A 144,179-nucleotide genomic window follows, 5' to 3' on the forward strand; every position below is an offset into this window, starting at 1 on the left:
ACGGGGAGAACGTGCAGACTCCGCACATACAGTGACCCAGCAGGGAATCGAACCTGGGACCCTGGCCCTGTGAAGCCACAGTGCTATCCACTTGTGCTACCGTGCTGGAGTTTGTACACTCTCCCCGTGTCTACATGGGTTTCTTCCGGGTGCTCCGGTTTCCTCCCACAGTCCAAAGCTGTGCAGACTAGGTGGATTGACCATGCTAAAATTCCCCTTAGATGGGTTACGGGGATAGGGTGGGGGTGTGGGCCTGGGTGGGGTGTTCCTTCATAGGCGCAGCGCATACCCGATGGGCCGAATGGCCCCCTTCTGCACTGGAGGGATTCTATGATTAACGGTTTTTTAAAGTTTGTTTACATTTGTTTTAGCTTCTGTCAATCTTATCATAATCATTAATTTTACTATCTGAATATTTGAGTGAAACGTGAAAGGTCTCAGTGTTGGTACACACCTAGCGATCACCTTGACTTGGCGCCACAGTTTAAACTGCCATCGAGAAAGGAGAAATTTGTGCCACAGGGTCGATCTTTGTGGGTACTTTTCTTCAATGTCAGGTATACATCGCTGCTTCACTGCTGACTACAAAATCTATCTTAATGTTGAATAAAGAATGCATTAGCATTACATTTTATCATCTATTTATCAACATAAACCTAACAGAAACGGAATTTTTAAAAAGAGGCCAATAAAAATTGGAAGTATCATGGGTGGCTGAGCTGTAATCACCAATTTCCATGTATTTTTGTAAATACCTCAAACATTGGTGGCTTTAATAAATAGCACTGTAGGTCTTTGTGCTTCAATTTACAGCTGGGACTCATTTGGTAAAAAAATCCATAAATTAATGTCTTCCAGAGAAATATAACTGCTGTTCATCAGCAAAAAACTACTTTGGAGATAAAATGAAAGATCATTGCTCCAATGCTAGCCCACTCCTTTGAGTCATAGGAATTTGCGCTCTCAAGTTGAGTACGCAGAGATGGCAATCCCCATGCCCCATCCATGCCAATTTATGCCACCTATGGCTCAACCTACCCCCATGCCACCACATATGTTTCATGCCAACATATGCTCCTCTACCCAACTCCATGGACCTCCTCTACCCAACTCCATGGACCCTTATTGCTTCGATGCCACCTTAGGACCACGTTATGTCAATGACACCCCATTCATTCTCGTGGTCCTTTAAAACTCCTATTCCAACTTAATGCCAACCATTCTCCCTCCCATCCTTTGCCCTTACACCCTCTCTGCGAATACACCCAGTATCCACCACAGGCAGACATCAGGAGCCATGTTGAGCTGAAAAAAATAAAGTTCTCAGTACCTATTATAGACTTCACTATTAAAAAAAATGTTAATTGATAAAAGCCCTTTCAATACATTTAAATCCTTTCAGGTACTTAATCCCTTATTAAGCCTGTTTATCCCTGTTTGTCAAGCAAGAATCTACAGGCTGTACCAGAGTTGGGTTTTTCTCAAATGCCTTTGAATTGGCCAGGGACTGTGCTTCAAATCTCTACTGTGTTTTTGTGTGAAAGATATAATGCCCATGTTATTGAATCATGTCCAGTGGCAAACGCTTTCTGGTGACCATAAAAGGAGATGGTTGCATAGTGATAACGTCACTGGACTAGTAATGCAGATGCTGAGGATAATAGTGGATGTGGGGGACAAATCCCACCACAGCAGCTGGTGGAATTTAAATTTAGTCAATAACAAATTTGAAATGCAAAGCCAATCTAGCAATGGCAACTGTGGAACGTGATTGTTGTAAAAACCCACTTGGTTCAGTAATGCCCTCGAGAAGGAAATCTGCCATCCTTACCTGCTCTGGCCTACGTGGGACTCCAGATCCAAAGCAATGCGGTTGGCTCTTAACTGCCCTTTGAAATGGCCCAGCAAGTCACTCAGCTCAAGGGCAATTAGTAATTGGCAAGTACTGGCCTTGCCAGTGACACCCAATCCCATTAAGGAAAAAGAAATTCTATAAAATGCCTGAATTACATCGGAATTCAGAAAACAAACTCTAATGGCATGGTGGCACAGTGGCTAGCACGGCAGCCTCACAGCGCCAGGGACCTGCGTTCAAATCTAGCTTTGGGTGGCTGCATGTGTGGAGTTTGTACGTTCGCCCAGTGTCTGCGTGGGTTCCCCACGTGTGTTCCGGTTTGCTCCCAAAGCACAAATATTTGAAGGTTAGGTGGATTGACCACGATCAATGCATGGGGTATGGAGATAGGGTGGGGGAGTGAATCTGGGTACGGTGCTCTTTTAGGTCGAATGACCTCCTTCTGCACTATATGGATTCGATGGATTCACTGCATCTCTTCCATGCACCCAATATCTTTCTTCTAATGGGTTAGTCATAACTGAACATAATATTCCAAATATGGCAGGACTGATTCAAATTTACTTTCTTACCTTTAATATTCAAAATCTTAGAATTTAATTTGTCTCATATCCTTTCCTACCCACAGTCCTGACCACTATTTGCCACCTCATCCACCCCCCCAGCCAATGCTTGTTTTTTGGACTGGAGCTATATAAAGTGCTGGATATCTTGGCCTTGCCAGGGCCAAGATTAGAGACAGGGATGGTGAAAATTAGCCCTGCCAGCTGGAAAGAGGTGGGACATAGGGATATAACCAGGCTATTGATACCCTCAAGCCTCGTCTGCCATTCAGTTAGATCATGGCTCGATTGAGTGGACTCGATGGGCCGAATGGCCTTACTTCCGCTCCTATGTCTTATGTCTTATGGCCAGAATTCTCCAGCCATTGGGATTCTCGGTTCCCACCAGCAGCGCACCCCCTCCCACGGGTCTCCCAGCGGCATGGGGTGGCTTCAATGGAATCCTGCCACCAGCAAATGGCGCACCGCCAGCTGCCGCTGAGGAACACGTGGGTGGGAGGCCGGAGAATCCCTCCTGTCTGATCTGCTGATTTCACTCCAGGTACTCATCTTGATTTTATAACCCGAACAAACTCATCAACCTCTGCTTTGACATCTTCAAACTAATAGAACTTGCTGTAGCAGTATTCCAGACTTCCACTACCCTTCCAAAATCACCCTAAATGTCCTAGCTCTAAATTTAAGGTCAAGCTCCCTAAATTCTGGCAATTTTGCATGTTCAATCCACCTACCTTGCACATCTTTGGGTTGTGGGGGTGAAACCCACGCAAACACGGGGAAAATGTGCAAACTCCACACAGACAGTGACCCAGAGCCGGGATCGAACCTGGGACCTCGGCGCCGTGAGGCAGCAGTGCTGACACTGCGCCACCGTGTTGCCCTAATTTCTCCCAAGAGGAAACAGTTTGGCTCCATCTATCCCATCAAATCCTTTGGACTTTTTAAAAACACCTCATATTGGTCACCTCTTAATCTCCTGGCTTCAAGGGAAACCAAGGTAGTCTATGGAACCCATTCTAATAATTTCACTCTTTCAGCCCCAGTCTCTTTCCAAACGGTTGAATAACATTTGATTTTCAATTAACGAAAGGAAGCTGTTGAATTAAATAATATGTTTTATTGTTGTAAAAAAAAACAGCACATTACAAGGACAATGTCAAACAGTACCTTTGTCATTAGTTTGGCTGTCACGAATATTGCAAAGAAATGTACATTATGTTCTTGTTTGTGGAGGTGCCGATTAAAGCAGCATTTTAAAGGAAAAATAATTACAATTATTACATTTCAAAAATTTGGTGCAACGAGCATGCCCTATATTAAGGATTTATCATCAGACATACATACACATCCAGTGGAATTACAATAGTTAATTATGAAGTTTGAATATTTATCCACCTGATTCCCAATATAATAGTTATATTCGGTGTGAAGCCTGTGCTCATGTCATTGCTTTGTACACCAAGATGTGACACCTTTACATTACTATTGAAGCATTTCTTGTGTGATGTGAAAGGCATATTTTCTGCTAATTCCAACCCATTCAAGCAAAAGGTGGAAAACGCAGTTTTTCCCTCACATGTACCATTTGGTCTTTGGGCTCAAATCGTCTCCAACATGTATTGGTGTGAGAAAGTATATATGTACGGCTTGTTCATTCTAAGATATTGTTCTCCTTTCATTTATCATTCTGCAACATATGTCCCCATCTGTATTTAGCACCGTCTATAATTAGCACTGTCTATTCTCCCAATCTTCAGGCGTGCTCCTTTTGAAAGACTACTGGCAGAATGATCTCCTTTCGGGATCGCAAGTGTCGAAACACAGATTTATTTTCTTCTTTGAAGGTTAAGCATGTTCAAATTCCCAGATGGATTAACAATCGCAGAAAAATGGAGCAGAGAGCAATTTGTCTGGGTTAAATGTCCATATCAGAACATCACTTGTTTCGAAACCCACAGAGAAAGGAAGACAGGAATAGATGCTGCTTTAACATTCGACCCACCTTTGGCTATTATTTAATCATTAGTCGATTTAACATAAACTGGTTAATGATTCCTGGAATAGTGAGTGGTTGTCCCCAACGTACACAAAGCAAGTTGCATCACTAAACAACAAATGTTTTACCGTGACTGTGTCAGTTTTCTTTTTCAAAATTAAGAAACATGGGTCCCTCCCTCAAGTTAGCCTGACAGTCACTTCTGGTCACAAGGCAGATTTAACATTTATCAATAATAAAAAAATAATCACATTTTCACCAGACCACTATTGAGCAATCCTATTCCTATCTCTGACATTCTGGCACTATGGTCTTTGCTTCTCTTCCTCATTGCCACACAAATACATTAAAGTAACTCTGTATGGTCTGGAACATAATTCTGTGCTCTGGAAAATGTAGCCCCTTACTGAACAAGATGTGATCTGTTGGAAAATACCTCCTATCAGTACTGACCTACAGCACTGGTACAGAATGGAAAAAAAATAATGAAAATCGCTTATTGTCACGAGTAGGCTTCAATGAAGTTACTGTGAAAAGCCCCTAGTCGCCACATTCCGGCGCCTGTCCGGGGAGGCTGGTACAGGAATAACCCCAATGCTACTTTATGCAGGAGATGCCCATTGAAACATAAAACAAACTCTCCCCTTGTAGATTAAACATCGTCTTTACATTTGGCCAACCTACTCTGCATGAAGAACATGTCTGAATAACTCTTTCATACCACGGAGAAGAAAATACAATACAAAATTCCACATCTCAAAAGGCATTGAGCTCTTTTAAAAAAAAAATTTAGAGTACCCAATTCATTTTTTCCAATTAAAAGGCAATTTAGCTTGTTCAATCCACCTACCTTGCACATCTTTGTGTTGGGGGCGAAACCCACGCAAACACGGGGAGAATGTGCAAACTCCACACGGACAGTGACCCAGAGGCATTGAGCTCTTTGACGTACAACAGGAAATATTGCGAGAAATAACTTTTCACTTAAGTTGAGTGATAAGCCCGATGGCCACGTATGCTGTGTGGATAGATTCAGTTTTGCAATTTCGATACATCTTGCAGTCCACAGTTTTTATTTTGGTCTAAATTAGTCAGGATTTTAAGGGAAGGCAACAGAAGGAGGGCTGATTGTACATTCTTGTACAAATAACACTGGCTGTCGTAATTTTTTTGGAAAGAAAATGTTTGTTTTATTATGCAGAGCTCCTCTATCTATCCATCCCTCCTCTAATTAAGTTCATGTTGAACGTGCAAACACAAAAGGTCAGGATTAGACCATACCCGGAAGCACAGGCAGTGGCTTTTGCTAATGAGACCTCATACATCAGGCCTCAAAAGTGAAATACAGCACATTGCTAGCATAATGCTACATTCCTGACTTGTTCAATTCTTGGTTTGAACATTCACAGTTTATAGTAGAGACGGGGTTACTTCACTAGCCTATACCGTTACTTGCTTCTGGGATTTCCTTACATTATTACATCAGTGACAAAAAAAATAAAGTGACAGTTTGTGTGCATGCTACATGTGCCACAAAGGTGCTCTTTACCTCCGACCACCCACCATCACTGCACCACTACCCACCCCCCTCGTCCCCACCCTGCTAGGGATTCCTATGCTCCTCATGCCTGGTGATACTGAATTAACTCAAAATCTATGCGTCCATTCAGATTCCAAACATCTGAATGTGCCTGGTCCCACAACGCCCAGCTGAGTATCAAGGCAATGTTAATTTTTAAAAATAAAAATGTGTCTTGAGACTGTGTGTCTTGCACAGTCTCAAGAACTTTGCAATGTGTGTGCACACGATTGGGGGAAGGGAGCCATGAGTGGATAATCACGATGAATGTCAAATTGCTTTAACAACAATGCTGATATGTTTCTGGAATATTCTTCAGGAAATGATTACATTCTCGTCCCTGACAAAAAACCTTTCAAAAATACAATAAATAAGGAAAGAAAATCACTTATTCCCTAAACCCAAAGACACCAAATTTGAGCGCTAATGCTCTACGTGTCATTATTTAACTGCTGCGCAACACATTCAAATGTACAGATTTACCAGGGGATTTGCATAAGGTGTCCTGTAGCTCACAGAACAACGTTACTGATCGTTGCATGAATTTTAGTCTCCACCGGCACTTCACCTTGGCATTTTCCTCCAATTCAACCAAGCGTCACAAGCTCAGCATTGCACAATTACAAGCTGAAAAAAAGGTCAGACCCTATAATTGAACTAAAATGATGAGAACCAAAGGGGAACTGTCTACTGTACAAAACATGGAACACTATTATTGTATACCTTCAAAGGAAATGAAGAAAGCGTACCTATTAACAATTTGGCAAGTTTACTGGCAATTTTGCTCATCGATTCCACCCCCCCCCAGAAATAATTAATGAATTGATTATTTTTAAACTGCTGTTAAAGGCAGCACTTAATTTCCATTTCCGACAAGAATAAAGCCCAAGTATAAAATGTTCTTCTATAGGGTTGTGGTGGAGTCAAGATAGTTGGAGACATGCTGGAACAAAAGAATTCTCTCCAGTTGCACTGTGAAGAGAGGCTCCTTTCACTAAATAGCTGAGTTAGACTCAAATAATGCAAACTTTTTATTTACTTAAAGGAGCAGTGCCGAAGAAAAGTTTTTTTAAAAACCACTGAGGAATGATACCTAGCTGCCAACAAACCCGAGAAAACCCAACAGTATTGGGTGAATGCAAGATTGTCGCTTCAAAAGCAGGAAAACAGTCTACAGCTTGCTTTCTGATACAAATCTTTCCACGTTGCCGAGATCAACCATCACAAAACTTATCTTTCATTAGTAAATAAATAATGAGATGCAGAATTCATAGGTTTGATTAGCAAAACTGCAGTGGTTTTCACCAGGTCTTTTCATACCAATCTCTCAGCTCTATCACCAAGCTTAAGAGGGCACTATTTCCCCAGAAAAGTACTGGACTTTTCTCCTTAGACCATGTGCTCTATTCCAGGCCACCCGCTCTATTTTACACCAGGCTGATGCCCAATAAAAAGTTAATTGCCCTAAGTAATGAAAGCCTGCAGAGCATTCAGCCATGTGGAACTCTGAGCAGCGAACAAATGCAGTGCTCGGTGTAGCTAGTTCAAGCCAGCGTACTTGCAGTCCCGTATACGTTAAGCACTCAGAAAATCCCGCAACGTTGTGAAAGGCTCCTCAAATTTGAACTGTTTGTGCACTGCCGCTCGCTCAATTTCAATGTTTTTGTCCAACTGTCGACACAGTGTGTAGGAGGCCATTAGCACCAGCTCCTCGGAATCAGGGCTGTTCTGTTCAGACTCTGACTGCTCCTCCTCAGACTCGGTTATGGGTTTTGGTACCTCTAGCTTCGAAGAAAGCCACGGGTGGTCTACGCACTGTTCTGCTTTTGCCCGTTTCCTTTAATAACAAAGCAGAGAATTATTACCAATACTGGTACACTCCGAATATTTAATTATTTACAACTATGCTCTTTAATCTGGAGCCATGATGTTCACCAGAAATATAAATGATTTGCAAATTTAATTTGGAGCGAGATAGATTTTTAATTGATAAAGGAATCAAGGGTATTGGGGATAAGGTGGAAGGTGGAGTGGATTATCATTTCAGATCAGGCATGATCTCACTGAATGGCGGAGCAGACTTGATGGGCCGAATGACCTACTTCTGCTCCTGCATCTTATGGTGTTAACCCATACATGGCAGACACTTTGCAAATGTAAATCTCAAAAAGTTGATGCAAGATGATTACATGGTGGCACTGTGGTTATCACTGCTGCCTCACAGCTCCAGGTTCAATTCCGGCCTTGGGTGCCTGCCTGTGTGGAGTTTGCACTTTCTCGCCGTGTCTGCATGGGTTTCTTCCGGGTGCTCCAGTTTCCTCCCACAGTTCATAGATGTGCAGTTTAGGTGGATTGGCCACGCTAAATTGCCCCCCCAAGAGTCTAAAAGGTTAGGTGGGGTTACTGTATTACAGGGATAGGGTGGAGGTGTGGGCTTAAGTAGGGTGCTCTTTCCAAGGGCCAGTTCATACTCGACGGGCCGAATTGCCTCCTTCTGCACTGTAAAATCCAAGATACAACATGAATACCTCATGTGTACGACATCTCTTTGTTATTTGAAAGGAGGCATTCCTCTGAATAAGAAGTGATGAAGGAATTGTAACACTCACAGCATAGTGTTTATTTGAAAGAGATATTTGTTTTTTTAACTAAGTTAAGTAGACTCCTGTTAAAATGTGGAGCAGATTTTTATTGCATTGTTTTGATCTGGGGAAATAGCAGTGGAAGAAATTTCTTCCAATGAGACACCAAAAAGTAATAACACCCCCAAATTGCTTACGTTCCCGAATCAGGACAGTGTGCGTGTTGGAGGGAAACTTGCAGGTGGTGGTGTTCCCATCCATCCGATACCTGCAGCCTCCGGGTAAAGGTCAGGGATTTGGGAAGTACTGTCCAAGAGGTTATCATAGATATCATAGAATTTACAGTGCAGAAGGAGGCCATTCGGCCCATCGAGTCTGCACCGGCTCTTGCAAAGAGCACCCTACCCAAGGTCAACACCTCCACCCTATCCCCATAACCCAGTAACCCCACCCAACACTAAGGGCAATTTTGGACACTAAGGGCAATTTATCATGGCCAATCCACCTAACCTGCACATCTTTGGACTGTGGGAGGAAACCGGAGCACCCGGAGGAAACCCACGCACACACGGGGAGGATGTGCAGACTCCACACAGACAGTGACCCAAGCCGGAATCGAACCTGGGACCCTGGAGCTGTGAAGCGATTGTGCTAACCACAATGCTACCGTGCTGAGGGCAGCACGGTAGCATTGTGCTGCCTTGCCAATAGTAGTGGGTGCAAAGTCTCTATCTAGACATGTTGCCTGGTGACACTAAAGTAAATTCTCAGTTTGTTAATAATAATGAAAGGAGGAATGTATCTTTCACATGTATTTCTTTTTTTGTTGCACTGCAGGTCCTACTTTCTTCCCTTCTTTGGCCTCGGTATCTAAAAAGTGTGATTTGTAACAAATCCCAAGTACTGATAGTGATAGAACCCCCAGAGAATCTGATACTTTGCTGATTGGGATCTTTTGTTTCTGTGTCTTTTTAACCAATAATAGCAGTTAGTAACTCAAATGGTTAGTCACAGGTGTACTAAAAGCATACCTGGGGTCTTTAATAAGGAGAGTCTGAATGAAATCTATAGCCAAATTGGAGATGCCTTCAAAGATGTCTTCTGAGTAGTCAATGTCCACTTTGGAAATATTGAGATACGTGGTTTGCTTATCATCCCCAAGGAAAGGCGAAATTCCCGTCAACATGACGTAAACCAATACTCCGATACTCCTGAACAAAAGATCAAAAGAAAACAGCATTGTGGCATTGTTATTCTTCATTTGAATGTGAGCCAAGCCTCAATGATAATGCCAAGAACCACATTATTCCTCTTGTTTCCAATCCAGGAGCAGGGTGAATAAATAAATCAGCATAATTGTTGACACTTCTAAAGGATGCATTCACACTACAGGTTTTGGTGTGAAGTGATTTCCAATTGACTCCAATGTTAAATACGTTAAGAGCCCATGGTGTTAAGGGTAAGATCATGGCATGGATAGAGGATTGGCTGACTGGCAGAAAGCAGAGAGTGGGGATAAAGGGGTCTTTTTCAGGATGGCAGCCGGTGACTAGTGGTGTGCCTCAGGGTTGGTGCTGGGACCACAACTTTTCCCAATATACATTAACGATCTGGAAGAAGGAACTGAAGGCACTGTTGCTACGTTTGCAGATGATACAAAGATCTGTAGAGGGACAGGCAGTACTGAGAAAGCAGACGGGCTGCAGAAGGATTTGGACAGGCTAGGAGAGTGGGCAAAGAAGTGGCAGATGGAATACAGTGTGGAGAGGGGCTGGTTTAGCACAGAGGGCTAATCAGCTGGCTTGTAATGCAGACAAGGCCAGCAATGTGGATTCGATTCCCATACTGGCCTCCCCGAACAGGCACTGGAATATGGTGACTAGGGGCTTTTCACAGTAACTTCATTGAAGCCTACTTGTGACAATAAGCGGTTATTATTATGCACTTTGGAAGGAGAAATGGAGACATCGACTATTTTCTAAATGGGGAATTGTTTCGGAAATCAGAAACACAAATGGACTTGGGAGTCCTTGTTCACGATTCTCTTAAGTTTAACGTTCAGATTCAGTTGGCAGTTAGGACGGCAAATGCAATGTTAGCATTCATGTCGAGAGGGCTAGAATACAAGACCAGGTATGTACTTCTGAGGCTATATAAGGCTCTGGTCAGACCCCATATGGAGTATTGCGAGTAGTTTTGGGCATCGTATCTAAGGAAGATTGTGCTGGCCTTGGAAAGGGTTGCATTCAAGGTGGCAACTCACCACCACCTTTGAGGGGCAATTAGAGATAAGCAAAGATTACCATTGACACCAAGTCCAGTGAATATTTAAATAAAAACATTATAACTTTGCATTTTTGGTGAGAAGTCGCATCCATTGGTAATTCTTATCAGGAACTAGGTTCAATGTGCTTGTTGAACAGAAAATTATTCCTAAAACCTACTCACTGCTACTCCAAAAATGCACACTTACCACATATCTGTCGCTGTTGTGATTGCCTCATAATTTAATATTTCAGGAGCTAAGGGAATTTAAATAAAATACAATTAGATATCTTGACATTTGAGTATTGCTGCTTGTGCACAGACTACTAACCATTTAACAACACTAAGTAGCTTCACTCTCTGCACAACATGATTTTGCTAGAAGCAATTTCATTCTCATATTTTAAGCATTCAAGTCACCGTGAATTCAGGTTTATCACACTTTTAGCAGTCATGTGTCATTGTTATATTGGTTCCTAACTGGAACAGTCAAAGGAAGATGATGCTGATGAAAGCTGACACTTACCTACGTACTCTGGAGTGCCCATAATTTCCCTGATCTCTTCGATGCTGTCCACTCTTCTCGACAGCCCGAAGTCAACAATCCGGATATTGCCCAATGGATTGCAGCTGGTCAGCAAAATGTTCTGTGGCTGAGAGAAGGGAATGTAAATAGAGTTTAAGTACATGTTCACTGTTTTTCAGGCTGGGAGCCCAAATACTGTCAAGAACACAGAATGCAGGCTTCCTAAAAGCCCTAATGCTTTGCCAGAATATTGCACTGTGTAAAACACAGTGCATGCTGATATGGAGTACCATAATCAAGACTTTACATTTTGAGTTTAAAAATATAGCTTGCAAGTAATTAAAAACCCGCATAACTTATAAACCAGACTGCATTTATTAGAAACACACCTGACTGCATTTATGAGAAATCAGTTTCTTCTTTATTTGCTCTCAGGATGTAGATAACATGAGTAAAGTCGCATTTATTGCCCATCCCTAGTTACTCTGGAGTTGTTGAAGCAACTGCATAACTTTTTAGACAATTTCAGAAGGCATCCAGAGTCAATCAGAAACTATGGGCTGGAGTTGCATGTAGATCTCGGTTGTTGGTCCAGTATTATAACCCTTACAGCATCAAGGGCATCTGAACAAAAGAGCTTCAGTTCAAAGTGATTTTATAACTGCAAATAGGACAATGAAAGAAGCTAGACGCTGACTGAACTGGATTGCATGAGAGCAATTATGACAGGGGGCATTGTGGACTAGAAACTTCATGTGCACGGACAATTTATTATGTTTAAAAGGGGCACGTTGTTCACAAACAAAACATCTGAAAATTATTTTTTGTTTACAATATGATGCAAACTTTGCCGCAAATGAAAGATTGTGCCAATTATGTTATGCTTACCCATAGAAACCCTACAGTGCAGAAGGAGACTTTTTGGCCTGTTGAGTTTGCACCAACCCTCTGAAAAGCACCCCACTCACACCCATTTCCCCCACCCTAATCCCATAACCCTACCTAACCTGCACATCCTTGAACTGTGGGAGGAAACCGGAGCACCTGGAGGAAACTCACGTAGACACGGAGAGAACATGTAAACTCCACACAGACATTCACCCAAGGCCTAAATTGAACCCGGGTCTTTGGAGCTGTGAAGCAGGAATGCTAAGCACAGCACCACCCCAATCACACCCCAGCACTTTTGGATTTTTTCCCTCCTGTAATAAACAAACTCAATATTTTGGGCACATTTAATTCAATAGGCGGTGATGAGAATAAATCGCTCGAGTACCCAATGTAGCCATCTGGGATGGCCACTTACAACCAGGAACAGGGAAGGTCGCAAAACATAGCGGGAAAAATGGACAATGTGAGATTCAGGCAGGCTCAGAGCCTGGAAACGTATATTTGCGAGTGAGGAATCCAGACGGTATCGAAACGCCAACCGATTAGCATTTGATGGCCCATCTCCACCAGACAAAGGACTGGTACTCGAGCGACCGGTACAATCCCAGACATTTTGGCGCCACTCCCTGTACTCGGGAAGCATAAACAACAGGGTCAATGACCGCTTGGGACACGTCCAGCCATCAAGGCACGCGCCCATTTATTGGTTCGATTCGAACATAGTGATCAGGGATCACCCAATTAGTGGGGTCCAAACTGAAGGACCACCCAAAAGAGCGTGAAAACCCCAAGCATAAGAAGAGAATCCACCATTCATTCGGCCACTCTTGGACCTGGCACCCCAGCTACATCTGCTTCTAAGTGCAGCACCACCAGAAGCAAGTTCAAGTTCAACGCGCGCTACCAGATGGATGAGCCTAGCTGAGCAGCAGTTACTTCTCCAAACCCGATAGACCCAGAATCGAACAATGGCCACTGTTCCTCTGACCTAAGCCGGATGCCTGAAGTTAAGTACAGGTTGTCTTAGTCGATAGGTGTAGTTTAACTAGTAGTGTTTATGTTGCATGACTAATTGTGTGTGTAAATAAAGTACTCTTGACCATGAACTAACTAACTGGTGTTTGGCTCTTTGATCGATAGCCGGTTGAACCTTGTGGTGGTATCATTTGCTACCTGGTGACTCTGAGCAATAGAATATTGATATCCAAAGGGAGGAGGGCAACCTCACTGACTGCCATATTTACAGTAGGTAAAAAAGGGCAACACCAGCATAGTGGCTTCACAAAATGGAGAAATGCACGCAAGTTATGAGATCAGCTCCCCAAAGTCACTGACAACTTCTTGCACCTTCCTGCTTTGCACAAGTGCAGTTCTACCAGAGGCAAACGTTTGTCTCATCTGTGTTGACTAGATTCCCTCTTCTCATCTGAGGCAATGGTGCTGCAGACAAAATATATGTGGTACTAGTTCAAAGTGGATTAATCAGAACCAGTCAGAGCTGACAGTTTCTGCCATTTGCCTATTAATTTTGTAAATGTTCAACAAATTAACTGTGTAGTTTTATTTCCACAGGGATCATTGCCTGCTTCACTGCAGCGAGCTTCTGAACATCGAGATCGTAAAACAGAGAATCCATTAGATAGGTCCAGAGAACATTAGATCGGTTTGCATTTGACTTTCTTACTAAATTGCGAACTTCTTTTTTATTTTGGCACTTCCATATTTATTTTTATGTCAAAAATACTGGGCGTTACACCAGTTGTATCCTTCAAATACAATTCCCACATATCACACAGTGGTATCTCCATAGTAACTTATAGCTTGCAATACTCAACATACATCAAGTTCAATATTAGGATGCATCAAAAATGGTCAGAGACCATTTTAAACTTAATGGGTTAAAATAATTCATTATTTCAATTAAAATTTAATTAACGTTTCACAATACGTATAAGAGCGGCACAGTGGTTAGCGCTGCTGCATCACAGTGACAGTTTCCTCCCACAGTCCAAAGATGTGCAGGTTAGGTGGATTGGCCATGATAAATTGTCCCTCAATGTCCAAAGGTTAGGTGGGGGTTTTAGGGATGGGGGGGGGGGGGGGGGGGGGGGGGGGGGGACTAGGTAGGGTGCTCTTTCAGAGGGTATGTGCAGACTCGATGGGCCAAATGGCCTCCTTCTGCGCTGTAGGGATGTTATAATTAGATCACTTGGATGTAACTGCTGCTTTTTATAATTTCCCTCTTTAATATGGTGAGGACGTAATATTTGCGATGAATGCAGGACTTTAGATATATTGGACTTTAAATGTGGCAATTTAAGGGGTTAAAAGCCTTGAGTCCACAAGTAAAGCCATTGACAATTCAAAGTATACCTGTTTGCATGTGTTCTTAATAGACTTAAACTAACCTGTGATACAGTATGAAAGATCTGTAGAACCGATACAACATCAGCTCTGATTTGACAGGATTGCTGTCTATTTGTATCATTACATCTGTGGCTAAGTGGATGGTGGTTTTCGCAGAGTTTCCTTGGTACACTTGCCATATATTAATTATCTGCCAGTAAAGCCATTTGCTCTCACAGTAGGATAGTTAAAACCTTTAATAGTGTTTAAAGCAGTGTAGATGTGTCAGAGGACAAGGGGAAAGCTGAAACAAACTAATTCAAACAGCTTTTTGAAGATATCCAGGAAGAGTCTGCAGGGGTTCAAACAGGATCCAAATCTATTCTGGAAATCAAGTATTACTCTGTGCCATTGGTATGTAGGATGGATTGAGAGCTGTATGTTTTCTTCCTTGTTTAATTGGGAATGGAGTAGTATTGTTTCAGGGATAATTGTAAGCTATTTTCAGGTGTGAGGTTTAAGATTTTGATACTGTATACTATGAATTCTTGCTTAAGACACATGGTGTGAAGTTCTAAGCTGACATCCAAATGCTAAAGTTTTCTTTTACAATACCAAATCCCTATTTCTTTGTGCAATCATTCCTGGAGTGAAGCATTCTTTCCACACAGTCTTACAAAGTGAAATAAAATATTGGGGTTTAGATCCAGTATCATAGCCATTGTTGGTGTCTGGTCTGGGATTGTAATATTTCCCAAACAATTTCCCAATGGCCCAAGCATAGTTATCCAATGATTAACTGAGCCGTACAGCCAGGAAAGTCTCATGTTTGATCTCTAATCTATGCTAAGTTAAGGTGATTGAAGGTAGAGCAGTGATTGATCTTAACGCCTTTGGGCTACATTCACTTCCAAGCATTTAAATGCCATTACAACATGCCTGTCCATTTACATCAGGCACGCTACTTGTTAGCTGTCACGGTCAGCAGCAAGCGAGACGTTGGTTTGTTTTTTTAAAAAAAAGAGATGTGCTCCTTCTAGTTCATTTTCAGGAAACAGTCTATTTCTAAACATGTGGGCTGAATTTGACCCTCGTTCCTTCGACGCAAGTGAAGCAGATATATACAGGCTTGAACTTTCACCCATTCCAGTCCTATACTATTTGTTCTAAAGATAAATTTATTTCTGTTCTCATCCCATTATTGGTTAGATCAGCATTATAAAAATTACTCTCGCATAGTGAGTTTCCTAATTTAAATTAAGGCAGTCATTTTTTCCCCCCAAATTAATAAAAAGCAATTATTAATTGCAGTGTTACGAATGGCATCCTGTAGTGAGCTGAGTGACAAAAAAAGACAATGGTCTATTATTGACTCTTAACCAGTCAAGACTTGCACCTTTCCTATCTGTTGCTAAACAGTTGCCACCAAAAACGAAGGAATCAGCAGATAATTAATATATGGCAAGTGTACTGAGGAAACTCTGTGAAAACCACCATCTACTTAGCCACAAACGTAATGATACAAGTAGACAGCAATCCTGTCAAATCAGAGCTGATGTTGTATCGGTTCTACAGATCTTTCATACTGTATCACTGGGTAGTTTAAGTCTATTGAGAACATGTGCAAACAGGTATACTTTGAATTGTCAATTAAGACCAGAAGGAATCCAATACATGGTGTGAAGTTCGAAGCTGACATCCAAATGGTGATATTAGGAATATAAGGAAAAGCCACCAATGTCACCTTGTGACAGATCTACCCATTTTGTGTGTAAAGTATCATTCCCATTAGTGGAAAGTATATAGGAAAATCCAGTGGGAAAGATTATGCACATGCACATCTTTGCTTGAAAAGCAAGGCTATTGCAACGTGGCTTAATGTATATCAAACCCTCTACTCCTTCTGTGTGAAGACGAAGCTTCCTGCTGGGGCATTTTGGTGCCTTTGTCACCCAGTGACTAGGGTCACACAGGAGTTTAAACCCTTGACTAACTGGATGAGAGCAAGTGGTCTTCCTGTTTGATTCAGTATGCAGTATCACCATGTCCAGAGAGCAATAGAAGCCGTCAAACCAAGTTTTGGGTGCAGATCAATAAGCCAATAAGAGACGTCCTTAACATTGCCTTAATCTGAGTAACCCATGGTGCAGGGACAACACCTTTATTCAAACCACAGACTTTGTGCTTGTGTTTTCTGGTTATGCAGAATTGGCAGGAACGAACCCAAAACATCAAACTATTCTGAGTTTAATGTGCGAAAGAATAACCTTACCTTTAGGTCTAGATGCACTATATTATTCCCATGCAAATAGGAAACTCCATCCAGGATCTGACACACAAGGCGGATGACATCTTTCTCCTTGAAGGCCTCGTCCTTGTCAGCAACACACTGGTTAAAGATTTCGCCACCTGCAGCACTAAAGTGTGAAAAAGTAATGAACATCAAACTTACTGGATGAACAAAGCAAGATTGAAAGTCTTGAAAATGTCAAGAATATTTTTGTAACCGTTTCCTCCACCTCATAAGGGATTCAAAATTCCCATGTAACAAATTTTGAAATGCTTTGATGTCAACTTATGTTTATCATTTGTCTGGATACTCGCTTAATGAGCAAAGTATCATGGTAAACTTGGCAAAGGAGTGTTTGTAACTCCTCCTCGGTTTGGGCAGGAACTTGACCTCTGGGTTGACTTTCATAATCAGTTGTAACTTCAACAAAAGACCGACTGTGAGATGAGCTGGAAGCTTCCGACTGGAAGCTACTGTCACAAACTGCAAATGCTGGGCTTAGAGGCTTCAGTGAATGAAACAGTGAGGTAGATCATCAAGGTGTGCGACACTTCACCAATGGAAAACAAGTCACACCCTGCATTTTTAAACAACTGTTGATATGGAAAAAGACTACCGTCACAGATTGCATTCTCCATGATTGTTAGCCCTTCCATTTAAGGAAAAGATGTGTCATTCATCAACCACCCGGTGTTACCGGATCGGGCAAGATTAGATTTATAAAATATTGAAAGCTGTTTCGCCATTAGGGCATTACTTAACAGTGACTTGGCGTAGAATTACTTTCCATCGAAGTATTAAACAGGTGGAATGGTGAAATATACTTTTCCAGTCAACGATCGTAGCTAGTACCCCTCCCTCAGAACAACTGACCAACTTTGGATAAAAACTGAAGTACATTATTTTCTGAAAGCCAGGATCTGATTGACTCACTGGTAAGAATGTGCAAACAATATGGCTGAATAGCAAGTTTCATGCACTACTATTAGTAACTGATGTTATTCAGTTTATTGGTGCTGTCCTGTAGTCGTGTCTTGAGCTGCTGTCCAATATGCTGCTTTGCTTGACTTACCAACTATTGTGAAAAAATACATATTTGTAGATTTGTTGCTTTCTCTTATGAACTCCCTTTGCTTTCGCTCGACAGAACCTGCCCCTAACACAATGAACGAAGGAGATTTTCAGGGATTTTGATCACTCCTTGGCCAACAGGTTAAGATGAAAACTATGTTGCCGAAGGCCAAATGGACGGCGGCTAAGCATTCAAAAATATTTCCAGAAAAGTTAAGAAGAAATTTTCATGGAAACATCAAAATAGGAAAAAAAAAAGTTGTTTTTGTTTTGATTACAGAGTCGATTACGACCTAAAGGAATTGCTTGGCAACCAACAGAGAAATTTTAAAAGTTTTCCAAGATTAGTGTAATAATCGGTAATTATATGCATGCCATGGTCAAAAAAGGCAATGTTCCACTTTATTAGTGAAGTATAACCCATTATATTTTTCTAGTGGGGGAAATATAGTTTCCACCTTTAAACCGTCCTCTCAGATACAAGTCCAACGGCAGGACCTGGGAGTCTTACAGCAGCTTAGACATGCTGAAGGTTAATAACAGTGATAGACAGCTGAACAATACTCTGTGTTAGTGGTGGGGCATATTTCAAATTTCAGTCGGTTCCTTGGATATTCAATAGCTTGCAAGCTAAGCGAATACAGAATATCAGATCACCTGACAGGTGAAAGTGCAGAACTTCCCCTCCCCCCCAGCCCCAATAATGAACGTTTATTTGTTATGTTGTGCATTAAACAGGATCAATCCAATCCTGCAAAAATAGACAAGCTTATTTAACTAGTGCTTATATATTGTCTATGCAATTGAGTTTTAACAATTTCTTTAAGATTGACCGCAGTCAATGAAGTCAACCCAATTACCTGCAAAAGCTCATTTAGACATCAACAGGAAGTGAACCGGGTGGGTTCTGATTTGATAAGATAAGCCCCAACAAGAGACAGACACCTTCCACAGAAATGCGGTCTGGCATCTTCACCTTGCAAACAGGTATACACACCCAAACAGGGTTCAGACCACATCAATTGTGTCAGCCTTTTCTCGGTCAGTACCACTCTCGCTTTGGAGTCAGAAGCTTCTGGATTACGTCTCCACGCTCTACAACTTAAGAACAAAAAGCAAGTACAGTACTGAGAGAGAGAGCTGCACCATTGGAGTTGCCTTCTTTAGGGTTTGAGGCTACATTTGTCCCTTCCTCCCCCGGTAAAAGGACACTTGGCACTATATTCAATGAGGATCATGGGAGTTATCCACAGTGTCCAGGCCAATTTCTATCCTGCAATCAACAGCACAAAAACATATTATATGACCATTATTACATGGCTGTTTATGGGAGCTTGCTGACATGCGCAAGCTGCCAACATTACAAAAGCACTTAATTGGCTTTAAAGTGCTTTGGGACATTGTGTGTTCATAAAAGGCACCAAATAAATGGAAGTCTATCCTTATTTCAACTCGCAACATTCAAGTGGCTCAGGCTGGCCAATTGGCATCTCAGAAACTGGGCACTCATGCCTTATCCAGTGTGAATCGGCAACTAACGTGCCTCAGCTGTTCTGACCTCAGTGGTTGATTATTTTGTTGACAATTAGTGAAAAATGGTAACTTTGATGTAGCTGCCCACGGGTCAGTGCACGAGAAAAGCAGCGGGGGGGGGGGGGGGGGGGGGGGGGGGGGGGGTGGAAAAGAGCATTGAAGCAACAAATGCTGCTGCAAATCGAAGATACGTCAACGGTTTGAAAGAGTAATTAGAAAACTTTGCAGCAAAAAACAAAAAAAAAAGTGTTTGATGTCTGTCGCGCATGCATTTTAACAATGTCCCCATTTATTTGCTCTCATTTGCCCTCCATGCATTGCAGCGATTTACTTAACTCATTTCGGTCTAAAAAATAAACTACCACAAACAGGATGCAAGAAAAGCCCACGGTCAGGCAGGCAGACCTGCATTCATATAGCCCCCTTTCACAACCACAGGGCTAAAGAAGAAGTACTTTTAAAATGTAACCTCTGTTGTAGTGCAAGAAAAGCAGCAGCCAATTTATGGACAGAAATCTCCCCTGAATAGCAGTGACCAATCTGTTTTTTGTGGATTTGATAGAGGGATAAATAATGGTGGATTCCTTGTTGTTCGCAAGGTCACATTTCATACAGCTAAACTTTTGATAAGGCATTTGATTATGAAAGGTGCCTCCTGCTGCCGCTGCTCTCTCGTCTGCTTTTCATGATCCCAGTGGCAAGGTGGACCCAAGACATCTGGATATGTTGGCAGCTGCATTGGATAGCCAGCACAAGGTGCTTCTCTGCGTTTGCCCTTTACCACAGTTCATGGTTGCAAAGAGTGGCTTATGCTATGATATCACTATAAGGCAAGGGGAGTAGGTATAAACTCCAATAACTACTTAGCCAGTACAGGAATTGAACCCGTGCTGTTGCCGTATTCCACTTTCTTAACCAGTTCACATAACTGACCCACCAAGGGATAAGTATTGGCCAGGAAGCCAAAGGTAACTTCCCTATTTTCTTCAAAATGGTGGCAAGGATTTTTTTTACATTCACCCAAGAGGTCAAATGGCACTTCCAACAGCACAGCGCTCTCTCAGTGCTGTACTAGAGTGTCAGTCTTGATTTTTGAGCTCAGATCCTTGAACTCACAACTCTGACTCAGAGGTGAATGTGCTACCTATTGAATCGCAGCTGGCGTAACTCTACTCAACATTCCTCTGAAAGCTCCTCTAGTTGCATACTCAAAATGCCCCCCCCCCCCCCCTTTCTCCTAGAATATTGAGTTCTTTCGAACCTAAACCCAACATTCACTGATCAGTACTGTCTAATTTACCTCGACTTTGACTATTGCTAGTTTGGTGATGCCCTTCCTGCCATTTGAACTTGGTTGCCTAATGTATAAAAACATAGTTTTGTTATCTGTCCATTCCCTTGAAGGCAGGGGGGGTATCTCTTTGTCTGATATTTCCTGATGTGGAGATGCCGGCGTTGGACTGGGGTGGGCAGAGAGAGAGGTCTTACAACACTAGGTTAAAGTCCAACAGGTTTATTTGGAAATGTGAGCTTTTGGAGCACAGCTCCTTCATCAGGTGAGTGAAAAGGTAGGTTACACAAACACAGCATATATATTCAAAGCCAATGATGCAAGATATTACTTTGAATGTGAGTCTTTGCAGGTAATTAAGTCTTTACAGACTGGAGAGGGGTAACCACCTGTTAAAGAGGGGTGAATTGTCTCAAGCCAGAATAGTTGGTAGGATTTTACAAGCCCAGGCCAGATGGTGGAGGCTTAAATGTAGTGAGACATTTCCTGACCATTGACTAAGATATGTATCTTAGCACTGCATGGTGCAGTGCACTAGTAACCCAACTTGGAATTCGACCAGACCAACTCTCATCTACTTTTCAGTTCCAAATTCTTCAGGTAAAAGGGAGCTACTCCCTCGGGAAAAATGCCTAAATTGAAGAAAAATACCACAAAGTGGTTGTATTGAGGAACGCTAACAAACATAAAGGGGGGGAAAAATGTTGACTATAGTTCAAGAAAACAACTTACATAAAATATTTTAATAGGATAAAGTTGCAAGCAATCTAAAACTAGATTGCCTGCCACTGAAAAATCTAAAACATCGCACTTCTTTAGTTGTAATTGTTCTTGGCTGTGCTTTCTGCTCAGATATAGCTTATCCTGAAATACAGGCTCTTGTCTGCATAGGGTATTAAAGATTATTACTCTGCCATCAAGCTGATTTAAGTACGATGTTTACCCAAGGCAGAATTCCTTGAACATTTCGTTGGTTGACATGTTGCCATATTTGTTGACTCAGGAATGTGCCTTCTGTAGCATCACAGGCATTCATTCTCAGATTTTAACTTCAGTTCCAATCACTTTTGTGTTCAGAAGGTCTCTCGATGTCTTGGTGGCCACTGGCAAAGGTTTCACGGGGGTCTGTAACTATACAGCAATTTTGCTTTTCCAGAGGTCTTTCTCCAAGGGAGAGGCACACTGGTGCAACTTTCAAAAGGCTGCAAGGAAGCTGTGAGCTGTTGGAATGCAGTTTGTGTCAAGAGGAAACAGACTGGAGATTTCTCTTTTACCTACTCCGCAGGAAACAAATCTTGGTTCCAAAAGGCAACTGAAATCATCCTGTGCGATTACCAATAATGGGCATTAATGCCAAGTGCTTCTTTCTGCTCTTTAGTGGAGGCACTCAGTCATTCATTTTAAATAGATTAACACTTTCACCAAATGGCAGAGGGAGACTGGATCTTCCGGCGAACATGTTGTACAATTTTTACATGGTGCAATAAAGGCATGAGGAAAACAGCTTCGAAGACTAGAATGTCTCCAAGATAAATACAGGCCTTTCGGCCCATGTCAGCTTATCCATCCAGAAAAATTGATTAATTAATTGGTGTCTTCCCTCTCATTGGATTATTTAATCGAATTGGAAAGAAGAGTTTTGTCTTTGTTACTCAATCTGGAGGAAGTTTCTGAATCTCGATCGCTCTTTGCAGAAAGTGGTTTCCCTTGGCATCTGCCCTATATGCTACTCAACACAGGTTTACTCTGCAAGTAGTTAGGCCAGTGACAACCACACAAAATTTCAGGAAAAGGTTAGCCACTAGAAGTAACTATGAAAAGTAAGGACTCCGCATTGAAGGAGCTCCAAATGGTACTGGTCTGATAATACAGGTACTGCAATGCACTATGGCTTCTGTAGGCAAAGATTTATAAATACAAGTCTGAAACAAAAAGAAGGAGACATCTTGAGGCCCTTATAATCCAGATTCTCCATCAGGCCACAATCTGACAATTTTTTTTAAACCTTCATGCCAAAATATCAATGTTTGGGGAACTTTCACCGAATCCGATACCTGAACTTCATTCTGACCAAGCAAGTTTTCTGAAGAGTCTCCCTTTGCCAAAATTTACAATCGGACCCCAGTCAGCCTTGTAATTCCATCATGGAACAACTATCCAAGTACAAGGCTACAAAAATACAGGGGTTAGAAAATAAAACCCATGCAATCGTTGAAAGCCAAAACAGATGCCTTCTGGGCCAAACTGCGGTCATTTTTAACCATGTTGTAGACAATAGGAAATGTCACATAGGTCTGGCAAGTGCTATCTGTTCAATTAAAAATCATTAGCCCCAAGTGCTCTCCCTCTCTTGGAATTACATTTCTTGGGACAATGTTAACGATTGAGATGTCACTACACTAAAGACTTCTGAACATGGACATATGTGAATGCTGACTGAGTTTGCAAAACTAATGATCTTAACATGTGATCAATTTGAGTAATTACCAAGATAAGACCAGTGAGGGGGAATCTGCAAATAGAAATCAAATAGTCACATGCTACAGACCGGCTGAATTTGGTCTAGTTCACTTCCTCATATACACTAACGTATCTCTAATTACAGACACTTCTTCCTTTGTAATCAAAGGGGAAACAAAGTATCTCACTAATGGTCCTTTGAAAGACAAGCTATCTATTTAAGAAATGTTATGTTATTGAAACGCTCCCACCAGTAGAAAAGGAGGCTGTGATCTTTATACCCCAAGCGAGTAAAATTGGTCTCTTGGTTCAGTAGTATCAATTTTATCACTCATTCAGAAAGGTAATTCTTCAGGCTCCACTCCAAGATGCAGTGCATAAACTGGGCTGATACTATGCAGTGCTATGTGCTGCATTGTCAGGGGAGATGTTTTTCAGGTGACACGTTAACCCAAGGTGTCACCTGCTTGCTCAGGTGAAGGTAATAAAAGTTGCACGGCTAAAGTAGAGCAAAAGGAGTTGCCCCAATGTCTTGACCAACGTTTATCCCTCAACCAACACGAAGAGAGCGCTTAAGTTTGCCATTTAACTCATTGCTATTTGAGACCCTGCTGTGTGAAAATTGGCTGTCACTCTTCCAACATTAATAATGATTATGCTTCAAAGTGATTTTCCTATTACTTAAAAATTCAATTTTGAGACGCGCCCATTGTTGACAAATTGATTTCCATCCCTAATTGCCCTTCAGAAGATTGTGGTGAGCAGCCTCCTTGAACCAGTACTAAGTCCATGTAGTGTACACCCACAGTGCTACCAGGGAGGGACTTCCAAGATTTTGATCCGGCAGCGGTGAAGGAACGGCAACATAACTGTAAGTCAGGATGGTGAATAACTCAAAGAACGGAATTTGCAGGTGGTGGTGTTCCCAGTCATCTGATGTTCTTGCCTTGCAAGATGGTACAGGTTGCTGGTTTGGGAGCTGGTGCTGAAAGAGGCTTGATGAGTTGCTGCAGTGTGTCTCGCATATGGCACAAACTGATGCCACTTTGGCAAGGGCAGTGAATATTAATTAAGCAGGCTGCATTGTCTTGGTTAGTGTTGAGCTCCTTCGGTGTTATAGGTCCCATACTCATCAAGCAAAGCATATTTCAGCAGATTACATAACTTCATCTAATTACTAAGAAAGCACTGCAGCACACATAAAGCACTAAATAATCAGAGGGCAACTCTCCTGCCACATTGAGATTTTAATACAAGGAAATCAGGGTACAGCATAATGTGAACGTAACGCTCCACTAAACGCTAAATCAAGGAGATCCGCTGTCCCATGGTAGTTGGCACTGCACCTTATCTGCCGTTATTGAAATGGTGGAGCAGGCCGCAAGTTAGCAAGATGCAGTCAACATACAAACCTCGTTACTACAGGTCACTGTAGTTTAGGTGTTTAATAATGGACCCATTTTGATCAATCACACGTCAGGTATAAACAAAGTGCCTTTTATATGGTGAGAAACTACCATGACATTTTATTCTGTGTTAAAAACTGACAACATTATCTTTCAAGTGCTTTGTAATTATACCTGTTCTTGCAGGATACCTGACACGTTTAGTTGCAGGCTCAACAATCCTGTTTTAGAAGTTTTCATTGTGTTTTGTTTTAAATGGCAGCTATTGTATTTTGCCAGATATTGTAAAACCTGTTCTGGTATATCTGATACCTCTTTTTTGGAAGTATAAATGTTGCCAAACGTTGTAGAGATCCTTCAATTGTGGAGCTGCATTAATGCAGTGAGCATGTCCTTGAGTTTGTAGCAATGGTTCAGTATAGCAAGTACATTTAGAGTAGTGTGAATTAACTCTAGACATGCCACTGACTTAGGGCGGAATTCACCGCTCCCCACGCGGCCTGGGAGAAACGCGGGAGGGCCTCCCGCCATTTTTTACACCCCCCTGGCGCCCCCACGATTCGCCCCCCCCTCGGAAAAATCGGCGCTCGCCGTTTTTCACGGCGTACGGCGATTCTCCGAGCCCGATGGGCCGAGCGGTCGGCCCTTCACGCCCGTTTCACCACGGCAGCAACCACACCTGGTCGCTGCATTCGTGAAACGGGCGCCAGATGCGCGTTTGGGGCATCTAGGGGCTCGATTTGGACGGGAGCACCGCGACTGTGCTCGGAAGGGGACAGGCCCGCGATCGGTGCCCACCGATCGTCGGGCCAGCGACCAAAACGGACGCACGCTTTCCCCTCCGCCGCCCGGCAAGATCAAGCCACCACGTCTTGTCGGGCAGCGGTGGAGAAAGACGGCACCGCGCATGCGCGGGTTCGTGCCATCTGCACGGTGATGTCATCTGCGCATGCGTGGGTTGGAACCGGCAACCCGCGCATGCGCGGACTACATCATGAAAAGCGCCGTTCGCGCGTCATTTCTGGCGGCCGAGGTCACGGTCGGGAATGACGGGGGTCCGCTCCTAGCCCCCTGGGTGGGGGTGAATTAGGTGTGGGGAGCGGGCCCCGAGGCCGTCGTGAACCACAGCCGAGTTCACGACGGCCTCCGCGATTTTTGGCCTTAGTGGAGAATACCGCCCTTAATATTTGGTGCACGGTTCAACTAAATGGGAACAAAGTCCCCTAGCGAGCGCATTTAGCTCGCAGCGCTGAGAAACACATGGCTATACAATGCCACTCGCATTAAGGGGCCTCAGCGGGGAACGCACAGTCGAGGCTGCACAAAGCCCCGTTTTCTACACCGAGGAGCACCGTTCACCAGAACTCCTCAATGTAGCGAGAGATCGGGACACCATTTTTAAATGTTCCCGATCGCCAAAGCCCCCAACGCAACTCCCAACTCCCCCCAGGCCCCAACACACTATGGGAGGATCCCCGTTTCCCTCTGCACCCCGCCCCCCCCATCTGTGCAGGGCTCCCAGAACCCAATTGCCAGCATACAACAGTGCCAACCTAGTACCCTGGCAGTGCCTGCAAGCTGCAGTAGGGTCCCTGTTTGTGGGGACCAGTGCTGAACAGCACTCCCCCAAGGTCTCCCACGGCAAAGGGGATAGATCCCATGTCTCAGGTACCACAGGAATCTGCACATTAAAATGAGGCTAGCTGTCTCGCTCTAATATGCAGATTTGCTAAAAAGTGATCCCGGCCACAATTGGCGTGATTTACATCGCAACATCTTGCGAGGTCACGTTGGACCTCGCAAGGCATCGCAAGCCGGGTAGATCCCGGGAACGGGGTTTCCTGGCTTTTATCAGCCATGCTGCGTCGCAGTAAACTGCTTTCTGGGCGCAGCGCGGCCGTTGGTTTGTGCCCTTATGCTAAAGGCAGGGTAAACCCACTAACCAAAAGGGTTAGTGCTAACCTCCAGAACTTTGCGAGGTAAAACACCAGCACCAACTGTTGGATAGCCTGCGAATATTCAGGTGGCCCATAGCAATTTTAGCCAATTAAGTACTTTTGAAGCAAAAACAGAAATGCTTAACAGTTCAGTCAATATCACTCAAGGGAGAAACAAGTGTTCATGATTCAGGTTGTTTACCTTCGATCAGAACTGGGGCAAAAAATTAAACAGCCAGACTTTTCTGTATCTTTTTCCAACTCTGAATAGATAGAAAGAATTGGTATAAATATCCTTAAATGAGCTTTAGAAGAAAGGTACACGTTTTATAAAATAGTCAGATTAACAATACTACACTTCTTCTCCATTCCTACATTGCAACTGTGGCTACAATTCAATTTAATTGGCTATAAAGGGTTTTGAGAAATCCAGGGCGGGATTATCCAATCCTGCAGCAGAGTGTCCACGCCATCATAAATGACGTTGCGTTTCACGACAGCGTGAACGGGCCGCTCCCACGTCTAATTCTGGCCCCTACAGGCGCCGGCCCCGACGCAAATGGCGCAGGGCTACAGGGGCCGGTGTGTAGGAAAGGAGGCTCCCAGCCACAGAGGTCGGCCCAACGATCGGTGGGTCCCGATCGCAGGCCAGGCCACATCAGAGGTCCTCCCCAGGGTTGGACACTCCCTCCGCCCCCCTACAGGCCGCCACCCGACCCTTACACGCCGACGTCCCGCCAGCCCAGAGCAGGTTAGAACGGCGCCGGCGGGACTCGGCTCTTTTCTTACGCCCGTTCAGCCCATCCGGGCCGGAGAATCGGCGGGCCGGCCGTGTAGAGCGGCCCACGGCCGGCGCCGCGCCAACCACACCGGCGCCAATTCTCCGCACTGCGAAGAATCGCGTGCGCCATCGGGGCGGCATGGCCCGTTCACAGGGCTTCTCTGGCCCGGCGCAGGGCTGGGAGAACCCCACCCCGGTGCTTGTGAAAAATGTTATATAAATGCAAATATTTTCTTTCTTCATTTACTTGCGACAACAGGCCAAAAAAAAAACTATAGACGATTTATCTCAACCTTTGAAGCCGTAGAGACAATTACCAGTCTCCCAAGTGAAATGTGTTTCCTGAATCTTGCAGGTGTTAGCTTTCACCCTTCAATCAAAAAGGCTATTTTCAGTCCTTCGCAGGCAATCAGTTCCTTCGTGGTTATCAGCCAGCAAGGGTGTATCAGGTATCACTGTGAATGTAGCAACTTGTGTGCTCTTGACACTTGGCTAACAGGTAATTACCGAGCTGAAATGCCAGTGAAAGAAATGGTATCTACCTGCTGCCAAAAACGTTTTCCCTGATCAGCGGATAATGCACAGACTGGAGTGTGCAGCTACCCTTGGTTTATGGACTTCAAGAGTGAATTAAGCAATTTGCTGATGAGAATAGGTTTATGCATGTTATGGTGATGGTGGTGGTATGCGAGCTGAACCACAATCATTTCTGGATGTATTTCAATGCACATTACAAAGACTAATGTGCCTCATGTAATTTTTTATTATTATTCTTTGAATAAAGAAGATGTGGGCAGCACTGACAGGATCAGTGTTTGAAGGTCCTTTAAGTGATTGGCGGGATTTGAACCCATATTCCCATATGGGTCGAATGGCCTCCTTCTGCACTGTAGGGATTCGATGATTCCCAGAGCATTAGCCTGGGCACCTGGGTTACTCGTCCAGTGAAACTGGCAGTGGATCACCTTCTCCCAGTCATGAGGATACGCTCCAATAGGCAGGACAGTAAAAATACAGGATTATTCATGAATGGACAAAGAAGCCGTAAACAGTAAAATATATATCGTTTACGTATGAAGGATTTTTTTCTTTTTAAAACAAGCTCTTAAGAATTAGCAACCTTTGCATGAAAGTAAAAGATTGCGGATGCTGGAGATATGAAATTAAAACAGAAAGATGTGGAGAGATGTGGTGAGTTAACGTTTCAGAACCAAAGAGTCAGATCGGACTCGAAACATTAACTCTGTTTCTCTCTCAACATGTGCTGCCAGGCTGACGTGAGTTTGTTTCACAGCACTTTAGTAGCAATCTTAACATCCTAACTGACCCTTAACCGCTTCCAACCCCAAATCCTCTACATCACCATGACTGCCAGATGATACCTTTGTTCTCCTGGACATCTCCACTTCTGCCTCAGTTCAGCTGCTGTTGACATCCTCAATCATGCCTTTTTTACCTCTAGACTTCAATATTCCAATGCTCTCCCGTTGACCTCCTACTTGGCACCCTCCGCAAACATGCATTCGCCCAAAATTCTGCAGCCATTTTGCTAATGTGCGACCATTTCTCATTTCTATTAAGCCCGCTCACTGATTTACATTAACTCTGGGTCTGGCAACACCTCAATTTTTAAAATTCTCATCCTTGGAGACATCTGTGCTTCTCCAATTTTGGGCCTTCTGCACATCCCTGACTTTTGATCGTTCCACCATTGGTGGCTGAGCCTTTACCTAATCATGTAAACTCTGGAATCTCACCACCCACCCACCCGCCCCGTCTCTGACTGTCCCTGCCTTAACATCTCTGCCAGTCTAACTCTCTAACCTCCTTGATGACACTCCTTGTATAATAAGTGTGAGGCCTCGATTGAAGGCAAAGCTGACAATAGTTAGGGGACGGAAGGAGGCTGGAGCATGAAGGTTTATTGGCAGAGAGTGGGCGACTGCCTGGTTATTAAAAGGGGCAGAGGTAGGATAGTGAGGTTTGGATCAGGTGAATCTGGAACCCTACATAAGCCCATTTTAATACAATTTCTCCAAGAATACAAAGAAAAACAGTCCACAATGGCTCTTACTAAAACTTGTTTTGTTAAAGGGGTCTGTTCATAACCTTTTAATTTCTTTTCCATTTAAATTCAGATCACTTCACTGTTTGGCAGGCAACTGAACGTTTATAAAATTGAGAACATTTTAGCGGAAATGTTGAATTCGGAGGAAGTGGTGAAGGATGTGTGTCAATTCTCATTATTGGAGCACATTTTCTAGAATGATACTTGCTGTGGTACCAAGTGAAACCACCAGCCGATAAGTTACGTGTGAAGGTAGAACTTGTGCTCGATCAGAATGAATGTCTGGCAGACCACATCACCGGCCACCTCCTCATCCACTGCTTGCGTCTCTCTTTTATACAAGTCATCGTGATAAGTGCTAACTTAGTTATTCTCAAATTTTTAGTTAACATTCTCAAATCTTAAGAGCAGGGTTGAAAGATGCAATTTTAATTTTAATGTTCTACCTACCAATACAAAAGATAAGTGATGGATTACTGGGACAATATCAACATTTTGAATGGGAAATGTAAAGCTTTAATTTATTTCTCAAGCTAATAAGAGGAAATCACCTTCGGAAGGCAATCCTAATCAAGTGTAACACTGCACATTTTCCAATTGAAGCACGTCAGTCTAGTTAGATCACACCAATCTATTCTTTCTAACTTTAGCTCAGCTTGGTTTGTGGGACAGCACAGGTAAACAGAAGGTTTTAACAATAATACATCGGAGACACACAATGTTGAGGGGCCTCACTTCATGTGGGCAGCACGGTAGCATGGTGGTTAGCATAAATGCTTCACAGCTCCAGGGTCCCAGGTTCGGTTCCCGGCTGGGTCACTGTCTGTGCGGAGTCTGCACGTCCTCCCCGTGTGTCCGTGGGTTTCCTCCGGGTGCTTCGGTTTCCTCCCACAGTCCAAAGATGTGCGGGTTAGGTGGGTTGGCCATGCTAAATTGCCCTTAGTGTCCTTAAAAGTAAGGGGGGGGGGTTTGTTGGGTTACGGGTATAGGGTTGATACGTGGGTTTGAGTAGGGTGATCATTGCTCGGCACAACATCGAGGGCCGAAGGGCCTGTTCTGTGCTGTACTGTTCTATGTTCTATGTGGTTAGGTTGTGGGGTTAAGGGGATAGGGCAGGTGGGCATGGACATGTGTGGGGTGCCCTTTCGAGAGGTCAGTGTGGACTCTGAGTCGAGTGGCCTCCTTCTGCAGGAATTCTATGATTCTATGTGGGGAGCGTGCAATCTGGATGCTGCAGCTACGAACTATAGAATAAATCCTACACAACAGAAAAGTTTCAGTAATTTGGAGAATATAAAACTTAAAATAAGGCAAGAAGCCATATTAACAAACGATCCTGAAAAGGAAAATCCTTCAACTCCCCTGAGGCATCAGTTCACAAGTGTGCTGCCTAATGTGGGCAAAGCAATATATACCAGGAATGTTCTGAGGTGAATTCTTGATCTGCATAGTATCAAAATAACTTCAGGTAGTAAGGGTCCGATAGTGGGTCAAAGTGCCAATCTTGGACAGCTATCATGGGATTCCTTTTGGAAGCTGTGTATATGCTTAGACTGGGCGAGGGTATGGTTAGGTTTAGCTATAATCTCTCAAGGCCAGTCAAATTGTCTATCACTCTCCCACTAAGATCATGCACTTGGCTGAGGAAGTGCAAAGAAGTCAGTATCTGTGGAACTGTACCCTTGAATGTGCCTTCAGGGGAGAAGGATGACAATTAAGAGCATAAATTTTAAAAAATACTTCAATACAGCAACTGAACATGAGAAAACCACACCTAATTTTTACATCACAGCTATAGGATTATAATAAAGCAGCCACTTTCATTCCTATATTTAAATTATACTGAATTCTGTATATTGAGAGAGATGCTGTGGATACTGGGACAGTTAGCAAATTTAAGAAGTTAGGCACATTTTTAATTGGTAATGGGTTGAAGGGTTATGGAGAACAGGCAGGATGGTGGAGTTAAGGCTAGGATGAGATCAGACATGATTGAATGTTGGAGCAGACTTGATGGGCCTATTGGCCTAATTCTGCTCCTATATCTTATGAACTTATCGGTAAATCTACCTCATACATTTCAGGATTAAATACATTCAGTTCCAGATTACTGTGTGATTAGAGTTATTTCACATACAGAATTTCACTTTCCCATCCGCACCTGTATTGCCCTGGCTCTGTATCGCAGAGGACCACCCTGGTCTCATACCATCTAACTCTGGCCCACACCTTCTGCTCCTCTCCAAATTCTTGCTCAACTTCCACCCATCCTCATTCTGCTATCAGGCACCAATATTACCTCCATCGTGCCCTCCAAAGGATCACTACAGTGCAGGAGGAGGCCATTTGGCCCATCAAGTCTGCACCAACCCTCCGAAAGAGCACTACTTAGGCTCACTCCTTTGCTCTATCCCGTGACCCCACGCATTGATCATGGCCAATCCACCTAACCTGCACATCATTGGACTGTGGGTGGAAACCGGAGCACCCAGAGGAAATCCACACAGACAAAACCGTGCAAACTCCACACAGTCACCCAAGGCCAAAATCGAACCCAGGTCCCTGGTGCTGAATATACTTTTGAAAACTCCCTCACTTTGTGTTGCATGTTTTGTCTGGCTTGCTTTATGTTGCAAGCAAATGCATGGTGTGATCACAGGGTGCAAGTTTCCATATTAATTCAACTGTAACAGCAATAAAGAACAGATGCAATGTTAATTACCTCCTGTATCTACTTGTGTACTGATTGATCTCGAAAAGTTGCAGGACCAAAAACATAGCATCCATCACTTAAAAAATATATCTCTTTGACACAGCCTTTCTGAAGCTTGCTTTTGGCTTCACCCATTGCTTTATTTCACCTTGATGTCCCTGTCTTTTCCTTGTAGCAGGAAAGATGTTGCAATGAAAATATTCCTCAAGATGTAAAGTGCTCACTAAGCCTTGTGAGTGGCATAAAGTCTCAACCAGACATTGGTGTGTTCATGTTTAAGGGATGCTAATCTTCAACATTGGCACGACGACATAGGGATGATTGAGCTTCCTCCCCAATTCGGTGGCAAATAGTACACATTCTGTTTCCACCATTAAACTGCCGGTGAACAGTGGTGCTTGATTTCCACGTGGTTTGGTTTCACGTTTTAATCTATGTACAATGGTGAAGTGGTGTTCACAAATATCAGCTGGTTGCTTTTAACATTGCCCAGCTCAGTCGTAGCCGTCAAATGTGCAGAATTGTTCTTTCAGACATGCTGGAGGAACCTAAAGTGTAAAGTCCTGGTTTATGGACCAACATAGAATTATGATTTATGATCACTTTACATAACCATATATGGACAACATTCTGTATCATTTGCAGCCTATCTTCTGACAGTTACGGGAGATATTTGGTTGTGTGGAGGATGTGGCTTTACAAGTTTGTCTGCTTTTGTAACAGGAAGTGCGTGCGAGTTACAGCTGTTTCACATAATTAATATGCAAGTTCTCATAAGTCTCAATTCTATATTTCAGTATTTCAACAAATTCAAGTCTCGGTGAAGTAGAAAAAAAGTACCTCTTCGAAGGTGCCCCTAAAGTTTAGAAAAAGAGGCCATTCGGCCCAACGTGTCGGCACCCACCCTCGGAAAGAGCACCCTATCCAGGACTATTCCCCCATCTTATCCCTGTAACCCTACCTATCCTACACATTCCTGGGCACTAAGGGCAATTTATCATGGCCAATCCACCTAAGGTGCACATCTTTGGACCGTGGGAGGAAACTGGAGCACCCTGAGGAAACCCACGCAGTCACGCAGGGAACGTGCAAACTCCAGTCAGTCAGCCAAGGCAGGAATTGAACCCAGGTTCCTGGCGCTGTGAGGCATCAGTGCTAACCACTTTTCTAATCTTACTACATTGGAATTAGGCTGGGATTTAACTAAAAAGGAACAAACTCCCAAGCGAGCGCAGTTCTGTACACCGAGGAACTCCGCTCGCCGGAACGCCTCAGTGTAGCGAGAGATTGGGAAGCCATTTTTAACTGGCGTCCTGATCTCTGGAGCCCCAAAGCACTCCCTGAACCCCCCCCCCCCCCCCGCCAAGACCCCAAGCATTATGGAAGGGTCCCCAGAAGCCGCCAACCCCCCACAAACACATTGGCAGTGCCAGGGTGCCAGTAAGGGGCATGAGGTTTAGAGGGGATGCGAGGAAAAACCTTTTCACCCAGAGGGCGGTAGGAGTCTGGAACTCCCTGCCTGAAAGGGTGGTGGAAGCAGAGACCCTCATAATATTTAAGAAGTATTTGGATAGGCTATGGGTCAAGTATTGGAAAATAGGATTAGAATCAGGTGGTTGATTACAATTAGGTGGTTTATTTTGTAGGTGCAGACGTGATGGTCCAAAGGCCTTTCCTGCGCTATAGACCTCTATGACTATAACATGCACTGACAAAGTAGCCATTCCTTAAATACTGTCAAACATGTCACTAGGAGATACCATAATGACCACCAGTCTTTAGATATGTTATTCTTCATCCCCCTCAAGCAACTTGTTCAGTCCTGAATATGATCGATTTGCATAGATTTCACTGTTCATGTGAAAAACTCTAGAGTATAAGCAAATCAGGCGAGAATCATTTTATAGTTAAAGAATTAAAGAGCTCATCTATAAATCCTCATGCTATCTCAAAGTATTTTTCTTTATTCTTTCATGGCGAATGGGTGTCGCTTGTTTTACAGGTGAATATCCATTAACCGAATTAGGGAAAAAAAAAGACATCCCGAAAATACACAATTGTTTTATTGTGATCTATAGTTCAGTACAAACACTGGTTTCCGCTCTTCCGTTCTGGTTCCTGTCCCTGGGCTCCTTTTCCGTTTTTAGCAGGTCGGAACGGTGGAGGGGCTGGAGTATTGAGCCGATGTCCCAAAACTGCAATTCCGCCAGCGGGATTTTCCTGATCGATTGTCCCCATCCCCTGCTAGTTACATAATGGGCCATGCAATGACGGGAACCCCATTTTAATACATTCAAATAGAATTACTGGGTCTCCCCGCTGTAACATCCCCCCCCACGATGGAAAGTCTCTTCCCCAACTCCCGGCGAATGATGTCACGCCAACCTAGTTCAGGACAGGTTTTGGAAAACGGAGAACTAGCCAACAGAACCTGCCGGGGGCGCAGAGGCAAGCAAAGCCCCTGGGGGGGGGGGGGGGGTCATTCCTGAGTAGCACCCTGGCACTGTCCAAGTTGCTGGCTCATTCAGACCTCACCCTGCTAGCATAATGTCGTGGGACCCACCTCCTTTATTTTGGGCAGAATTCTCCGCTCCCGGGAAAAATCGGGAAGGCCGTCGTTAACTCGGCCGAGTTTCACGACGGCCTCAGAGGCCGCTCCTCTCGCGCCGAGAATGACGCGGCCGGCGCGCCTAAGTGACGTCAGCCGCGCGTGCGCAGGTTGGCCGGCTCCAACCCGCGCATGCGCGGGCTGACGTCACGATGGCTGACGGCTCAAACCCGTGCATGCGTGGTGGCCGTCTTCCCCTCCGCTGCCCCGCAAGACGTGGCGGCTTGATCTTGCGGGGCGGTGGAGGGGAAAGAGTGCGTCACTTTGAGATGCAGGCCCGACGATCTGTGGGCACTGATCGCGGGCCAGTCCCCTCCCGAGCACGGCCGTGGTGCTCACTCCCCTCTCCGCCCCCCACAAGCTTCAAATGGGCCTTTGGCGTCCATGTTCACGACGGCAGTGACCAGGTGTGGTTGCCGTCGTCGTGAAACGGTCGCAAACCTCGGGCCGCTCGGCCCATCGGGGTTGGAGAATCGCGCAGTCGCCGTGAAAAATGGCGGGCGGCGATTCTTCCGAGCGGGGGGTGGGAGAATCGCGGGGGGCGCCAGGGGGGCGTGAAATGAGTCGCCCTGCCCTCCCGCAATTCTCCCACCCGGCGTGGGGAGCGGAGAATCGCGCCCTTTACATCAGCAGGAAAAGCTGCCAGCGCCGTCCGTGAGCTACACACTGCTTTTTCTGCCCTAGTTGACACTTTGAAATGAATTTGGAAAATTCATTGGAAAATTCAACCCCGGTCTAGAAGCCTTACCCCAACTTGGAAAAAAAACCAACGTTCAAGTACAAGCTTCAATGAGCACCACTTGCTCTCAATGCACTCAGAAGCAAGACCTGCTCTACTCTTAGAGGGAGCTGCATTTCTAACAGTCCGCATTGCTGGCATAGCCAGCATTCGTCACCCATCCCCAATTGTCCTTCAGACTTTGTTGAGGATCCATTTTCTCGAACCACTGCAGTCCATGTGGTGTAGGTACACCCACAGTGCTGTCAGGAAGGGAGTTCCTGGTTTCTGACCCAGCAACAGCACCAGATTTCCAAGTCAAGATGATGCGTGACTTGGAGGGGAACTTTCAAGGTGGTGATGTTCCCCAGTGTGCGCTTCCCTGGTCCTTCAACTGGTAGCATTTGTGGATTTGGAAGGTGCTGTCAAAGGGGGGTTGGCACATTTAGCATCTAATAAATTACTTTTGAAGTTCAGGCACTTTTGTTACATTGGTAACAGTGGCAAATAATGAGATAAATGACCAGCCAATTTGTTTAGGGCGAAGAATCAATATGGTCTGGGCAATGGGAGAATTCCTTGCTGCTATTTAATAGGTGGAATGGGCCTTGGCTTAACAGCTCATCCAAATGGCAGCACTTAGGACAATGTTTCATTACCGTTATCACTCAACTGAACTCTCAGCTTTGATTAAGTGGTTAAGCCCTGGAGTAAGAACATAAACCCACAACCCATATGATTCTCAAGAGGATATAGAGTTTCCAAAGCATATGCAAGATGGTTGATTAACGACTCCTGTGGTTCTGGTTGCTTTTCACACTTCAAGCCACCCATCCAATTTTGCTCCCCTAAGCATTTTAACAGCCTTGTGGAATTGTTGAGCTAATAGATTCTTCGAAGAAAAGCACAAAGGGTATTTCCCTCCCATATTCATCAACTGATCACCTTTTTCAGAAATGTGCGTCATGTATTCACTGACAAAATGTCCCCGAGTTACTGGTGACACTAAAATTAAGAAGGTGGGTCAGCTACTCACTGTCCTGACAAAAAGGTTTTACATTTGTGTTCTTGTGGAAACTGCCTTATACGGTTATAGACAAAACCTTGAGTACTTACCATAAGACATAGGAGCAAAAGTAGGCCATTCGGCACATCAGGTCTGCTCTGTCATTCAATGAGATCATGACTGATCGGATACGATAATCATCAATTCTACTTTCCTGCCTTATCCCCATAACCCTTGATTCCCTTACTGATTAAAAATCTGTCTATCTCAGCCTTGAACATACTTAATGACCCAGCCCCGACCGCCTTCTGCGATAATAACCACAGATACCCTTAGAGAAGATAGTGTAGTTCCTCCTCAACTACATCTTAAATGGGCAACCCTATACTCTTGAGATCATGCCCTCTGGTCGGTCCAAGGCTCTCCATTCAAACAGGAGTTCCACACAGCACATTAAATGTCAAGATCTGACTTCTTCTGCATTCAGGTTGAGCATATCATTGAAAAGACTCAAACATTCTGCACTGGCAGACAAGGAGAATATATCAACATCCTACTTACTATTCCAGCACCAGGATGATTTCTGAAGTCGTCTCGTACACTTCGTGCAAGTCCACCACATGAGAGTTGCTTTTTGCTATCTCAAGGATTGCAATCTCGTTAATAATATCCATGCGGCAATCCTGTCCCTTCCTTCGTTTCCGTAAGAACTTGGCAGCATACTCCTTTCCAGAGGCATTTTCCATGCATTTCTTGACAACTGCAAACTTTCCCCTGTGAGCAAAAGAAAGTATCCACATCATTAGATGGTGCCTTTAGGTAAAGAATAGTGTTCAACATAGGAAGAAGACATTCAGACTTAGAACGATAAGTCTTCACTCTCAAGTTGGATCATGATTTCTGAACATTCAGCTGCTCCAGCCGATATCAACAATATGCAACTGGGTAGTAAGGCTGCAGACTTGCACATCATACTTATTCAATGTGTATTGTAGGAAATAGTCAATCTTGTATTGCTGCATGTTTTACAATTTTTAAACTATTACCAAGCTAGTCTAAAATCTCACCTGTTCATTCTAACTTGCTCTAACTTGGGATTAATGGTAGTATGAATGACTGAACATTCCAAAGTGCCAGACTTCATGATTACAGTAGTGAACACTACCCGTACCGGCTGAGGTTATTCATGGAGGCCCCGCCTTGCCAACCCTGCCCCTCGCCTGAGCTGTGGTAATCCTCAGGTTAAATCACCACCAGTTAGCTCTCCCCTCAAAGGGGAAAGCAGCCTATAGTCATCTTGGATTATGGCGACTTTACTTTTTAAACTTACTAGTGAACACTGAAGTTCTAAAGTGAAAGCATATGACATCGTCTCTGACACTACCATGCCAAGGATATGAATCATGACTGCAGAACTATTGTATGTCTACACCATATAATCGGGACAGCTCACATTCCCCCATGTTGAAGATTGGGTAAATGAGATCCAATCTGGCCACAAAGTCAGGACAGCACACAATTTGGCTGGAGATTGAATCAAAATAGAGGCAAAAGATATATCCAACCACTGGGAAAGGTAAAGAATTGCTCCTGTTCCTCTTTTTAAGTGCAGCCCATGATTTGTGGCTCCAAATTGTGGATTTTCCTTGCGTGCATCCAACCCAAGTCAGTGGTTGTGCCTGCAGACCAAAACCTCAGGAATGACGAGCAGAGAAGCAGATTTGTTTTCATTTTGTAAAGAGGTCAGAAATCACTGAACAGTTAGACGGAATCTTTTCACATTTACATTAAAGGCTATTTCACCGACCTGGAAACTCCCAACAACCATGCATACGAGACCTTGGACATTACCAAGAAGTTTGGGATGCTTGTGATTTTTTGATGCCATTAGTTTCTGATTTTATATGTTGGTTTAAATTTTTTTAAAAAGGCAAACGGCACTTTAAGGATGTACACAGATCGTTAACAGTGTAATTCACCGCAGCAATAATATTGCAATGAATGCAATAGTTTCTCCCAATTAAAGTATTTCCACCTAAAATACTTGGTCCTGTATTTCACGTCTCTATGAAGTATTGCATATGAGCTACAGTGGAATGCAAGAAACTCCCTGGAGTCCCCACATCTTTTCCCTCGAATCACTTATAATTTTTTTTTTTTAAAAAGTCAATAAAATGTGGTGGTTTGGAACCTTTCCAAATATCTTGAATCTTGCAGCATGGATGGAGAGGGAGTAACAAAACATTGCTGTTCTGTTCTGAAGACAGAGGAGATTATGTTGCATACAGTTCAGACATCAGATTTAATGTTTACTGATATCTCCCACCCCTCACTCCCAAATTTTCTCCCAAACCGTTCCAACCATCCATCATGTTTCAATCCGGTGGGGCCTAGGAGGGAGGCTTTTTTCCCTCCAGGTTTACAACTTTGGAAACATTTTGGTAGCCAAGTGATACAATTGGCTAGCAGAAGGTCATTGGGCTTTGTTAAGTATTGAAGGAGTGTATTTCTCCACTGAGATCCAGCATAACCTTTTCCATTCTAATGGTGTAAATGCTGCTGTATTTTCTAACAGGCAATGTCAACCACGAGGCTAAAAGCACAGCCAGGAGCTCAACCTTTCACGTAACCAGTCTTCAATCTAACGGTTCAAGATGAGTCAGTCAAATGTGGCCAGCTGATCAGGCACAATGGAACACGCAAAGCTAGTGCCAGATAGTAATCACTTCCTCCATTTGGTACTCCACATAGACGCCAACCAAAGAAAGTATTTAGCAGGCAATAACAACTTTAGAAATGAGAAGTGGCAGCACTGACCATGGTGGCAAGAATGCCCAACCTACTTAATACTTTTACTGAAGATAAATGGTTGCTAAATCAATGTCTTCAGCAATGAAGTATTTTGACTCAGTTAAAATGTTATAATTAATTACTTGCTGCTCAGCGCATGCCAAACAATTTAATCCTTATACCCAAGGGTTTAATTATTTCACTTAGTTTAAAATTTTAAATCTTCCAGTTTTATACAGTCATTCTAACCTGTAGAGATATGCGGGTTTCAACACTTATCAGGCCTAAGAGCTGAGTTTGAATCAAGGTGCATATTGGTCTCGAAGGTTGCTGCCTTGATGTGAATGCTAGCTGCATAAAATATCAGGCTAGACAAGCAACAGGATGTGGGGATCCACTTATAGTCAGTGTTGCTGCTGCTGAGAGCAGAGCTTGTCTGAATCTCATACTTTGGTTTCCTTCATTTTAAATGGGTGGTTTTTGACACAAGTGATGTGCCCAGCTTAGCTAATGGCTGTTATTGACAGGATGACCCAAAAGAGCTGAAGAGTTAATTATAATAATAATAATAGCTTATTGTCACAAGTAGGCTTTAATGAAAAGCTCCTAGTTGCCACATTCAGGCGCCTGTTCGGGGAGGCCGGTACAGGAATTGAACCCACGCTGCTGGCCTTGTTCTGCATTACAAGCCAGCTGTTTAGCCCACGGTGCTAAACCAGCCCCAGTATCTTGAATGGAACAGGAAGGAATATGCTTGACAATAGAGAAGGAAAAGGGAAAAGAGTCAAAGGATGGGCAGAGATAATCAGAAAGCGAAAGACAGGATTACCAAAGTGCTCCCGAGTAGACATACAGGCGACATGGACAAAATGAGAGCTATTCACAGTACTGTGCAATCAGAAACCTATTTGTGTGTCTGCCTGTAGTAATCCTACTTAAAATGGTACAAAAGGACTGGATATATTCACACATTCTATATTGGTCACTGCCTGTAATGATCAAGCATTTAAGACAATTAAAATCTCCTTTCCAAAACTAGAACCCATCTTTCATAGTCAGGAGTGCCGTTTGGACGTTCTGAACACCTTAATGGCAGGTTTTCAATTGAACGTCCCAGTTGTGACATTGCTAATCTGCACCCAAAGTATTATTAATAGACAGGTAAATTTTCCTTGGTGAGATTTAACAGGTTTACTCGCACTTTGAATAGCACAGCAATGCTGTGCAGTTTTTAGTCGAGGGAAATAAATGTCATGAAATGTCAACAAGTCCCGAAAAAAGCATTACCATTCTTTTGATAGCACATTATGTTCTGATCAGGTGAGAAGCTTGTGCACCAATTTATTCAGCTACAGGAGAGCAAGCCTCAGCAATGCAGCGTGTATTGTGGGACCAGAACTACACCAACAGCACGGTAGCATTGTGGATAGCACAAATGCTTCACAGCTCCAGGGTCCCAGGTTCGATACCGGCTTGGATCACTGTCTGTGTGGAGTCTGCACATCCTCCCCGTGTGTGCGTGGGTTTCCTCCGGGTGCTCCGGTTTCCTCCCACAGTCCAAAGATGTGCAGGTTAGGTGGATTGGCCATAATAAATTGCCCTTAGTGTTGGATTGGGTTGCTGGGTTATGGGGATAGGGTGGAGGTGTTGACCTTGGGTGGGGTGCTCTTTCCAGGAGCCAGTGTGGACTCGATGGACCGGGTGGCCTCCTTCTGCCCTGTAAATTCTATGAAAAACAAATTACTCCTCATTTGGGCAATTTGATTCCACTTGGTTCCATACATGATGCTGAATGGTTAAAGAATACGGAGTATTTACCGCGCCAAACAATGTATTCACTTCATAAACTGGATGCAACGATCATTATTCAAATATAATAATTGAATACACATGGATAGAATCTCTTGAGGGGCATATAGGTACAGGGATTTTTATTTTTAAAAAGGTTGCTTGAATAATTAGCTATATATTACAATAGACAGATGCAGATATTCCATTCTTGAATCAGGTTTAGCTGCCACCACCCGTTTTTACCCGTTTTATAGGTGGGTAAAGGCTGTTTCTCCAAAACAGAACTGAGTGGCCACATTTCTTCAAATGTTAAACTTTGAGGCACGTGTTGCATTTTTTAAAAATGAGGAGCAAGTTAGATGAGGCCCTCACTAGAGCAATAGGTTTTGATTTCTAGTTTTGATGTACCAAATTGGCATTCATCGGATTCTCACATCAATTTGTGGCGCGAAACGGGCACTGGGACGACCGATTCTGTATCCCACAGGGGGTCAGCACGGCGCTGGAGCGGTTCATGCCATTCCAGCCTCACTTCCCGGCGCCAAATGGGCGCCGCATCAACCCGCGCATGCGCAGTTGGGCCGCTCCAACTTCCGCATGCAAGGGGGACATCTTCAGCATGCCGGACCCAACGCAACATGGCTTGGGGATTCAGGGGGCGGCCACGCAACAAAGTAGGCCCGGGGGGGGGGGGGGGGGGGGGGAAGAGAAAGAGTCCGGCCCGCCGATCGGTGGGCCCCGATCGTGGGCCCATCGGAGGCCCCCCCCCCCCCCCCCCCCCCCCCCCGTGAAGGAGTACTTTTCCCCTCCCCACAGGCCGCCCCCCCACCCCTTCGTGCAGAGTTCCCGCCGGCAGCAAGCAGGGGTGAACGGTGCCGGTGGGACTCTCATATCTGCGCAGCCGCTGGGCTCATCCAGGACGGAGAATCGGCGGCCCGCCAATTCCAGCGGCCTGCGCCGATTCACCGCACCTCGGAGAATCGCGCGCCGGCATCGGGGCGTCGTGGTGTGGTTGCGGCGATTCTCTGGCCCGGCGTGGGGCTTGGAGAATTACCTCCATTGTATTTCACATCTTTGTCTCGGAGTAGGACTGACATTGAGTTATCATTGTACCGCAAACTAATCAAGTAAATAACTAGCCACACTAAACAATATAACTTTGAGTGTTTCATTCAAACTTGTTCTTTACTTCATTTGAAGTAGACTAGGGTGGCACTGAAGCACAGTAGTTAGCACTGTTGCTTCACAGCGCCAGGAACCCGGGTTTGAATCCTGGCTTGGGCCACTGTCTGTACAGAGTCTGCACGTTCACCCCATGTCTGCGTGGGTTTCTTCCGGGTACTCCGGTTTCCTCCCACAAGTCCCGAAAGACGTGCTTATTAGGAGAATTGGACATTCTGAATTCTCCCTCAGTGTACCTGAACAGGAGCTAGTGTGTGACGACTAGGGGATTTTCACAGTAACTTCATTGCAGTGTTAATGTAAGCCTACTTTTTTTATTTTAATCATAGAATTTACAGTGCATAAGGAGGCCAATCGGCCCATCGTGTCTGCACCGGCTCTTAGAAAAGAGCACCCTACTTAAGCCTACACTTCCACCCCATCCCCGTAATCCAGTAACCCCACCGAACCTTTTGGACACCAAGTGGCAAGTTGGCATAGCCAGTCCGCTCGCCGGAACTCCTCAGTGCAGTGAAAGATCTAGATGCCATTTATAAAAGGCATCCCAATCTCTGGAGCCCCCAAAGCAGCCCTGAACCCCATTCCACCCCCAAAGCCCCAACATACTATGGAAGGGTCCACCTGCCCTCCCATCTTTGTCCCTTTCCAGAACTACATTAAATCCTACTGAGTTATGGCCACTATCACCAAAATGCTCCCTCACTGAAACTTCTACAACTTGCCTGGCTTCATTCCCCAAGACTACATTCAGCACCACTCTCTCTGTCATAGGACTTTGTACGTGCTGGCATAAAAAGTTCTCCTGGATACATTTTAAGAATTCTGCCCCCTCTAAGCCTTTTACACTTTGACTTTCCAAGCTCGTGCTGGGGAAGCTGAAATCCCCTATATTGTTACTGTATTATTCTTACATTTCTCAGAGATTTGTCTACATATCCACCCTTCTATCTGTCCCTGAGGTTATGTGTCCATTTTATTTTACAAGGCTGATAAAATGGAGGAGAGCTGTCGCGTGTAAGATGCGTTGGATGTCTTTGAATTTCTGATGATTGGTTTCTCTGAACATGAAAGGACCTGGCACCTGAATCATTGATTTGATGTTATCTGGATTTTTGGAAACCTCACTGCTTGAGCGAAGAAGGGCCCAAGGCCAACTTGAGTTCTATTTTTAAACTATTTGTTCAAAACCCAATGAAAGTTTGCTTATTGTCAACTTTGCAGCTAACCATAAAAAGTTAAAGGAAAATGAGTGAAAATTGGATCAACAGCTATTGACATTACTCTTTGCATCTGGAGAAGCAACCACCATTTTGGTATCTGACACGTAGGGAAAAAGAGACATTTTACTTTTTGGTGCGATTAGCAAGTTGGGCATGTGGGGGAGGAGTTGGCCTATGTCACATCTGCCTGTTGCTGCTTCTACACCAGAATTGTCAGTTTTCATCGCTTATATGGGTGGCAGATTCCTTGTAAATCAAGCATTTGACAAATTCAACAATTTTCATTTACTTCGGACCTTTAACATAGGCAAAACATCTCCAGACACTTCACAGCGGTTCACAGAAAGATGAGCCAAAGGGAGAGGTGAACAAGGCCTGAATTTTTGCAATGATAGGAAGAATCCCCGGCTTAGCCAAAATGCCCAAGACCTAAATCTCCTCTAAACTAGGCACCTACCATTTCCCTGGGGGGGGGGGGGGGGGGGGTTGTTTCCAGGTGAATGAGGGCAGGTTGCACTTTACACATCTGTGGTTCATGAAGGCAATTGCACACATAAAAGTGCAACGGTCTTCGGTTAAATCTAATTTTAGTCAGTGGCAGCTGAATAGATGGTCTTCAAATTAGTGACAAAGAATCAATGAGCTCTTGTACTTTTGAGTTAGTAGTTGATGGTTAAACCAGCAATATGGGAATACAAATTAGCAAGAGTTACTTTGGAGACTTCCTGTTAACGTCCCGGAAACTAAGGATGAGCAATTAATTCAAGTGGACACACCCTTTAAATTGATACTCTAACCATACAAGTGATTTGGCAGTACACAAGGTTTGTAAACAGGAGGAAGACATGACGATGCACAATAATGGGACAATTATGTGGTGGTGCTATCCTTTGCCAACTTAAAATTTCAAAAAAATTCCAAAACAATTATATTTCATATCTAGCGGTGGAGCAGCTGTCAAGTTGCACCAGTACGTTATAGACGGACACTCCATCTAGGTAGCCTTGCTGACACCGCTCGAGTGCCCATCTAAGGACAAGTGGCAGACACTGCCATTATCCAACACCTTTATTCCAAATTTCCAGAAGGATAATTTGTGCTGTTCTTACCCGAAATAGATTAAACGAATCAAAAGGTGTTGATAAATAAGGGCAGTATGAAATTGTAGACTGTTACAGGGGAAGAAATAGGTGGAGCTGCTTTTTGCCTTACGAAACGTGCAGTGTCAGGCCTCATCTGCACAAAGGTGGCAACTGTAGGTGCCAGGTGGGTGTTCCAATGTAGCTCACCAGGCAGGGCCATGGGAATTTTGATTGTGTCAGATGCCAAGCCAGCCCCTCAAGCACGTCCTGGAAGGCCAGGTAGCGGAAGAAAAATCCAAACAGTGTCAGGCCCAGAGGACGGCCTCCCTGCTCCACAAAAATGAAAGAAAGGCCATTCTTATCTTTTTCTTGACCGTTTCCAGCTGTTCCTTTAAAGAACAAACGGACCAACCATATAGATCACCAGCTCTGCCTAGCTGATGACCAATTTCGAACGGGGCCCTATCAGAGAGGTTCTGATTCTAAATTTGCATATTCTGGGCATCTAACATCCGATTTGGGAGCCGACACACCCCCAGGGAAAATCAGGTCCAGTGAGATCACACCCCGAAACAATCCCTCCAGCCTCAATTTCTTTTGTCTAAAGTGACCGAGGGACAGGATTGAATTTTGTTACCAAAGCGGTCAAGTCTATCCCAAGGTTATTCCAAGAGGCCTTTGACAGCACCAGCCCCCTGCCTGACATCCCTTTAGTTGCATCTTAATGGCATTTCTAGTTAAACTCCATGTCTGTCGGCTCAAAGCAAGCACTACATTTCATCTGTCAGTATTACTTATTCTGAAGCTCTGACAAAATGAATAAAGCTTTGCACACAGCAGAATTTATGTGGAATTCCTGGCGACAAGCCAAAATTTCTCCACCTTTTGGCAGTAAAATTCCACTGATGACCAATGATGACATTTGTTTGTTGCGACTGCCACCTATAACCTGCACTCTCCCTCTATTCATGAACACAGGCTTGGGCAGGCACTCGCTGTCACTGTTTGTTACACACACACACACACACACACACACACACAATCACACTGTGTTATGAGAAATACAAAATATTAAAGCAAACTCTGCATGATAGGGCAGGACTGGAGTACAAAGAGAAATTCCGGACTGGAGTTCAAAGAGAAATTCAGCAAGTCTTGCAACATTTCTTTAATGTCAGTTATTAGAAAGGATGAAGGTTCCACTGAGGAAGGACGGTTCTCACACAATCAAGGAAAATCAGGGGCTGGTTTAGCTCACTGGGCTAAATCGCTGGCTTTCAAAGCTGACCAAGCAGGCCAGCAGCACGGTTCGATTCCCGTACCAGCCTCCCCGGACAGGCACCGGAATGTGGCGACTAGGGGCTTTTCACAGTAACTTCATTGAAGCCTACTCGTGACAATAAGTGATTTTCATTTCAAAATCGCAATTCAGATCACAATGGGGACCGCAGTACTTGCTACTGGCCGAATATAATGTTTCCTCAATTTAGATGTATTTTACTGAAAAAACAAACCAAACTCCTACGCCCTCAATAGTGTAAACTTTGCACAAGGTCTGGTCCAGATCTGGTCCATTTTCTTGAATAGGATGCCGCCTGTATCTCTGATGGACAGGAATACACCTGGGGCTGTGCAGGGTAATGTGTCATATCTCTCCCTCCTCACTTCATAGAAGGAAGAGACAGTTGTACAAGCAGGTTTTAATAGCTGACCATGACCGATTTGATACTTTGACCCAAAACAGGTTTTTTGGGTGCTCCCTCCCAGAAGAGTTGTACCTTTATTAGCAATTCCAGTGAAGCCCAACAGAAACAGGACGAGCCACAGCCTAGCTCTGGCTTCACACAATAAAAGACTAAAGTACGTCTAGTGCTTTATAGGCCCCCATAAGATGGCATATGAAGGACATGGGGAATATTAATTTGCAGCAAACACATGCTGGGATTACTTTATAACCTTGCTAACATTATTCCCAGCAAGCATTTAGATTCATTCTCAGTGAACCCTCTTTAACAGAAACTCAGGTTTGCTGCTGTGGTTAATGTTTGATATTTGCTGAATGTTTGCAGAGCTCAGTTAGCGTGTGTGTAAAGCTCACATGGCGTTTACCTGTTTAAAATGCAGCAAGGTGGAGAAATCTTTCCTAATGAACAAAACTAAAATGTGTCCTGAAGGTCTAAAGGAGAATGAATATGATCCGCAAGGTACTTGGTTCAATGGGTAAGAAGGTCTATGTTAGGCCCTTCCAATCTCAATATTATCTCTTCAAACATATCTTGTTGCATTAAACCTTCTGAAATAAGTGGAGTTGCTTACTGGTTGCTCACTAATATTGAAATCATCTATGTGGCACACCGCTTGACATCATTCATTTTTTGAGTGGATTTTAACATCAAAATTAAGTTCTTTAGGAGTCGATTAAGTTCTTTAGAAGTCGATCATCCTGAATCATATAACTGTTGCATTGTGAAGGGCTCGTGTCCTGATGGATTTTGGGTTACTGTGAAGTCGCTGTATGAGTCAACTGTCTCCCAATCGATGTTTCATGTGGTTTCACATGGCTCAGCACATGCTAACAACATCAGAGCTATGGACAGATGAAAACGAAAAATAGAAACGTTTCAATTGGCCCACCATACCAGTCACCTCATGAATAATGCGATTGATGCGGAGAATGCTATTGTTTTGTACAGTCTGAACTTGAGGAACTGCTTTGCACATTGAAACAAAATTAGAAAACTCTGGAAAATCTCAGCAGGTCTGGCAGCGTTTGAGGAGCGTGAAGAGAGCCAAGGTTTCAAGTCTGGATGATGCTTCATTAAAGCTGACAATGAGTTATCCAGACTCGAAACGTTGGCTTGCTTCTCTCTGCACAGGTGCTGTCAGACCTGTTGAGATTTTCCAATATTTTCTGGTTTTGTTTCAGATTCCAGCATCCGCAGTAATGAGCTTTTACTTTAAGTGGTGTACGTTGAAGCTGGTTTCATGTCCCTACCTCCTCTTCCCAAGCTTTCCCGTTACAGTTTGTATATTTTATTATCATTGAGAAATATCAGCATTTTCAGTGCCTTTGGAACTCCATTCTGGTGCTCAAACTGCAAATGGTGCTCAATGAGGAACTGCTGATATGTGTGGCCTTTTTTTGTACTGAATCACATTTCTTGCCCCTGATGCTACTCGAATGTCTTCAATTATCAGTTCAGCTGCAATCAACAAATCTTCTACTGAACTGCCACATAATCAGAAGAAAAAGATTTGTATTTATAATGGTGCCTTTCATGAATACAGAAATGTCCCAAAGCACTTTACTGCCAATTAACAACTTTTGAAGGGCCATCCCTGTTGCATTGTGGAAATTGCTACAGTTTGCCCACAGCAAGCTCCCACTAATAGCAATGTGACAATAGCCCACATCTTCAATGCAGAGCAATCATCGTCAGATTTCCACGCGGTCAAATTTTTCTACACCCGGATGGAGCTCAGGATTCCTTGCTGGCTTTTCCAGAAATGTGGAGCACAGCGTTCCTCGGAGAGCTCTGATGCAGCACTCTTGGTAAGAAGGCAAGACATTTTCCTCCTGACACGCATGCCAACAGCTGAACCACAGGTAACATGAATAGGATAAGATATATCTACAAGATCCAGGTGGTAGACTGAAGGGACATAAAAAAAATACATGTTTTTTTTCATTTGACAGAAGCTCAAGTTACTGAGTCACAGAATATTCTATTTTACGGGACATTCCTTTCGGTGACACTTTACTTTCTGCAGTGGCCTTTGGAGCCACTTGAGGAATGTTCCATCCATCAGGTTGCTGGCTCATCATTTTCCACCCCAGCCAATTTCGCTGAAAAGTCCTATGTGTATGGTGGGATATCGCTTAAATCTAAGCAAATACAAAATACTTTCTGGCAATGGCATGAAATGAAAAATGAAATGAAAATCGCTTATTGTCACGAGTAGGCTTCAATGAAGTTACTGTGAAAAGCCCCTTGTCGCCACATTCCGGCGCCTGTCCGGGGAGGCAGGTACGGGAATCGAACCGTGCTGCTGGCCTGCTTGGTCTGCTTTAAAAGCCAGCGATTTAGCCTGGTGAGCTAAACCAGCCCCTAAACCAGACAAAACAGCATCATTGATACTAATGTGTGTAGTGAGTGGTGTAAAACCAAAAGGCACTGGAAGTACTCAGTACGTCTGGCAGCATTTGTGGAGAAAGAAACAGTGTTGTTTTGAGTCCCCAATATGACTTTTCTTCATAACCATACTTAGTTTCGCTCATGACAGCTGAGACGAGACCCAAGTATTTCTAGATTTTTCTGTTTTTATTTTAGACTTCCGACATCCACAGAATTTTGCTTTTATTTTTGTGTACTGAATTGACCAATCAATGAAAGCCAACTTTGAATTAAATGGCTACAACTGCCCCAAGTTGCAACTGTGCGTTAAACCAGTCAAAAGAGTGCGATACTAATGTCATCCTGAATTCTCTAGAACCCAGCATTAGATGACACTGTTGAATGTAAACTTGGTCTGCACCACCTGGGACCTTATGATCAATAGTGACAAAACTTCCATTCAAGAGGAGGTTTAAGAGGAAGATTCCGTAAACAATTTGTTTCCCTCTATGTTGGTGCCGCAGGTCCCATCGTTGGGAGTTCTTTAAAAGTCTGAAAATGGGAATTTACCTTCAACAGATTACTGGCCAGTTCATGCGAAAACATTCTTATAGCATTACACTGTTGTAACAATCAAAGATTAATGTTGTGTTATCTAAATGTAAAATGATAACAGACAATGGAAAATTAAGCCCAGTATTCAAATGGCACTTTGGAAGCTGGTTGATCTTTGGCCTCATTGTGAACCAGAACCCTTTGATGAGCTACCATATCACAAATGTAGGAACAGGAGCAGGCCATTCAGGCCATCAAACCAGTTCTATTAGATTGTGGATGATCTGGTGCCTCAACTCCATCTACCTACCTTTTCCAATTCTACTATATGGAATCATCCCCTTCACCCATACTCTCATTTGCATCGCGCTTCCACATTTGAGGAAAGATTTAGAGGCTGAAATTTGCTAGGTGCGAAGTGGCCCAGTTGAAAATCATGAACTGGTTTTTCCTCGCACCAATTACTAACTAAAAGTAACCAGGAAATGAGTCACTCAAGAAAGTGGGGCAGCACGGTAGCATTGTGGGTAGCACAATTGCTTCACAGCTCCAGGGTCCCAGGTTCGATTCCGGCTTGGGTCACTGTCTGTGCGGAGTCTGCACATCCTCGCCTTGTGTGCGTGGGTTTCCTCCGGGAACTCCGGTTTCCTCCCACAGTCCAAAGATGTGCAGGTTAGGTGGATTGGCCATGATAAATTGCCCTTAGTGTCCAAAATCGCCCTTAGTGTTGGGTGGGGTTACTGGGTTATGGGGATTGGGTGGAGATGTTGACCTTGGGTAGGGTGCTCTTTCCAAGAGCTGGTGCAGGCTCGATGGGCCGAGTGGCCTTCTTCTGCACTGTGAATTCTATGAAAGTATGAACTACCATTTGGTGAACTTTAATGGAAAGAAGATGCGGTTTTGCTCAGGAGGTGTAGACCAATTATACCTCCTTAAAATACAAAAAAAGCATGAACATTTTGGGGGGGGATTTAACAATAGACCAAGAGGTCAGGTTTTTCTGTGCCAGCGGGCACTATGGATATTTAATCACCTGTGAACAAAACAAGAGGAAAGTCAGCCACAAAGAATTGCCAGTTCATCAGGAAATCTGCCTGGTTAGCCATCCAAAGGACAGCATCTCTGATGATACAACACTTGGGGCTTAAAGGGTGATGATCATGATTTCTCAGAAATCTGACTTAGTCCTTACAAGCTTGTGAAATTGTTTTCTTTCCCCAAGCAAAATGTTTTAGATAATTAAATTTAATGCAGATTGAAGTTTGGAATTATAATTGGACTATTCATGCAGTGCTTCAGTGAAGAGAGACTCGACGCCTCCTGTACATCTGCTTAATAAATTGAGCATATCATCAGTCTTCATTGCAGTAGCAGGGCCATTAAAGTATTTAAATTAATGACATAGAGATGGATGGTCAGAATGGAAATGCTGACATGGAATGAAGAGAGGCCTCGATGGAAATACAGGGAAACAGCCACAAACAATGTTTTATAAACATTAGCGTCAACACTGCGCCAGCCTGGTAAAATTACCTTCATGGAAAAACCGAGGAGGTTGAAGGAGTGAGCAGTTTTTTAAAGCGCTCTTGTATGGAATTGGCTGATTTTGCTGGGCAGAAATGAGGAAATCAAACTCCCCTTATTGTCCCTGGGTGATAAAACGAGGGCAAATGGAGAAAAAAATAATTCCTGAGCCTTTCAGTAATTTTAGTGATCTTTGTCACATTCTCTATAATCCTCCTCTCCAGTCAAGGCTGTTGGGATTATCAGCGCTCGATCTAGCTTTCCACTCTGAAGGTGACAATGGGAAAAGAGGATTCGGATTCCTTTTTTCCATATCTAGCAATGCTAAAAGCACAAGGGAGAAGGAGGTGTGGCAGCCACATTGGCACAGGGAATTTGTACAGCTCGTGTTGGCCATGATATCATTCCATTTCCCTTGACGTCCATTCAGAATGAATAGCTACTTAAGATGACATGATTGTACAAGTTCTCCTCTGACCAACACCTTTGGATAACAGGTTTGCATTTGCTTTTGAAAGTTAGTCACTCACGCGCTAAGAAAAATGATTTAATATTTCCATTTTATCTAAAGTGTGTATCGTATGTCAACAATAGTTGGAATGATGTAATGTACAATAAAATACTTTGTTTCTGATTAATCCAGACATTCCTCATTTGTAAATGGACTTCTGCGGCTGAAATTAAAGTTATTTCACTTAACCCTGCTTTCAGTTAAATTAGCAGTTTGTAGTTTTTAATTTTTTAGTACTTTGTGTCATTTATATCACAGATAAGGTCAAGTCAGAGGATTTATGCAATATATGCAACAGCCATTGGAAGTAGGGAGGAAGATGCGGTTGACAATCAGGAACAAGGATAGGGACACTTACTTAAACGGAGATCAGACCTCAACATAAGACATGCTCGGGTTGAGAAGCCAATCCCACATGGCACAGGTCAAACGGAAGCCTATGATCTCAATGTCTTGCTTTTACGCATTTACGTTTATTCTGATGCAAAGCTTATCAGAGGCCAAAGATATGTAATTGGGAAAAGGAAATGGAAATCAGCTGTGTATTTAACAGAACACCCAAAGTAGGATCCATCGAAACATGCACCTCCAGGGCCACCAGGACTTCCAAGGTCTTGGACTCTACAATAAGGGGTACCACCAGGCAGTGTGGCACATTCATTGATTGTGGGAATATCATCAGACTGCCATCAAAAGCACCACCATGTAAAAGTAATTCTAGTGAGCATATCCATCCCAAAAAGAAAAGGTGTGCGTTATTTATCAGATCATCACATTTTGTACAGCAAAGCTTTGAGAGGAAGCTCATACAACATGCATAAAGTTACTCAATGTATCCACATTTCATTGCTTAATATTTCTTTGAAAAAGGATTGGTAAAAACCGTTACCTCACCAGTAAACAATTATTGATGCTTTGTGATCGTCAGTTGTATAGAGAAAATGGAGAACAGAGCCCAGCTTTAGACCTTTCAGCATTAAAATACTTTTTAATGACCAAACTAGCTAAGATAATTTTACAGGGACAGGAATCCTTGATCCCATGTTCACACACATACACAGCAACCAATAAAATATAAAAATACTGCTGAGATATGGTGAGCTACTCGACCCTTCCCCCAGCAGCATTTTGACAGCGTGCACACTGAAACTACTCAACTAATTGACAAGTGGCTCCTCAATGCTTTTTGTGTAGGCGGCTCTTAGACACAGATCAAAAATCTTTACTAACGAGAGCAAGAAAGATTGAATCTTTCCACATTTGCAGTGCGGAATTGCTTCTTTTCTGATTACATTGCAGTCCCTCACGTGAACAGTTGTTTCAAGACGCTGCCTTTGACTATTTCTCCAGGAGCCCCTTACCTTCCCCAATGAACGGAGATGGTCCTTTCACTTGTTACATAGCTTCGCCAGTCAGGATTCAACTGGTGTGAAATTTGGAAAACATTGCACCACTGGGACAAGTTAAAATACAATCATCAGGAATTGATATAATACGGGGCCTGACTGAAGGAGGCTCTCTATCTCACTCAATGCCAATAGTGAGACCATACAACATCCATCCGGGAGCATGGCTAGAATCATAGAAATGACAGCACAAAAGAAGGCCATTCGCCCATCTTGCCTGCACAAGCTCTTCGAAAGAGTCATCTAAACTACACCTATTCTCCTGCCTTTTCCATGTGGTGCTGCAAAGGTTAATTGATTTTGTCTTTGGAACCTATAAAAAAATATTTTTACTGATATGCATTGTAAAAGTTTCCGCTGAAGTACAAGAAACGACTGCATCATTTAGTGGACTTTGAACTCAGGTCATGAGGTTGGCTTGTTCGAGGTTGTTCCATGGACTTAATCCATTGGAAAATATCCCAGTCTGGTGAAAACATAACTTGCATCTTCAGACTGACAAACTGTTTTACTGAACCTACTAAATTAAGTACCATTCCAAGTTACACATTATAAGGGGACGATTGCTGTTAAAATGAATGCAAGCTCTCTCTTCCACAACTGATCCGTGGTGGTTGCTTGGAACTAAGTATGCAAGGCAAGTACGAGCCAGAAAGCTGGATGGGGAAAGCACAAGGTCATCTTGCACTTGCTGAAGGAAGGTCAGGAGGTTAATGAGGGAAACTGGTCGGCGGTACTTAGTGTAACTTTAGCTGCTTTCATATTGTCCTTTAGCCGCTGGCTCAGATAGCCTAGGCCTCGGACAGCAGGTGGCCAAGAATATCCACTTTTTAAAAAAACGCTTGGGTCCTAGTGCCTGCCAGCACCCTTGACTGTGCCTCATAAAATCACTGCACTGGTGATATTATTAGACACACTGAGTGCCTAACATTATACCACTCATCGATGTGCCCCAGTTCCATATTTGACTTGTGCACGGTGATGCCACTGGCTGACAATGTTACATTGAAGAGGCACAGCAATCAATTGGTCGCAGCCATGCTGCACACGTGCTTCTCTTTTGCTGCTGGCACACTGGGGCACTAACAATGCATTTGAAAAGGGAAGACTCAGAATAGCTGCATTCTTCGGCCACTTGCCCTTTGATGTACCTTCAGGATAAAAGGCCCTTTTGAGAGCTGCAGGCAGCAAGTCTGACAATTGCTTGGATGTGGACTGATCTGAACAATAAAGGAATTGAACCATGTGTAATAAATAGTAAATAAGACAGTCAACTTTCCATAACTCCAGAATACCATGCTCTTTTGATAGAATTTCAATTCTCACTTAAATTGAGCTCCATTATGTTTTCTACAGACAGGCTTTCCACAGAGATTCTCCTGATCTTCATCTATAATTCTAATGGGAATTATCGCTGAAACCTTGAGGAAATGGTGCAAACAAAGGGGGATTAGCCCTGCTGGAAATGAAATGAAAATCGCTTATTGTCACAAGTAGACTTCAAATGAAGTTACTGTGAAAAGCCCCTCGTCGCCACATTCTGGCGCCTGTTCAGGGAGGCTGGTACGGGAATTGAATCGTGCTGCTGTCCTGCCTGGGTCTGCTTTAAAAGACAGCTATTTAGCCCAGTGTGCTAATCCAGCCCCTATGAAAATCGCTTATTGTCACAAGTAGGCTTCAAATGAAGTTACTGTGAAAAGCCCCTAGTCGCCACATTCTGGCGCCTGTTCAGGGAGGCTGGTACGGGAATTGAATCGTGCTGCTGTCCTGCCTTGGTCTGCTTTAAAAGCCAGCGATTTAGCCCAGTGTGCTAAATTAACCCCAGTGCTAAACCAGCGGTGTCATTCGTAACGTGTGCACTATTTAACATTGTCAGCATCAACCGGCCCACAGATATTAGAATTGGGCTAAAACAATGGGAATGCCATGCCATGCAGATCTAAAAGGACTAAAATTGAAATATTTCACTGGCAACCAATCTGTGGCCATATCTGTCAACTGATTAACCAAAGAATCATGGCATTATCATTGACACATTCTGCAAATAATTTATTTGGAGTGAAGGGTTAATTATTGTTTCTGGGCCTCAGATAGTTTCAGTTTGGTTTAGCTCAGTTGGCTGGACAGCTGGCTTGTTAAGCAGATTGAGGCCATCAGCGCGGGTTCAATTCCCGTACTGGCTGAGGTTATTCACGAAGGCCCCGCCTTCTCAACCTTGCCCTTCACCTGAGGTGTGGTGTCCCTCAGGCTAAATTCTCTCTCTCTCTCTCTCTCTCTCTCTCTCTCTCAAAGGTGAAAGCAGCCTGTGGTCATCTGGGACTTTACCTTATGGGCTTCAGAAAAGAAATAAGACACCAAAGCCAATTAATGTAACAATCTAATCTTTTTCTTCCGGTCATGGACTCTCCCCAAGCTAGCCTGAGCATTGGGTGAGACTTAATTCAGGGTAAGCATTTCCTCAAAGGCTCTGCACACCTCCACAGCAAACCAGGAGAGCAAACAAACACTGACCGTCGAGTGCCTTCAAGATATTCTCAATGCAGGTGGCTGGGAGAGGGACAAAGAGCAGGGACGGTAATGCTTTAAAGACTCGAATGTGCAGATTAGCCTTGAACAGGCTGTTTACAGTTTAATTTCCCTCAACAGGAAACTGGCTAAGTGACTGACTCAATCATGTGTGCAAGGCTCAGTAACTGCAGTTTTGCAATGAGTATGAGCTATGCATTGCTAAAGCACTTGCTATTTCATTCTCAACCTGAAATGTGCCAGGGGCAGACCTCACGCTATCAGAGTGAATGATCAAATGATGCTGCATGTGGCACGAAGGAGTATGAGGAAGGAAATCTGTTTTACAATCCATATAACCTAAATTGTAAAAGAAAAGCCTTCAGGTGAAAACTTGGAAAATTCTATGCAGGTTTGATCATATCAAGTGCATGATGGTAACACTCAATGCACAGTGTCTTTGGTAATCACATGGTATTTCCATTAGAATTAAATACAGCAATAAATATACAGGTGCACTAGACAATTCACTAGCTTCCCAACAGTCTGCCAGGCAATGGCACTGCTCGAGAGGTGATTGAATCCTGAAGTTAAATTTTACTCCCTTTGTCTCCGATTGGTTAACTAGCCAGGTTAGCAGAGGAGCTCTCCCATCAGTCTCGGTGGCACCCTACAGGGGAAGTGAGAAATGGTCAGGCTTCCAGTTCCTAACCATTAATCAATTGTGTGTGAGTGGATATCAAATGATTGGTGATGTGCCTCATGCAACAGCCTGCCATCATTCATTCTCTATAGTGACAAGTGAAGAATGAATGCTTTGGAAGAGATGTCGAGAGTTGATAAGCTGAAATGCAATTCAAAGGAGCTGTTAGCATCTGAGGAGTGAAAAGGTGGGGTTTAAATGAAAGCACGTTGGGAAAGTACTGATATGAGAGTAGACAGAAGTTATCAGAGGACAGGCACACTGCTTCCTGCCATCAGTTAGAATCAGAGAATTTGCAGTGCAGAAGTTCTAGGACACGAGCTGCCTCAGGAAGCAAGTCTATCTGCAAAAGGCCCAGCCTAACTACAATGCGCTTCAAATTCCAACATCTTTCAAACCACTTCTCTGGGGCGTTTTGTTAATGTCTCTATAATTTTTTCTGCGTAGCTCTGAAGAATGCTTTTGACAGAAGATTTCAATCGTCTTGCCCAAGGTAAATATTCAGCTCACCTGACCCAACTCCCACATTAACTGTAGCCCCAGTGAAGAGTGCACTCAATTCGAAACGTCAACATGTTACAATGAACGAGATCTCCCAGGGTACAGACATAGATCTCCTTGGATTCTGTTTGTGCAACAAGGAAGTGTTGAATGATCTGCCTGCTAGTGTGTTGAGCAGAGCAGAACGTAGCTGACGATTTGTATCTGCCCTGTGCATCGGTCTGGTGTCAGCATATCAATTTCTCCCTTCAAAGCCCGCAGACGGTGGTTAATAAATTCTAGTCTGAACTCACACACTAAAGTGAACACCATTTATAGAAGAAACTTTAACCTGACTAATTGTGCATCTTGGGCACATCTCTTTGCACCAACTCTCCCTAAATCCATCTTAATTGGAATTTTGCAATAAATCCTGTGTCTTTTAAAAATCTTAATTAAAGTTTCTGTTCATTGAGTTGTAAAACAGCTAGCAGGTTTCCTGTTGACTTTGACGTGCTTGTACCTGGTTGTTGCAAGCGCCTATTCTACTGTGGGTAGTTTTGAGGCTTTGCAGGTATATTTGATGTTGGCATGACTTCCTCCCTCCATTCCATTGACCCTATGCTGAGTTTGCTGTTATTTTCCAATTTTTTCCCCCAACAGTGTCTGAGGCCTGCACAGAAACCTGCTGAAGAAATTAGCTTTAGGTAGGGGATGGAGTGGGGCGGGCGGGGGGGGGGGGGGGGGGGGGGGGGGGGGGGGAAGAGAAGGCAAACAAGTATTTTGAAAGTTTTTTTTCACAAGGTCGTTGTGCATGAGTGATGCAATGCATTATGCACAATGTTTTTGTTATATTTTAAAATGCCTTTTCAAACCTTTAAGTGGTTTCCTCGGCCACGTCAGAGAGGAAATTTGACTCACTAGCGTAGACGGGCGGATGTAAAAATAAAATGGACAGCCCGTGCAGACGGTATCTGCATTTTCTGATGCATGGGATTCACTAATGGCTTCATGCGCCTTTGCACCCTGCTCCTGCCCATCATTACATCTCGGCGAACGAGGTCCTTCGGATCTTGAGCCATTCAGGGTTCAAAGCTGTGCTGCATCATTCAGCATCCCAAAAAGGATGGTGGATTTCCCAAGCAATCCTACATCCTTTTACAATACCAAGCACAGCACTAGACTTCAATGCAAATTAATCTCTACTGCACGTCCCTATATGAAGCGACAATGGGGCAGAACATTCAGAATCAGTTTCTGTCTACCATGTGGGTGTGTGGCAGCAGCAGCAAAGTTCAAGACTGATGCAAATTTGCAACGGTGGGAGCCCTTTCAATTTTTTTTCCCCTCCCTCTGCAAACCTTCAGGGGCCTATCTCCTGTTATGCCCCACTAGCCAGAGTGTGGCAATGAGCATGATTAAAACATTATTGTTTGAATAAAAAGCAAGAGACTGTGCATACTCAGTACAATCCAATCCAGCTCACATCTTCACGAAAGCATTCCTTAGTTCCTAGACAGAGGGCAACTTTTTAAAAAACACAAACGTCAAGTTCTTTGGAAAATTAATCAACTAATAGCAGCAGAAAATCAAATTTCCTGCTATAGAGAGCTAATAAAAATACATGTTGGAGCAAGTAACCATCAACCACTGGATGGGTGATAATATTACAGCTTTGTACTTAACTTTATAAGCTACTTGTTTTAATCTCTACAAAGTTGGAATAAAGGGCTACCAATTCTATTTTAATTAGATTAATTAGATTTACATCTTCACCCGCAGGGATCTGCCTTTGCACTCAGAGGAAGGAAGATACAGGAGCTGTTTTGGCATAGTGCCCAGGTCAGACTAGGAAATCTGTGGCTGATCTTAAGCCGACAGCTGGCAGTGTCACCACAGATTCCAGTCTGGGGAATGCTCCAACAGAGAGAACTTGTGTACAGGATAATGCAGATCATGGGATGGGAAGGAATCCTGGAGTTATACAATGTTAGATTGCTCAAGGCTTGCCACCATGAGGAGGCTACGTCTCCCAGAAATAAAACTGGCTTTCCCTCTTCAGCAGATTAATCATCCTCACCAGACATTTGGCCCAAATTTTACAAATAACTGGGGCTTCCCGCTCGTGGGTTCAGGCGCAAAGCTCGAGTTAGTTTTGTGGAAGATTGTCCATAATTTTGCGGAAAAATTTGAATTACAATAAAGGTCTTCTGAAAGATTCTCTCGGGTTTATTCAGCAAACGTATGAAAAGCAGTAAAAAAAATGTAATGTTTATAATCCCGATTTACACTTTAGATGTAGACAACCTCTGCAGATTTTCTATTAAATCAGTCGGATCACAAGTAAAGGGGATCGTCAGTGAACTGGAGAGGGATTCTTTTTGTTTTAAAGTTTGGACAGAAAATGGGGAGGGGGGGGCTTTTAGTCTTTTCATATGCCCATTGTTTTAAAGGATGCGAAAGTGAACAATAATGTCAGCATTTCTGAAACTTTCCAAAAACATTATTACTGATGCTTCTGAAACGTGCCATGCTGGATAACCCCGGCTAAGCAATTCCATTCCTGCGACATACATTGCCTTTGCTACCTCCAAAGTACTGTAGCTCAGGAAGTTACCATTGTCACACTTTTGCTGAAGATACTTCTAAATTGGTGAATCCTACTAGGCAACATTGGTAAAATATTAACATTTTTGAGAGATGTGCAGACAGACCATCTCTTGTAGTGACAATTATTGGTCTTTTCAACTGTAGAGATATTTCCACCGGGTTCATCACGAGGCAGTCCAAGACGGGTCCAGGGTACTTAGAAAAATTTCTGATTCTGATACTCAACTAAACTGACTGGGAATTATGAGATGAGAACACACCAGTGTGGATATTTGGTGTCAGTGAGGATGGGAATAACCTCAGCCGCTATTGCCTTTCACAGTAAACTGGTTCACCAACACTCACTGCTTAGGCTAAGAGGTGAAGAACAGCCATGTTATTGAGGTACTGGGTAGCTGCTTGAACATCATACATGGAACCATCCAGGGCAGCACGGTGGCGCAGTGGGTTAGCCCTGCAGCCTCACGGCGCCGAGGTCCCAGGTTCGATCCCGGCTCTGGGTCACTGTCCGTGTGGATTTTGCACATTCTCTCAGTGTATGTGTGGGTTCCCCCCCACAACTCAAAGATGTGCAGGGTAGGTGGATTGGCCACGCTAAATTGCCCCTTAATTGAAAAAAATGAATTGGGTACTCTAAATTTATTAATTTAAAAAGAAAATGCATGGAACCATCTCCCAGCAAGATTCGGGACCTTCAGGGAATTTGAAGAGAAAACAGAGATGGCGGGGGGGGGGGGGGGGGGGGGGGGGGGGGGGGAGAGCTCCAGTAAAGAATAGATATGTTTAGCATGAATACTATATTGTGATAGGTTCAAATACAAATAGCTCATAGAATCCTTACAATGCTGAAGGAGGCCATTCAGCCCATTGAGTCTATAGACCCTCTGAAAGAACATGCCACCCAAACTCACTCCCCCGCTCTATCCCAGTAGTCCCTTACCCTAATCTATACAATCTTTGGACACTAAAGGGCAATTTAGCATGGTCAACCCATCTTATCTGCACATCTTTGGACTTTGGGAGGAAACCAGAGCACCCGGAGGAAACCCACGCAGACACCATTCAAAAGAGAAAGTGCAAACTCTATACAGTCAACCAAGGCCGGGTCCTTAGCGGTGTGAGGCAGCAGTGCTACCGTGCTACCATAGAACCAGAGTCTCTACAGTGCAGGAGGAGGCCACTCAGCCCATCAAATCTGCACTGGCATCCAAGTTTCAGATGTATAAATGGGAAACTGACACTAATCCTCAGAATAGGGCTGCACAACAATCCATCATTTATCTTATCTAATTTACACAATTCCTGGTGTGATCAATAATTCATTAAATGTCTACAGTACGGAGGGGGGGGGGATTTTAGCCCATTGGTCTGCACCAACCCTCTGGTTCAGCACTCTATCTAGGCCCAATCCCCCACCCTATCCCCATAACCCCACCTAACCTGCACATCTTTGGACTATGGGAGAAAACTGGAGCACCTGGAGGAAACCCACGCAGACACGGGGAGAACATGTTATCTCCATGCAGACAGTCACCCAAAGCCAGAATTGAACCCGGGACCCAGGCACTGAGAAGCAGAGGTGCTAACCATTGTGCCACCGTGCTGCCCCTATGTGAATGAATACAGACTATAGAAATAACGTATCCCATTGAATCTTCAGAACGTGTTGGTTACTTCTTATTGAACTGCATCCCCACATTGTATACACATAATAATGGGCGGCACGGTTGCACAGTGGTTAACACTGCTGCCTCACAGTGGCAAGGATCCAGGCTCGATTCCAACCTTGGGTGACTGGAGTTTGCCCATTCTCCCCGTGTCTGCATGGGTTTCCGCTGGGTGTTCCAGTTTCCTCCCACAGTACAAAGATGTGCAGGTTAGTTGGATTAGCCATGCTAATTTGCCCCTAAGGTGACCAAAAAAGGTTGGGGGGGGGGGGGGGGGGGTTACAAGGACAGGGTGGGGCATAGGTTGGGTGCTCTTTCGAAGGTTTAGTGCAGACTTGATGGGCTGAATGGCCTCCTTCTGCACTGTAGTGATTCTATGAATAGTCAAAATCATTGCTCTCTAATTCATTAACAAATTGTGAGAGAAAGAGAAATCTATACACCATCTTCCTAACCACCCTGACTCTTAACAGAGTTAACCACAAGACACTTCTTAATCTATTTATAATCCCCTTTATCGATAACTATAAAAGTTAGAAAACTTCCACAAAGGCAATTGATTGATGGTACACACTGGTTAACGTTGCTTTGCTAATTTACAGGGGCCTGGGGACTGGCAAGGGAGACCCATTGGACAGAATGAGGTTTTCTCAGGCCACAGTGCTTCTTCAAGAAAGTCTACCAATTATTTATGATACTCTGCAATAAAGCCATGTTTTGGAGTCACATCCAAATAGGGATCCACAAATGCCTATATTTTCAAACTGTCCTTTGACGTTCCGAAATCATGGCTCAGGTTGCCTGATCTACTGGAGAAACCTAGCAATCAATCAAGGTCCTTGAAGCCGCAATGACACCTCAGACTGTCTGCAAATAAATCTATCTGTGCTGAGTGAATTCAGAAATATCCCACAGAGAACTTCAATCAGTTGGAACTCAGAAATGACTTTGGCAGTCACCTAGTGCAATCAGATGTGCACAAAACAACACCTGAGCAAATATCTGCAGGAAATAGGAATTGCAACTGAATCCATAAGGTTCATTCCCTCAAAATGTCTGAGGAAAATTTGACAGTCATCGGACTCGAAACGTTAGCTGTTTTCTCTCCCTACAGATGCTGCCAGACTTGCTGAGATTTTCCAGCATTTTCTCTTTCATACTGTATCAATTTCCCCCATATAAGAGCTCTTAAATGGGCAAACCTAATGAAAAGAATATTGTACTGACAGACAGCACCAGTTTTAAATTGTCACTGGCATCCTTCCGAATAGGTGTCCTTTCCTGGCTGGAATGACCAGTGCAAAGGGCAAAAATGTTACACTTTCATTAAAAAAAACCTGAAGCCTAACGATACCAGGGACTGTTATATAAAAAGTTATTTACAAATAGTGAATTCATAAATAATTCATTCTGGCCTAAAGTGACCCGAGTCTCTCTGTTTTTTCCTAAAGCACCAATCAGGTAATTTCAAAGTATGATGAAATGTATCTGTGGCACTTAACTTCTTTTTTTAAAAAAAGCATTCATTACCTACGGCTGTGCTAAACGTTAAACAGCAATTAAGACATTGAACTGGTAATTATATATGCTATACATTTAACAAAGCAAACCCGTGCAAACTTCTCCAGACTCGGCATAATCCCTTTAACCCTTTGAACACCAAAACAAAAACTCAAATTTGCCCTCGTCACATCTTCAATTGAGAAACTTTCTGTCTCTCCTCCATGCCCTCGTTAAATATTGAAGGACATTGATGCCCCAAACTCCTAGATACAAACTTTCTGCATTCGCCCCCTCCCCAATATGATTATCAATGCACCATGTAATCCCCGATGAAGCTGTTTATTGACATCCCCGATCGATGAGCGGAATTCCCGAGCCCATGGGAATATTACTTAAATGACTAAGTGCCAGTGCTGGACGGATCCCTGTTCACAGACACTTACCTCCCTAACTCCTTTCCCAGGAGAGAGTAATTGCTGCTGAAGGAGTCGCTCCGTATTCGGGACAAAATCTTGGCCACCATCCCTTTGCGATTCATGCCTGCAGTTTCGGGCATTCACTCAGAGATAGACACAAAGAAACTCTGGCTTATCACACGGGGCAGAGCAGTCACAAGAGAGTCCAGCTTGTTGCACAGTGTCTCGGGGAAGCAAGGTGGGAAGTTCAGCTTTCCGCTGTGTGTGTGTGTGTGTGTGTGTGTGCAGCAGTAGATTCCAGTAAGTGGTGCTGACAATTCTCTCTCGCCTGTCTTCTGCTTAATGATGAGCTGATTCTTTCTGTTGCGAAGTTCAGGCGATGGGGGAAAGCGGCAAAGGGATGGGGGAGCCGGCAAGCAGGCAGGAGCTGGGATCTCTCAGAGCGCACAAGTGGTGGGCAGACATCAAAACACTCCGAGGAGCTGAGGTCCAAACGACATCATCATGTGCGGCAGAGCCAATCGCAGCCAATACGGAAGCAGCTTCAAAACTGGGTGAAATGAAGCGACACCTTCAGCTCTTGTGTCTCAATTTGAAACTGCATCACGCAAGCTCCACTCCTGGCACCTCAAAGCTCCAACAATGAAGTTACCCTGGTTTAAACATTACCAAACACACCGTGGGATCGAGGCTTGAGGGACTTGACTTTCCATCAGCTAAAAGTAAATTGAAAACATAGAACATACAGTGCAGAAGGAGGCCATTTGGCCCATCGAGTCTCAACCGACCCACTTAAGCCCTCACTTCCACCCTATCCCCATAACCCAATAACCCCTTTTTTGTTGGTCACTAAGGGCAATTTATCACGGCCAATCCACCTAACCTGCACATCTTTGGACTGTGGGAGGAAACTGGAGCACCCAGAGGAAACCCACGCAGACACGGGGAGAACGTGCAGACTCCGCACAGACAGTGACCCAAGCTGGGAATCGAACCTGGGACCCTGGCGCTGTGAAGCCACAGTGCTATCCACTTGTGCTGCCCAAACCTTTGTGGGGTGGGGGAGGGAACAGAAGGATACATTAGCTGCATTTTTAATCGGGTGTCTGCAGTCTGAAGCAGGGCTGAAACCTGGATTGTAAAGCTGGGACTGTCGGCGGTGGAACCCTTGTTGGGATTTTCCAGGGTGCCATTTCTGGAAGCCTGTCCAATTGAGGATGGCAGCAGGGTACCCGAGCCTGGAAGGCCATTCTGAGATACCCCTCAGCCTCCCCCCCCCCCCCCGCCCCATCCTGCATCCCCTCCCACCATCAGAGGGGGATGGCTGCTATCTTCAAGCACCATCATCGGCAACAAATATGGAGAAATAAGAGCCATAAGTATGAGGGTTTTCAGTCAGGAGAGGCTCTATTGAATGGAGCCCCTGGTTCTGAAGGTGACCTAGTCTGAGGCTGGGAGGCTGTGACCGTTGTGACGGAAGCGCCCTGACTCCATGGTGAGGGGGTGAGAACAGGAAGAGTTATCCACCGCAGAGACCGGTGGGCATTCGCACCATAGGGAATGACACTGGCCTAATTAATGATGCAGTTGTTTCCCAACATTGTGTGTGGCGGGGAGGGCTGGATGGCTCGCTCGCGCCTCGCCATCATATCATAGAATCCCTACAGTGCAGAAGGTTGGGCCATCACCTGCATCCCATTAACAGTTTGCAAAATGGTTTCATGCCGGCCCCTGGCGGGAATTGTAACTGACCGTGACAGGCAGAAGTGCACCATCATTTTACACCAGCGAGAAAGCAACTTTTTGGCTCCCACCACATTGTCCCACCCCCACCCGCCATTAAACCTGTCGTGAGGGGTCTGGAAAATCCCACCCTGGGAGTAAGATCAGTCAGTGTGTGAAACAGTTGTTTCACCCAATCAAGCCAGACTCCCAGGCGGGTTGGTTAAAATGAGGCTATGCTGCGCTCACACTGACCCACTACCAGCATCAGATAATAAATCCACTATCCATGATTTTCCTCTGCACGTCTGTGGTGAATGAGACACCTCACGCTATTGTCACAACTAGTAAACTACAAATAGCAGGCAGCGCAATCTAATGTAGATAAACAGCTTAGACTTCATTCTTGGAGTTTGTCATACAGATATTTACCAGGTATCCACTGTTTATTTAATAGAGTAGTTTGACTTCGATCTTTGGAGTCCTAATGCATGGTCAATTCCAATTTAGTCCCACACCCTACAAATTAGCACAAATACCTTTTGAATTCCTATAGATTCTGATTCCACGATTTTAATGCATTATCATAGAATTTACAGTGCAGAAGGAGGCCATTCAGCCCATCGAGTCTGCACCGGCTCTTGGAAAGAGCACCCTACCCAAGGTCAACACCTCCACCCTATCCCCATAACCCAGTAACCCCACCCAACACTAAGGGCAATTTTGGACACATGGGGCAATTTATCATGGCCAATCCACCTAACCTGCACATCTTTGGACTGTAGGAGGAAACCGGAGCTCCCGGAGGAAACCCACGCACACACGGGGAGGATGTGCTGACTCCGCACAGACAGTGACCCAAGCCGGAATCGAACCTGGGACCCTGGAGCTGTGAAGCAATTGTTCTATCCATAATGCTACCGTGCTGCCCTTATCTAAGTTCCAGTTCTCAACCATACTGTATGTGAAGGAATTTCCCCACATTTTCCCTTTATGACCCTCTTATTGACTGACCTCATTAACACTACACCCTGTATGCTTCAACCAATGCCAATGCTTATGTAGTTACATTGTATATCTTGTGTTGCCCTATTATGTATTCTCATGTATTTTCTTGAATTTTGTTTAATTCCCTTTTCTTCCATGTACTGAATGATCTGTTGAGCTGCTTGCAGAAAAATACTTTTCACTGTACCTCGGTACACGTGACAATAAACAAATCAAATCAAATCAAATTTAGTTCATTTGTCCCTTATGTTAAATCTGTGACATGCGATTATTGACCTCCTTGTCCTGTCAAAACCCTTCATGATTTTCAATATGCTTATAAGGTTTCCCCTTATTCTTTGCTGAGGAGAACAATCTCAGCTTGACCAATCTCTCCACATAACAGGGTCCCTTCATTCTTGGCATCGTCTTCAGAATCCTCCTCTCTACCATCTCAAAAACTATTCTTCCAAAAGCACGATATATTGAAGGAATATAAATCGTCCTACTTTGAGAGTGTGAAAGAGCTCTTACTCTTAAGAGTGCAAATTCACAAATCTTTGAATGTACACAATACTCCAACTGAGGTCTGACACAGTAGCTAGCACTGTTGCTTCACAGTGTCAGGAACCCGGGTTCGATTCCCAGCTTGGGTCACTGGCTGTGCCGAGTCTGCACGTTCTCCCCGTGTCTGCGTAGGTTTCCACCGGGTGCTCCGGTTTCCTCCCACAAGTCCCAAAAGACCTGCTGTTAGAGGAATTGGACATTCTGAATTCTCCCTCTGTGTACCCGAACAGGCGCCGGAATGAGGCGACTGGCAAACCTTCACAGTAACTTCCTTGCAGTGTTAATGTAAGCCTGCTTGTGACACTAATAAAGATTATTATTATTACCAGTGATTTGAAAAAGGTTTAACACGACTTCCTTGTTTTTTAAGTCAGTGCCCTTACCTAACAGGCAAATATCTCGCACCAGTTCTTAAATGTCACGTCAGCATTTCCTGCCTCATTCAAAGATTTGTGAATTTGCACTCTTAAGGTCCCTCTGCTCTTTCACACTCTCAAAGTAGGACGATTTATCTTCCTTCAATATATCTCTTTGATCATCTGTCTGGATGTCTTTTTAAAAATTCTGTGCCTTTTTTTGTCCTGTGACGCACCTTGGGTACTTTTACTCTTAAAGGTGCTATATAAATGCAAATTGTTTTTGACATTAAAAACTGGCAGCTAGCAAAACCAATTGCCTTTGATGAACTTGGGATATTGTATATTATATAATATTTCATCATAGCACAGCCAATGCTCAGATCATTTGGTATTTCAACACTGGTAAACTCAAAAGAGCCTTTTCAAGGGCAATTAAAATTGAATTCACTACATGGCAGCTGACTTCAGTCAAAATGATGTCCTTAACGGGGCTTGTCACATATTCAGTGACGTGAGAGCACAGCTCCCCAGTGTCAAGCTTTATCCAGAGACGATTGTTCAGTTCTTATGTCTCCTATACTTGCTGCAACCTAAGCGGGTCAGAGGTTGTCCACCGATTGAGGAGAGGGTTTAACACAGCGCAAGTGTTTTTGGAGGATGAGGAAATGGCCTGAGCCATGTAATTTTCTGGAGCTAACCGTGGGTTGTGGCTAAAGGTTGCATATATCAAGACCACATCTGATAAAACCATAAACTTTCATTGCTGGTCAAGCTGCATTGTGCAATGTATGGGCTGGCCCAATTGATTACTCTCATGGTCAACTGGATATCTCCGTAAGAACAGTTATTTTGTCCTTAAGAATTTTTGCTTCTGTTTACACTACTGGAGGTTAATATAGTTAACCAATTTACAGGATGCTGCTGCACAATGTACCTTTTTACTGTGCTTTTGTCTTGACTCCCAGAGCACTCACATCCCTTTGTGATACCATCTTGTAGCAAGGGCACAGGTGGGCATGGCTTTGCCTAAGTTGGAGATTTCAAAATGTTGCAAAGAAAATCTATATATTATTAAGGACCTTCCCTGGAGAATACATTTCTCGTCTACAAACCTCACTTCCTCGTGTCACAATCTTTGGTCAGGCTTTTTTGCCAACATTCAGCATTGTAATTTGTTACATTCACCATTTAATTATATAATGTTAACTGTCACAATGTAGTTGCAAGGTCTAGCCACCCTGAAACAAGATCCTACAGTGTTATCCAACATCACTGTCGTTACCAAAAATTCATCAACTGACTGGGGGCATATGCCCAAAGCAATTTACTAGTAAACCCCAAATAGCAGGCAGCATAATCTAATGTCGGGTTCAGATAGATAGCTTACATTTCATTCTTGGAGTTTGTCATTCAGATATTTCTTAGGTATCCACTGTTCATTTAATAGGTGTGATGAACAGTATTAATAACTGCCATAAACTGTACCTGACCTTTAATACCTTGCCCCGTTAAGATGCTTGGAACCCTGGGGGACTCCGCCTCTGGCTACACCCGCAGGAAACGGTATATAGGATAAGGCTCCATGTGGTGAGCACACTTCTCTCGGATGCTGTTCAGTTCTCTGTAGATTAAAGCCTTTTGATTACCGACCTCGCTCTCGCTTCGTAATTGAGGGTGCCTCAATAGGGTAGTTTGACTTAGATCTTTAGAGTCCTAGATCAGGTACTTACGAAACATTTAGCTTCATGATTTTCTTTTTCCTGATGCCAGAACCAATTATTTTCCCAATAATGAGATTTTCTGCTATTTAAGGAATGCCTAAATGTTACTGTTTGAGAATACTGATAGGCTTTGCCAATAATTTACTCAGTTGAAAACGAGGGTCCCTTTTTAAACAATATGGTTTTCTGCCCTTCCCCTTTCTCTCGGCTTCCCTGTTTCACAAACTACCTGTGGTTCGATGGAGGACAGAGAAGTTAGTTGCTCTGAGGCTTCTGCCAGCGTAACTGAGAAACCAACTTACTGGGGAAGTGCTTTCGCATGGCGCAGAGTGACTCACTCATTGATTGGGCAATTGATTAAATCTACTGGTCATCTCCTCACGACGGCATCGCTGGAGAGAGTCAATCATCAGGCAGGGTGATCTCTCAGGAGTCTGATCATGCTTCTCTCTGCGTTTGTGTGAGTGTTTATTTCCATGGGTTTCATTTATTTTATTGGGACGTTTCAACAAAGTTTTTTGGCCTCTTGCCCTTTGGTGTTGGAAATTAGTTTGGTGGTTGTTTGGTCTCCTTGAAGGGACTTCACTGAGAACTTAACGAGGTGATGGCTGCAGCCAGTCAAGTCCCAAACCAGGGGGTATCTAACACTGTTAAGGTGGAGGTGAAAGACAGCGAAGGAGATACACCCACTAACCATGCCGTCTTCATTAACAGAATCCTTCTCAATTCCTGTAGGTTTGAAGCTGCTGATGTTTACTGCCTGCAGGACTTTCCCAGTGCTGGATACTTTGATGTCACTTTGAAGAATGCTGCTGCCTGCATCAAGTTCCTGAAAATGTTCGAGGAGTAGAGAGAATCCTCAAAGCAGAGCCTCTTTACTCTGCCCGTTCAACAGGATGGGGGTGGTGACTGTGCACCTCTACAACCCCCATGTTCCGGTGGTAAATCTGCTCACCTTCCTCTCCTGGTATGTCAACAAGGTTGGCAACTGCTCTGTGGTGAAGGATGCCTTCGGAATCTGGACCAGCAAACACCAGGTCAAGCTGACACTCAAGACTGATGGTAAAGGAATAATCCTCCACCCTCCCTCTAGAGTCATGCCCGGGGGAATCCGTGGCTATCTCATAATTGCTCGCCAGACCAAACGGTGTCGCTCCTGCAAAAAACCTGACCAGGTGGCGGCCAACTGCAATGCCCTCATCTGCAAGAATTGCAAGTGGGATGGACATTAGGCAAAGGACTGCAAGCAGACAAAGTGCTTCAACCTGTGTGGTGGAGCAAATCATCTCTACAAGACCTGACCTAAATGTGACCTTTCTTACGGACAGGCAGCAAAAACCAAGGAGGTCAACGGAACAGCCAGCCTGACTACTGCCAAGGAGAAGTGCAAACCTCCAGCCAGCGAAGCCTCCAGCCAGCAGAATGAGACAAAGGAGGACAAAGCGGAAGATAAGGAAAGAGGGAGGCAGCAGATGGCCAAACAACGTCATCGCTCCCGGCACCCTCCACCTCTCAGCAAACCAATGGAGGAGAAACTGTCAGAGGGCCAGGCAGTGAGGGCTTGGCAGCTGGTGAGGAGGGGCAGGAAGAAGAGGGAATAGGACAAAGCCAACCCCCACCCCAAAGTGAGTAGCAAAGGACCATTCTCATCTGATACAGACGATGGGAGTGGCTGCACTTCAGACCAGAATGAAAACGGGCATCCACAGAAGAAGCAGCGAAACACTAGGGAGATAGAGGAGGAGATAAGTGCTTTCATTTCCACTTTTTCTCAGCAGAAAGGACTTAATTGCTTTTGATGTGGTGACAGCCTGGAAATCATAGCTAGATGTTGATAAACATTGTGGTTAGATTCACAGCAGGGTACTTCAGATGCATTCAAGCATGAAGGGAAATGATAATAAACAATCCAAACACCTGACTGTCTGGAAGCTATTACCCTATCAATTACAGCCCATTAAAAGCTATTTCTCTTTGAAAGTGAATAGAAGCTTTGCAGATCAAAGGATCCAAGGGGATTTAAAGCCTTGTGACATGTTTTGGCTTTCTATGAAGTAACCGCTGCTGCTTTCTACACTTCTGTCTGAAGCAAACAGCAGCTGTAAGGACAGGTAAGTGAAAAAGCCGTGATGTTTCACTGTTTCTGCCTGGACTGCTCTTTAGCTTCCAGGCAGGGGTGACTGATGGCAGGGGGAGGGGGAGCAGGGGATCTCTGATTTCGGATCTGATATGGGAGGCCTCTCATGGGGGACTGATTGGGGGGGGGGTGTTGTGGTTAGGTCAGGTCACCCTCATGCGTGTGTGCTGTGAGTGTGGGGGGGGGGCAGTAGTTGCTGTGGTGATGCGGGTGAAAAATGCCCCTACTTTACAGTGGGGGTGGGTAGGGGCAGGGCTGGTGTTGTGGGGGACCTCGCTGCTCGTTCAGAAATGGCAGCTTAGCAGTGGGATTCGGAGCGGGATTCCAGGAGCTCCTCACTATGCATAATTTAGCTTGGCAAGGGAAAGTGATTCACTCCTGCGTACCACTCCTGGCACTAGCGCAAACCAGGAATGATTCTACTCCCGTGGGAGTCTCTCAAATTGAGAGTCCTGCCCTCAGTCATTTTTTGGGAAAATTCCACCCAGAATTTGTTGTTTCTTTAACCAATCCTGTTGGTTGTGGATCACTTTTAATTTGCAGAACATTTGGGTTACAGTTTTGATTTCTGTAAGAGACACATCTGGGGTAGGATTCTCCGTCGGCTGATGCTGGGATCGCAAAATGCGATTGAGCAGAGAATTGGTTCTGCTGCTGAAATCGTGGAGGGTGCCGAAAATCACAATTTTCTGTTGCCTCGACAGCAGCGTCAATGCATTCCAGAACGCTTGACACCCTTGGCATATCATTAGCGTGCCTGACCCGGTATTCTCTGCCTCCGATGGGCTGAATTCTCAATAGCAATGTTCACTTGTGCTTTTAACAATCATAAAACAGACACCAGGAAAGAAAGTGTCCAACATCGCCACAATTTGCTGACAGTTGTGCCAATGACCGGGGCTGATGCTCGGGCATGGGAGTGTAGCAGTGGGCTTCTGACAGGAGGTTGTCTGTGGGGTTGGGGTGAATGGGCATGGAATACCATTGCCATGGCCTGCAAGGCAGCCATGCAGCTGCGCACACCACTGACTGCCCACTGTAAACCTAGGGCCACAGGCCATATGGGTATCTCCCTAGGGCACCCTCCTAAGTGCCCTCTGGCTTCAGCTAATCCATCAGTGAAATGGGCGCACTCCACCACAAGCAGTGCCATTTTGTTGGCTGTGATGATTGTAATGTGTACACGCAGCTGCAGTTTGTCAGCCTCCCGAGAGTCAATCACAGACCTGGCGAATCCTGCACCGTTTCTCATTAGAATGGAATATGTTCCTCGTGGCCCAGATTCTAGCCCCTCCATAGTTGATGAATTGGTCCAGGCTCGGCGCCAGTTTTTCTGTCGTGGAACTCCATGAATCCTGCACCGGCATCAACACGTAGTCTCAGGAACAGAGAATCCCTCCACAGATCTGGATGCTAAACTTGAAAAATTCTTTCATAGAATTTACAGTGCAGAAGGAGGCCATTTGGCCCATCGAGCCCGCACCAGCCCCCGGAAAGTGCACCCCACCCAAGATGAACACCTCCACCCTATCCCCATAACCCAGCAACCCCACCCAACACTAAGGGCAATTTTGGACACTAAGGGCAATTTATCATGGCCAATCCACCTAGCCTGCACATCTTTGGACCGTGGGAGGAAACCGAAGCACCCAGAGGAAACCCACGCACACACGGGGAGGATGTGCAGACTCCGCACAGACAGTGACCCAAGCCGGAATCGAACCTGGGACCCTGGAGCTGTGAAGCAATTGTGCTAACCACAATGCTGCCGTGCTGCCCCAACTGCCCCTTTCATTGCGGCTTAGCATATAATATTCAAACCTAAACTGGTTACTTTTTCCTTTGTGGAGAAAGGTCATAATGAACTGAATTGTCACAAAATACTACAAAAGCAGTCAATGCATTAGTTTATCATCAGATCTCAAGTGATAAATAAGTATGCATCAGTTTGAAACTTAACTGATTCAAACAATACCCTCTGTGGGAGTATGAGAAATGCTGACAATAGATGTTAGAAAACTATCCCAAAGATTATTGTTGCACTTTGGACAGGTTTTATAGGGACATTACAGTCCATAGCAGTTGATAGAATTTGTTAACAATATTTAAGATCATTCCAATGTCCTCTCACCTATCATCTTTTGTAATATCCCAAATTTCTACTGTCCATATCCAAACTTTCACTAAGTCTCACTCACCATCACCCTGTGATCACTGATCTACGTCACACCCTGATCAGGCAATGCCCTGGTGTTAAAAATCCCTCCCTGGTGTTCAAATCCCTCCATGGCTGTGTCCGTCCCTACCTCTTTAACCTCCTCCAATCCACAGTGCTCTGAGATCTCTGCACACCTCCAATTCTGACATTTTCCACATTCCCATGTTCGTCACTGATGGCTGGCCTTCAGCTGTGCAGGCTCCGAATTTGGGAAATCCCTCCCTAAACCTTCCTGTCGCGACTTAAACCTCCCTGTCCAAATGTGGCTCGATGTCACATTTTGTTCGATAACATTTCTGTGATGTGCGTTGGCATATTTTTACTACAGTAAAGGTGCTACACAAATGCAAGTCATTTTGGTTGGTGGAACATTTATACAAAGGTCAATTATTTTCTGTTGTATAATATTAAGTTTCTGGATTATAGAGCTAAAGCTTTCTGCTGCGGAGCACGATTCTCAGTTCACCCACATTCGTGGGCATGGCTAGGATTTAATCCAGATTCAATTTGTGCAGCTGAAACTCTTCTGTAAAATATGGCATCTCTGAAACAGAAGACTAGGGAGGTTATGCTGCAATTGTATAAGGTGTTCCCAGGTCAATCAGCTCCCCCACCAGCGCCGTCTAGCGGTGTTGAAGCTGCCACAGAGATCGAAACCATGCTCCCGGAGTCACAGACGCCCGAACCTCCACCGGCGTCACCACCGAAGCTTCAACAATCACACAGGACAACCAGGGCCCCCGATCGACTGATTGCTTCACTGTAACATGTATATAGTTAATTCGGAAATTGTAAAATATTTTGTAAATAGTTATGATTATAAGTCAAAACGCTGTACGGAGGTATTACGGTACCTCCATAACCATAAATCCTACCATGTTGCAAAAGTTGTAATACCAAGCCACCACCCTCGCCGGACTCTTTTTTGAACAGGGGGTGAATGTGGTCGTCTGGTTAGAGGTATTACGGTACCTAGCAATGCTGGAACACCATTGGTGGATAATGCATGATGGCTATTGGTCGAGACTGTATGGTAGCTCCGCCCTGCAAGGCGGGGTATAAGAGCCCGTGCAACCCCAGCAGCTTCCTTTCTGTACCTGAGCTGCTGGGGGAAACATCTAGCTTATTAAAGCCTTCAGTTGTACTACAACCTCGCTTATTAGTCATTGATTGTGTATCACACTGCCCTTAGCGGCTCATTCGCCTTTGGTTTAGGCCTCCACGCCCTATGAGCCTGATCCAGTTCGTACCAAGAGATATCTTCCCCCTCCCCCAATAGCTCCTCCAACATCCTGGCAAAATACTCGTCACCCTTGGGCCCTCCACCCCTTCAAGTAGGCCCACGATCCTCAGATTTTGCGCCTAGATCTGTTTTCCAGGTCCTCCACTTTGACTCGCAGACACTTGTTGGCCTCCACCACCCTCTGCAGCTCCTCACCCATCAAGGTGAGCTGATCATTGTGTTGTGACAAGGCCTCCTCCACTCCCTTCAATTTCTCACCCTGCTGCCACACCTCGTCACGTCCTCGAAACCACCGCCTTCACCGGGGCAATCGCCTCTTCCACCACCACATTCAATGCCGCCATCATCTTCTTTCTCATCACCTCCATGTGCTTTGCGAACTGTTTTTCAAGTTCCACAACCATCAACTTGGTCATCTTTTCTGCTGTGAACAATGTGGCCCCACCCAGCGCCCCAGCCTCCGCCATCTTTCCAGTTGCCGAGCCGGCCCTTCCACTCGATGGCGAATCTTCATTCGCCCTCTTCTTCACGGCGGCTTTCCTTTGGGTTTTGGACATTCTTCTTCCTTATGTCTTCCTGCACTTATTTAACCAAAATTTGCCCCTGGGACCGGGCATTAAATTCTAAAAAATCAAGCCTCGAGCAGGAGCCCTCCAATGTGCAAATTCCTCGTACATGCTGCCACCTGAAGTCCTACTGGAACCAATGTTAAATAAGCTTTTAACAGCACAATAAATTATTCAGTTTGCAACTGAAGTTTTTCCCATTCCACTTTTCCCTCTGTATGGCCTGTAGACGTTCACAAATGGATCTCGTCTAACTTCACCAAGTAAGCAGAGCTTCTGAAGTCTACATATAAAAGAATCGCTTGTCTACACAGCATGAGCGCGGGAGATGGTCCAGAATTTACACTGATTTTACAACACTTGATTATACCGTTAATCACAGAGGGTGCTACACTCAGTGAAGGTCACGACCTGACAAACACTACGGGGCTTCCTGTCTCAAGGAAACAGCTTCATATCACAGTGCACGTCACTGGCCTGGGTTGATTGGGAGGTGGTGGTGGGTTGGGGGAGATAGTTAAATAATGAACAACTTCATCGGAAATTGCTTGAAAAATCATTACTTGTTCAAACGATCAACCCTCCGGTCATATGATTGTGCCCCGATGAAACAATAACACACTTTCTCATAATTCATTTTATTTGTAATGGCAACATTACACAACAACAAATTATGCACCAAAATGATCAGGAAAACGTTAAAAAAAATTTGGGGTAATGTTGATATCTACTTCAAAACACAACACAGAGGACAAGCACAATTTGGTGCTCAGTTAAGTCCAAGTCAATGACCACCAATTCTGAGCAGGCAAACATGTTTAATAAAGGATTATTTTACAAGTTATAACCCGTTTTAATGTTTTCTTACTTCCTCCAGATGGGTGATTGGAAGGATATGGGTGTGCACTTCTGCATAGTTATTCTCGATATTGCTTATAATTGGTTGACTTCAAATATAGTTCTGTGGGAACTGGACTTGCCAAAACTTCCTCCGTGAAGTGGCAAACCTAAAGAGTTTGGTGAGAATTAGCAAGCTATTGTGTTCTAATGACACTGTAGGTTGTGATTGGAACTCGGATGCTGAACATGGGAGTCCACTGCCAAAATTGCTGGTGTTCCAGCCTCTGTTCAAGGGGATCCTTGGATTCCCTTTACACTGATTGCGAGGAGAATCTCATTTTACACAGAAATCAGAAGTGAGCTAAGGACAGGCCAACATGTGCCAGAATTCGCTAATGAAAACATTGGGCAAGAATTTTCTTTGAACTGCCCCTGCTCTGATCCTCACATGTGCCAAAGGTGTGGTGGAAATCCCATTTATGTTGTCGATGTGATGTCTGCCCTACTTCCAGCTCAGCTATGGTGATGGGACAGGTGCAGATGTTAGAAAATCGCCGGTCATTGAGTAAGTTAGAAATCAGGCTCATTGAACTATTGAGGCCCCAAAACAGGTGTAAGAATTTGCCCCGTTTGATGTCTGGTCTGTGCTGAATTCAGCCAACGTGGTGACAAGAACATTACTGTTGGCCTTCGCAGCCCTGGGTGAAGAAGATTAAATGACCCAGCGCTCTCCTTTGGAATTATGGCCAACCACCTACGGCATGGGTCTCTCATGGTCCCACCCGTCGGGAACTCGGCATGGCGGCTGCAGACTCAGTCCGCGGCCGCCCTGGTGGGTGGGGGGATCCTTCACCGAGAGGGGGGCCTCACAGATGGCCAGGCTATCGATCAGGGGTCACCGATCCGTGGGCCACCAATCAGCGGGCACGTGCGATCCCGCGGGGGGGTCTCTCTTTTTGGTGCCAGTCCACGGTGTGGGTCCGCCATGACGCGCGGGGTAGCTGACGAAGGCCACCGCCTTGCACATGTGCGGACCCCCGACCGGAAGTGCAGGGCCCCGTATCGGCAGCTGGAGATGCGAGGATTAATCTGGGGCCTGGCTAGCCCCCTTCAGGTAGGAGAATCACTCTGGACTTTCTTCAGGAAAGTCCAGAGTGATCCGCCCGTGTTTTGACGCTGGAGTGGGGCCATAGCCCCATTATTGGAGAATCCCGCCCCCTAATAAACAGTTGCTGATTCCACCATTGCACCTAGAGTTAACATTATTATTGCAGATAGTGACACAGAAGAGGGTCATCCAGCCTCGTGTGGTAAGCTCTTTTGCGTGCTGTAATGTATCTATAATGCCATTGTTGACTTAATATTAAAGGGAGACAACGGAATTATCAACACGTTGAAGATTTAGAGAAATGTCTTCTTAATCAATTATTCCCCACCCCACTTCCCCCACCATAGCCGATCACTGTGTGAAAATCTAGGGCAGTGCCGAATGCTCCTCGCTGGAAGAAGCAAAATCCCAAAGGAAATTAAGGAAAACAGAGCACAAATCAATCTGGGTTGTTCCTCTGCATTTCCTCATGTTGGTTATAAAGCAGGCGAAGGCCTTGGTGAAATTGATGCATGACATAGCTGAACAAACAGGAGACAAAGGCAATTTAAAACTGTGCCTCCAAACAGCCTATAGCTAAGTGTGTGTATGCATGTGTGCATCCGTACAGGAGACTGGAAATCTACACCCAAACTTTAGACCTGTACATCTAAAAGATATAAGATTGAATATTTTAATGAGCATGGTGGCACAGTGGTTAGCACTGCTGCCTCACAGCCCCAGGGCCCCGGGTTCAAATCCGTCCTCGGGTGACTGTCTGTGTGGAATTTGCACTTTCTCCCCGTGTCTCCGTGGGTTTCCTCCAGGTGCTCCGGTTTCCTCCCACAATCCAGAGATGTGCGAGCTAGGTGTATTGGTCATGATAAATTGCCCGTAGTGTCCAAAAGGTTAGTTGGGGATAGGGTGGCTGAGTGGGCTTTGGTGGGGTGCTCGTTCAGAGGATAGGTGTTGACTCGATGGGCTGAATGGCCTCCTTCTGCACTGTAGGGATTCTATGAAATTCTTCTCCAATGGAGATGTTAATTATTTGAATTAAATTATTTAATACCTCCTTCAAAATAGGGAAGTGTCATGTGAGAGTACCTTTAAGAAATGGGTGTTTAAGAAATGTACCTTTAAGAAATGAGTGTTTATCAGTGATGTCAGAGTGTGGGTGGAGCTGGGCTGTCTGTCAGCTTTTTACTTTCATTTTAGGCTGTTTGCTGCAGGGTGTGTTCTAGTTTCGTTTTCAGTGTTGGAGCTGAAGCCAGATAAAGCAGGTGTACTGTTGTTCTCTCTACCATCAAAAGACTATCTCTTGATCATTTGGTGAATTCAGAATTATAAATGTTCTCAGTAGTGAATGTAAACCTGACGTGCTTCTGTTAAAAAGGTGTTTCTTTTGTCTTCTGTATGTTGTTTGGAAAGATATTAAGGATTACTTAGTGTTGTATTTGAATTGATGGTTGCTAAGATGTTCACTGTATGTTTTAAAAAGGTTAACTTGAGTTCATATTTACAGGGGCTGTTTAGCACACTGGGCTAAATCGCTGGCTTTGAAAGCAGACCAAGCAGGCCAGCAGCACGGTTCAATTCCCGTAACAGCCTCCCTGAACAGGCGCCGGAATGTGGCGACTAGGGGCTTTTCACAGTAACTTCATTCAAGTCTACTCGTGACAATAAGCGATTTTTCATTTTCATTTCATTTCATAGAATAAACATCGTTTTGCTTTAAAAAATACTTTTCCATTTCTGCTGTACCCTGTAGAGTGGGCCATGTGCTCCCCAGACTTCTAGTAAAAGTTGTAGGTCATGTGAACTCCATGATACACTTTGAGGTTCTCTCAACCCTGGCCCATAACAGAAGGAAGGAATTTGATATAAATATGCTAAGTATTTATATAGTTACGTTGCTCACAGCAACTTCTGAATCTTAGTATTCCAAATGTGGCATCTGATCTGAGGCCCAGACCTCTTGTTGCGCTGAAGCCTGAATACAATGATCTTGATCGGTGCCCGGTATTGCTTTGGGTCCTTCCACCTCATTGTACCTAGGCCAGCACTCAATCACTTGCAAACAAATTTTGAGAAATATGACTTAAAATCAGATGGGTCCTGGACAGGAAACCCGATTATTTGATCCCTCCCTGGTTAGTTATTCTCAAAGAGGGATTGTCCAAAGGATTAAACTGGGGGGAAAATAAGAGGTTTGGACAGATTGAAAGAACTGATAATGACAATGTTAATGTGACTCAAGAAAATGACCTGACATGACCCGACAGTTGGCGGTGGCTCTCATCTCTTGAGAAAAAGGTTAAAGGTCTAAGCGTTGACCCCTGACGAGCGCCTTGAGTTCACTCCCTGGGACATTTCTCTGAGGTTTAGGACTGGGCTTCTGCACAGACTTGCTCAGGTTAAGTATATGTCACACATAACGTAGCAACAATTCTTCCAAAAACAGTTCCGTATAAAGCTTGTTTCTTATTGATAAGTATGAGGAACAGCAACTGAGCTTAATCGGACCAAAAGATAATATTGCGATATTTTTAAAACACATTTCTTGAAATCTAGTCTTGTGCCCAGGCTGTTGTTATTCTTCCTGGGGTCACCGCTTCCTGCGGTGCCCCTTTTATTCAAATGTAATCAGTATAAAAATCTCAACCCCCCCCCCCTGCTGAGCCAAGAGCTCTCACTACATCCCCAACAGCTAGAAAATGTTAGGTATTTACATCTCGACTTAAACATTTAAGAGCAGAAATTCAGGCGAGAAGGACTCTTGAGGCCGTGCTACCTGACAGAAGGTAATAATTAGGACATGCAAGGTCTTTGGCAAGATGTTAACTGCTGGAGTATAATAATATTTTACATTTATCCATGTATATTTTTTCTAATTTATTACTCTCTGAGATGGTATGAAAGGATGCATCCAGTTAGAATCATAGAATTGCAGCAGTGCAGAGGGAGGCCATTCAGCCCATCGAGTCTGCGGCAACCCTCTGAAAGAGCTCCCTTAATAGGCCCACTTCCCCACCCTAACCCCGTAATGCCACCTCACCTTTGGACACTATGGGGAAATTTATCATGGCCGACCCACCTAACCAGCGCATCTTTGGACTGCGGGAGGAAACCGGAGCACCCGGAGGAAACCCACGCAGAAACGGGGAGAAAGTGCAAACTCTGCACAGTCACCCGAGGTCAGAAATGAAACTGGGTTCCTGGTGCTGTGAGGCAGCAATGCTAACCACTGTGCCGCCATGCTTGGAAAGAATAAATCCACAGAGCAATGGGGAAGGAGCAGGGAAGCAGAACTAATTGAAGAGCTCTATCAAAGAGCTGGCATTGACACAATGGGCTGAATGGTTTGCTTCTATGATGTGTTATTCTTGAATTTCCTGAGTGTTCTTTGTGTGCATCAACTGGATACTATTACTAGCTGGATCTAATGTTTGGGATTGTGATGTTGCTATGTTACTGTTCCATACACTTAAGATGTGAAAGGTTGAGGGCTGGATTTTCATACAGTAAGATTGGCTCTGGAGGCATTTAAACTTGGGGGATGGGACCTAATTGTTGAGGCACCATTTCTATCAGATTCCATTTTCTGTTAGCAGGGGAAGGAGGAGGGTGTGAATCACACAGACGGGAAACCCAAACTCAACAAGCCATTTTAAATTAGTGCTGAGTTCATATAGACTCTATTTCACTGTTCCAGGGGCCCTTCACAGCGGCAGGTTGTGTTTGCTGCTTGCTCCTGCTGATGGCTGCAAATGCCTGGAGGCTGCTATTGCTGCTTTGCTGTTCCCTTCCTTTTACTGTAGCCGGAATGGAGGACAATTTTTTCTGAGATACCCAAGTCCTGTAACATCGGGCTCAGGGGGATGCATGAGTCCAGCAGACAAACTGGTTTGAAGCAAGAAGACGCTGCAGGACCTGGTATGCAACATTGATCCAAATGGACCACCTGATGACACCGTTGAAGAAATGCTTTTGCAGTTTGCTGATGCTTTTGTTGCTGGTGTGGTGAGTGCTGCATGTAACTGGCACGTCACCACGGGTTAAACAAGCTGGAAGTCAAAGATGTTCAACTGCACGTTGAGTGCAAAGGGAATGTGTGGATGCCAGGATTTGGTTCCAGTGAGATTGGGCCATGTGGGAGGGGCCTGCACAGCTGTGGCTCCTGGTTGGAGATTGGCACTGATACGTTGGACAAGTCCCACATTGATGGACATGATAACACATTCTCAGGCGCATCCTCCATTTCTGTTGAGGAACTTTGCGGGATGATATTATGTGTTGTTTTTTCTTTGTGAAAATGAGCTGATCTGGCTTTGTATTGGTACCAAAATGGAATGGCGACATTTCCATATTGTTTAATGATTAGTGTGATATGTGCAATGTTATGTAGTTGATTTTCAAATCTTTGATACTGTTGACTGTTCAATAAACAAAATATTCTCAAGTGGATTCTCGTGGATACAAATGCCTTGACTCAGATGATGACAATTGCATCGCATTTCAATCAAACTTTGAAGCCTCAACAGTCCACCTGAACTCTAGAAGCATCAGCACCATAGAGTCAGCAGCCAACAATCAAACACTCAAGAGCTGGGCTTCAGAACTGGGGATATTCTCGTGATCACAGGGTAAGTGTGTGAATCAGGGGAGGGCCCTTGAGCACAGTCTCCCTTATGTTCTCGGCAAGGGTCAGAGGTCGGGGGTCCAGAGGCTCCTGCTGTGGCCGGGGTGAGTGTGCAGAGCGAGAGTTCTCCAGCATAACTGGCTTGGTGGATGGCACTCTGAGAGAAGGCGGGACACATAAGAATTGCAGAGGCTGGGGGATTTGAGGGCCCGGAGTGGAAGTCCTAACTGATTGTCGGTCTCTCTCTTTCTCACAGATATACAAAACATGGCTGGTAACGTCGGTCCCACAGACACTGCCTAGGCAGCCAGAAGCCAGAGAAGGCAGCAGCGACAGCGCAGACTGAAGATGGCACGCCTTGAGCAGGGGACTGCCACACACCCTGAAGATCGAGCTGCCCATCAGTCGAGGAGGAACCCAGAGGGGACTCCAGCGACACTCCAGGACAAAAGGTTGGTCTTTTGAGGAGATGGATTCCGTCTCAACAAAGAGACAGTGCGGCACCTGTACAAGTCCACGTGCAGGAGGAGGACATCTTCTCCCGGTGGCCGTGAAGGTCACCGCAACCCTGAACGTCTACGGAACCAGTTCATTCCAGGAAGCGGAGACTTGTGCGGCATTCCCCAAGCAACAGCCCACAAGTGCATCCATAAGGTCACAAATGCCCTGTATGCCCAGGCATCAGACTCTACCAACTTTCAGCTTGACCAGGCCCACCCAGGCTGCAGGATTCCGAACCATCGGACAGGTCCAGGGGGGAATAGCACATCTATGTGCCTTCCACGTATCAAGGAGTGCCCTTCATTAATGGGAAAGGGTTCCATTCCTGAATGTTCAACTCATGTGTGAACATTGTCTCCGGATCATTCAGGTTCCTGCACGTTTCCCAGGGAGAGTACGTGACAGCTACACCCTGGGACACTCGGAGATCCCTGGCATCTTCGAGGACCATCCCGTGATGGATTGACTCTTGGGAGATAAGGGGTACCCACTGAGGTCCTGGCTGATGATGCCAGTGAGGAGGCCGGAGACCGAGGTGGAGACCTGATATAACGAGTTCCACGTTGTCAACCGTGCTGTCATTGAACAGTGCATCAGACTGCTCAAAATGCAATTTTGATGCCTGGACTGCTCTGATGATGCACACGCCAGAGGGTCTCCCGCTTTGTGGTGGTCTACTGTGCCCTCCACAACCTGGCACAACGCATGTTTGTGGGAGCCTGATGTGCAGAAATAGGCTCGCTGCAACGTTGTCTCCACATCAAAAATATTTACTTGCTGTGATGTACTTTGGGACATGCTGTGGCCAGGAAAGGCACTTTATAAATGGGAGTCTCTTCATTCCCTCCTGGTGACACAGGATTGCTGTCCTGAGAATTTGCTGGAATTACATCTCCTGCTCTTCACTTCAAAACTAAGTCCTGTCAGGTGATATGTTAACCTCATCCAAAACGCAGACGGACTGGAGGGCAATACAATCTACACTGCATTTAGAATTTTCATTCATATAGTACATATATATGTATAAAATGCAGATAAACAGCACATGTGTCGGGATGGTAAAATGTACGGGTGCAGTGTGCTGAACCAGTGTTGTCGCGCCCACAATTCTCTGCATCGTTAGATCCTGGCTTCCCCAATGAATGGAGACATTGTAGCTTTCTGAATGGAGGAATCTGGGGTGGGATTCTCCCCTACCCGGCGTGACGGAGGGTCCCGGCGTAGGGGAGTGGCGCCAACCACTCAGGGGTCGGGCCTCCCCAAAGGTGGGGAATTCTCCCCAACTTTGGGGGCCAGCCCCGCGCCGGAGCGGTTGGCACCAGAAGACTGGCGCAAAAAACCGGCGCCCCCGGCAGCGGGGCTGGCCGAAAGGCTTTCGCCGGTCGGCCCATGCGCCGGCAGTGACGTCAGCGGCAGCTGGCCGCTGACGTCACTGCCGGCGCATGCGCAATGTGGGGTTCTCTTCCGCTTCCGCCATGGCAGAGGCCGTGGTGGCCGCGAAAGGAGAAAGAGTGCACCCAGGGCACTGGCCCGGAGTCTGAGCGGGGGGCCCCGATCGCGGGCCAGGCCACCGTGGGGGCTCGATCGCCCCCCGCCCCCCCCCCCCCCCCCCCAGGACCCCAGGGCCTGCTCGCGCCGATGATCCCACCGTTCCAGAGGTGGTTCAAACCTCGGCGGCGGGAGAGGCCTCCCAGCGGCGGGACCTCGGCCCATCCGGGCCAGAGAATCACCGCAGGGGCCTCTCCGATCGGAGTGGCGAGATTCCCGCCACCGCCTCTTCCCGGGTGGCGGAGAATCTCTGCCACGGCGGGGGCGGGGGCGGGACTTTCGGCGGCCCCAGGCAGGGTCGGAGAATTTCGCCCCAGAATAGTAGCAGATGAGCTGACATGCGGTGTACTATACAGTTTAAATATTCATCCTGATCTGAAAATCCCTCCACAGCTGTGACTGATCCATCGGCATTTCACTATGACCAGCTCTACCTCCCCTCCTCCATCCTCAAGTCCTCCTGTGCTTCACCCCCTCCCTCCATCCCACTTTCATTCACAAAGACTTTAGCTGACTCAGTCATGCACTATGGACCTCCTAGCCAGATTCTGACCCCTTCCCTCTATGTTTAAAAAACCTTCTCAAAAGGCATCTCTCTGACCAAGCAATCTCCCTCCTTAACCACCCAGAAAGACTGACTGCCTCGTCCTTTAACCCTCCATGGAAGCCACTTGCTTTGAGGGCTTATATTGGCAAGCTGAAAACATTCTAATCATAGCATGGGACCACTGAGTTTGGTCAAAGGGGACAGTAGCACAATACACCAGTGTACAGACTGGGTGATTATTATGATCAGGCAGGTTGTAAACGTTATGCGATCCAATAATGGGCTCAAGCGCTCGCACCGTCGTGAACGCCGTCGCGTTTCACAACGGCGCGAACTGGGTCCAGTTACATCCGATTCTGTTCCCCACAGGGGGCCAGCATGGCGCTGGAGTGGTTCACGCCGCTCCAGCCTCCTTTGACGGCGCCAAATGGGCGCCGCGCAAACCCACGCATGCGCAGTTGGGCCAGCTCCATCCTGCGCATGCACAGTTGGGCCGCGCCATCCTGCGCATGCGCGGGGGACATCTTTAGCGCGCCGGCCCCAAGTCAAGATGGAGTCGGTGTTCAGGGGCTGGCCGCGCGAGGAAGTAGGCCCGGTGGGGGAGGCTGGCCCGCCGATCGGTGGGCCCCGATCGTGGGCCAGACCTCATCGGAGGCTCCCCTGGTGAAGGAGCCTCCCTCCCCCCCTCTCAGGCCACCCCCCGACCATTCCCGCAGAGTTCCTGCCAGGGGTGAACGGCGCCAGATGGACTCTGTCGTATTGGCGCAGCCACTCAGCCCATTCGGGCTGGAGAATCGGCGGCTCCGCTGATTCCCACGGCCGGTGCTGCGCCAAACACGCCGGCGCAAATGCCGCCGATTCACTGCACCTCGGAGAATCTACCGCCGGCGTCCTGGCGCGGTTGCGGCGATTCTCCAGCCCAGCGCGCGGCTTGGAGAATCGCCCCCCACATTTGGATGTTTTGAACATTAATTCAAAACATTTATCAACAAAAGAAACCTTAAACACATGAGATTACACTTTCACGGTTAACAGTAGCCCTACAGAACATTTCCCCAAAAAGGTCTCCTACTTGGTTAGACTCATAAGTACCCCTTTGGTCGGCAGTCCTTATAGCTATTTAATCTATAAAATACCCAATAATATTATCACAAGAAGGTATTTCACAGAACGTCTCTCTCTCTCCTACTTGGTTGGGGTAATTCAAGACTTTAAGACTCCTACTTTCTCTAACAACTAGAAACTTCTAGGGTGGCTGAAGGCTGCTCACTTCACTTCTTCACAATTCTGTCCCAACACAGAGCATTCTCTTCAGGAAATCTTACATGGCCACACCCAGCGCTGGTCCCAACCTCTCTTTAAATATGTTTGTGCCTTTCGTCTTTTCCCATTGTCCTTATCCTTCTTTGAAATTTACCTTTTCCAGAACACAAAATCTTTTATGTTCTACTTACGGCCACCACTTACAGGTAAAGTAAAATTCAATAACTAGGCCTTATTAATTGATGACCATTTTCCAGCTGTAATTGTTTTACTACCCTTTAAAACTTAACAACTGAACGCTTACAAACCTTCCTGGTTCAAATTTTTACCTATGTCTTATTTACCTGTGGAACATCCAACTCGGCCCTATTCACTTCAAATGTCCGTCTTTCACAACCCCCCCCCCCCCCCCCCCAACCTTGATGTCCTCAACTTTGTAGACACTCACTCCCCAGATTAAATAAATTAGTCATAAGCACACATCTCGTACAATCTTGTTTTACAAAGTACCTCAGAAATATTTTTTTTAAATAACATTTCCTTCACAGTGATCAAGTTTCAGCTTTGGCTGATATACACTCAGGTGTGTCTCCCCGACAAGGCAAGATCTTGAACAACAGAATTGACAGAGTCAAGATGGCAGCCAATAATAATGAGTGGGAGTTTCAAACCACGTCTACATGGGCATTCTCTACCAACTCACTGTGGAACGTGACAGGGGGAAATCGTTCTATCCTCTCCACTGGACTCCAGGGCATGTGACTCAAGAGGTTGTAACGGGTATAGGAATAACGGGAAGAATGGATTACACCCAACAGGGAGCCTCTCACCTTATTTTCCAGAATGGATATGTTCACTTCTAAGAATTGTGCTGTAATCTTCAGAAAAATGTCAAAACTCTACCTTGTGAGGGCTTCTCTGGTTTTTGCAGTTTGGAACATTCTCTCATGAACAAGTCATTTTTTGTGCATTTTTCCAAGGATTAGTAGAATAAAGTGACAACCCGAGGCAGGAAGTAATAAATCTCTGACTATCAAATTAAAATGCAAAGCATTATGCTACATCTGTAAATGGCCAGTGAAAGCTCTGTCAATGCATCACACAGCGGGAACGTAGAAAGCAATGTGTCATTTGGAATGGTCAATTTGATTAATGTGGCGGATGAAAATAGATCACTTATTGTATCCACTTCGTCTTTGAGAAATACATTGTTCAAATTGAAAACACCTGGATGTGGGACAAGTGCTGAAATGTAGACAGTAGCCGAAACAGGAGGAGAAACATGAATTGAGTGGTTATTTTCCTTTTGGCATTTTCCCTTTCGCCCTCTCTGCAATACACATGAAACGTTAGCACTGAGCCGATTTGGCTTTGAGGCCATTTTGTATTCAATTAACAATCAGCTAGAAACAAGACAAATTGATTTGTAAAATTGAAATGAGAACCATGATGCGTGTTTACATTTAGGCTGAGACAGTTATTTCACTGGCAGACAAGCGTTTCATTAATCGCAGTTAATGATGGGAATTATTTCATCCAGATTCGAGAGCTGTTACTCTTGCAGATGCTTCCTTGCGATTACATGTTTTCTGCCAGATATAGGTCTGAATATTTCATCCGTAGAATTCGGCATTCATTTACATTTATTGTCTTCGAGCTGATTTAATGTCAGTTGACTTAACCTCTCACCCTCATCACTGAACTTTGGGATAGTAACTGGATCGTTCTTTCACAGAACTGGCACAGGCAAGAGTGGTCTCTGAGGTATTTCAAAAGCGAAGCTTGCAAGGTACAAAACAAACAAGAGCTTTATTGGGAAGGTGTTGTTACACAGGCTGCTAGTATAGTCTGACTATTAGCCCGTTCTGGTATCAGATTCTACCACACAGTCGCAAACCAAGGGACACTATGGGTGCGATTTTCCCACCATGTTGCACCCAGCGCCAAACCCGTCTGTGCTGGGTGCATCGCGGGAGATGGGAAAAATTCAACGGAGTCATGCAATGTTCCAAACCTTTACTCCACAATTAACAGAAAGGAGAGGCAAAGATAACTTTCCAATGGCCTTGTGTACTTTACAATGAGAAAGTATCTTCAGCGAGCTGTTCTTTTAAATAAACGTGTCGCCTTCTCAAATATGATCCTGACCCATGTGCGCTCACTGCCTTGTGAAATATCTGTCTTTGAAGTTGAAGTGAAACAGAACTTCTAGCAAATCTGGGGAAAAAATGCAGAAGTAAACAGAATCACAAAATCACATAGTTGTCACAGGACTGGAGGCCGTTCAGCCCTATTGTGTCTGCACCGGCACTCTGAGCAATTCTGTTAGTGCCATCCTCCTGTAATGCTGCACACTTCCTTTTCAGACAACAGTCTAATTTTCAATGCATTGATTGAACCAGCCTCCACCACACTCTCCGGCCACAAATTCCACAGCCTGCCCACTCACTGCGTGAAACAATTTTTTTCCTCTTGCTCACAAGTTCGGCACATGGGGACACACCATCTTCCCACCCCTATCCTGATTTCCATGGGCAGCATAGTAGCAGTGGACAGCATGCTGGCACAGTGGTTAGCACTATGGCTTCACAGCACCAGGGTCCCAGGTTCGATTCCTGGCTTGGGTCACTGCCTGTGCGGAGTCTGCACGTTCTCCCCGTGTCTGCGTGGGTTTCCTCCGGGTGCTCCGGTTTCCTCACACGAGTCCCAAAAGACGTGCTGTTAGGTGAATTGGACATTCTGAATTCACCCTCGGTGTACCCGAACAGGCGCCGGAATGTGGTGACTAGGGGCTTTTCACAGTAACTTCATTGCAGTGTTAATGTAAGGTTACATGTGACAATAAAGATTATTATTAATTTTGGGGCATGAGGGGCTGGTTTAGCTCACTGGGCTAAATCGCTGGCTTTTAAAGCAGACCAAGGCGGGCCAGCAGCACGGTTCTATTCCCGTACCAGCCTCCCCGGACAGGCGCCGGAATGTGGCGACTATGGGCTTTTCACAGTAACTTCATTGAAGCCTACTCGTGACAATAAGCGATTTTCATTTCATGGTTGACCTTCCCGCTGCCAATTCCACCTTTGCTGCAAACCCTCTCAGGGTTGCTTTCAGTCTTCCTGGTGAGGGGTGGCAGACGTCGCTCGTTGTCAGGTACTCGGTGCCTGATTGGGGGACACAGCATCGAGAAGGGAGGGCTCGCAGAGAGCCACACCTCTTTCTATGCGGCCAACTCCCCTCCGCAACTCCCATCCTCATCATCACTAGCCTGTGGCCTGGGTCCCTCCGCCATCCTGGTCCTCGGATGGGTGCATTACCGGCAGCAGCCATCTCCTCCCTGGTGGCGCTGTCTAGCAATGCTAGCTGCCCGCCTCAAATTGACCAGCAGCTCTTGGGGTGGTGGTTGGGTGGGGGTTGGTGGAATTCCTGCCCCTGTTGTCCTTGATCCTGGAAAAGGATCACCGCTGCCCAGTTACATGCCATACTTCAGGCCGACCTCCTGAAAATTGGTAATGTGGGGCTCTTACCTGTTCATCAGCTGGTCAGAGAGACGCTTGTCACCTACGTTAAATTCTTCCATATGTTTATTTGGAAATATTTGGCATATCATGAGCAAAAATGCACAAGGTCAGAAATTTCTAAGTTCCTTGTTCATTGATAATTTCATATACGATTCAGGGATTAGTAAATACACTTAGCTTAATAGAAATTGTAAATCTATCTGCAGGGATAGAAATCTGCAACGGGCATCAAATTAATTCCAGTCAGAATTTTAAGTCACGTGCAAAGCATTACAATCAAAATGTTTTGCCTGGGTTCTTTGCATTGAACTGGGGCATGGATATGATGGAGACAAAAGAAATGTAATACATATGTTATGAAACTTCCCAGAGGCAAGAACTTCTGTTTATAATCATAATGAAAACCATCAGATTGGCAGCAGTTGAGGTATTCAGCATTGCAATTTCAAGATGGTAGCAGTTAAAGTCCATCTATGGTTAACTGGGAATCTTTCGGCATGAAAAACCATCTTGCAAAAGCAAGTAGAAATATTTAACCTTACGTCTTTTGGAAGTGACCCCGAAGGATCAGATAGCCACATCAAGAGATAGGCTGAATTTACAATGTGAACTGTGGACTCAGTTTACCTCATTATAGAGTAAATAGAATTCACTACTTATGTTCACCTGGTATCAGATAGGTCTAATGGACATTGACCCTTTCGGAGCTCTTTTGGATCTGTGCATCATTCAATATACAGTTCCCTTTGTCCTCATGAAGATGAGGGAAAAGCCGTGGACACCCCTGGACATTTTCCTTGGCCCCAGTCAGTTTACTGGAGTAGTTTTGTAAATCTACAAGGAATAATGGGTCCCTACAGAGAGGCAGCATAGATTCAATGGGCCGAATGGCCTCACTCTGTGCCGTAATGACTCTATGATTAGCCAGTCCTGTAACTAAGGATGGATGGTGGGAGGCTCCGGCAGCACCTTGCCTGCTGGCCAGAATGGTGGGATCCCCCGCCAGATTCTGCGCTTGGAATCTCATTAATTATGCACAGGCGAGCTCTCCTGAAGGCCACTTGCTGATTAATCTGCCTGTCATCAGCTGACGGGACAAAGGTCTCGACACAATATTTAAACACCCGTCCACTCATATCGCTCTCTCCAGTCCACCAGTCTTCACCAGACAGTGCAGGATGTCAGCAACCCAGAGGGAAAAGGCTAGCAGCCTCAAGAGGAAGTCTCTTCCTCGATTCAAACACCCTCCTACCCAAGCCCATTGCCTGTGAGGCACCCATGCCCCACCTGGACCTCTACGCACTGCAACTGGAATCTTCCGGCAAAACCCTCCATTAAATGACATGGTATCCCTTTGACCCCGCTGTTTGTGAGCTTTTCATGTGGCCTTGTTGGCATTCAATTTCCCTCCCCTTGATCTTCTATTTGCCTTCCATTGTTCATCTTCTTCATTCACCGCCTTGAGCCTCTGCTTGGCATCATGAGCCCTCCCCTTCCCTCCTCTCCTTGTACAACCCTCTTTCCACATTTCCCCCATTGACGTTGTCATGCCAACCACTCCCCACCCCCTCTCCCTCGCCCAACCATCATCTGGCACTCCACCCCCGGTTGAACTTTGGGCCTCTGTTGCGGTGGCTGCATGAGTCCTGCAGAACAGACCTGATCAGATAGACACTGGTGTGTGGCACCAGGAGGAAGGAGGCTCCCGTACTCCCCAACCTCAGGCGCAGTACTGATCCGAGATAGTGACAAAGGAGGGTCCATTGTCCAGCTTGGTGCTGTCCATGAAGACCAGCTCAGCATGGAAGTGGAGGACTGGAACCAGTCTGTGTATAACGCATCAGGAGCAGCTCAGGACTGTAGCAAAAAGTTGTTGCACTCACCCTAAATGACAATTGGGTTTTAGACTGATGTGATTTAAAGCAAGCTTGGAAGGCCTAAAAGGATGGTGGCGACAGTTTTTTAAACGAGCCTTCATGAGATGCAAGTGGTGTTCATGCCACCAGTCAGCGGAAAGACTCTCCTGCAATAAACCCACCACTGGGAGAATTGCAACATGATTTTAAACGGGTGGGTTTATGACTTTTTGTCTCCGGCTAGATTCTCCGCTCCTGTCTGCCACTGAACCTGCCTTGGGCGAGATGGGACACTCCACCCTCAGTTTTCGAGGGCAGACCCTAGAAACAACCCGAATGAGTACTTTTATTGGCTCAACTAAGTGGAAATTAATCACTTCTGGCCTTTCACTGCTTTTTTTGCTATTTTGCCAATTCTGCAAATAAAAGGTTCAGATGGCCTTGTCGATATCAAACAAACTGCAGATGATTCCTCGGCTTCAGCTGAATCCTACAAGGACAGCTCCCCTCTCCGCTTGTTTCCAAAAGTGTTATGATATGTTCTAAAGGGAGAGGCAGGGTTTGAATGGCAGCTGGTGTCATGCATTCCATATAGGAATGTAAATATTGTTACATTATCAATATTGTTTGAGCGTACACGCTGTAAATACTACATTAATGCTCAGTAGAAATTCTGATTAAAAAGTGCCTCAGGGAGTTGTTACGAGGCCATTTATTGATTTTGTTTTGTTCTTGCGAAATTTGAAAAATGTATTTGAAAGGACTCGATTCAGGCAGCCTTTCATGGGACTTTGTCACAGACAGAGCAAGGCAACTTTTCACCTGCACCATGTTTTGCTCACAAACCCAAGAAGAAATTGGTACGGGGCACGTAGCCCCAATTCTGTGTTCCCCCTGCAGTCATTGCAAAGCTGCTATTGCAGAGCACAGGACAACTGAATCAATCCCCTTATTACTCTTTAGAGTCATGGGGCTGGATTCCATAGAGTCGAGTTTTACAGCAGAGAAAGAGGACCTTTGGCCCGGCCGTCAGGTACCTACCTATTCTAATCCCATTTTCCAGCATTTGGTCTGTGGACTGTATGCCACGGCATTTTAAGTGTTCATTTAAATGCTTCTTAACTGTTGGGAGGGTTCCTGCCTCTCTCACTCTTTCAGGCAGTGAGTTCCAGATTCCCACTACCCTCTGGGTGAAAACAAATTCCTTAAATCCCCACTAAATCGCCTGCCCCTGACCTTAAATCTAAGAGCTTAGAAATAGATGGAAGTTGCAAAAAGGATACTGGCATGGGGGACATTTAATCTCCATTAAAGCAAAACATCCACAGCCTAAATTCCCATATCTTTCCAACCCCTTTTCCTTGATCTATATACATGTAATCTAAGCATGAATCTTGACATATTTATACTGCAACTGTGAACTCTAAAAGCAAACTCCAGTGTAAAATGTACATATTGGTCTTTGCTCTAAATCGCATGTTTATTTTTGTAACTATGATTCATTGGCCCAGACTCGTACATTTGTTATCAGGACAAGAATATGTAGGGGTCAAATGTGTTTCCCAGGAAATGAATGAAAATCAGAAAGAGTTGTTCCAACTCACTCCAACATACTGCCAGGAGACAAGTTGCAAGGTGACACAGGTGGTGATTGGCAGTGGAATGCATGCCAGTACCCTTAGCTCTCAAATGGCACATTAAACATGTAAGAATGTAAGAAATAGGAGCAGGAGTAGATAATTTTGTCCCTCGAATCTGACCAGCCATTCAATACAATCGTGACTGATCTATGCCTCAACTCTGTTTGCCTGAATCGAGTCCCCAAATCCCTAGAATCTCTGAGAGGCCAGATCTACCGGTCAGCATCAGGAACTACAAGTCATACCATTTCCCATCTTTGCAAACCCAACCCTGTCTTGTCCTTCCACTCCCACAGTATTTTCGTCTCCATGATATGTGGATGGACAAGGTTTGGTTCTGCTGCCTCCAAAGGCTGACCATAGGCAGCGTCAGAGGTGCATGGGTGCCAAGGCCAGCAGGTTAGAAGACCCATCACGGGTGTCTGGGACACCGACCTTATGTTCTGCATCATTGTTAGGCACCCTAGCCCTCAGCTTTCATACCCAGGTCTACTGTATTTCGCATGTTCCTCATATCCTCCATGCTGTCTCCATGTCATCTGGAAAAGCAGATGCTTGGCCATCTGACCAAACTGCTCCTGTTAACAAAGTTGCCAGATGACCTCATTATGAATGTTTCGCTGATGGATTCAGCTCAGAAGTGGTCTCTTCACATAGCTTGAAGGGGAGTGCCTGCTCTGTTTGTTTGACTGTCTTATGATGTTGGAATAAGATTTTCTTTGTTGGATGTGGTTTTTCAATGCCAATTTGTTTATTTGTTCCCCTGGTAATCGGCTGGATTTTTTTTACTGCAGCATTTTCCAAGTTTGAAGGAGCTATGCTCTGTCTGACCTGACAGACGGACTTCAAAGGAAAGATTACACTATTTCGTAGAAGAGCAGTGAAGTTGTCTACGCCTTCCTGGTCATTATTTATTCTTCAATCAACATCACTAAAATAGATTATCTGATCATTAGCACATGACTGGTTGTGGGAGTTTGCAGTGTGTAAATTAGCTGCTATGCTTCTTAGAACAGTAGGAGTACTTCCTGTTTATTTCCTTTGTTCTCATTTCTTTTATGTTATTTTATTATTATGGTCCATGGACCCGTAATCGGGATGTGCTTTTAAGCAGAAGACTCAAACAGCCTGCTTGTCAGAACGTTGTGTTCCCAGGTTTTATTTTTGGAGAGGAGAAGGCAGACTACTGGGCACCGAGAGGATCTTAGGAACCATGGGCTGGATTCTCCGTTTTGGAGACGAAGTCCCCTTGCCGGCGTGAAAACTGTGGTCTTTTACGCCTGGAGAACTGGCGCAAAATGATCACCGATTCCCTGTTTTGCTGGTGGCATCAGGGAGGCAGCGTAAAGCTCACAGCTCTAGCTGCCGATACAGCCTTCAGCGCTTCCGGCTCCGAGGCTGCGCATGTGCACGGCGATGGCCTGCAGTGGCCGTGTTGTGCTCCATGGTGGACTCAGCCCGTGGACCTAGACCGCCAAATTAGTGCCCCCCTTCGACCACTCGCACGCCCCGGACCACCCGCCCACAGTGCCCCAGCCCCGAATGAAGCCCCACCTGCCTGCAGATTGGTCCTCCCCCGACTGTGCCGGCCCCACACTGAGTCCGCAGCCACCACGCCGAGTTCACGAACGGTGTGAGCACACGTAACCCACGTCATCGGGAACTCGGCCTGTGGGGGACGGAGCATCGCCAGGCGGGCCTCAGGCAATGGCCTGAGACTGTGGACTATCGGTGCGGCGTACTCCTAGAGTAAGCCGTTTTTCAGGGGGTAGAGAGTTCAAAACACGGCGCCGCTCCCAATTTTGGCGCAAAACGGATTCTCCGCCCCGTCATCGAACGTGATTTGGGGAGCGGAGAATCCAGCCCCATGTTTGGAGGGAGTCGGATCAATTGATTAACTGGGAACTGGTGGGTTGTCCTGGGACAGTCTTCTGCCTGACAATGGTCAGTGATTGTTTCCTGCGTGAAGCCTTCTGAGAGAACTGGGCAGAGCTGCTTAGATCTTGGAAGTGAAATGAACAGTTTCTCTTTCTCTCCTATTTACTGAAGTGAAAGAACTGCTTTATTGTTCTGAAAGCAGTGAGTGCCCTGGAACATCCTTTGCTGTGAACCTGAAATGATGCTGTGTCTGCAGAGAAAGTAGGCGGCCACGACAGAGAAAATCACGTCAATCCCAGAAGGAAGGCAGGACCAGAGCAAACGCCTGAATTTCAGAAAGTTATTGATTGGAAGTCATTCTGGTGCATCAGAGATCCTTTTATTTTTATTGATATTTTTATCCATTCCTCTCTCTGTTGTTTGTCCGTGTATGTGTGTGTAGTGAGTGGGCGAATAAGAAAGTGGGGGCGTTAGGAAAGGGGTAGGAGATAGTTACATTTTCTGTCCATTTAATTATAATACAGTCCCATGATAAAAGGTTATTTGTGTTTTAAAGTTACAATCCTGGTGACTGTATTTTATTGGACTCAATCAAAGACCTCGGATATTTGAAGAAAATCTAATTTCACCTGTGTTGTGGCGCCAGGTCAGGTGGGGCTGGAATTGACCCTGTGCCAGCCTCGGGTATCGTGACACTACATCACAAAAGTACTTCATTAGCTGCGAAGTACTTTGTGATATCGTGAGGTTGTGAAAGATACGATTCCCCGCTGGCTGACGCCAAAATCACGAAAAGCGATTGGGCGGAGCATAGCCTCCGATGCCAAGATCGCGGTAAGTGCCGGTTTGACGCCAAATCGGAATCCTCCGGCGTAAATGCATCACTCACCACACGCCATTTAAGCACCGTTGGCATATCATTAGCGGGCCTGACCCTCTATTCTCCTGGGCCTCCGCGATTCACCGTCGCCGATGGGCCGAGTTCCCGACGGCGTGGTTCACTTGTGATCTCAGCGGTCGGGAACCCGGCGTGGCAGCTGCGGAACGCATCCAGCGCCGTCACAGTCGGCCGGGAGCTGTGCTGTTGGCCGGGGGAGGGGGGGGGGGCAGCATTTGACAGGTCGGGTCCGCACAAGGCCGGCACCATGTTTTATGGCGTGACCGCTGCAGGATGCCGTCGTGCGAATGCGCGGCCACGGACCCGGCCATTCTCCAGCCATTTTTATCATGGGAGCCGGGGGTTTTACTCAACACGGCTGCTAGCCCCTCGCCGGTCCCAGGATGGGTGAGGGTTTGGCGCCACGTTGTCTGTCGTAAACCACCACAGTTCCTCCGCTGGCATCAACACTCAAAAACGGTGAATCCAGCCCCATATACATGTAAGTTTTTCTCTTTAGCCCTGCATCTGTACATTCCACTGTTGAACCTTCAAGGAGATGTAACAGGAACACAGTTAGCGCTCACTCCTGCATCTTTATAAGGCCACATTTCACCTGTTGTAGGTGCAGGAACTTCACTTTTGCTCTGCACCCACAGACGAGTATCCCTAGATGTCCCAAGCAAGGCAACATAAAGGGAGAGTAGGCGCAGGGCCAGGGGTCACCGTCCATTGCCCCTGAACTTCGTGCCCAAAGTATAAGTGTACCCCGTAGTACAAATTCCAGGAAAATCAGACCCAAGGCATCTTTTGAAGTGAACTAAATGCTTGCGCTTTTGGCAGAAATTCTGCAGTATTTGCTCAAGGACTAAAGACCATTTTATCCTGAGGCCATTCGGAACCGGTGTTGCCTGGGCAACAAAACTAAAACAGATAATTGAAAATGTTTCCATTGCGTTTTTCATGTTGTCAAAGAATACGAAGTTAGCCTACTTCAGGCAGTGTCCTTGACCACAAGCATCATCCAGTTAAAGTGGACATCTCCACTAATGAAATTATCATGAACCGGCAGCTGTACTGCGTTGTGCCGATTTGACCTTTAGATTTTAAAAAACCCTTTGGTTTGGGTCACTCAAAACTACTAGCAACTGGCCATCTGTCACCTGGATGCAAAGGTTAATCCATCTGTGGCTAAATACACTGTTACTGCTGTTTGTGAAGTCAGATAAAGAGGAGTTTGGGGGCGACACTGTCTGCCAAGCTGTCAGTGTGTTTGAGAAGAAGATTTATAGAGTGAGCAGGGAAAGGAATCAACGAGTCCCTCCTCCTTTTTCTGCTGACAGTCCCGACTCAGTTACATGCATTCTTGGTGGGCTCTGCCATCTCAGGGGGCTCCCCCTTGAGAGCGGAAGGACTCCTTTTACATCCTGTTTTTACTTGTTTTAAAGTTTGTGTTTCCTTTCTTACGCTAACGATTCTCCAGCAATAAGCGATCCCTGAGAACTTTGCTTAAATTGTGCTTCGTCCCTGCCAGAGCACAGGGCCATTGTTCTGACTTACACTCAAATGCACTTGCTTTTCTCACTGAGTAAGTCCCAACAGCTGTCAGCTGGTCTTCCAGGCCAAGCAGTGTGTGGCAAAGGGAGGGGTGAATGGAGAAATACTGACAGGCCCAATGCTCCAACCCCACTTTCTCCTTCCGCCTTTAATAATATACACCGAGAGGAACAAATGGCACTTTAGACTTTCTCCTCCCTCTTCACTGACAGCAAAGTCCCCCGGGTGGGTTAATCCTGAAGGATTTTCTACTCAAAATGAAATTTAAATTCCCCAACTGCTGTGGCGGAATTTGAGCTCACATTTCAGTATTTAGTCCAGATTACCAATCCAGTAACCTAACCACTAGACTACCATACCACTTGTTACTTGGAGTGCTGATGTATAAATGCATTTTCTTCACTTGGTTTTTCACTCCTCCTCCTCCCTCCTGTGTTCATCAGTCAAAAAAATAACTTTGGTACGAGCTGTTGAGAGATTCTTGGCTCAGACTATCGCACTCAGCAGAAACACTGGGCTGGATTCTCTGGTCTGCCAGCTGCGTGTTGCTCGGCGGCGCGGCGTTCGCTGCCGGTGGTTCTCGACCCCCGCCACTTGTTGATGGGATATTCCATTGAAGCTACCCCAGGCTGCCGGGAATGTCCCAGGTGGCGGGGGTGGGGGTGGGTTGGACTGCTGGCGGAACCAGAGGATCCCAACAGATTGACAATTCCGGCCATAGTGATCAGCAGGTGATGGTGAGAATTCTTACAAGGGAGAAACACTGGCTGATGGAACTTCTTTCTGAAAGATGCCCACACTTGCCCCAAGCCCCACTCACCTATTCTCACCTTTTCCCCGTGTGCGCACTGCCCTACATTGGCTTCCAGTTAAGCAATGCCTCTATTTTAAAATTCTCACCCATGTTTTCAAATCTCACCCTGGTCTCACCCTGTAAACTCCTCCAGACCTACAATCCTCTGAGCTGTTGACATTTTTCCAAAACTTGAGCATCCCTGGTTTTACTTGCTCCAACCCAGATGGCCGTAGCTTCAACTGACAAGGCCCTAAGCTCTGGAATTCCGTCCTTAAACTTTACCTCTCTTTCCTTCTTTGCAATGTTCCTAAAACTTACCTCTTAACTGTCCAAATATCTCCTTGTGTGTCTCAGTGTCAAAGCTTACTTGATGACATTCATGTGAAGCACCTTGGGACATTTGACTCCATTAAACGTGCTATATAAATGCAAGTTGCTATTTCTGTGATAGTTAAAACATCACCGTGGAGGCTTTTGTTTCAAGATCACAGGCCCTTAAGAGGGCCATCTATACTGACGTCTACGCCTTTTCTTGCAGTCTTGGTCAGGTTTTAGCTAGTTGTTTACATGGCGCATTAACAGGATCACACCAGAATGCGTTTGATAAGAAGCCCTCCATGTGTTGGGCTAAACCTAACTTATAGAGACATGAGTCAGGTTCCTTTTGATAGGGAGATCAAGGAGCCAAAGACAGAATTACCTCAGGCCACTCGTTTTCCCACTTACATGTGCCCAGTTTCAAACGTTTTTAGTGGATCTGGCGGGCATTCCGCCTGCTGCGCAGGGCTGAATTGGATGGAAAGAGAGGTGAAATCTAAACTCATTAAAGAGGATGTTTCAGCCACAAAATTTAAGAAAAGCTATTCGTTCCTCAGAAGGCTACCAGCCCTTGTCAAATCAGTTGATCGCAAAATGGGAGAGCCTGTGGCCTGATCTGCCATACTCGCCCAGTTGTCGAGTGAAGGAAGTACAACATTCGCAGGGACGTGAGAGTTTACACATCTCCGCTGTCATGTTTTTTTTTTTCTGCTAGTGTTTGCAAGCCTGCAGTTTAAGCAGGGGCTTTAGTCTTACATCATCGCTTCATGTGGGGTCCCCCTTTTCAAAACCGCACCCATTGTATTTTCATGCCTCTTTCACTAATTCAGAGCGTAAACCTGAATAAAGAAGCCTTCAGCTCCCATTAGTCTAATCTCTGCAGCCACTTAAGTTGTCTTCCAACCCTTTGCCCACGCCTATGCCTCTCAGATGATGAATGGATGCTTGAGATTCATTCTTCAAGTACCATTAAGCCACATAGTCGCTCATTTAGTATGCTTCTTTGACAGCCTGCTGCCTGTTTTGAGTATCAGGTGCAGCAACGATGACTGAGGAACTGCCAATTTTGTCCCTTTAATGAATACTTGATGGTTTGAAATATTATTATTCTCGTTTTCCCCTTGCCATGCTTTGGCGTTGATTATGAATGTATCTGGGTGAACGTTCCTAAAACCAGAACGTCGGGGTGAAAGATTCAGTTTGTCAAGAAATAGTGTGAAAGCCGGCAGTGACCTTTACTGGGGCAATGGTAGAATCTAGTAAAACTATTATACTACCTTCAGCATCCTGTGGTTTTTCTCAGAACAGTATCTTTACAAACTACATAGAGCAGGAAGGTGAGGGCAGGTTGCCTCTGTGCGGTTTAATAATGTGCATGTAACTATATAGCAGAAATGACTCGCTGTGGGGTTGGGATGTGGGGATGTGGGGTTGGGGGGGGGGGGGGGGGGGATTATTCAATCCCGAGTAACATAGCATCAAAATTTAATTGTCAATCAATTGCAAATCCCATTGAGAATTAAATTGACAAATCTGACTTAACCACAGAGTAATGTAAAGCACGATCTCTTCAGAATCTTGCACACTAAAAGATTCAATGCACAACATTCTGACAGTTAACGAAACCGCAATCACAGGCAGAATGTCAGAAATTAAAATGAATTGGCAGTAATACAGGGGATGCTTTCACACCGTAATGCCAAGTGCAGCAAATGTGACAATTTCTTTCTAACCTTGGCACGGGAATGAACTGAGAAGTTCGAGCTTAAATTTCCCAGCAACGCAGAATGAGATTTTTTAACAGACAAGGATAAAAACATTTTAATGCTAAACCCATGCCTAATCCTCAGCTGTTCTAGTTCAGACTGATCATAATTGTAATGCTCTGGGCTTTTAGAGTTTCTTCTTTATTCCAAGCAGAAACGAGACAGGCATCCAGAGGTCGATCGAGCTATATTTAATCTGGAATTCAGAAAAGCAGAGCGATTTCACTAAGGTCTCCAGAACTCCATTTGCACTTAGTTGCAAACTTATCCTGTTACAATTGTTCCCTTTTCCTGGCTGCTTGCTCAATCTGAATCTCCCATTATGCATCCACACTGGATGTATAGGCTGGATGTATATCTTTTCCGAGTGTAATGATCCTATGGGACAGTAAGAAGTCTTACAACACCAGGTTAAAGTCCAACAGGTTTGTTTCAAACACGAGCTTTCGGAGCACTGCTCCTTCCTCAGATGAAAGGTTCCTCATTCACCTGAGGAAGGAGCAGTGCTCCGAAAGCTCGTGTTTGAAACAAACCTGTTGGACTTTAACCTGGTGTTGTAAGACTTCTTACTGTGCTCACCCCAGTCCAACGCCGGCATCTCCACATCATGGATCCTATGGGATACATTGCTTGCTGGTATGGTGTGTGCTGAATCTCTGTTTGTCTTCAAGAGAGAGCTAGACCAGTTTGTGATCGGGGCAGTGATTGCATCGCGTAGAATGGGAAGTGTCTTTGAAGTAACACTTGGTCCATGTGATCTTTTGGATTGATTTTGATCACCAGTGGGGATTGTTTGGGAAGGAAATTTCCTTATTTCCTTTCCAAATTCCCTAATTGCCGCTGGCTTTTTGTGCCTGTTTGTTTTGTTGCTTTCCCGAGGAATTTACCTGCAGAAAGGAGTGGTAGAAAGTGTTTGACCATGATGCTTCAACAGTGCAGATTTGATAGCTTGGCTGGTCTTTTCCTTCCTGTCAACTTCGGTTGTTTAGAGGTTGAATCTTCTGGATGTCAAATTTCACATCTGCTTATGTTAACAACATAGTTTAAATTCACTTGAATAGCACAGCAGTCTCTAATTCTGTGATTAAAATTATCATCAGGCTTGACTTCTCCACCTCCTTTAGTTGTACATTTTATCAATGTCAGAGCACGACAGAGATGACACCAGTGTGTAACCGATATTAAACCACAGTGCTTTAAAATGTCTATTCCACAGTTCACCTCTAGCTTCCAGCTCTTTCTACAGCTTTGTTTACTTTTCGCTGAGTGCACACCCAGGCTTAACCCATCAAGCACAGTGAGCACCAATAGTAAACGGACTCACATAATCAAACACAGCACAATTGAACACTACATGCTCTTCATCAGACTTTTGAGCTGCAGCCTACAGATTCTCCAGAATTCCACTACTGGCAGTGAGTTTAAGGTCACTTACCCCACCCTCCTCCCTATTACCCTTACTCTTCACAACCTCTGCTAGTTTCCCATGCCTCAGAATATAGCCTTCAAAGTTCTCATTTATGTTTACCACGCCCAGATGGAGTTTAATGTAGACAACTGTGAGGTTATCCATTTTGGCTGAAAAAGTAGTATTATCTAAATGGAAAGAAGATTCAAAATGCATCTGGGCAAAAGGAACTGGATGTCGTTGTTCATGAATCGCCGAAAGTCTGTGTGCAGGTACAAAAGTAATAAGAAAGGCAAATGGAATGTTAGCATTTTTTGCAAAAGGACTGGAGTACAAAAGTAGAGAAGTATTGTTGCAATTGTAGAGGGTGACCACATTTGGAGTATTGTGTCCAGTTTTGGTCTCCTTGGGCGGAATTCTCTGACCCCCCGGGGGGGTTGGAGAAACGCCTGGGGCCGGCGTCAAGCATGCCCCCGCCATGTCCCGAATTCTCCCCCTTCCCTGCGCATGCAACGGTATGACGTCAGCAGCCGCTGACACTCCGGCACATGCGCGGACTTTTGCCAGCCGGCGAAGTCCTTTCAGCCCCGGCTGGCGTGGCGCCAAAGGCCATTCACGGCAGCCGGCGGAGTGGAAACCACTCCGCCACGGGTCTAGCCCCTCAATGTGAGGGTTTGGCCCCTAAAGGTGCGGAGAATTCCGCACCTTTGGGGCGGCCCGGCGCCGGAGTGGTTCACGCCACTCCGTCACGACAGGACCCCCCGCCCCGCCGGGTAGGGGAGAATCCCGGCCCTTATTTGAGGAAGATGTGTTGGCATTGGAGGCAGTTCAGAGGAGATTCACCAGATTGATTCCAGGGACGAAAGGGTTGATGTATGAAGAGAAATTAAACAGTTTGGGCTTATACTTGCTGGAGTTTAGAAGGATGAGAGGGGATCTGATTGAGGCATATAAAATACTAAAAGGGATTGATGAAGTAAACGTAGATCAAATGTACCCCCATGTGGAGCAATCTAGAGCAAGAGGTCACAGACATTGGTGGTAGATTTGAAGCTGAGACGAGGAGTTGGTGAATTTGTGGAACTTGTTGCCCTATAATAATAATATTAATAATAATAATCTTTATTAGTGTCACATTTATGCTTACTTCAACACTGCAATGAAGTTACTGTGAAAACCCCTAGTCGAACGCTATGGCGCCTGTTCGGGTACATTGAGAGAGAATTCAGAACGTCCAATTCACCTAACAAGCAAGTCTTTCGGGACTTGTGGGAGGAAACCGGAGTGTCCGGAGGAAACCCACGCAGACACGGGAAGAACATGCAGACTCCACACAGACAGTGACCCAAATCGGGAATCGAACCCTGGTCCCTGGCACTGTGAAGCACTGCAACAGTGCTAACCATTGTGCTACTGTGCTGCCCGTGCGGTGGAGTGAGAATCATTAAATGGTTTCAAGGGGGAAATAGATATATTTCTGATTTTTAGAAAACAGGTTAAAGGGATATGGGGAAGAGGTAGAGAGGTGGCTTTGAGATCAGGAAGAGATCAGACATGATCTGATTAAATAGTGGACAAGGCTCGAAGGGTCTGAATTGCCGACTTCTGCTCCTAATCCCTGTGTTCCCTCCACAGTCTTAGTTCACACTACATCTCTAACCACTCCACATCTATCTCGTATTCTCTACACTTCCGACTCTGGCCTGCTGTGAATCCCCTATTATCTTTTCTGCGTCATCACCCATCACACCCTTGTTGATCTCTTCATAAATTGCTCTTCATTTTTAAGGGCTCCCGAAAATCTTTGGCCACATCCTCTAATTCTTCTCTGTCATTCCTGCTCATTGGGCGTATTTAATGGAGACGAGGTAGAGAGGGTCTTGCCCACCAGCTACTGAGCCAGCAAGAGCACAGTCTCATCTCTTTCCACGAAGGCCTGCTGAATGCCAATCAAGTACTTAACTAGGTAGCCATGGCAGGCCTTCTCCTGGATCAAGGATTCTGAGGGTGGTTGTCCCGCCTGCCGAGAGCTGCTGGCCAATCAGAGACTGGTATCTCTTCATTGATTGCCAGTGGCACTGGGGAGGAGCTGGCCACTGCCGATCCTACACTTACCTGAGGCCTAGCATCATCATGAAGCCAGGGCTCAGGTTAATGATGGTGGGAGCCGGTCACGGATTTGGAGTGGGGAAGGGAGTTTGGCAGCAAGAGGGAGTGTGGCTCTCAGCATCTCAGCATCTCCCCCCTTTCCTGATGCCAAGTCCCTTGATCAGGCTTTAATCGACTAGAACAGAACCTGCCTGCGACAGATCTGCTAGAGAGAGCCACCTTTATACCTCCCCTCAAGGGGCGGAGCCAGGGGCGGAGCCCATAAGGGCACCAACATGATACATCCTATGTAATATCGTACAATGGTCCATAGGTGGAGCCCACATGGGCAACAGCGTGATACAGAGTAATACATGGTGAATGGTTAATACAATACGTTCACCACATTCACCCCCTGTTAAAGAATTGAAGTCCGGCGGGGGTGAAGGGTTCACAGGTTCAGCCTGTCCGGTGCCCTGATCGTGCGCTGTGATCTCCAAAGCTCTGGTATCGCAGCTGGCCCGGGTGTTGAACTCATCCGTGCGGGCATGGGTGGTGAAGTCGCCGGTGCGGGCACAGACGCGGACTCTGGGAGCGTGTCATCTGGAGCTTCGTTCCTATGGGTCGGTGAAGGGGGGAGGGGGGATAGGAGTGGGTGTGGGTGCCATGTAGGGGCGGGGGTGCTGGTCAGCGTAGGTTGGGGGGGTAGATTGGGGTGGTGGTGGTAGTGGAACCTGCGGGTGCCAGATCCCGGAGGGGAACCATATCCTGTCGGCCGTCGGGGTGTTCTATGTATGCGGACTAGGGGTTGGTGTGAAGGAGCTGGACCCTCTCGACCAGGGGGTCGAACTTATGGTTCCTGACATGTTTGCGGAGTAGGACAGGCCCCGGTGTCTTTAGCCAGGACGGAAGCGAGACCCTGTAGGTGGATTTCCTGGGGAAAACAAACAGGCGGTCATGAGGGGTCTTCTTTGTGGCCGTGCAAAGGAGGACCTAATGGAGTGGAGTGCGTCGGGGAGGACCTCCTGCCAGTGGGAAACTGGGAGATTCCTAGACCGCAGGGCCAGGAGGACGGCCTTCCAGACAGACGCGTTCTCCCTCTCCACCTGCCCGTTTCCCCGGGGGGCGATGCCCTTACCGAGCAGGTACTGACGCAGTTCGTCGCTCATAAACGATGAGCCCCGGTCACTGTGGACATAAGTGGGGGAAACCAAACAGGGTGAAGACACTCTGCAGGGCCCTAATGTCTGTGGCCGCGGTCATGTCAGGGCAGGGGATTGCAAAGGGGAAGCAGGAGAACTCATCAACGACATAGAACATAGAACATAGAACAGTACAGCACAGAACAGGCCCTTCGGCCCTCGATGTTCCTTCATTCTTTGGAAGACTGAGACCCCGTTTGTGACGCCGAAGGGGACCTGGAGGAAGTGGAAGAGGCGACTGTCTGCCTCAAATGCCATGTAGTGACGGTCCTCCGGGCAGATGGGAGATGATGGTATGCAGACTTCAGATCCACCGTGGAGAACACCTGGTAGTGTGCGATCTGGTTTACCATGTCTGCGATCCGGAGAAGGGGGTACGCAGTGAGGTGTGTGTACCGGTTTATGGTCTGGCTGTAGTCTACAACCATCCGGTTCTTTTCCCCGGTCCTGACGACCACCACCTGAGCTCTCCAGGAGCTATTGCTGGCCTTGATGATCCCCTCCCCCAAGAGTCGGACCAGATGAAAGTCCTGTCCTGGATGATGTACCGCCTGCTTCTGGTGGCGACTGGCTTACAGTCGGCAGTGAGATTTGCAAAGAGTGGGGGAGGGTAGACCTTCAGGGTCGCAAGGCTACATACGGTGAGTGGGGGCAGGAGCTCGCCGAACTTCAGGGTTAGGCTCCTGAGGTTGCACTGGAAGTCCAGTCCCAACAGGAGAGGAGCGCAAAGGTCGGGGAGTACATATAACAAAATTGGCGTACTCGGTGCCCTGTATTGCAAGGATTGCGGTAGTGCACCCCTGGATCTGCACCGAGTGCGACCCAGAAGCGAGGGAGATGGTTTGACGTGCACGGAAGATTGGGAGCGAGCAGCGCCTTACCATGTCTGGATGAATGAAGCTCTCCATCCTCCCAGAGTCGAACAGGCAAGTTGTTTCGTGTCCATTCACCCGGACGGTCATCATGGAGCTCCAGAGGTGTTTGGGTTGCGACTGGTCAAGGGTGACCGCACTGAGTTGCGGGTAGCCGGCGTGGTCGAAGGTACTGGGGTGGTCCCAAGATGGCTGCTCCCGTCGGTCGCACGTGTCGGCGGCGAGGAAGATGCCGTCCAAGATGGCGGCCCCCATGAGTCACATGTGGCGGGCTGCATGGACGACGATGGCCAAGATGGAGGCCCCCGTGAGTCGCACATGTTGTGTGGGATTGAAGATGGCTGACCCCACGGACAACAAGAGGCCAATGACACGTCCGGGGGGGGGGGGGGGGGGGGGGGGGGGGGGGCAGAGCCGGCAGGCACGCAGCAACACCGCGGGGTCTGCGGGCCTGTGAGTCTGAGAGTCGGGCTTGTGGTTTTGAGGATTTGCAAACTTTAGCGAAATGTCCCTTTTTACCGCAGTCGCTGCAATTCGCGTTCTGAGCCGGGCAGCGCTGCCTGGGGTGCTGATGCTGGCCGCAGAAGTAGCAGGGTAGCCCCCCCTGTGTTGGGCACAGGCCTGGAGTACTTTCTGATCGGGGGTCCACGAGGGGGTCGCGTATTCAGACGGGAATGCGTTGAGGCTTTGGAACGCTACTTCTAGGGAGGAGGCTAGCTTTTTTTCCAGCTCGAGGGCACCTTTCTCGAGTAGGTGCTGTCTCACCTAGTTGGACCTGACTCCAGCCACATAAGTGTCCCAGACGGCACGCTCCATATGTTGAGTGGCCGTAACGGCCTGGTCGTTGCAACTTCGCGCAAGGACTTTGAGGTCGCGTAAGTACTCCTCCAGCGATTACTCGGGGCGTTGGCGGCGAGTAGTGAGAAGACGCCATGCATACACCTCATTCACTGGCCTTACGTATAGGCGCTTTCAGTATCGCAAGGGCGTCTGCGTAAGTGGAGGCTCACCCGGGCGTGGAGGAGGCTCAGCTTCTGATCGTCGGAGACGGAAGGCGAGGAGGAGGCGGCGAGATAGGCCTCGAAACAGCGGAGCCAGTGTGAAAAAAATCCCTTTGTCCTCCGCGGCTTGTGGGTTGAGTTCCAGTCGGCCAGGTTTGAGGGCTGATTCCATTGCGGTGTTGTAGTCGATTAAATTGATGCGGCCATCAATTCAGTAGTTGTAAACTGTGGCTTTAATCGACTAGAACTGAGCCTGCCTGCGAATGATCTGCTAGAGAGAGCCGCCTACAGGGCTGCTGCTCTTTATACCTCTCCTCAAGGGGCGGAGCCAGGGGCAGAGCCTACGAGGGCACCAACATGATACATCCTATGTAATATCGTACAATCGTCCATAGGTGGCGCCCACATGGGCAACAGCGTGATACAAAGTAATACATGGTGAATGGTTAATACAATACGTTCACCACACTATCGCCCACCCACACTTTGGCAAATCTGACCACAAGGCTGTGCTCCTGCTCCCGGCTTATAAGCAAAACCTGAAGCAGTCGTATCCGTCAAAGAAAGATGTGCATTGCTGGTCTGAGGAATCGGATGATCTCCTACGGCATTGCTTAGAGTCAGTGGACTGGTCAGTATTTAAAAACTCTGCGACTAGCCTGAACGAGTACACCACCACAGTAACTGACTTCATTAGTAAGTGTGTAGAAGACTGTGTGCCAAAGAAATAAATCCGCGTGTTTCCCAACTGGAAACCCTGGATGAACAGGGATATCCACTGCTTGCTGAAATCTGGGTCTGAGGCGTTCAAGTCAGGTGACCCTGACCTATACAAGAAAGCCAGATATGATCTAAGGAGATCCATCAAAGATGCCAAAAGACAGTACTGGACCAAGCTGGAGTCCCACACAGATCCCCGCCGGCTATGGCAAGGTCTGCAAGACGTAACAGGCTACAAGATGAAGGCATGTAAAACTACCGGCTCCAATGCACCTCTCCCTGATGAAGTCAATGCATTCTATGCACGCTTTGAACAAAAGGTCAGCGAGAGCAAGCCCTCCACCCCAGAAGCCTCGGATGAACTTGTATCTGAGATCACCATTGCGGATGTCAAAGCAGGGTATTCGCAGACATCTTCAGACAGCCATCATCCCTGTACCAAAAAAAGCCAAGCAGCGTGCCTTACTGACTATCGTCCAGTGGCTCTGACATCCATCATTTTGAAGTGCTTCGAAGGTTAGTCATGGCACGAATCAACTCCAGCCTCCCGGATTGCCTTGGTCCACTACAGTTCGCCTACTGCTGCAACAGGTCCACAGCAGATGCCATCTCCATGGCCCTGCACTCTATCCTGGAACACCTAGGTAAGAAAGACACCTATGTCAGACTCCTATTTATCGACTACAGCTCAGCCTTCAACAGCATCATTCCATGAAACTCAACTCCAAACTCCGTGGCCTTGGTCTCGGCTCCTCCCTCTGCGACTGGATCCTGAACTTTCTAACCCACAGGCCACAATCAGTAAGGATGGGCAACAACACCTCCTCCATGATTATCCTCAGCACCGGTGCCCCACAAGGCTGTTGATGGAACCATCAATTCAGCGAACACGTGTAGTTGGATCTGAACAGAGGCTTTAATACACTTACAACAGAGCCAGCCTATTCGTCGTTGAACTCCAGATGACTGCAGGCTGGCTCTAAGGCACTGGTCCTTATACATCGGTCCCAGGGGGAAGAGTCCTGGGTGGAGCCAAGGGAGGAGCCCAGTACAAACTCTCGCGTACTCCCAGAGCGACTCCCTCTGGTGGTCGGATAGTGCAACTGCACTTACAATGGTGGATAGTGAACATATATACACGGAGTGATATTGGCAACTATATATAGTGTGAATCACATTCACCACATTCACCCCCTGTTAAAAAAAATCAATTCCGGCGGGGGTGATGGCTCAAAGAGTCAGCCTGTCCGGTGGATGAATTGTTCATTTTGATCTGCGGAGCACCGGCGTTGCAGCCTCTTGCGGTGGCTGGGCGGGCATCGAGGTCTGGGGTACGGTTGCCGGCTCCGGGGCGAGTCTTGTCCAAGCCTCATACACCTCCTGGTCGAAAGGAGACTGGGGGCGCCGGGGGCGGGCTGGTGCTGGCGCTCGGGACTGGTGGGGTGAGCTTGCAGAATCAGGGGCGCAAGGGGGCGGCCGCATAGGGAACGGGGAAAGGAGTTCCTCTGTGGGGGTAGATGGGGGGCTGGATCCAGCGGGTGCCAGGTCCCGGAGGGATACTGTGTCCTGGCGACCGTCCGGGAATGGGTTGGAATGAAGCAGGCGCACCTTTTCAACAGTGGGGTCAGTCTTTCGCGCCCTGACGTGCTTCTTTAGGAGAACCAGGCCTGGCATCCTCAGCCACGCCGGAAGTGAGACCCCTGTGGTAGTGCCCCTGGAAAAAATGAAGAGCCGCTCGTGGAGGTTTGGATGGTAGCTGTACACAGGAGGGATCTAATTGCGTGGAGCGCGTCAGGGAGGACTTCCTGCCATTGGGAAACTTGGAGCTTTCTGGACCTGAGGGTCAGTAGGACGGTCTTCCAGACTGTCCCTCTCCACTGTCCGTTCCCCCTGGGGTTGTAACTGGTAGTCCTGCTCGAGGCGATGCCCTTGTCGAGCAGGTACTGACGCAGCTCGTCACTCATAAAGGACGCACCCCGGTCGCTGTGCACGTAGCTGGGGAAACCGAACAGGGTGAAGACACTATGCAGGGCCCTAATGACTGTGTGGGAGGTCATATCGGGGCATGGGATGGCGAAGTGGAATCGGGAGAACTCGTCAATAATGTTAAGGAAGTAAATGTTTTTGTTAGTGGAGAGGAGTGGCCCTTTGAAATCTATCGCAAGGCGTTCAAAGGGCCTAGAAGCCTTGATCAGGTGGGCCCTGTCTGGTCTATAGAAGTGCGGTTTGCACTCCGCACAGATCGGGCAGTCCCTGGTGACCGCTTTTACCTCCTCATTGGAGAAAGGCAGGTTTCGGGCTTTGATGTAGTGGGCGAGCCGGGTGACCCCTGGGTGGCAGAGGTCATCGTGGATGGCTTTTAGGCGGCTGATTTGCGCGCTGGCGCATGTCCTGCGGGATAGGGCATCCGAGGGCTCGTTGAGCTTCCCCGGTCGATATTTGATATCGTAATTGTAGGTGGAGAGTTCAATCCTCCACCGAAGAATTTTGTCATTTTTAATTTTGCCCCTTTGCGAGTTGTCGAACATGAAGGCGACCGACCGTTGGTCGGTAATGAGGGTGAACCTCCTACCTGCGAGGTAGTGCCTCCAGTGTCAGACAGCCTCCACGATGGCTTGTGTTTCCTTCTCGACTGAAGAGTGTTGGAGTTCTGAAGCGGATAGGGTACGGGACGAAAATGCAACGGGCCTCCCTGCTTGGTTTAAAGTGGCTGCTAGCGCTACCTCTGAGGCATCGCTCTCAACCTGAAAGGGAGTGGATTCATCCACTGCCCGCATGGCTGCTTTAGCGATGTCGTTCCTGATGCAACTGAAGGCCTGGCGCGCCTCAGCAGACAGGGGAAATAGTGTGGCCTTGAAGAGTGGGCGGGCTTTGTCTGCATAATGGGGGACCCACTGGGCGTAGTACAAAAAGAGCCCCAAGCACCGTTTGAGGGCCTTGGGGCCATGGGGGAGGGGGAGTTCTAAGAGGGGGCGCATGCGGTCCGGGTCTGGGCCCAGGACTCCGTTCTCCACGACGTAGCCGAGGATGGCTAGTCTGTTTGTGCGGAACACGCATTTCTCCTTGTTATATGTAAGGTTTAATTTTTGGGCCATCTGGAGAAAACGGTGGAGATTGGCGTCGTGGTCCTGCTGGTTCTGGCCGCAGATGGTAACATTATCCAGATATGGAAACGTGGCCCGCAGCCCGTACTGGTCTACCATTCGGTCCATTGCTCGTTGGAACACCGAAACCCTGTTAGTGACGCCGAAGGGAACCCGGAGGAAATGGAAGAGGCGGCCATCGGCCTCAAACGCCGTGTAGTGGCGGTCCTCCGGGCGGATTGGGAGCTGGTGGTATGCAGACTTCAGATCCACCGTGGAAAATACCCGATATTGGGCGATCTGGTTTACCATGTCTGCGATTCTGGGGAGGGGATACGCGTCTAGGAGCGTAAAGCGATTGAGGGTCTGGCTATAATCGACGACCATGCGGAATTTTCCCCCGGTCTTGACGACCACCACCTGAGCTCTCCAGGGACTGTTACTGGCCTCTATGATCCCCTCACTTAGCAGCCTTCGGGCCTCCGTTCTGATAAATACCCTATCCTGCAGGCTGTACCGCCTGCTGCGGGTGGCTACCGGTTTGCAATCCGGGGTGAGGTTGGCGAAGAGAGGAGGGGGGGGCGATGCGCAGCGTGGCGAGGCTGCAGATAGTGAGTGGGGGCAGGGGCCCGCCGAAGCTGAGGGTGAGACTCTTGAGATTACATTGGAAATCCAAGCCTAAGAGGAGTGGCGCGCAGAGGTCGGGCAAGACGTACAGTTTAAATTTGGAATAGCTAGCGCCTCGAATCGTTAGTGTTGCTGTAGTGCGGCCTTGGATTTGGATGGAATGGGAGCCCGAAGCGAGGGCGATAGTTTGGTTGACGGGATAAATAGTGATGGAACAGCGTCTTACCAGCTCTGGGTGTATGAAGCTCTCTGTGCTCCCAGAGTCGAAGAGGCACGACGTGTTGTACCCGTTGATCTGGACCTCCGTCATCGAATTTCTCAGATGCTTGGGGCGAGATTGGTCGAGGGTGACCGCGTTGAGTTGCGGGCCGTGTGGTGGGTGCCCAGGGGAGTCGAATTCTTCCGATCGGGCGTCCTGTCGAGTAGATGCCGCTGCGTTCTGGTGAGCTTGATGCAGGAACACTGCGCTGAGTTGCGGGCCATGTGGTGACTGCCCGGGGAGGTCGTACTCCTCCGATGAGCTGTTTGAGTCTGACGATGCAGCTAGGGCCCGTGGGTTGTACGTGGAGGGTGGTGATGAAGGTGGCGTCCAAGATGGCGGCCCCCATGAATCGCACGTGGAGGGAGGGGGCGGAGCCTGAGCGTAGGCCGCAGCGTTTCGGTCCCCGCGGGCCTGCTGGTGCTGGGGGCGATGTTTTTGGACTGTTGGGGTGTTGAGGGCTGGGGCCCTTCTGCCGAGGCACACTCTAGCATAGTGGCCTTTCTTCCCGCAGCTGCTGCAGGTCGCGGATCGGGCTGAGCAGTGCTGCCGCGGGTGCTGGCTTTGTCCACAGAAGTGGCAGGCTGGAGCAGTTGAATAACTGGTTTGGGGAGCTGAATAGTGGCAGGCTGGAGCAGTTGAATAACTGGTTTGGCGAGCTGAGTAGCTGGCTGGGGGAGCTGAGTAATTATCTGGAGCAGCTGGATAGCTTGAGTAGTTGACTGGGACTATAGGGCAACCGGCTGTGGCAGCGCGATAGCTGGGGGGCCTTGCGGCACAGGCTTGGGGGGTCCTCAGTTCGGGGCCCATGTGGGGTTAGCGGGGTCCGCGGGAAACGAGTTGAGGCTGCGGAAGGAAACTTCCATTGTGATAGCAGCCTCTACGGTAGTCTCTAAGCCCTGGGCCCCATTTTCTAATAGTCTCTGGCGTACATAGTTAGATCGAAGGCCCGCTACAAAAACGTCCCACACAGAAAGCTCCCTATGTTCAGCCGCGGTCACAGCCTGGTAATTGCAGTCATTTGAGAGATTGTTCAACTCACGTGCAAATTCAGCTAAAGTTTCAGTAGACCGTTGTCGGCGAGTCGTGAACACATGGCGGGCAAAGACCTCGTTCATGGGCCTAATATACATTTTGTCCAAAATCGCCAGCGCTGCGGTGTAGGAACCGGCTGGATTTAGTTGTGTCAAAATTCTGTGGCTTACCCTCGCGTGCAGTAGGCTGAGCTTTTGTTCCTCCGTAGTTTCAGCGGTACTGATCTCGGCCAGGTAGGCCTTAAAACATTTCAGCCAGTGGCAGAATGTTTCTTTCGCCTCTGCATCCTGCGGATCGAGTTCTAGACGTCCTGGTTTTAGAGCGGATTCCATGCTTTACTTCGACAGCTTCTTAAGTGTATTAAATTGATGGAACCATCAATTCAGCGAACACGTGTAGTTGGATCTGAACAGAGGCTTTAATACACTTAGAACAGAGCCAGCCTATTCGTCGTTGAACTCCAGATGACTGCAGGCTGGCTCTAAGGCACTGATCTTTATACATCGGTCCAGGGGGAGGAGTCCTGGGCGGAGCCAAGGGAGGAGCCCAGTACAAACGCTCGCATACTCCTAGAACGACTCCCCCTGGTGGTTGGATAGTGCAACTGCACTTACAATGGTGGATAGTGAACATATATACACGGAGTTATATTGGCAACTACATACAGCATTGATCTTACAACGGGTAGATAACGAACATATATACATGGAGTGATATTGGCAACTATATATAGTGTGAATCACATTCACCACAGCTGTGTCCTCAGCCCCCTACTATACTCCTTATACACCTATGACCGTGTGGCCAAATTCTCCTCCAACTCGATTTTCTAATTTGCTGATGACACCACAGAAGTGGGTCGGATTTGAAACAATGACAATACAGAGTACAGGAATGAAATAGAGAATCTGGTGAACTGGTGCAATGACAATAATCTCTCCCTCAATGTCAACAAAACAAAGGAGATTGTCATCGACTTCAGGAAGCGTAGTGGAGAACATGCCCCCGTCTACATCAATGGGAACGAAGTAGAAAGGGTCGAGAACATCAACAACCTGTCCTGGTCCACCCATGCCGACACTATAGTTAAGAAAGCCCACCAACGACTCTACTTTCTCAGAAGACTGAGGAAATTTGGCATGTCACCTACGACTCTCACCAACTTCTACAGATGCACCATAGAAAGCATTCTTTCTGGTTGTATCACAGCTTGGTATGGATCCTGCTCTGCCCAAGACAGCAGGAAACTACAAAAGGTCGTGAATGTAGCTCAATCCATCACGCAAATCAGCCTCCCATCCTTCGACTCTGTCTACAATTCCCACTGCCTCAGAAAGGCAGCCAGCATAATTAAGGACCCCACGCACCCAGGACATACTCTCTTCCACCTTCTTCCGTCAGGAAAAAGATACCAAAGTTTGAGGTCACGTGCCAACCGACTCAAGAACAGCTTCTTCCCTACTGCCATCAGACTTTTGAATGGACCTACCTCGTATTAAGTTGATCTTTTCTCTACACCTTGCTATAACTGAAACAGTATATTCTGCAGTCTCTCCTTCCTTCCCTATGTACGGTATGCATTGTTTGTACAGCATGGAAGAAACAATACTTTTCACTGTATACTAATACATGTGACAATAATAAATCAAATTTAAAAAAAAGACAACTGATAGAATTGCTAGTCTATCTGGCAGAGCTATCGACTAACAGCACTCTCTTACTGTCTGGTCAGTTGAAGAAACAATAGGGCATCACAAGTATCGAAACCTAACTTGTTGCATGGTCATCTATTTAGTCAGGTTTTGATTACAAAATTGATTTTAAAAATGTATTTCATTATAAATGCACCAAAACAGGTTATAGCAAATAAACACCCCGGGGAAACATACTTCCCAGCAATCAACTATACACTATGTACAAATATTTCCCCCTCCCCCCCCCCCCCCCCCCCCCCCCCCCCTGTGACGAACAGCTCCTCAAACACGGTCACAAACATCCCCCACCTTTTCTCAAACCCCTCTGCAGAGCCCCTTAACTCAAACTTTATCTTCAACCACAGGAAGTGGTGCAGGTCAACTAACCAAGCCGCTACCCGCTGTGGCGATGCCGACCGCCACTCCAGTAAAATTCGCCGCCGTGCAATCAGAGAGGCGAAGGCCACAACATCGGCCTTCCTCCTCTCCATGCTCCATGATCTTCAGCTTCTCAGAATCCCCCCAAATATCGTCACCAAAGGGTCCGGGTCCACCTCCTTTTCCACTGTCCTGGCTAAGACCGCCAACACTCCCGCCCAGAATCTTCCCAATTTTTCGCAACACCAAAACATGTGCGCTTGATTCGCTGGCCCCCGCCCACACCTCTCACACTCATCTGCTACCCCCTGGAAGAACCTACTCATTCTCACCCGAGTCATATGCACCCTGTGCACCACCTTAAACTGTATCAGGCTCATCCTTGCACAGGATGAGGTCCTGTTTACCCTACGCAGTGCCTCACTCCATACTCCCCAGTTGATCTCCCCTCCCAACTCTCCTTCCCATTTCTCCTTGATTTTCACCACCCGCTGACTACCAAAATAATTTGACATCTTTGGGAAAACCTTATGTTACTTGATCACCTTCTTTCATTATCTAAGATCCCATGCCCATTGCAAATCTCCAATTGCTGTATTTTAAGATTTACACATAAATTTACCATATCTTAATCCTGGGAAAGAGGAGAATTTTGGTGGGAAGGAGAATTTTCTGTGCCAACTCCCAGAGTAAAGGCTAGAGGATGAGTGGATGCACTCTGAGTACAAAAGCAGACTTTTCATATTTATCTTGATTTAAGGGCTTGCTTACAAATGTGTTCTTGTTTAAGCTTTTCAAACCTTTGTTGCTGAGAACTGTAGACCCTTTCGTCCCTTCAAGAAATATGACAGAAATGTTGGCCAATTTAATTTTGCTGAAGAAAAATAACTATCTGGCAGGCGGCTGCTGACTGTCGAATTGTTCCGCAGTTATACAGAACCATCCTCTCGCCACATGAAAATTACCATAGCAACAAGTGAGAAAAGGAAGGAATGCGGCCTGCGAACAAGGACTTGAATTAATCCTCTTTCTTTCTTGAGATTTATTGAAGAATCTGCTGATTATTTTATTCAAAAACCCATTTACATATTGGCAGTGATTTCAAGCATTTGAGCACCAGGATTGCCACTTAACAGCATCTGCCTTACTTTGAAACATTTATTTCCCCCTCAAGTTGCAGGGGACTATTTTAAGATAGATGACTATTCTGTAGTAATTAGCAAAAGACTCTCTATTTTGTGTATTTTGCCCTTGACTCCAAGGTGGATGGAATTCACTGCTACTATGCTACACTTTATTGCATATGTGAGGATTTTCCTTTCTATCATTCTACAGCTTTATCAATATTGAAGCAATATGGATAGATCATTTAAGATAGCATTTAGCGGGACACTATGAGAGGTACAACACAAGTCACGGATCTGCTATCTGAAACCCTCGAGGCCTATTGCCTTTTGGATTTCTGATAGTTTTGTTTTTGGATACTGAATATAGAAAGCGAACTCAGATTACAATGGCTGCAGCCTAGCTAGCTATAGACTACAGCAGTGGACCCCAACCTTCTGTATATCTGATGCACGATCAATAACTCCCAAAGCGAGATTGTAGGACAATTGAAGGCTTTATTGAACTAGATGTTTCCCCCAGCAGCGCAGGTACAGAATGCAGCAGCTAGGGAAACACAGACTCTTATACTCCGCCTTACTGGGCGGAACCAGCAGGCAGGCTTCACCAATGATTTTACAGCATCAGGTACCTCCAACCTAGGTACCGTAATACCCCTAATACCGACTACCACAATGTCATGGCACACCTCTAGGTTGGAATTCTTCGGCAGTTGGGATCCTCTTTTCCCGCTGGCAGGACACCCCGCCTGGGGGATTTCCAGGCAGAGTTGGGAAATCCCACTGACAAGTGGTGGGAGTGGAGAATCCCATTGGCAGTGAACGGCGCGCTGCTGAGTGACACGCGGCCGAGGGACCTGAGAATCCTGCATTGAAACTATAAATATATTTTGGGGCACACCTCTATGTTCTTCCCTTACTGGGAACTTTGTTGTAAGTTCTCCTTGTCCTCTGTCCTGTGTTTTTCTTTTACCTCTTCCTGTCTTTCTCGCTTCTCCTGGCGTTTCTGAGCCCCTTTTGAGGTGCATGGGGACCTTTAACTTCAGCTCCAAGTCCTGTTGGTCATGAGCATGGGCCTGACCAACATAAAAAATCTACACCATACTTGTGCGGCTCTTTCCCAGCCACGCATGCACGGGAGGCCCAAGATCCATCAGATTTTGGAGATGCTGACCACGCAGCTGAAGACGAAGGTTAGTTTTAGTTTAATGACATGAATTTTTAATCACTTAAAATCTTTTTTCGTTGCACACTTAGGGATTGGGAACCACTGGTCTGCAGTAAATTCAGTTGCTAGAAAAGTAAGCTGGACCACTGAATAATAAATACAGAGTACCACCCATGGGGCCACCTGCGATTCTGCTTCTTGGAGAGGGTTTGCAGGGTGAAGATTGCTCCCACCGCGCCCCCCCCCCCCCCCCCCCCCCCCCCCCCCCCCCCACCGCAGCCGAGGGTCCGAGCTGCTGCCGAGTGGAACCATACAGGAACCACGCTGGCGGAACTCGGGGGAACTCGGCCGGTCGACTGCGGAGAATCATCGTGGGGCCTCTTTCAATGTCCAAAAAGTTTTGGTGGGGTTACTGGGTTCCAGGGATAGGATGGAAGTGTGGACTTAAGTAGGGGGCTCCTCCCAAGGGCTGGTGCAGGATCGATGGGCCAAATGACCTCCTTCTGCACTGTAAATTATATGATTCTAAATGTATGCCAGGACGTTGTGGGATGCCAGGGAGAAAATTAAAGGTCCCCTAGCTGAGATATTTGAATTGTTGACAGCCACAGGTAAGGTGCCTGAAGGTTGGAGGGTAGCAAATGTGCCTTTGTTTAAGAAGGGCTACAGGGAGAAGCTTGGGAACTACAGAGCAGTGTGTCTAACGTCTATGGTGGGTAAGTTGTTCAACGATATTCTGAGAGACAGGCAGGTAGAGAGGCAAGGACTGTTTAGGAACAGTCAGCATGACTGTGAGTGGAAAATCATGTCTCAAGACTTTGATTGGGTTTTTTGACCAAGAAGGCCAATGAGGGCAGCGCAGTCAACATTGTCTACATGGACTTTAGCAAGGCCTTACACAAGGTACCACTTGGTAGGTTGTTGCATAAGGTTAAATCCCACGGGATCCAGGGTGAGGTCGCCAATTGGATACAAAATTGGCTTGACGACCAAAGACAAAGGGTGGTTGTAGAGGGTTGTTTTTCAAACTGGAGGCCTGTGACTAGTGGTGTGCCTCAGGGATCAGTGCTGGGTCCACTGTTATTTGTTCTTTATATTAATGATTTGGATGAGAATTTAAGAGGCTTGGTTAGTAAATTTGCAGATGACACCAAGATTCGTGGCATAGTGGATAGTGAAGAAGGTTATTTAGGATTGCAATGGGACCTTGATCAATTGGGCCAATGGGTTGATGAATGGCAGGTGGTGTTTAATTTAGATAAATGTGAGATGATGCATTTTGGTAGATCAAATTGGGGCAGGACCTACTCAGTTAACGGTAGGGAGTTGGGGAGAGTTACAGAGCAAAGATCTAAAAGTACAGATTCATAGCTCCTTGAAAGTAGAGTCACGGGTGGACAGGGTGGTGAAGAAGGCATTCGGCATGCTTGGTTTCATTGGCCAGGACATTGCATACAGGAGTTGGGACATCTTGCTGAAGTTGTACAAGACATTAGTAAGGCCACTCTTGGAATACCCTATTATAGAAAGTTTATTATTAAACTAGAAATGAAATGAAATGAAAATCGCTTATTGTCACGAGTAGGCTTCAATGAAGTTACTGTGAAAAGCCCCTAGTCGCCACATTCCGGCACCTGTCCGGGGAGGCTGGTACGGGAATCGAACCGCGCTGCTGGCCTGCTTGGTCTGCTTTAAAAGCCAGCAATTTAGCTTTGTGAGCTAAACCAGCCCCTGGTGCTGAAAGAGTGCAGAAAGAGTGCAGAAAAGAGTTACTTGGATTCTACCGGGACTTGATGGTGTGAATTATAAGGAGAGGCTGGATAGACTGGGACATTTTTCCCTGGAGCGTAGGAGGCTTAGAGTTGAACTAATAGAGGTCCACAAAATAATGAGTGGCGTAGATAAGGTAGATAGTCAACAACCTTTCCCATAGATCGGGGAGTCTAAAACTAGAGGGCATAGTTTTAAGGTAAGAGGGGAGAGATACCAAAGGGTCCAGAGGGGCAATTGTTTCACACAGAGGGTGATGAGTGTCTGGAACAAGCTGCCAGAGGCAGTAGTAGAGGTGGGTATGATTTTGTCTTTTAAAAAGCATTTAGACAGTAATTTGGGAAAGCTGGGTAGAGAAGGTTATGGGCCAAATGCGGGCATTTGGGACTAGCTTAGTGGTAAAAACTGGGCGCATGGACAAGTTGGGCCGAAGGCCTGTTTTCATGCTGTAAACCTCTATGACTCTATCTTCCAGTTCTCCCCTTCACTGCTATTCTCCTTCCGCTTGGGCTCAATATTCAGTCATTCAGCAAATGAGCATTCTAAAGTTTTAATGTTATAGCACAGTGGGTGGATCAATTAGCTTCACTTTGCCTCACCTCACGTTATTCTTGCCTGTGCTTCACTCTATTCACATTGTTATAGAACTCAGATTCCTAACGCAAGCAGGTGCACAGAAAAGCTTCTAATTCAGGGAGCTCCCAAAGGAGTGAAACACTTCTATTTGATTGAATATTTATGGGGTACAGTCTTTGATGTGTCACCTTTGATCTCTGCTGCTTTTATTTTTCTCAATAACATATTATTACAAGCAATTTTGCGTCATCCATAAACAAGTTGTTTCTAAGGTCATCACTATCATTTAATTGTGTTTGATCCTCCAATGTCAATTGGTAAGTCCTTGACATTGAACATCAGGATAAGATGACAGCATGGTGTCTATTCTAAACAAACCTCATATTTGAAGGGGTGTTATTTTTGCGAAAACAACGTTAACTTGTAGTAACTTTGCAGCTTGCTGTTCTCCCTGAAGCAAAGGTTTATTGAAGGACTTAGGAGATGCGTTCACTTTAACAATTGAAGAAGTGCGGGGAAAAGGGTAGAGTAGGGGAAGAAAATACCCACTCAAATGTAAAATGTTGTTACTTTTGTGCAAGGAGGACTTTATTAACAGTTCTATTCATACGATATGACTGTAGAAGAATACCATCCATCTCGAATAAGATGCAGAAAGGGATTCCTGACTGTGAAAGATCCAACGGGGCTGACTTTTAATTTTGTAGCAACAACAACAACCTGCATTCATATAACGCAATGGTGGGAAACCTGCGGCCCAGGGGCCACATGCGACCCATCGGGGTTCTGAGTGTGGCCCACGAGACATTTTGTTGATTGTTGTCCACACGCAGAGTGGCCACATTCTGTGCAGTTTTTTACCCACCAGTATAACTGATACGCACATAATGCAAGGGCACATGTAGTGAGGTGTATGGCTGACTGCACACAACGTTGACTGTGATTGCAATACCCTCCCTCTGCGTCCAGTGTAAATATTTCTTTTGTTTTTAGCACTTAAAGTTGATGACAGTTTTATCAATACATGAATGATTAAGCATTGTCTATAACTTGTTATGAGGTATTCGCATGTATTAAATGTATTGAATCTTATTCATGGGGGTCATAGTTCATGAACAATCTCGATTTCAATCGTGCAGCTAACTGAGAGGAAGGACGAGGGCACTCATGCCACCCACTCACTAGCCTAAGTTGCCTATTACTGATATAATGCACTTAATGTAGTAAAATGTCCAAGGGCACTTAATTCACAGGAGTGTAATTAGCTAGAAATTGATACCCGAGCCAAAGGTGGAGACATTAGGACAAGCAACCAAATGCTTAGTAGAATCTTTTGAGCAGTGTTGTAAAGAAGGTATGGAGCATGGTTCATAAAAGTACAATTTCCATAGAGGTTGATATCTTCAAAGACGAAAGTAGCGCCTAGATCAACCCTGCTATCTAACAGCACTCTGTTTATCTTTAGGGTCCCAGTGAGGAACACCAGTACCCCACCCCTCATCCCGAGGCTGCACTCAGCATCAATTCCTAAACTGAGGAACTCCGTTGAGCGGAGCTCTTACGTGCAGGTAGAGATCAGGATGCCATTTTTAAATGGCATCTCAATCTCTCAACCCCGGACCCCCCCCCCCCCCCCCCCCCCCCCATGCGCCAACCTACCTATAAGGGGGCCATTGGGCCCACCCTACCTCACATGGACAGGGCACCCCCATTCCCAGTCCCAGTTTGGGAAAAATGCCAGCCTGACACCTTGTCAGCACCACGCTGGCACATGGGTGGCATTGCCAGGGTGCCAGACAGGCAGTACCAAGGTGGCCAGAATGCCACCCTCCCCAGAAGCCGACCACTCGGGGGCCTCTGATTGCCTGGCCCCCTTGGTACTGTTCCGCCTGGTCCCCGTTCGTGGGGACCGGTACTGAATGCTGCCTAGCTGGGGTCTCCCCAGCAGAGCTGATGGATACCAGGTGGCCATTAGATCTGGTGCAAGCACAGCTAAATGGGCTCTTAAATTCACTTAATTGTGCGAGACTGGTTAGATCGCATGAGGCATCACAGCTGTCGGGAATCCCTGGGAAGGCCTCTCCTTGGAAAGCCTCTATCAAAATCTACTGGCCACGTCCAGGGGCCTCACGGTAGCATGGTGGTTAGCATCAATGCTTCACAGCTCCAGGGTCCCAGGTTCGATTCCCGGCTGGGTCACTGTCTGTGTGGAGTCTGCACGTCCTCCCCGTGTGTGCGTGGGTTTCCTCCGGGTGCTCCGGTTTCCTCCCACAGTCCAAAGATGTGCGGGTTAGATGGATTGGCCATGCTAAATTGCCCGTAGTGTAAGGTTAATGGGGGGATTGTTGGGTTATGGGTATACGGGTTACGTGGGTTTAAGTAGGGTGATCATTGTTCGGCACAACATTGAGGGCCGAAGGGCCTGTTCTGTGCTGTACTGTTCTATGTTCTATGTCCTGCCCTGGTTCCAACGGAACGTGGCTGGTAGTTCGCGCCCATTATCTCAGTGAGCGACTCTCAGTTTCCCTGTTTGGCTGAAATTGAGACAAGATCTCTTGGTAGTACCATGTGTGCTGGCTAAAAATGGCTGAAACCTGGAAAACTTTGTCAATAGCTCAGAGAAACTAAAGAGTTGGATGTGTACCAGAAATGGCCAATCAATGAACTGGGGTGTTATTGGTCAGTTGGTTGAAAAGGAACTCTGGAAAGCTACAACACCAGGGCTTTTGTGACCTGACGGAGCAAGGATTTCTTGTTGTGCACCTTGCTGATGATAATCATGCCTGAGAAACAGAATGGTGAAAGCTGTTGTCGGAGAGGACTCCTGACCTATTCTGTATGAATGAACAACACCATATTGGCTACACAGTGACACAGTTGTGCGGGAAGTGTTGCAGTTGCTTGTCATTGTGTAAGATGTTACGGGTCCGGACCAGAACCCCAATTTTGATTAAGATCCTGGACTAGAACCCAACTATTTTCATTTGGTTAAACAATGAATAAATATTACTGCATCACAGGAATGATAATACTGACCAGTAGACAGCTTTTATATTAACACAAACTTTAATTTGAAAACAGAATTAAGCACATTAGCAACAAAGCAATAGCTTTACATGTACAGGTACAGCATCTTAACTTGTTTCCTGAAACCTGTCTCTGCATTCCAGTTTGGCAACCCAGATATTTCAAATACCGTTTATGAATAAAGTTAACAACCAGGTTTTACTTGAGTATCTTGGTGCAGAGGCCTTGGAGAGAGAACCCCTTTTTTACGACCAAGCTCAAAACCCTCTGCTCAGCTTAGAGTCATGGAAAAAAACTGACTTTTTCCAGACAGACCTGGCCCTTCCCATTAGCTTCTCATCAGCTGTACACAAAGCACACAGCATTCTTTTGTCTCTTGTTGCAAGATGTGTCCTGATTTGTTTATCTAGGCTCAAACTGTTATACCATTACATTAGTTCCCTATCTGCGAATAAGTAAAATGGCTTTTAATACCTATTAGCAAAACACATCCTGTAAAAATCACCTATTACCTCACTTATAATTACACTTCTACCAGACATACTGTCTGCATGCATTTTAACTCAGGTTTTAATAATATTACTACAAAAATATTAACGATAAAAGATGACAATTTCTTAGGTTCATCACAAAGACATATCTTTGTTGCATCTAATATTTAAACTGAAATTTACCTTTTTATTTGAAGTATTGCTTGACTGTTAATTCATGTGGAATTTGCATTGGATCTGATTTTTGTTCAAATTAAAGCTACAGACAGTGGGATCTTGTTTCTCCTTGGTAGGGATCATTTGGGGTTTTTTTGGTCCACGGTTCCCCCACGGGGATCAGAACACAATTTAAATAAGCTGTTACAGGCTGAATGTCAGTATGGCTGACATTGAACTTAGACCAGCAACAACAGTGTCAATGTAACTAACAGTGGCTGCCATAATGTTGGCGAATCCTGGGTAATAATCCTAACCGGGAAAAAGAAAAATTGTAAACTGTACAGGTGTACTAATAACTAGAGGCTAAAATTAGCAATCTGGAATGTAGAGAGACCACGACAATGGAAAAAATTATGATTGCTGGCAAAGAAACTGCAAAACCACAGCCCTCGCTGTGCGCGTAGTAAAATGTAAATTCAATTTCCTGTTGCATTTAATTAACCTCATTTGTATTTTGCCTGCACATTCAGATCTTAATCGCTATGGCATTTTAAAGGTCTGTTAACAAGGTGCACTTTTAAATCAGACATCTGTTATTAAAATGTTAGCATTAACCCTACTGAGTTACGACTAGACTAATTGGAGAGTTTAATTCAAATTGCCACATTTATGTTTTGAGAGGCGCGTGAGAACGTGAGCATACTGTAAGTTAGGAATGAATAGAATTACTGAGATTCTGCACTTGAAAATGCAACTGTACCCCAGGATTTTGGCGATGGACTATTCCACTTTATTCATCTGAGGGTCACCTTGGTTGTTTTGCAGATGCAGTGTAATGCATTCGTGAAACATTCCTCCGGTGGTTGCTGCAACCAACATTGCAACTGTCCTCAAAAACAAATCCCGCACTGGAGAAACCTTTATGAATTTGGGTTAGACATAGGATTTACAGTGCTGAAGGAGGCCATTTGGCCCATCGAGTCCGCACAGGAAAGATCAACCCTCCACCCTATCCCCACAACCCCATAACCCCACCTAATCTTTTTGAACCACTATGGGCAATTTAGCGTGGCCAATCCACCTAACCTGCACATCTTTGGACTGTGGGAGGAAACCGGAGGACCCGGAGGAAACACACGGGGAGAATGCGCAGACTCTGCACGGACAGTGACCCAAGCTGGTAATTGAACCTGGGACCCTGGAGCTGTTCAATGTTATTTCTTCCTCAAAGTCAGTAAAATGTTTCCAGGGCCATTTACGTGCTTTCAAATCTTGAGACAATCTCTCCTCTCAGCAGGATAACATTGATCATTCTAGCCTCAGGAGGCTTTGTTGCGGTTTTGCACATCAGCGTTATTGAGGTTGAAATTTACCGTAGCTGAAAATGCAAAGTAGATGATAACAAATCAGCTGATGGAAAATAACCGCAGCGTGAGCAGGTCTTCAGTTGAATTGATCGTATGTTACTCCCATGCCCCAATGCAAAATTATGTCTCTCTGAATAATCTCCATTCCATATGAACTGAATAATTTTTTTTTACAAATTTAGAGAACCCAATTAATTTTTTTCCAATTAAGGGGCAATTTAGCGTATTCAATCCACCTACCCTGCACACCTTTGGGTTGTGGGGGCGAAACTCACGCAAACACGGGGAGAATGTGCAAACTCCACACGGACAGTGACCCAGAGCCGGGATTCGAACCTGGGACCTCAGCGCCGTGAGGCAGCAGCGCTAACCCACTGCAGCACCGTGTTGCCCACCATATGACCTGAATCATGACCTTAGCCGTTCAAAATTGTCAAAGAAAATGGCCTAATAGCCCCCATGAGACCCACGGGGATGATCCGATTGATTTCCCCTGGGGGCTCGTGGAGTACCAGCTCCCCCGCTGAGGGGCTGACGTCTAACAGTGGGGCTCTTCAAAACCTACCAATAGCTAAGATGAGCATGAGGTCTGCGGTAATGCCTGGATCTGGCATGTCTCTCTTGTGGGGGCCATGAATTGGATTCAATTTGAATTGTTTTTTGGAGCAGGCAAGGAGCTGGATTAGGGGTTTGCCCCTGTCCACACTCTGAGTTCTGGCTTTGTAACTCTGATAAAGTAAAAGAAATAAAAATCTGTAAAAAAAAAAACAAAAAGCCGGCCAGGGAAGGAGGGAATCAACGTCTGCAGATGGTCCAAGCTGGGAGTAGATGTACTCCTTGCTGCTTTGGGGCTTCGCTTTGGCTTGCTGAATAAACATTTCCATTTGAATCCTTCTCGAGACTCCTGTGATTGTAATAAACAGTAATACTGGAATTCCATGTTCAGGTATACAAGACCAATTTGGCCAGTACCAGTCATTTCCAAGTTTTGAATGATTTTTCCCTCTGGAGCATGCAAACTAATCTGGGAAATCAGGCTGCAGGGTGACGAAGAGGCTTATTTGCCATTCCACTGAATGGACACACAACATACACTGTTGATCTTTCCAGCTGGCAGGGAATACTGAGGCAGTACCTCGAATACAGGCTAAAAACTATGAATAAAGTTTATTAAGAAGTAAGGTTACAAACAGCAGACTTTGTTAGGTTATTTATGCTGCGTAAAAATCAGATATGTTCTATAATAACTTAAAATTTGAATTGGAAATTGTAAAGCTGCACTTTGACAAATTTAATAAGTGAAAACAAAAGATATTTAGTAATAAGAGTTGTACATTAGCCTGATGGCTATAGCCAGCTCCCAAAATGTCTCTTCGCCTCAGAAGCTGTTCTCATCATGGGATGATTCCAAACTCTGAGTCCCGATTAGTCAAACGGGCCATGTGACCCTTGCTCTGCTGTGTTGCCCCTAAAGGGAAATTCACCACAGAGATTCAATATTCAATTGAAGGGAATAAACTTTCAGGGCTACCGGGATAGAGTGGACAAATGGGATAGACAAGTTTGTTTTCCAGAAAGCTGGTGCATGAACATGATGAACCAAATGATTCTACAACTCTATAACAGGAGACTGATCTGTTCCACCAGTTTATTTTATTTTATTCATTGATGGGATGTTGGTTTTGCTGGCTAGGTATCAATTATTGCCCATCCCTAATTGTCCTCGAGAAAGTGGTGGCCTTCTTGAACTGCTGCACTCCATGTGGTGTAAGTACATCCACGCTGCTGTTAGGGAGGGAATTCCAAGATTTTGGTGATATGTTTCCAAGTCAGGATGTTGAGTGGCTTAGTGGAAAACATCCAGGTGATGGTGTTCCCATGTTTCTGCTTCCCTTGTCCTTCTAGATGGTGGTCATTGTGTGTTAGGATGGTGCTGTCTAAGAAAGCTTGGTGAGCTCCTGCAGTGCATCTTGCAGATAGTACACACAGCTGCTACTGTGCATCAGTGGTGGAGGGCAGTGGTGGAGGGAGCGCATGTTTGTGGAAGGAGTGCCAATCAAACAGGCTGCTTTGTCCTGGATGGTGTCAAGTTTCTTGAATGTTGTTGAAACTGCACTCATCCAGGCAAGCAGAGAGTTTTATATCACACTCCTGAGCTGTGCCATGCAGATGGTGGACAGGTTTTAGAGAGTCAGGAGGTGAGTTACTTTGGATTAGGATTTGGATTTTTGTTTATTGTCACGTGTACCGAGGTACAGTGAAAAGTATTTTTCTGCGAGCAGCTCAACAGATCATTAAGTACATGAAAAGAAAAGAAAAGAAAATACATAATAGGGCAACACAAGGTACACAATGTAACTACATAACACCGGCATCGGGTGAAGCATACAGGGGTGTAGTATTAATGAGGTCAGTCCACAAGATGATCGCTTAGGAGTCTGGTAGCAGCGGGGAAAAAGCTATTTTTGAGTCTGTTTCTGCGTGTTCTCAGACTTGTGTGTCTCGTGCCCGATGGAAGAATTTGGAAGAGTGAGTAAGCCGGGTGGGAGTGGTCTTTGATTATGCTGCCCACTTTGCCCAGGCAGCGGAAGGTGTAGATGGGGGTCAATGGATGGGAGGCAGGTTCGTTTGATGGACTGGGCTGTGTTCACGACTCTCTGAAGTTTCTTGCGGTCCTGGGCCGAGCAGTTGCCATACCAGGTTGTGATGCAGCCAGATAGGAAGCTTTCTATGGTGCATCTGTAAAAGTTGGTAAGAGTTCATGTGGACATGCTGAATTTCCTTAGTTTCCTGAGGAAATATAGGCACTATTGTGCTTTCTTGGTGGTAGCGTCGACGTGGGTGAACCAGGAAAGATTTTTGGAGATGTGCACCCCTAGGAATTTGAAACTGCTAACCATCTCCACCTCGGCCCCGTTGATGCTGACAGGGGTGTGTACAGTACTTTGCTTCATGAAGTCAATGACCAGCTCTTTAGTTTTGCTGGCATTGAGGGATAGATTGTTGTTGCTGCACCACTCCACTAGGTTCTCTATCTCCCTCCTACATTCTGACTCATCGTTATTTGAGATCCAGCCCACTATGATCGTATCATCAGCAAACTTGTAGATGGAGTTGGAACCAAATTGTGCCACGCAGTTATGTGTGTATACAGGGAGTATGATAGAGGGGTAAGTACGCAGCCTTGCGGGGCCCCAGCATTGAGGACTATTGTGGAGGATGTGTTGTTGTTTATTCTTACTGATTGTGGTCTGTGGGTCAGAAAGTCGAGGATCCAATTGCAGAGCGAGGAGCCCAGTCCTCGGTTTTGGAGCTTTGATATGAGCTTGGCTGGGATTATGGTGTTAAAGGCGGAGCTGTAGTCAATAAATTGGAGGCTGATGTAGGAATCCTTGTTGTCGAGATGCTCTAGGGATGAGTGTAGGGCCAGAGAGATGGCGTCTGTTGTGGACCAGTTGCGGTGGTATGTGAATTGCAGTGGATCAAGGCAGCCCCGGTGTATGGAGGTGATGCTGCTGGAGTCCGAACATCTAACCTGCTCTTGTGGCCACAGTATTTAAATGGCTAGTCCAGTTCAGATTCTAGTCAAAGCCAACCTCCAGGATGTTGAAAATTCAGCGATGGTAATACCATTGAATGTCATGGGCTGATGGTTAGATTCTCTCTTATTGGAGAGGGTGATTGCCTGGCACTTGTGTGGCATGAATGTTACCCAGGAAGTGAAGACAAAAAAAAACGACCTCAAGTCTTTTCCAAAGCAATGAAAGTCAAAAAGTTTTTAATGTTTCTTTGGAGAATTTGGACGATTCATACTTGTTGAAAAGCTTTGATGTGAGAAATGAATACCACCAAATCTTCCGAGAACCCGCGGCATCTATAATGGCACAATTATAAGAAAATCTGCCTAAAAGGGCCCCAGCCTAGTTATGCATTGTTTTAACCCTGGCACAGGCTATTACAAAGTAAAATAGACACACAGGACTTAAAATCCTAGGAAAGGCCGAGGGATAGAGGGATCTGAGATGGAGTATATCTACCTGGCAATTGACATTGTTGCTGACCACATTCTATATCTGGGGTCATGGTCCTTTAAGGCACATCAAAAATTCTATAGGTGTTAGGTCAGTTTATTTTGCTCGTTTCAGCAGTGTGGTGAATTTCTCTGCTGTCACAACTCACCTTTTCATTGTTCAGTTTCCTAAATGACCCCAATAAGTCAATCACAGACATCCCAGTCTAGTGATTTTAAGGGTGTAGGTAAAGAGAGTTTACCTTCGATTAAAAAAAAGAGGTCGGCGGGCATGGGATAGCAGCTATTCCGTGGGCTCTGATGCCACTCGCTTTATAATCCGTCATTTATCCTGATTTCCCTGCACAGGTTTGCCTAATCCGTGAATTTGTGATGTTATGTCCCGGGAAGACTTGTGGTTTAGTGTTAGTGAGAATGTGCCGAAAAATGTGAAGAAATCTAGTGATGAAAGAGCACAGTCGGATTCAACGGGGGTGGAGCCGCCTTTTCAATATAGCTGCTTGATCCTCGAGCAGCCTCTTGACCCGCCATCACTCTCTGGGATACTGTCGGAGGTGCTGAAAATGATGACTGCCAACATTATCCGAGTTATTGACCAGCGACTCGGCTTGCACACAAAACCTAAGTGGCCATGAGTCCAAGTTGCAGAATACCAGTAGAAGGCTGGATGTAACAGGGGAAAGAAACCTGAACATCAAAAATGTTGCTCCTTCAGCTGAAACCCACATTCAATCCTTGGAATACCTGTGGTATATCAGAAATCCAGGAAGATTTGGAGAAGCAGGGTCAGAGAAAGGATATCTGAGTCATCATTCTGCCTGGAGGAGTGGAGGGTAAGGGTCCTATTAAGTTCTTTGCGAACTGCATGCCATGTTTTCTTGGGCTGGATGTGAAGACTGAGCATTTCAAATTGGCATTTCAATTGGTATCCTGTCTTTGAGGCAAGGCACAATCAACGTACCAGGCCTATAATCATCCGCTTCCACAATTTTAAAGATTGCCAGAGGGTCTGGTGAGGTTTGGTGAGACCAAGCTACACGAAAGAATGAGGATTTCCTTTTTCCAGGACTTTCGACAGGGGCACAATTTTTGTTCTGTGTGTTGTTCTGGGACGGGGAGGGGGTGGTTTTAATGAAGACGGAGGGGATTAATGGGGCTTTCATGGATCTTTATGCTGAGTTATATCAATCAGATTAGTCTGCTGATGTGATGGCAGGTGTGGAACGTTGTTTTCTCTTCCCTTGAACTTCCTGCGGGGTCGGAGGTTCAGTACTTGGCTCTTAGTGCTCCTGCCTCTAAAGACGAGGTGGCTGCCAATTTTTAGGGAGCTTCAACCAGGCAAAGTCTCAGAGTCAGATAGTTTTGGGTGTGAAGTGTTTAAGGATCTGTTGATGGAACCACTGGGGGTATGTACTGTCACTCCTTTGAGGCAGAGCTGTTGCCACAGACATTTTGGGGGGCCAACACTTCCCTGTTGTGAAGACAAGTAAAGATCTGGAGGAATGTGTCTCACACAGGCCAATCTCTCTGGTGAATGTCGATTTGAAATTGTTGTCGAAGGTACTGTCGAGATGGTTGGAGGGCATCCTTCCGACAATTATTTAGGAGGATCAGACTGAGTTTATTAAGGCAAGATTCTTCAGTAACAATGTTAGGGGATCGCTGAACATAATAATAATAATATTGATCACTTATCGTCACAAGTAGGCTTCAATGAAGTTACTGTGAAAAGCCCCTAGTCGTCACATTCCAGCGCCTGTTCGGGGAGGCTGGTACAGGAATTGAACCCACGCTGCTGCCCTTGTTCTGCATTACAAGCTAGCTGTTTAGCCCACTGTGCTAAACTAGCCCCTTGGTATTTGGAATTAAAAGAAGCCTCGCCTTAAGTTTACTGAGCTCCAGCTCTCGGGGGCCAAGGGGGGATCTGTGCATCCAGGATATTAGGCTGTATCAACTGGCTTCTCGCTCCAGATTCATAAAGGTAAGAAGGACCCTACCTCCATTTGGCTCGACATTGAAGCAGGAGGTTTACCCTCTGCAGAACGTGTTATGTTGTGGGGTCATGAGGCCAGGCTCTGCTAAATGTGATAATCTTGTTATTAATACTCTTAGGGTGTGGAGATTGGTCTGCCAGTTAGAAACTGACTTCTGCTCTCTTTCCCATCCAGGGCAGCCTATGACTCCCCGCCAGGTCGTCTGGACCATGGATTCAATACATGGAGGGATAGAGGCATTTATAGGCTCGTTGACATGTTCAGAGAAGTTTCTTTGTCTTCCTTTGAACAGCTGTGCCAACAATTTGACATCCCAAGTCACTCTTTTCTTCAGTATTTACAACTTAGAGACTTTATCCTTAATAGGACAATCTCATGTCTTGACTTTCTATTTCCCAGGTGGAGAAAATCCTCAATTCTGTGGAGTCTAAACACTTAATCAGCAAAGTTTAGGATACCTTATGTTACATTGTGATACCTTACGTTAGTACATTGGATATCTTGTCGCCTTGGGAAAAAGACTTGGCAACTAACATTGCTGAGGAGACATGGAGTAGTAAATGGGATCATGCCAGTAAGCTATCTGTTTGTAATAAAATGAAGGAGATAAGGTACTGCACTGCTTGCATATCATGCCTAGTCTGAGCACAGGTCTGATCCTGCTATATCCTTGATGTGCCTAAAGTGCCTGGTAGCTGAGGGTGATTATACACACTGCGTATGGGCCTGTATTAACATTCAATACTATTGGTTTGGTGTAGTCAGAGAGCTGGAGAAGATCTTTGACAGAGCCTTAGAATTTAATCCTGTGTTCCCAATTCCTGATCTTCCAGATGGGAAAATTACTGATGCCAATGAAAAAAGGCTGTGCAATATCCCGACTTTGCAGCTCTTAGGAATATCCTACGTTCCTGGATTAGTGACAAATATCCTCCAATTCAAATTAGTTATGGAATGTATTCCTATGGAATTAATAACACCTGTGATCTATGTCTGATGCAGTCTGTAGAGTATGGGACCCCTATCTTAAATTTATAGACTCCATTTTGTCTGACTTGCTCCTGCTGGGCTTTTCATGAGCCATATTGTAAGTCTTGATCTTGCACTACATGAAGGTGTGTGACCTGAAGTGGTATCCTTTTGTACTTATATGGTCCTATCCTCTTTTCCCCCTGATGAGACCATCAATTCACGCGACCCGTGGTTAGAAGTGAATAGTGGTTTTAATCGTCTTACAACAGAGCCTGCCTGTGACAAGATGAACTCCAGATGAACTGGCAGGCAGGCTCTCAGCATCAACCTTTATAATTCCTGTTAGGGGGAGGAGTCGTGGGTGGAGCCAAGGGTGGAACCCAGTACAAACTCACGTACGCTCCCAGTGCATCTCCCCTAGTGGCAGAGCAGCGCAACTGCTCGTGTGCCGAGCTTACAGGGACATAGTACAACATGTGTAATACAGTGTGAATTACGCTACTGTGATTCACCACACCCCCTTCACCTTAACTTGTTACTAGATTGATCCGACATCAAAACTGGAGACACTAGTTCCTCAAGTATACTGTTCTAAATGTATCCTGTCATCTTTGTTCCTATATTTACAGGAATTCTTGTTCTGCACTGTACCTGTTTTGCATTATTACTTTCTTTTTATTCTTTGTCGTAAAAAAAATTGAAAAATCGAGTCAAAATATATATTTAAAAAGAAGAAAGTCAGGCAGACTGTAAATCAGTCTTCTAGGGTGGCATGTGGCGCAGTGGATAACACTGGGGCTGAGGACCCAGGTTCGAATCCCGGCCCTGTCACTGTCCGTGTGGAGTTTGTACATTCTCCCCGTGTAGGTTTCACCCCTACAACCCAAAGATGTGCAGGATCTGGGCAGCACGGCGGCACAGTGGTTAGCACTGCTGCCTCACGGCGCCGAGGTCCCAGGTTCGATCCCGGCTCTGGGTCACCGTCCGTGTGGAGTTTGCACATTCTCCCCGTGTCTGCGTGGGTTTCGCCCCCACAACCCAAAGATGTGCAGAGTAGTTGAATTGGCCATGCTAAATTACCCCTTAATTGGAAAAATGAATTTGGCATTCTAAATTTATAAAAGAAAAAGATGTGCAGTGTAGGTGGATTTTCCACGCTAAATTGCCCCTTAATTGGAAAAATGAATTGGGCATTCTAAATTTATAAAAGAAAAAGATGTGCATGGATTGGCCATGCTAAATTGCCTCTTAAATGGAAAACAAAAATAATTGGATATACTAAATTTATTTTTAAAATATCAGTCTTCCAGTTCACTATTTCCCATTTTGGGTTATAGCCAAAGTCAAATTCCCCCTCCATGGACAGACTGTTTGGATCCAGGTAAAACTGCATTCCAAGAGTTAAAGTGCGGATTTATTCGAACTACTTGCATAGACCCAGAAAACAATTCCTGTAACCTCTCTCCTATTACTTCGAAGCTGAAGCATTTGTGTCTCTCCCCAGCAAGAATCAAATTCGCATTGTCCAGTTAGAAAACCACATAAAGAGATACAATCAGATTTTACTGGTTGAAACCAAAAACATCGCCACATTCCCTTCGGGGAGGTGAGCAGTTTCTGGTGGTTCTTTGTGTATGTTTGTGTTTTCCTATGGCAACACATATTTGCAGGTATTGCTCACGCTGGTGATAAGATATATTTCAATTTGGGACTCTAATTTTCAGGCGTGGAGGTGATATGTTACAGGTCATTCAGTCCAAGTTGCTGGGGAAGCACACGTTTTTACATGCGCGTTGTAATCGAGAGCAATGGATCAGGCAGTAGAGGCTCCAATTTTCTTCCCATCACAGGGCTGAACAGGAACCTCTGCCACACTTACTGCCTGCCATATTCTGATCGGATTTACAGGTTGATATTCAACCTGTTTGGTCACTTTATCAATGTCCCTTCCTTGACCATCAAGCCCTGGGGGGAGGATTCAAACCTGGAGCTTCTGACTCAGAGGCAGGGACGTTACCAACGGCGCCACAAGACCTCCATTTTCATGTGCACATTCATCAATTTCTTCAAAACCAGATTGCTTCTTTTCAATTTTAAAAATTATTTTTCATTTTCCTCTTTCCTATCATGATCTTTTTAGAATTGACGCATTGAACTTTCTGGCCCTTCCCACCGACGGAACCTTCCGGTCCTGCCAATGGCACCCCCCAGTGGCAGAGGGGGCGAGCCACGCAAAACGGGCTTCGACATCGGTGGTACCTGAAAATCCCACCCAGCGGCCAATGACGTGTCACCTTCTCCACCAGAAAACACAGTGCGGTGTGGGTCGGGGATGAGGGGGGGGGGGGGGGGGGGGGGGGGGGGGGGGGGGGGCAGAAAATCCACACAATCTCTTCCGCACAATCATTGCCAAAGCACATCGTTGCTGACTTATTCTATAAGAACTGACAAGATGTAGCCAGGGAGAGTACCAGAGGTTCCATGGCCGAATTTTACTTGTATTTGGCAGTGTGGCAGTGGGCAGGAAAAGTGGCATCGAAGACGCCAGCATCAGCTTTCTCCATCACCTCATTGGGAACTTAGAAGAAAATAAAAGGCAAAGGGCCGCTCCCACAGCGAAACATCCAACAGCAGCTCAGCTTGTTAAAGATAGGGACACCATTTTTAAAAGCCATCCTAGTGCACAAACGTTCATATGGAACCCTCTCACCCATGCAATACTGTCACGGACCCCTGCCCAGCACTGCCCCCTTGCCACCACTCCTTGGCACTGCCCCGACATGGGGGCAGTACCCAATCAGTGCGTCATCCAGTCGTCATTCCCACCGGCCTGTCCTCACGCCGATGTGAATGGATTTTTCTACGGGAATGGGTAGAGTGATCCAGACATAGAGGTCTGATAATGATATGTAAATATATTATAGTGATGCCCCTGATGCTGAACGTCGTGATTCCTGTTACTTCACCGGCAGCTGGGGGAGGGGGGAGGCTCGTGGGGGGGGGGGGGGGGGGGGGGGGGGGGGGGGCGATCGTGGCAAGATTTCCCGCCGATGTAGAACGTGGTTTGGGCCTCTCGCAGGAATTTCCCCTCCTGTCACCAAACCCATTGGAGAAGAACTGGAGGTGAATGTCTCGGCCAACGTCAAGTTTTGCCACACTGCATTTCTAAATGGACGCCTCTAGGGCAATCCACCAATCTGTCACTGAAAATGGGACGAACTGTTAACAAAGTCACTTAATTGACCGCTGACATGCATTCTTTTTTCACAAGTGCCGAGGGATGGAACGCCAAACTGGTTCGGGACAGGTTCCTTCTTATATTTTTGCAGCGGTTATTATGCAGGGTTGAACCAATAGCAGAAGGAAATATGCCTGTGAGAGTCGATGGTTAATTTGGAAAGTGAAAATGCCAAAGTTATGGAAACCAATTACCACAAGTCAATTAATTATTGGAATGAAAGGGGAATACCATAGGTGCTAGAGTCACTGTGAGACAGAATTAGATTGGGTAATAATATGTTCCATGTAATTCCTCACACGGTACATATTGATGCCTTATAGAAGCAATATTCCAAGCAGAGAGAGAAAACATAATTTCCTTGTGCATCTAATCATAGAATCCCTACAGGCAGAAGGAGGCCATTTGGCCCACCGAGTCAGCCCTGATCCTCCGAAACAGCACCCACCCTAGCCCCGTAACCACATTTAATCTTCGGACACTGAGGGGCAATCTAGCGTGGCCAATCCACCTAATTTACACATCTTTGGACTGTGGGAGTAAACCGGAACACCCGGAGGAGACCCCCGCAGACACGGGGAGAACGTGCAAACTCCACACAGAGTCACCCAAGGCTGGAATTGAACCCGGGTCCCTGGTGGTGTGCTAACCACTGTGCCACCATCAATTTCATCCAATCACCAGCTGACAGAATATCTTTAGCAAAAGCCTGTAACTTTATACAAGTTCCTCATAGAAGCAATTAACTGTACTGGAGTGAAACTGACTCCTATTCAAACGAATAAGAGTAGAACAAAGGACGACATTGATCATGAGCTAATCTTATGTGCAGTGGTGGGATATGCAGGTATGTAGCAATTATTGAAGTTCAGTTTCACTTCAATTCTGCTGTTCAACGAACAGCTTTGGAAGTGCCCGATCTTTAAAAAAAGTTCTGACTTGCAGAGAATTGTTTTGTAGCAGTAATAGCTTTGTTGATTTTTTTAAAATGATGATTGGTGGTGAGAAACCTCACAAAAATGTGAAAGCGTATTGGAGTGAAATCATTGGACCAAGAAGAGCGAAAGAGCGGTGACCACAAGCATCCCAGCAATGTACCTATTGGGAGGTTTCTCTCCAGCCTTTTATTTCCTGGAATGTTTATTTTTGAAATGTCTTTGCTCTTTGCAGCCATTTACTGAATGGAAATCAAATAAGTTGTGTCATCAGGCAGCTGTCTTAAAGAATATTTATGCCAGTTCAAAACTTATTGCACTCAGACAAAAGGTAGCTAAATGGTTAGCACTGTTGCTTCACAGCGGCTGAGTCCCTAATTCGATTCCTGTTTGGGTCACTGTCTGTGCGGAGTCTGCACGTCCTCCCCGTGTCTGCGTGGGTGTTATAACCTGCCTGCTTACCATTGGCTGGGGACTAATGACAATCCCACAATCCTGTGGGAGTATGAGCTTCCCCAATGAGGGGGGCGGAGAAATCATTAGCAGACTCCCTGCATAAATAGAACTGGCCAGTTTGGAACCAGGGAGAGAGAGGAGTGGGCAGCAAGGGAAGTTGCTGCTGCTGTTGTATATATGTTATTGTAAATAAATGATTATCCTGAAAACGCGTGCTGGATTCTTCGTGGCCCTCACAAAACTGGCGACGAGGATGGGATGTATCCCCGTATGGTATTGGGGCCGTCCTGTCCCACAAGATGGAGAATGGGGCCGAGCGGCCAATAGCTTTCGCCTCCCGCACATTGACTGCAGCAGAAAAAAAGTACGCGCAGATCGAGAAGGAGGGCCTGGCAGTGGTCTTCGCGGTGAAACGTTTCCACCAGTACGTATATGGCCGCCACTTCACTAGCGTGACTGATCATAAGCCTCTGCTGGGACTTTTCAGAGAGGATAAGCCAATACCGCCCATTGCTTCCGCACGGATCCAGTGCTGGGCTTTGCTGCTCAATGCATACGAGTATTCTCTGGAGCACAAACCAGGAACCCAGATAGGGAATGCCGACGCACTGAGCCGATTGTCTTAATCGACCGGCCCCATGTCGACCCCCACGACCGGTGAGTTGGTTGCAACCCTAAATTTTATGGATACCTTGCCTGTCACGGCATCACAGATCCGTGAGGGGACCCAGACGGAGCCAGTCCTGTCAAAGGTTCGGCACAAAGTCCTGTATGGTAGGCAGCATAGACAGCTCCCAGGCGAGTTGCAGGCATTTTCCTCCAAGCTGTCCGAATTCAGCGTGGAAGACGGCATCCTTTTGTGGGGGACGCGTGTGATTGTCCCGGAAAAAGGACAGGAGCTGATACTGAGAGACTTGCACAATGGGCATCCAGGTGTGACCAAAATGAAAATGTTGGCCCGGAGTTATGTCTGGTGGTCAGGCCTCGACACCAACATTGAGATGGTGGCCCAAAACTGCTCCATTTGCCAGGAGCATCAGAAGCTTCCGCGCGGCTGCGTCCCTACATCACTGGGAATGGCCAGGGCGGCTTTGGGCGCGCTTGCATGCGGATTTCGCCGGCCCTTTTCAAGGATTCATGTTCCGTCTATTAATCGACGCCCAGTCTAAATGGCTGGAGGTGCATAAAATGGGAGGCACAACGTCCTGCGCAACAATCGAAGATGCGTTTGTCTTTCAGTAAGCGTGGCCTCCCCGAGGTGCTGGTTACGGACAACGGCACTCCGTTCACAAGTGAGGAGTTTGCGAGGGTCATGAAGATGAACGGCATACGCCATATCCGCACTGCCCCTTACCACCCGGCTTCAAATGTGTTGGCGGAGCTCGCAGTGCAGACATTCAAACGAGGCCTAAAGAAGCAGTCTTCCGGGTCGATGGACACGAGACTGGCTCGGTTTTTGTTTTCATATAGGACCACCCCCCATGCGGTGACTGGGGTAGCTCCCGCAGAACTCCTAATGGGCCAGAGACTTCGCACCCGCCTTAGCATGGTTTTCCCAGACATTGGCGCCAAAGTACGCCACACACAAGAACGGCAGGGACATGGTTTTTCTCGGCATCAGCCGATTCGGCAGTTTACGCCCGGTGACCTAGTTTTCGTTATGAATTTTGTGGTGGTGCCCAGTGGGTCCCTGGCGTAATCTTTTGCCAAACGGGCCCTATCTCTTACCAGGTACAAGCCCAGGGGCGTCTCCAGCGCAAACATGCAGACCATGTTCGGTCCAGAAGACTACCCCTGCCAAAGGTTCCGCGCCCCAGGAGCTCATTTGTACAGCCACAGAGACTAGACAACAATGGAAAGTATTCCTCACAATCTTCCTCTGGTGCCTCACTCAAAGCCTGTGCAGGTCGTGACAGAACCGCATGGAGATAAACACGCCGAGATGACGGAGGCAGCAGACTCTGACTCCGAGATGGAGACACAAGACACCTCAGAGGGGGAATCCTTAGGCCCACGGGCCGTGGATGTACAACCGTTACGCCGTTCATCACGGAAGCGCAGGTCTCCATCTCATTACACACTGCCCGATCCAGCGCCTCATGCAAATGGTGTCCGGCCTGCGGCAAAACGGGTCCGACGCCCTCCTTCGCCAGGGTCTTCGGTGGATTCCTTGGACTTTGGGGGGGGGAGGGATGTTATAACCTGCCTGCTTACCATTGGCTGGGGACTAATGACAATCCCACAATCCTATGGGAGTATGAGCTTCCCCAATGAGGGGGGCGGAGAAATCATTAGCAGACTCCCTGCATAAATAGTGCTGGCCAGTTTGGAACCAGAGAGAGAGAGGAGTGGGCACCAAGGGAAGTTGCTGCTGCTGTTGTATATATATGTTGTAAATAAATGTTATTTCTTTGTATCCTGAAAACTCGTGCTGGATTCTTCGTGGCCCTCACAAAAGTGGGTTTCCTTCGGGTGCTCCGGTTTCTTCCCACAAGTCCTGAAAGACGTGCTCGTTAGGTGAATTGGACATTCTGAATTCTCCCTCCGTGTACCTGAACAGGCGCTGGAGTGTGGCGAGTAGGGGCTTTTCACAGTAACTCCATTGCAGTGTTAATGTATGCCTATTTGTGACAATAATAAAGATTATTAAAAAGTTGTGATCTAGCTTCATGAGGACACTTAACACTAGTTCCTAAAATGAAATCTAACAGGATTAATAGGAGACTAATTCTAATGCCGGAGCAGAAAGTTTCAGTGATAACAGAAAGTAAAAGGTATGGAGAGACTTATTTATGGGTGGAGAACTGATCGTTTGAAACTTGTTTTTCCTGCATAGGGAATGGAATGACAAAAACATATTTGGTGCTGGGAATTTCACATCAACCCTTTGCATTGTTTCACCTTAGTCACCAGGACACCTTAAGTCTGTTGTCCCTTTATTTTGATTTCCCTTAGCATCCGGATGTGACATTAGAGGATGCAAAGGGCTGATGAATGTCTCTTTCAGAAATAAACCAATGCACAGCTTCCAATTTAATTGAAGAATTCATTCTCGTAAATCTATAAAAATCCATATTTGGAAAGTCTTTCAATGTAAAAGAATTCATGATCTGTAAATAATCAAATACTTGCTGAGAAATACAAGTATGCATTGTGTGTTTATGTTCTCAATGGATTCCAGAATTCCTACCATGTGACAACACTTGAGTGCTCTGTCTGAGGACACTATCTCGACTGCTGGAAGGCATCTTCAAGTAGCTTTGTTTGTATTGACCTAATTAAAGAATGGCCAGTGAAAGTGTTGCAATTGCAACGGAGCCAAAAATAAAACTTTGGGCTGGATTCTCCAAACCCTGACACCAAAATCGCTGCCAGCACCAGGGCGGAGAATCCAGTTTCCCGCATGGAATCGGGACCAGCGCCTGCTCCCCGATTCTCCAGGGTCGCGCCGTACATCATCTTACCTGAAGCCATTGTTGGAGGCCAGCTCCGCCATTCTCCGCCCCGACCGGCTGAAGTCCCGACAGCGTGGATCTAATATGGTCCTGCCAGTCGGGGTACTAGCGTGGCGACTGCGGTCTCAGTTTACGGCCGCCCTGGTTGGGGGCTGGCAGATCGGAGGGCAGGGGAGGGCCTTATATGCGGCCGGGCGGTCAGGGTCAGGCGCGGCCGATCCGAGCGTCTATTTTTAGGGTCATGCTCTTTAGTCTGAGTCCGCCATGGCTGGAGGTAGCCGCCATGCGCAGTGCGACCTCTGACCTGGAAGTGCAGGGTCCCCTATCTGAAGAAATAGCTGCTAGATCCACGCCAGGTCCCTGCCAGTCCCCTACCAGGCTCGGAATATGTGGTCATTTCACACCAGTTTTTCTGGCGTGACAGTTTTTACGATGGCGTGGGACATAGTCCCAAAAACGGAGAATCCAGCCCCAGGTCTATCATTCAGTACCAAATGAAAAAAGACCAACAGCTTCTCCCATCCTGAAAGTCACATCGTACAATTATAATGGAGCTTAATTTCTTATGTCGTCACTGTTCATTGAATAGTGAACTCCAATAATCATATGTTCACACATAGGTTTATTAACGGGATATTAGTTTCATGATTGTACTATTTCTTAATATCCATTATCAGCAGAATTCCAATAGGAATTATGACAGTGCTTGATCCTGAACTACTGAGTAGCTGGAACTCTAAAGCAGAAAGGATAACTTCACCCATTTCATAAAATTCACCCATTTTGGCACAGTGGTAGCACTTCCACCTTTGAGTTAGTCCCAGGCTGGAGGTGTAACTAAGAATTTTGCGTTGGCATCCAGTGATAGCTCACATCTGGTGGATATGGATGGTTCCCTTCCCACATTGTTGGGTGCTAAGGGCCGTCCAGATCGAGCCAAGCCAACAGCTGATGTAACAATGGTTACAATAATGAAATGAGTGTTCACATCATGGCCGATTGAACAGTACAACAGTCTACAAATCCTTTCACTATTTCGCACTATTCAACAATGGAGAGTGTGAAGAGACGGAAACTGTGGCCAGGATTTTACGGTCCCTGCAGTGGGAATCACCTGCAGTGGAAATTGCTGTGAGTGGGACAGGAAATCTGGTGAGGCAGCTAAAACTCCACAGACTTTTGGCAGGAATCTGGAACTGGAAAATTCCAATCTATGTTATCTAGTTTCCGCACATATTCCCATCCCACAACCAACATCACAAGGAAAAAAGATTAATCACAGCTGCCTATGGGACCCTGCCATTAGCAAACTGACAGAACAGGCTGGAAGGGTTGAATGATCTCCTACCTCTATATTGCTGGTGAATTCAATATCAAGCACCCACTGCCAACGCTGCAACTTATATTCTTACGGATAATGAAGCCCCAGCTTTGATCTAATCAAGTGATCTTTATTTGGGTCACTTGTGAAATGCATTTGATCATAGAATCCCTACAGTGCAAAAGGAGGCCATTCGGCCCATCGAGTCTACCCTCTGAAAGACTATCTAGGACCACTCCCTAGCCCTATCCCTGTAACCCCGCTTAACCTGCACATCTTTGGACAAAAAAATTCATGCACCGAGAAACACCACGCTAAATAGGCCCAAAACAGGACTATTTGTTTCCCGTTAAATTGCGCCCATCATTTTCGATACTTGTATATAAGCAGCTCACAGCATTAATGAGATGCAAGCAATTAAGTACTTCCAGAATGAATTACTGATATATAAATTATTTAATCACATGCACGTGATTTATCGTCAGCTTTAGCAAACTTTGACTAATTAAAACCTTTAACTCACACAGCAAATTAATATGTCCCTATAGCTGTACAGGAACTCTGGAGAAAATAATCAGTGACATAAATGTAATGGTCTTCTTTTTAATAACACAGGAACATAGGCCATTCAGCACTTCAAACCTGCTCCCACCATCCAGCCAGACCATAGAAGATCTCCTACCTCTGTTTCATTTTCCTTGCACGATCCCCATATCCCTTGATATCCTTCCTGTCCAGAAATCCATCAATCTCTGTCTTGAATATAGTCAGTGCCCGAGACTCCACAGTCCACTGGGAGAATTCCAAAGATTCACTACTCACTGAGTGAAGAAATTCCTCCTCATCTCAGGCCTAAATGGCCTATCTGTTATTCTGAGACTGTGTCTACTGGTTCTCTCCCCCAAGCCAGGGGAAACTTCTTGCATCTGCCCTATTGAGCCCTGAAGGACTTTTGTGTGCTTCAATCAGATAATGGGCACAATTGAATGGGACTCTGTTGCCATCTGGGGCCTCCCCGCCAAGACCACACTTAGTCCCGTTTCCTGCTGTGTGGAGCTCTGCTCGCCAGAACTTCTCAGTGCAGGGGGAGATCGGGCATCATTTCTAATCTGCCTAAGAGGGGGATCGACGCAGCCAGTAGAGGGTGCCCAATCTCTAATTCTTCTTGGGCGTGATTCTTCCACAAGGGAACGATGTTCCCTAGTGAGCAGGTTTAGCCACGTGTTTCCTGGCCCTCACAGTGCCAAAAGACACATGGCTATTCACCACAACTCGAGATGAATAAGGGGCCTGAACGTGGAATGCGCAGCCGAGGCCGCATATAGCCCTTTTTGTACAGTAAGGAGCTTCGCTTGTCAGAACTCCCATTGTAGCAAGAGATCGGGACACCATTTTTTAAAAGAATCCCAATCTCCGAGGCCCCCAAAGTGATCCCCAATCTCCCTCCAGCCCGAACACAGTACATGGGGGTCCCCGGACACCCCCAACCCCCACCCTCCACCTCGCAACCAACATCCACACCAGGCAACTTCAGCCCATAGCAAGTGCACAATAAATGCCAGCTTGGTACCTTGATCATGCCAATCTGACACCCTGACTGGGCTGATACCACCCAGACATCTTGGCAGTGCCAGGTTGGCACCCAGATGGCACTGCCAGAGTGCTGATCTGGCACTGCCAGGGTGTCCAGGTGCACCCCCCTGGTCCAAAGGGCTTGCAGCTGGGGGGGCCTCCAATCACCTTGGAGACCTCCATGAGTGACATTCTTTCTGGTCCCCATTTGTGGTCACCAGTACCAAACAGCACCCGCTTGAGGTCTCTGAGTCAAAGAGCTGGAATCCCAAAACCTCAGATACCTCGGGAATCACTTGCCAAAAAGTGATCCCGCCCATTATGGGCGGGATTCACATTGCAACATTTCGAGAGATTGTGTTGAATCTCGAAGCGTTGTGAGCCAGGTAGATCCCGGAAGTGGCTTTCAACGGCCATGCTGCTTTTTGGGCGCACCTTGGCTGTTAGATCACATCCCTTATCTGCAGAGAATATGGGCCCACTTCCTTCAATCTCTCCTCAAAGAACAATCCCACCTTTCCAGAGATCAGTCTGGTGAGCCTTCATTGCACTCCCTCTATGGAAAGTATGTCCTTCCTTTGGTAAGGAGATCAAAATTGCACACAATACTCCAGGTCTCTCCAAGGCCACATACAATTGCAGTAAGACCTCTTTACTTCTGCACTCAGGTCTTCTTGCAAAAAAGACCAACACACCATTTGTCTTCCTGGTTTAGCACAGGGCTAAATATCAGGCTTTTAAAGCAGACCATGGCAGACCAGCAGCGCCGGAATGTGGCGACTAGGGGCTTTTCACTGTAACTTCATTTGCAGCCTACTTGTGACAATAAGCGATTTTCAATTTTCAATTTTTCAATAATTGCTTGCTGCACCTCCATGTCAGCTGTCACTGACTCATGAACAAGGGTGCCCAGGTCTCTTTTTACCCCAATGGTTTCCAATCTCTCACCATTTAAGAAATACACTGCATTTCTGTTTTTCCAGAAAAATGGACAACTTCACATTTCTCCACATTATATTCCCTCTGCCATGTTCTTGCCCATTCATTTAGCCTGTCAAAATCCCTGTGAAACCTCCTTGTATCCTCCTCACAGCCCCATCTAGCTTTGGGAATACTGGGCGCGATATTCCCGATGCTCACACTGACAGAATCTTCCAGTGCCACCGACAACACACACCTGCCGCAGGTTCCTCGGCGGCATGGGGTGGATTCAATGGGGAATCCCATTGACAGCGGTGGGATCAGAAGATTTCACCGCTGGCCACCGGTGATTTGGATATGGGGACCACATTTAATGGGTGAGATTCTCTGGCCTCTCTGCAGCGTGTTTCTCCCACAGCCAAGAAACACACTGCAGAGAGGGCAGAGAATCTCACCCATTATATTTGGTCCCCATACCCAAATCACTGATATAGATTATGAGCAACTGAAATCCAACACTTACCCTTGTGGTACCCACTATCACAGCCTGCCAAGCTAAGAATGACCCATCTATTCCAACTCTGTTTTCTGTCCATTAACCAATTCTCAATCCATGCCAGTATATTACTGCCAATCACTCTAATTTTGCTTATCAACCTCATCTGTAGGACCTTATTGACTGTCTTCTGAAAATCCAAATGCATCCAAATATGGGTTCCCCCTTATCTATTCTGCCAGTTACATCCTCACAAATCTCTACCGGGTTAGTCAAACATGATCCTGTACATCCAATGGAGTTCTTATATCTGGAGAAGATCGAGTACACCATTAGAGGGTCGGTAGAAGGATGCTACTCAAGATGGCAGCCATTCATTTCCTTTTAGGGAGAGTTAGTCAACTCAGTTGTTATTAGTTTTTCTTTTAGTTATATGTTGAAGAGTTAGATAGTGGGGTTGATAAACCTTGATTGTATTATTCATGTATTGAAAATTTATGGAGTTGTTGTTTACTGGGCGGCACAATAGTACAGTGGTTGGCATTGTTCCTTCAAAGCACTAGGGTCACATTCAATTCCCGGCTTGGGTCACTGTCTGTGCGGAGTCTGCATGGTCTCCCTGTGTCTGCGTGGGTTTCCTCAAGGTGCTCCATTTTCCTCCCACAAGTCCCGAAAGGCGTGACGTTAGGTGAATTTGGACATTCTGAATTCTCCCTCTGTGTACCCAGACAGGTGCTGGAATGCGGTGACTAGGGACTTTTCACAGTAACTTCATTGCAGTGTTAATGTAAGCCTACTTGAGACGATAAAGATCATTATTATTAGGGTGGATTTATTTTGTAATAATGCAAATATTTTTGTAATAAAAATATTTTTAAAAACAGTGATTTTGCTTTCATAAATCCATGTTGACTCATGTTGGTATATAGACATGGAGATACTGAATGCTTATCAAATAAAACAGACCAAATAGCTTGGGGTTAACTTCCTTGCTCTGCATAGCTTGGGCAATGTTTTAGTTTAGAATTTCATTTCCTTTGATTGTTGGAATCAACTCTTGTTCAACTAATTCCTTGCTAGAATTTCACGCCAGGCTCAATCTGTAGGATTGAAGGCTCTGAAAGACTTTAAACAAAAATTGTTTTGCGCTCTGCAGCCAACTACGAAGTTCGCGACATTATTATCTTACTGTTTTTCCTCAGCAGTTATGTTTTATGGTGAGTTTTGCAGAGCGTGGCCTTCAGAGCATTAGTAGACACAAGTGCAAAAGAAAAGGGGATCAGTCGGTAGAGATAGTGGAAGGATCGTTTTCTCTCAATTACGTGTGGTTTAGCTCAGTTGGCTGGCTGGCTGGTTACTTGTGATGCGGAGCAAGGCCAACAGCACAGGTTCAATTCTTGCACAGGCTGATGTTATTCAAGACCCCCCGCCTTCTCAACCTTGCCTGAGGTGTGGTGATCCTTAGGTTAAATCACCACCATTCAGCTCCCCCCCCCCCCCCCCCCCCCCCCCCAAAAAGGGGAAAGCAGCCTATGGTCATCTGGGACTATGGCGAATTTACTTACTTTGTAGCATTTGAACAAGCTGTCATCCGCCATATCTGAAATATACATTGGGCTTTTGTGTGTGAAAGCCTGTGAAAAATTGGCTATTTTACGCCCATCTTTGGAAAATAAACTGCCCCACGCGCAACTAATGCCAGCGAGGCTGCATTTGGAATAAGCAGGTTGACACGGGGCATAATTAGATTTATTGAAGGGACCTTTGCAGGCTGCCAACAAAATGGTAAGTTGAACACCTAAACCAGTGCAACGCTAGTTGCATTTTTGGGGCTATTCCAGCATGCTGGGAAATCCTACTTTGTGGTGACATTTCCAGGCCCAGAAAAGTGTCAGTCATTTGCCAAATGCTAACCCAGAGACTCCAAGGAAGGGCAGATAAGTGTTAGTTATCTTCGGGAATGGCGGTACTCAGATAGCCAAGCGGTGAGAGAAAAAACTGACACCAAGTCATAAGCTTGTATGTGCAGAGATGTATCTTACAC

The 144,179-nt window shown here is 46.0% G+C and overlaps 1 protein-coding gene across 1 annotated transcript; it reads right to left on the reverse strand.

Moving 5' to 3' along the window:
- Positions 1 to 3,515: 3,515 nt before the first annotated feature.
- LOC119954118 (serine/threonine-protein kinase 17A-like) lies at positions 3,516 to 63,061 on the reverse strand. The gene is made up of 7 exons (XM_038779021.1): positions 62,573 to 63,061; positions 37,047 to 37,259; positions 16,876 to 17,020; positions 11,367 to 11,493; positions 11,049 to 11,097; positions 9,607 to 9,786; positions 3,516 to 7,830 (listed from the first exon to the last, which is right to left on the reverse strand). Exons 1-7 carry the CDS (start codon positions 62,683 to 62,685, stop codon positions 7,569 to 7,571), a joined length of 1,089 nt encoding a protein of 362 aa, XP_038634949.1. The 5' UTR covers positions 62,686 to 63,061; the 3' UTR covers positions 3,516 to 7,568.
- Between the last annotated feature and the right edge of the window lie 81,118 nt (positions 63,062 to 144,179).

Source organism: Scyliorhinus canicula, chromosome 19, assembly GCF_902713615.1.
Source record: "Scyliorhinus canicula chromosome 19, sScyCan1.1, whole genome shotgun sequence".
Taxonomy (NCBI): Eukaryota; Metazoa; Chordata; class Chondrichthyes; order Carcharhiniformes; family Scyliorhinidae; genus Scyliorhinus; species Scyliorhinus canicula.

Bases quoted from the DNA above. Each gene is read 5' to 3' on its own strand.
- LOC119954118 (XM_038779021.1), bottom strand. From the start codon at position 62,685: ATGCCCGAAACTGCAGGCATGAATCGCAAAGGGATGGTGGCCAAGATT. The intron at 11,494-16,875 runs GTAAGGTTATTC...CCCTTCTCTCAG, and splicing joins TAGTGCATCTAGACCTAAAG to CCACAGAACATTTTGCTGAC. The intron at 7,831-9,606 runs GTATGCTTTTAG...TTGTTATTAAAG, and splicing joins CTCCTTATTAAAGACCCCAG to GAAACGGGCAAAAGCAGAAC.